Genomic DNA, 125,565 nt, shown 5'->3' with positions numbered 1-125,565 from the left:
ATTCCTAGGAAAGTATAGCTGTCTTGGAGCCATATAAGCATTGAAGTGGAATTTTGAGTTTTCAGGTTTTGCACCAATGTCCTTGAATAAATTCAAAAGCAAGGTGACATTAAAATGTTACAGTTCTCCCCTTTTGACAATTCTAGGTCTCTTCGACTGTCAAATTGCTTTTTTATGCTTGAGGAGCATTGTTGTTGCCACCTAACTAATGTGTGTGATTTGATAGCATAATACATTCAGATTTTGCAAAGCTTGGTTATAATTCAAGTACAGATGGCCCTGGTTTACTAAACCAGATCCTTTGGAAGAACACAGAATGTGGCGTCTCATGGCATTTGGTGTCGGCAGCCAGAGTAAAATGGAAGATTGAGTGCAATGAGTTTCTGTGGTGCGCTGAAGCTAAACCTTACTGCCAAATTAGTCGCGCCTTCATGCAGAAGTTGTTAGTTTTTCTGTGACTTGCTGTACTGATGGTTAATGTTTGTGTGTTCCTGGACAAGTAACTGCACTCTTCCATTACCAGAAATAGGGTCTTCTTCGCTTTTTGCCATTACTTTAGCATGCAGGTCTCCTTTTTCTTTATACACGGCTGTTTTGATCAGGACGTGGTAGCAAGGGCAAGCTACAGCCAATGTATAGATTACACTGCAACACTACTGCTGCCGCTGCTATTTGATCTCGAGGCAGCTTCGTTTGTAATTTTGGCTCGTTGATCTTGTTGCACGATCTAAATGAAGATGAGTGTTGCTCGATTATGACAATCTAATAGATGAATCATGGCCCTCTGAAGACTTTATTGTCATTGATTTCAACTACCTCTTCATCTGTTATGTTGAGCTCTATCTCTAAGAAATGAACAAATTCTTCGTCGCTTGTTCAATGGACTATAATCTAAAACTAAATTCTGCCTTCGCTATTGCAATTTACAAATATGCGACTCCTATATTTTTACTTTATATAGTAATTTGACTTGGTCCTACTCTTCAAGGACTTAGCGGAGCTTAATTATTACTAGGATTTAGAAGTGCTCTATCTAAATAATACTACTAGGTTGCATGTTTAAGTTACCATAAAAACGAACTGGAGTTTATTTGTAAGATGTGTTCTCTCTATCTAATAGAATGTTGAAGTCATAATCTCCAATCAATAAATAAAGTAATGAATTGTTGTTGATTGGTCTAAAAAGCACACTCCTATTTAGTGTTTGAACAATATACTGTCTACAATCCCACAAACTAGATTGCTAGAAAAGTAGTAATACTAGTATTTGACAAAAGAAAAACCACATAGTAGAATAAAATGAAGAAAATGTCAAATACTACTCCCTCCGTCCCCGATTTATTGTCACTCTTTGATCAGGCACGAGTTTTAAGAAATGTAAAGCAAAGTTGATTAAAAAAATTTGTGGAATGTGAGACCCACTTTTTTATATTGGTTTTATAATAAAATGTGAGTGAAGTGAGTAAGTGGAATGTGAGACTTACTTACCATTTATGATAAAAATGCAGTGTGACAATTATTGAGGGACGAACCGAAATGGAAAAAAAAGTGACAATTAATCGGGGACGGATGGAGTATAATTTAATATATTCTCATTTTTTCTTATTCAAGAGATATATTTTACTAATTTTTTATGAAATCATTAAATCAAGAAGTTAGCCCCCATTTAATTTATGAATTTTTAAAATAAATACACATGATCAATTTTAGAGTTCAATATTCCTTAAATAAATATAACAAGTAAAAAATGATAATTAGATAGAATTGGATGTTGCATTATTGATGAAGTATGTTTATCGAGTAGTAGTAATTTATAAACCCTTGGAACTCCTTGTTCAACTCTACCCCCGATTCAACCTTATCGAAACCGCGCCACCGAATGTCGTTCTCCGCGGCGGCGCATCTCCTTCCCCTCTCTTCCTCCGGAGCCTCCCGCCGCCGCCTCCCAAATGGCACCACAACTACCGCCGCTGCCTCTTCAGGTCTCCATTACCCTTCTCCTACTCTGCAATGCAGTCTCCCATCTCCGTCCTACTCCCAAAACCCTAAACCTCCAAAATCTCCGCCTTTTCCTTTGAACTCCATTCTCTCACCCAAATCCATAGCTGTCTCCGCTGCATCCTGCATTCTCTTTGGTATCGCCAACCCTATCTTATCCGGCGCCGACTCTGTATTCAATTTCGGCGGCGGTAATGGTGGGGCTGGCGGTGGCGGTGGGGGAGGAAATGGCGGAGGTGAAGGCGGTGGTTTCTGGAGTTTTTTGTCACCCGCTGCTATCGCTAAAGACGATGATCCCCAACAGGATTGGGATTCACATGGTCTGCCTGCCAACATTGTTGTTCAGCTGAACAAGCTCAGTGGCTTCAAAAAGTACAAGGTCTCGGAGATCTTGTTCTTCGACCGCAGGCGCGGCTCCTCTGTTGGCACGGATGACTCCTTCTTTGAGATGGTCTCTCTTCGGCCTGGGGGCGTTTACACCAAGGCGCAGCTTCAGAAGGAGCTCGAGACGCTAGCCACCTGCGGAATGTTCGAAAAAGTCGATTTGGAGACAAAGACCAATCCGGATGGCTCAATTAACATAACCATTCCGTTCCTTGAATCGACATGGCAGTCTGCTGACAGATTCCGGTGCATCAATGTGGGACTTATGCCGCAGTCCAAGCCTATTGAGATGGATGCTGATATGACCGAGAAGGAGAGGCTCGAGTTCTACAGGAGCCAGGAGAAGGATTACAGGAGGAGGATCGATAGATCCCGGCCTTGCTTGCTGCCGATGTCTGTGCAGAGAGAGATTCTGCAGATGTTGAGGGATCAGGGAAAAGTTAGTGCGAGATTGTTGCAGAGGATTAGGGATAGGGTGCAACAGTGGTACCATGATAATGGATATGCTTGTGCTCAAGTTGTGAATTTTGGTAATTTGAATACTAAAGAGGTGGTTTGTGAAGTGGTGGAAGGTGATATTACGCAGCTGGTGATTCAGTTCCAAGATAAGCTTGGCAATGTCTGTGAGGGGAATACTCAGTTGCCTGTGATTAAAAGAGAGTTGCCAAAGCCGGTATGTGTCAATTACAATATCTCTACTTCCTCGTGCCATATACTGAAATCTGAATACTTGTGCTACTTTCTAGGTTACTGAGCTCACTAGTGTGTTAATTTGCCTGAAAATCAAAATGCTGGTCCCACGAATCCATTTTCGTACTGTATTTCTGGTGTATTCAATTGATAATCCTTTGAATGGTCTGAATGGGTTTGAACAATCGTGTTTGTTTCATGTGGTTTATGTATATGGCTATGCGTTAAAGTGTTACATATGGTGTATGTGTATCTGAAGCGTTTATAAGTGATGGGTGCCCTAGGATTCATACTGTTGCATTATTAATAACAGCTCCGCCAAGGACAAGTTTTCAATATTGAGGCTGGGAAGCAAGCTCTAAGAAACATAAATTCCTTGGCCCTTTTCTCAAATATCGAGGTGAACCCTCGTCAAGATGAGAAGAATGAGGGAGGTATTATTGTTGAAGTCAAGCTTAAGGAACTGGAACAGAAATCCGCTGAAGTTAGTACTGAGTGGAGTATTGTCCCTGGTCGTGGGGGGCGTCCAACGCTGGTAAATAACTTTCAAGACTAAACCATAATTAATTGGTAATTATTGATTGCTAAGGGTCTTGGTGTCTACTCAGGCTTCAGTGCAGCCAGGTGGAACAGTTTCTTTTGAGCACCGAAACATTAATGGTTTGAATAGGTCACTTCTTGGTTCAGTGACCACCAGCAACTTCCTTAATCCCCAGGTGAGTAATGTAACTTTGCTCTTCCGCAAGCTTTCTTTTAAAACTAAGTACCATCTCTCATATAACAATTTCAAATCTGTGTGACAGGATGATCTTGCTTTCAAGCTAGAGTATGTTCATCCTTATGTAGATGGTGTATACAATCCTCGCAACCGTACTTTCCGTGCTAGTTGCTTCAACAGTAGAAAGCTGAGTCCAGTCTTCACTGGGGGACCTGGAATAGAAGAAGTTCCCCCTATATGGGTTGACAGAGCTGGGTTGAAAGCCAACGTTACGGAGGTATAGCTTGTCCTTGAGCGTGCTCGTTATATTTTTGCCCGGTCATTGGATTTAACTTAGTATAAAACCTGAATTTCTTTATGTAGCTAATTTTAATCGTCTAAAAAAGAGGGCATTTTGATCGATAAGATGCATTGTTGTGAGCTGAATGTTGAATGTTGATTATTATTCGGTACTGTGGATGTGGAGATGTAAACTTGATTTATTTCTTGTAGAACTTAACAAGGCAAAGCAAGTTTACTTATGGGCTTGTGATGGAGGAAATAACAACACGTGATGAAAGCAGTCACATTTCTTCAAATGGTCAAAGGGTGTTGCCAAGTGGTGGAGTTAGTGCAGATGGGCCTCCGACGACTCTCAGCGGCACTGGAATTGATCGTATGGTTTTTCTGCAGGCCAATATCACACGTGACAACACAAGATTCCTAAATGGGGCTATAGTTGGTGATAGAAATGCGTTTCAGGTGAGAATATTCAATTTGACGGTGCTTATTTTTAAAGCATCATTGTTTCTTAACAGCTTATAATTTGTGTGTGGGATATGGATGCATATGGGTTAAGCCAATGTAAAGAATGATTTTTAAATCTTTTAATCAGATGTTAACATCAAGAATCGTTGTTGACATGCTGTTTCATTGCATTCTTTGCGGCTGTCTCTGTAAATGCAGTAGAGGTTTCCACACTAACCTCTTCCACTCTTTTGATGCTCTGCAGCTTGATCAAGGTCTTGGAATCGGTAGCAAGTTTCCATTCTTTAATCGCCATCAATTAGCCCTCACCAAGTTTATCCAGTTGAAGAATGTAGAGGAAGGTGCTGGGAAGCCACCACCTCCCGTTTTAGTTCTCCATGCTCGTTATGGTGGCTGTGTTGGAGATCTTCCCAGTTACGATGCATTTACTTTGGGAGGGCCTTATTCTGTACGTGGATATAACATGGGAGAATTGGGAGCTGCAAGAAATATACTTGAGGTGTGATCACCTGGCTTATTACTATATCATGCACCGGCCTTCTCTTAATATGGTGCATTTATTAGAATTGTTTGTCTTGGGAGCTCTAATCTCACTTACAGTGCTGCACAATATCTAATGCTCGTTCTATTGTCTGTAGGTGGCTACTGAGCTCCGGATACCTGTGAGAAATACACATGCTTATGTGTTTGCAGAGCATGGAAACGATCTCGGGAGTTCAAAGGATGTCAAAGGAAATCCGACAGAGGTATATAGGAGACGGGGCCAGGGATCCTCATATGGTGTTGGGGCAAAGTTAGGGCTTGTGAGGGTAGAGTATGCCGTCGATCGAAACTCTGGAAGTGGCGCTGTATTCTTCCGGTTTGGAGAGAGGTTTTGAACCAGTCTTGCGCATTTCGTTCAACCAGATAAGGATTTGACATATTCTTACTCGACATTTAGTTGCTCTTTCATTGGTGTGGATTTCATTTTACCATTGGTACTATCGAACTATGAAAATATGTTGTAGAATTTACTTTTATATCTATCTATCTATCATTACAGCACCCACAACCGTGCTCTTGCCAGCGAGCACGGTTGTGGGCCCGGCCTCATTTTTTCTGTCTGCTCTCTGGCAAGAGCACAACACCCACAGCTGTGCTTTTCCGCAAGGACGAGCACAATTCAATTTAAAATTCAGTTAAACAAAAACATTTCCATAATATTAAAATTCATTAAAAAAACTTAAATAATATTGCAAAAGACAAATAAAATAAAAACGACAGTCCAAGCCTCCTAGCTCAACTGGTTAAGAAGGGAGGGAAGAATACCACGTCATCCTAGAGGTCGCGTGTTCAACTCTTGGGAGGCCCATCTTGGGGATTAATTTCCCTGGGGCCTAGTGGATTCACTGGCCTGACTCCAGAGCTTAGGGAGGTGATTAAGCATGTACCCGTGGACCCAGGAGCTGGGGGAGGTGAAAAATCCTGGACCAGTTCCTAAAACCTACTCGTTGCCGAATTTCGCCCACATGTGTTTGATTAGGTCTTCTTGCAGCTCAATGTGGGTTCGGGTATCGCGCATTGTGTGCCTTGTCTCGATCCTCTGGCCCACCGTCGTATGCACACCTCGGCGTGGGGGAGACCTCGCGGTTGAGCTTCCGGCTTCATCCTCATCGTAGAAGCTAGCCGCCCTCGGTCCTTCGTCGGCTATGATCATGTTCTGTAAGATAATACACGTGTACCTGATGTCGGCGATATTATTAACGTACCAGAGCCGAGCCGGGGCCATCACAATGTTGAATCGGGCTTGAAGGACCCCAAAGGCTTTTTCGACGTCTTTCCGCGCGGACTCTTGACGCTGCGCAAAAAGAACCCGTCTCGGGTCGTGCTGGTTGCTGAGCGTCTTAACGAAAGTCGACCACCTTGGGTAGATACCATCGGCGAGATAGTAACCCATGTGGTATGTATTTCCGTTGATGGTGAAGTCGATCGCCGGTGCTACACCATTCATCACATCATTGAAGAGTGGTGAAGAATAGAGCACGTTCAAGTCGTTGTTGGATCCGGCAACGCCGAAATATGCATGCCAAATCCATAGGCGGTAGTCGGCGACCGCCTCAAGGATAAGTGTTGGGCCGCCGCCTTTGTGACCGCTTAGGTGTTGCCCCCTCCAAGCAGTCGGGCAATTCTTCCACCTCCAATGCATGCAGTCAATGCTGTCAAGCATTCCGGGAAAGCCATGGACTGATTCGTGAAGACGAAGCAACCGTTGGCAATCATCGGTGGTGGGTACCCGAAGGAATTCATCACCGAAAGCTGAACAAACGTCCTCGCAAAAAAATTTTAGACAAAGGATTCCAGTGGACTCGCCGATATGCAAATACTCGTCGAAGAGGCTGGCCGTTTGCCCAGTAGCGAGTTGTCGGATGGCACACGTACACTTCTGCAATGGCGTGATACTTTGCCGGTCGGCTGCATCTAGACCTATTTGGAAGAATTCAACACGTGCGGACAATGTGTTGACAATGCGTATAAACAAGTGCTTTGACATGCGAAAACGGCGCCTGAAGTAATCTGCTGGAAACCGCGGCTGGTCGGCAAAATAGTCGGCAACGAGCCTTTCGTGGGCTCCCTCCCGGTCACGATGGACATAGCGGCGAGTTGATCTAGTTCGTTGAGGAGGAGGAGCGGGGGTATTCGCCGCGACATATGCTTCGTAAGCGGCACGATGTTGTTCGTAGTATTCTTGTTCTTCGCGCTCCGCTTCCGCCATAAGATGGGTGAAATCAATTTGAGGTTTTGAGTGAGAGATGAAGGTGTAGATAGTATATATGAGAATTATGAATGAGAGATGATTTGATGTGATAAATGGATGATGAATGTGTGTATTTATAGATGATTTTGGGGAAAAAAAAAAATTCAGAAAAATGGGCAAAAAAACGGCCATATTTTTGGGATTTGGAAAATATATTTTTTAATTTTTATCGATTTTTAAAATTTAATACCGAATTTTTTTAAAATAAAAATAAAAATATTCAAAGGGCCACGTCACCTGCTCGCTGACACGGACGTGCTCGATGCATCGAGCAGCGCCGTGCCAGCGGCGCGAGCGCAGCAGCGGACGACCTCCTCCGTGCCGCTGGCACGGACAGACGGCGTCCGTCCACCGTTGCAGATGCTCTTAGCTGCTGACAGAGGAAATGCCTTTGTTTTTTTTTCCTCGAGTGTAATGTCACTTCTCAATATTTTTTATTACTTACTCCCTCCGTCCCAAGGAAGATGACTCCTTCCTTGGGCGGCACGAAAATTTATGCAACTTTATTTGTGTGTGAAGTGGAGAGAGTAAATAAAGTAGAGAGAAGAGTGTTTCCATTTTTAGTAATATGTCATCTTAGTAGGGACAAACCAAAAGGAAAAGTGAGTCGTCTTCAATGAGACATAGGGAGTAATATATATGTATAATTTGAATGTCATATTGTCAAATGTGAGATGCATCTTTAGATTTGTTTTGAGTTAATCAAATCATGTTAAAATGATTAAGTGGTGATTTAATTTTCATCTATTTAAATTGTCATCTCAATCAAATCAAATCATATCATGTCAAAATGATACTCCCTCCGTCTCGGACTACTCACACATTTTCTTTTCGGCACGGAGATTAAGGAATGAGTGTATAGCAAAGTCAACAATTGCGGCTGTAGGTGATAATTTTTACTAAAAATGGAAAAAGTGCAAATAACTTATGACGCCCGGAAATGAAATAAGTGCGAGTAGTCCGGGACGGAGGGAGTATAGTTTTCACCTATCACCACAACGGAGGGCTGATACAACGGCTAAAATGGGGGAGGTGGAATGGGGCAATGATCAGCCTCTCTTCCACAATGAGGGGCAGATGTGGGAGCCGATCATAGGCTCGATTGATCGGCCTATCATTGTCAATGCTCTTATAAAATAATCTACTGCCAATATATTTTTCTTATATTTATGAAATTGTACTATACTTTTATTGTTGAATCATTAAAATAATAGTAATATATGTTGGGCAGTAATCGTAGATATTATTATTTGTATCTTACATTGTTCTCCTCAACCCCAACAAGAGAAAGGAACTTGAAAATAAAGAATAAAAGCCAAAGAAAAAAATTGCCATTTCTATAAATACAATAACTCTACACATGGTACACAGTTCGACATCTACTTCAAATCAGAAATCTGATGCAGTTATACAACAAACAAAAGAATTCTTTTACCACAAGTGTGTGTGTGTCTAGAGCCAACTGCATATTCCGACTGAACCAGGTGAGCCATAGCAATCGCAAACTGGATATTTCAACTGTACCAGGGCGAGCAATAACATTCGCTAATCACAATTCTCAAATGCATTAGGACAAAAACTCAAATCCTAACTTATAGACCCAGTTCCTTTTTTAGTTGGGCCAGGGTTGCTTCAATCTCATCTATATTGTCGTTGATGCTGCCGCCTCCTTTATTAGCCTCCTTCCGGTCAGCATTTGCTGCGCCCTTAGTTCCATATGAATCAGGGCCCATTGAAGAATTTTTGTCATTGTTTTCAACTACCTCTTCATCTGAAATGTTGAGCTCCTTCTCTAAGAACTCAACAAATTCTTCTCCAATTTCCTGCCCAGATTGATAAATTAAATGGCTACAAACATTTACAGGGAGTGAAGAAATCAGGGAAACTTAAATGTTGCTAATCAAGCATCTCACCGACAACTCTTCCCACAAGCTCTTTGGCTTTCCTTGAGTATCAACAGTTGACTCCCAGTTGCGAAATTCTTCCTGAAGATCTCTGAAGAAATCCCCTGCAGCAATAAGACAAATATCTGAAGCATTTGTAGAAAAATAAAAATTTACTAGCTAGAGAGGCAAATGCAAAGTGTCCAAGAAGATTTAACATTGAAAGTGAGGAATTTAGAGACCACGGTGATCTCGCAAGGAGGATACATCTACCTATTGTTATTTGGACATCCCTGAAAAGGTTACCTGCATCATCGAGGGTTACTATAAGAATAAACAGAAAAAAGGGCTTCAACTCCTCCAGAAGGGCAATGCACTGCTGAACGAGGTCATAATTCATTTATAGATACTATAGCAGAAATAAAAACCGTAGTAGCTTATGGTAAAATATATGAACTCTTATGCAGCAGTTTTCACAATGAGCTAGCAAGTTCAGAGGAATAACACTGTTCATGAAAGCTGAAGACAAAATATATAAACACTGTTGCAGCAGTTTTCGCAAATATTGAGCAAGTTCAGAGGACAAACACTTTTCATTAGAGAAAGAAAAAGACATGCATTTACTAACAGTTGAAATGCAATATCATAAATTGCACATTTGCTTTTCATGATACTAAAGCAGTATAGCTACAAGTTAAATGGGGAAAAATCATCATATTGTATTCAACAATACCATTAGTGTGAGTTATAATTATACTACAAGTGAAGGACTATACTGAGAGAGAGAAGTGATGTGTATGAGTGCCTGTGCAATCCATGATCAACTATGCTTCAACTATTGGGAAAACGTGCTGACATCACAAAAGGGAAGTTACGTATAACTCAAGACGTTTGACCCTGAAGTTGCAGATGCAAGATGGTAAACAATTGACCTCCTAGTGATGTTAGGATGGTATCATGCAACTTGATCCGTTGATCAGAATATAAAGATTTTCCGTTCAATGCAACAATTAGACATACACAAGCAAAATGGATGGATTTTGAAGCAAGCCTTTTACCTAATCCATAGAATTCTTCTTCAGCTTCTCTACTACTTGTCTGGTATCCTCCAGCTGAATACGAATAATCAGATCCCTGCTTGCCAGCATCATATTGCCCTCTCGATTTTGAGGTCAACAGTGTGTTATATGCATGCTTAATCCGCATGAATTTTTCTTGAGCACCAGCCTGTAGGCAACATATAAACAATTGGATAAGTATGCTGATGATGCAGAAATACGAGATAATGTTGCTTTCATCCAACAAAAGTTAAGGTGAATCTTCAATTTCACGTCTATTTTGTTATTCTGCCTCCTAATGAGGAACACATTAGGGTTTCTCAAACATCAAACTCGATTTTTTTTTATCAAAATCCTTATTTATGCTCCCGTCAAACAATAAGCTTAACCCAATGCACAAACATCAAAACACCTTACTTTCACCAATCTAGAAAGAAATGATGAAAATAACAACAGCAGGAGAATCGTTAAACACGTAAAGGTACCTCCTTGTTCACATCTGGATGATACTTAAGAGCAAGTTTCCGATAAGCCCTCTTTATATCTTTGGTAGAAGCAGGAGACACGCCCAGAACCTCGTAAGGAGACTCCCTCCCACTCGCTCTGATGGGGGAGCCTCTGCAATTTCCTATCTTCTTCCTCTTGAGCTGCTGAGTGTGACTGCGCGGGAAGGCCTCGGGTGCGCGCACAAGGTGTTCGACGTTTTGCCCATGCCGAAATTTGGGAAGGAAAGTCGGAGAAGTAGATCTGGGAAGGGGGTTTAAGCTGAGAATTGAGGGAGGTGTGAGAGAATGAGCGAATCCATGCATGTTCTTGAATTCATATGGGATCTTGTTGCCTGTGGATTTGCAGGTTGAGGACTGAGGAGGACGTTCGTTGAAGTTAACGGTTGTAATTCATTCTTCCCAATTCTGTTTTCAGCCAATTAAAATAAATCACAAATGAAATTCGATAAATGATTTAATTTGAATAAATAAAACTCTTTCCATGGATAACATGGGGTATTTGTAAACTGTAATTAGCATCACTAAGGCCATCCACAATAGCAATAGCCCAGCAATAGCCCAGCCATTGCCACATCATTAGCACTAAAAATCCTCCTGCCACATCATCAAAACAAGCAAATAGCCCAGCAATAGCCCAGCCATAGCCCAGCCACATACTATCCACATCATTATTAACAAATATATACAAAATGAAATAATTAAAAATCATACAATATACGGAATTAAATTTACGACACAAAAACGAGAAAATTCACTAATATTAATAAAATATAAAAAGTACATTAATTAAAAAAAATTACATAATTAAAAAAAACTAATGGCGGTCAATCCTCCGTGCCCATAACTCTTCAATTAAATCCTTTTGGAGTCGAATATGAGCCGCCGTTTGGCGCATGTCGGCGTGTGCTTGTAAGAGGCCGGCTTCATCGTGAGGTACCCCACTCCGTACGTTGGGGGCGGCCACGCCGTGGCTTGGACCGGCTTCATTATCGTCGTTGACCCAATTGGTCAGTTCGCCACCTTCATCTTCGACAATCATGTTGTGCATGATAATACATGCGTACATGATATCAGCAATGCATTGGACATCCCACAAACGCGTTGGACCCTTAATTGCCGCCCATCGAGACTGGAGCACACCAAATGCGCGCTCCACGTCCTTGCGCGCCGACTCCTGCCGTGCCACAAAGTAGGCCTTCTTCGCATCTCCTGGGCATCGGATCGTCTTCACAAAGACGGGCCACCTAGGGTATATCTCATCCGCCAAGTAGTAGCCCATATCATGTTGGTTGCCGTTGGCGACAAAACTGATGGCCGGACCGACGCCCTGACACTGCTCGTTGAAAAGTGGCGACGAGTTGAGGACGTTGAGGTCGTTGTTCGAACCAGCTATCCCAAAATACGCGTGCCAAATCCAAAGCCGGTAATCAGCTACGGCCTCCAGGATCATCGTGGGATTCTTTCCCTTGTAGCCGGACGTGTAGAACCCCTTCCAGGCTGCGGGACAGTTCTTCCAGTCCCAATGCATACAATCCATGCTGCCTAACATACCCGGGAACCCATGCTGACTCCTGTGCATCCGCAACAGATCTTGGCAGTCTTCGGGGGTAGGCTTTCGCAGATACTGATCACCGAATACTTCTATCACTCCCAGACAGAAATTCTTCAGACATTGCAAGGCAGTCGTCTCACCGATGTGGAGATACTCGTCCCACATGTCTGTCGCGCCTCCGTAGGCCAACTGCCGGATTGCCGCAGTGCACTTTTGAATAGGTGTGTGGCCGGGTCTGCCAGACGCATCGTGTCTGAAGCGGAAATACAGATATCGAGACTCCAAAGCGTTGACAATACGCATAAACAGGTTCCTGGTCATCCTAAAACGACGCCTGAAAAGGTTGGCGTTGAACCGAGGCTCCTGTGTGAAGTAGTCTTCGTATAGGCGCTGATGTGCAGCTACGTGATCCCGATCAATCACACTGCGGCGGTGGACCACTGGGGGAGGTCGAGGTATCGCCGGCTGCAAGGCCCTTTCCATCCATTGGTTTATCGCGTTGGTCGTATAGGCGTCCAACGCCTCGGCCATTCGACGTTCGTACTCCTCAGCATCCCCTCCGCTACCACCACTACTACCACCAGCATTACTCATTTTGCGTTGTTGATCTTGAACAGAAATTAAGATAGAGAGAGTACTCGATAAAACAAGTCGTGCGAATGAAAATGACGAACAAAGCGCGTATATATAGTGTTTCGAAAAAAAAAATTATTTTTTCGCGCTAGGCGGTGCGCTGGGCGATCCGGGCGCTGCAATAGCGCCGAACGGACCGCCCAGCCGACCGCCCAGCGCCACATAACCGCCCAGCGCTGCGCGGTTTCTCTCTCCACTCAGCCGCTGAGCGGCTGCAATAGACCGCCCAGCGCCGGCGCTCGGCTGGGCGGTCGCTGGGCGCCTATTGTGGATGGTCTAATAAATATATTAAGTCTCCGATTAATTTTTATCATCCAAAAAAAGTAAAATAATTATTTTATTATGAATAAATTAATCCGATTTTTTTGAAAGAACGTAATTCATATACCATGTTTTAGAACATGAATATGAATTGAGATGACAACATAAATAGATGAAAACTAAGTCACAACTTAATAATTTCAACTGAAAACCACATCTAAAGATGCATCTCATACTTGACAATATGACATTCAAATTATATATATATATATATATATAGGGTTGTATTCATTTCCTTTTCTCATATTTCCTCCTTTTTCCTTCTTAATCTCAACCGTGTATTTTCTCCATCCAATGGCCGAAAATTTTGAAATTAAATATTACATTTTAATCATGTTTAATACGCAGAAGGGTATAATAGAGAAACTATTTGTTGGTGGTTATGGAAATATCCATGATTTACTCCCTTCATGATCTTGCCTTTTATTTTTTCTCACGCAGTTAGACTCAATGTTTCATTCTTCCATGTTTGCAATTTTCATAAAATTTTTCCGACGTTGCAATTGTCGAGTCTCGTTTGCCGGATTCTAGGTCTTACCGTATTGGTTCGCCGGCGTTGTTGCAATCGTTTTCCCGTCAATAATGGAAGAAGGTAATTCAATTGTTTTGTTCTCCGTGTGCGTGTAGATGTCTAGGTATCAGAGGTATGAATAAAAATTCAGATCTGTAAATCTGCATGTGCTGCTTATTGGGCACGTATTTCGTGTGTTTTGATATATTGGGAAATAAATTTGGCCATGTTTCAGTTGTTTTCCATTAGGGTTCTTGGCATGGCTTGTGGTTACCCAATTTTGGGGGCTAGAGAATTAGTGTAGGGTTATTGCAATGTATAGGATTGAGTAAAGAATGAGCGATACTGATTATAAAACATTCCTTCATGGTTTAGCTCTCGGCTTGTCCGTTTTAAACGCTACAAGTAATGCACAATTTGATGAAGTATAATGAAAATTTTTCACTATATAATTCATAATAAGTGTGCTGCGCTGTATAGGGTATAAATATGGGTTATAGTATTGATGTTTATCACACGTTTCTTGTGTCCCGTTAGGGTTTAATAATCCTAGGGGCTAGGGTATAGTACCTACTCTTTAATAAAAACATATAAGAAGAGCTTGAGTTCGACCTAAAAATAAATCTCGTCAGATTCCACTGTACATATTGTACTTTCTAAACTTGGTTTAAATAATGCACCCAATGAATATTCCTAATGCATTGTATTGACTGTATAATGCATAATCCGTTATGCGCGATGTATAGGTTATACGAATATTTGAAGGACCGCTAGTATGCAGGCGATTTCGATGTTTTATGGTTTTCTTAGACGGTTTGAGACCGACATCGATGTATTACGTGCATTTGTAGGTGGCGTTGAAGAACTTGGTAACTCTCTTGAAACTGGTACTCCGGAAACCTCAGCTGCTGAGAAGAGGCGTATGGTTGAAGAGTTTTATGGAATGGTAAGGCCTGAATCTGTTGCGGTTCATCCTCCGGATGTCGTGAAGACGAAGGGTCACGCCAGCAGCTCTGCGAGTCGTCTGATTTCAAAGAGAGAGAAGGCAATAAAGAATGCAACAAGGCCTCTTAGACGGTGTAAGGCGTGCGATGAGATGGGTCATCACGACTCCAGGAACTGTTCACTGCTTAAAGAGATGACGATGGAGAAAGATGCGCGCAAGGGTAAAAGAACAGCTTGAGTTATGTTATCTAAACAGCGCTTCACAACTTTTGGTTGGGCTCTATTAGTATTGTTGTTCAAATTTGTTGACGTACTGTTATATGTTGAAACAGGTGGTTGTTGCATTAGTAGAATGTGTTGGTTAATTATTGGATTATATATAAGTCAGAGTACTGTATATATGTGTGTAGTTAACTCAATGACGCCATGGATACTTGTGTTCCCTACTGCCTGCCAAATAATGAACATTTGTTGATGCATAACGCACGATTTTATGAAAATAATGCACAAATAACCCGGATAAATGTAATCTCCCAAATACAAAAGTACGTAAGATAGTAAACAATTAGTCGCCTGTAAAGGACTACACAAAATCAATTTAAGCATATAATCAGGATAAATCTCATAATGCATAATATATTGTAAATAATGGTTTAACAAGTATTCATAATGCACTACATAAACAAACGTACTGCACATAATATATTTCTGAATAAGTGCATTATTTGTGTTATACCGTGCATTATATACTGTGTTATTTTACATAACGTGGAATACGTTAAGGATCCTTTAAGTAAATGCACAACATCAAAACAGTAAGTCACACAGAATTTGTTGATGCATAACACACTCTTTTAAATAAATAATGTGCATTTCTACTCTACGTAACTATATCCCCTTTTCCAAAAACAATGCATCCCATAACATAAGTAATGTCAATTTTTTTTGGCTGATATGGACGGTGACGCTTCACTAATATAATATACCAATTACAAAAGTACGCAAAAAACTAAACGAGTTGTAAATGCTTCGCTTAAAGAAAGTCGTAAATCAAATAACATATTTTACACCCCCTTACTATATGGTACTGTATAATGTATTTGTGCGCTGTTTGTTGTACAAGATGCACAATGTATCGTGTCATTTACATTATGTGGGATGTAATATGCATTATTACTAAATAATGCAATCATCTTTAACAATAATGCACAAAGAAATAAAAGTAATGCACGTATTATAAGTTTGAATAATTACTTGTAATCCATTCATACTACATATTCCAAAAACATTGTCAACTCCTAACACGCATCTTAATGGTGCAAAAAAACTTCAGTATCAAATTCACAAATCAACCACAAAGTCAAGGATTTCGTTAACCCCATCAACCTATATGCAAAACCATCACTCGCTACAGACCATAATTTTCAACCCACCTCTCGAAATTGAACTTTGCAGGTCTCTCTCTCCAATACTTTGTCGCTTTATTTTGGTTTGCAGAACCTCGGGTGTTGTGCGCACAGGTAAGGAGCGTCCGTGCAATCTTGATTCTACACATCTCTAAGCCTTTTGTTCCTTTTGCACTCAGCCCGCAATCCCAATCCTTTTCTTTCTCCCCAAAGTACGTTTCCATGTGGCGCATTACGTACACACCATTCTCCATTGTGACCACGTTGTTCCTCCACGGCATTGAGACCACATTAGTAGTGCAGCTTCGTACGAGATCGGCCATTTTTGTTTCTTTGCATTTGTCCAGTGCAGCACCCACGAACTTCCTCTGCAACAAATAGAAATTGTCTTGTGCATTAGCATTATTGAATTTTTTTGTGCTAATATACATCAACACCGATTAAGCGCATTACGTACCAGCAGAGAGGGTATGTGTCCATACTTGTCGCCGAACGTTGCATGAGATTCAGCAAGGCTGTGGTCTATTATATTCATATTTCCATCCGTGACATCAAAACAGACCACGTACTGATGTCGTTCACCCCAGATGGGGAAGAATAACTATGTAATGAAGAACACATTAAAATATCTTGTATAACATATTTATCCATTTAATCAACAACCTGGATCTTTGTTTGTAATGTGAGTCAATTAACAAATACAATCAACACCTCTGTTGTGCTTCCTATTCTCCTCATTATACTCTTTTATAATGCAAAATGTATTCGACATAATGCAACTATAATACGACATAATGCATTTTGTACACCGAAAAATGCATATGTATTACACCAAATAACTAGTAACCAATGTCAACAATACATCACAGCTTCATAATGCACTACCCAAACGCAGGAGTAACCATATTGAAGCTTGTCTGAGTTTCTTAAACATCTAAGCCACTTAACATATTTATGCCTGCTAAAGACATCATAATGCACAATATATGATATATAATGCACATTCCAAAATAACTAATCCATAACATAACCATATGCACACTTTGACAGAGTCACAACACGTATTAATACATATTATACCCAGAATAATGCAGATATCATGAAACATAATGCTCGGTCCACAATAGATAATGCACAAAATTAATTGTGCCTAAGTGTAGTGCTTAACAAAAAACCACCCTAAATAATGCATAAGTTATGCCACATAATGCCACTTACATATATACATAATGCATTGAGTTCACCCAATAATGCACATGTAATACACACAAAGACTAGTATACCATATCAACACTAAAACTCAAGGTCAGCCACACACTACACCAAATGCATAAACACGGATTCATAATGCACCTCCCACACCAAACAATAACAATATGTAAACTTTGACATAGTTGCTTACACCACAGAATCAGTACCCGTTCAGGTACAACATATCTTGCAAAAATACTACCTATAATGCGTTTGCCAAAGCAGATAATGCAGATATCAAGTAACATACTGCATAGACCACAATAAATAATGCATACACATAATTGTGCATAAGTGTAAGGCTTAACCATAAACACCACACAATGCGTTGTGTACACCCACAAATGCACATGTAATACACACGAAGACTAGTATACCATATCAAGTCTGCAACTCATGCTCAGTCATACACTCCACCAAATGCATTGTTACGGAATCATAATGCACCTCCCACACCACACAATACCAATATGTAAACTTTGACAGAGTTGCTTAAACCACAGAATCAGTCCCCATATTACTACATAATATCAACAGCATAATGCAAATATTATGTTACATAATGCGTAGAACAACATAGTTAATTCATAAGTATAATATTGTCTGAATCTAGTCAGTTATAATCAGCACAGCCTACATAATGCATCATATAATGCACATAATGACACTTACATATAGACATACTGCATTAAGCAAACATGGAACAATCGTACCACAAAATCGACCTATAAGATATTGAATTCCAAAAGCAGAGCCGCAAATTTACCTGCAACTTGGGATGGTTGTGAGCGTGGACGTCCTCGCTTAGGCATATTCTATCTGTCTGGCAACAACGAAATCAAAATTAAAAAACAAACAACCAGATTAAATGAAACCCATTCGGATACAGAGCAATGTCAACACAGACTATATAACACACCCGGCCATCAAAATTCATGCTTTTAGACCCACATCTATAAATTCCGGTGAGAATTTATTGTCCTGCCACATTTGTCGCTGCTTCACGGTATAGGTATCGCACAAACTCAATAAATAAAGCACAGAAACGTACCCTGATGCCGGTAGGGTTTCGTTGTTACGAACGACGACGGATCTGGGATGAAATTGTGGACACTTGCGGTGGATTACTCTAAAGCGTTGCAATTTTTTCACAGATCTAGGGTTTGGGGAGCGGCGATAGTGGAGAGAGTGGAGAGTTGGCAGATTTGGTGTTCAGCGTTTAATGACGAGAATGAAGAGTTGGAAGTTTCGAATGTCGATAATTACGGCCTTTCCAAATTCTGGCGGTTTTAATATTGTACAATTACTATTTTAGCCTTATAATGCACACACACAGGTACCATAATGCAACACGGATACACATTGGAATTGTCAATCTGGAACGGATACACATTGGAATTGTCAATCTGGACCGTTGGTTTAGTAGATCTAACGCCTACGAATGAGAAGAAGAAAGGATGTTTTGATTGAAAAGGAGAATAATGCTCCCCTATATATATATATATATATATATATATATATATATATATATATATAGGGATGTATTCATTTCCTTTTTGCATATTTCTTCCTTTTTCCTTCTTGATCTCAGCCCCACGATTTTGTCATCCGACGGTTAGATTGATGTCACGTGTCATTTAATAATGCAGATTTTCAATTGAATAATGCACACCGACTAATAATGCACAATTATAGCGTAATAATGCAGATTTTCAGTTGAATAATGCACACCGACTAATAATGCATCATTATAGTGTAATAATGCAGATCATCTGAACCGTTGATGAATGAGATCTAACGGCCCATATTAAGAAGAATAAAGAATCTAAGGGATGAATAGAAGAATAACGCACCCCTATATATATATATATATATATATATATATATATATATATATATATGGTAGTGATCTATGGCAAATACCCCTTAACCATATAACTAGAGAACAAATCATAGCCACAAGATCAAGAAAATCAAGGGTTGAAAAATCAGCTTAGGATTTCAAAATTGATCCAGAAAATTACTTCACAATATAAGTAGGCGGGGTAAAATAGTCATTTAACAAACAAAGCTTGTAAAACATAATCTTTCTCGTTTAGAGAATTTTTCTTCAGCCCTTCTCTTCGCTTCAGCGCTGCTTGCTTCCGCCATCGAAACAAGTGAAGCAACCCATCTCACGATTCTCCTCTATCTATCTGTTATTGATTTGATTCAGTTTATGGATATATGTGAAGTTAAATTAATTTCTGTTACGAGATTAGTATTTATGTTCTAGATTCAGACATATTCCTCACGCTAAAAATATTATGGTATTTTAATTACTAGTATAAAATTTGTTTAAATTGGAGTTATCAAGATTTGAAAGTGAATATTAAACGACTTTGTTTCATTTCCTACGAAATCTGCAAAAAATAGAACTTTGTAATTGTATCTCATTTTCGTACCTTATAAAACTGTCCAATTTTTAAATAAAGTTTTTACTTCACTATTAGCATGATTTTACTTCACTCTTGTTTACAAAACACATCACTCTTAGCATGATTTTACTTCACTCTTGTTTACAAAACACGTCACTCTTATTTTACTTCACTTTTGTTTACAAAACACGTCACTCTTAGCATGATTTTACTTCACTCTTGTTTACAAAACACGTCACTCTTAGCATGATCTTACTTCACTCGTGTTTACAAAACACATCACTCTTAGAATGATCTTACTTCACTCTTGTTTACAAAACACCTCACTCTTAGCATGATTTTACTTCACTCTTGTTTACAAAACACGTCACTCTTAGCACGGTTTACTTCACTCTTGTTTACAAAACACGTCACTCTTAGCATGATTTTACTTCACTCTTGTTTATAAAACACCTCACTCTTAGCATGATTTTACTCCACAATAACAAGGCAGGGTATAATTGTCATTGCAGCCAAAATTACATCATTGGCAAATTCACAAATTCAATTCTTTGAGAACGAACCCGCGTTCTTCGTTGAGCTCCGAGAATCCGAGCAAGCGGAAGTAGGCGGCGGAGAAGAAGCCCTACCGTGGGGATTTCGGCGACGGCGTGCCATTTTTTTCATTTTGGCAATTGAATTGCGGCGGGTGGTTGGCGGCGTGAGGTTGGGGGAATTCGGAGGGGTGTGAGAGTGAAGGGATATGATCTGTTGGGAGATAAGAAGGATGTTTGGAGCGGCAGGACTGCAGAGTGGTCTGAGCTTCAAATTCTTTGCCATAGCTATTTTAAGCTGCTGTAGAATGCAGTGTAAAAGGATTTAAATATAGAGGGAATTGAAGCTCACTTTTCATCTACCCTGGTTTTGATTTTTTTTATTTTTGTTAGTTTGAAGATTTAAAGCAAAAAGATGTAAATCTGGTGGGGGAAATGGAATTAATTATAGAGAAGGTATTTTTAATTTTAGTTTCTTGATGAAATTAATTTAGTGACTCGTGTTTTGTAAACAAGAGTGAAGTAAAATCACGCTAAGAGTGAAGTGTTTTGTAAATAAGAGTGAAGTAAAATCATGATAAGAGTGAAGTGTTTTGTATACAAGAGTGAAGTAAAATCATGCTAAGAGTGAAGTGTTTTGTAAACAAGAGTGAAGTAAAATCATGCTAAGAGTGATGTGTTTTTTAAACAACAGTGAAGTAAAATCATGCTAAGAGTGAAGTGTTTTGTAAACAAGAGTGAAGTAAAATCACGCTAAGAGTGAAGTGTTTTGTAAACAAGAGTGAAGTAAAATCTGAGTAAGAGTGATGTGTTTTGTGAACAAGAGTGAAGTAAAATCATAATAAGAGTGATGTGTTTTGTAAACAACAGTGAAGTAAAATCGTAATAAGAGTGATGTGTTTTGTAAACAACAGTGAAGTAAAATCCTAATAAGAGTGATGTGTTTTGTAAATAACAGTGAAGTAAAATCGTAATAAGAGTGATGTGTTTTGTGAACAAGAGTGAAGTAAAATCATAATAAGAGTGATGTGTTTTGTGAACAAGAGTGAAGTAAAATCATAATAAGAGTGATGTGTTTTGTGAACAAGAGTGAAGTAAAATCATAATAAGAGTGATGTGTTTTGTGAACAAGAGTGAAGTAAAATCATAATAAGAGTGATGTGTTTTGTAAACAACAGTGAAGTAAAATCGTAATAAGAGTGATGTGTTTTGTAAACAAGAGTGAAGTAAAATCATAATAAGAGTGATGTGTTTTGTAAATAACAGTGAAGTAAAATCGTAATAAGAGTGATGTGTTTTGTAAACAGAAGTGAACTAAAATCATTCTAAGAGTGATGTGTTTTGAAAACAAGAGTGAAGTAAAATCATGCTATGATGTGGGAATTTATCCATATTTTATAGAGTTATCCCAATTTTAAGATCTTCCAAAATTTCCAAAATACTCAATCTCCAAAGCTCAAACATTTTCCATTACATATTTCTACTCCTCGTCTGAGACAGATTCACAACTGTCTTCTGCAGCATGAGGGCTCTTGAACATTTCATCACTTTCTAATTCAGCGAACTAAAGAATCAATACCACCACCATTCAATCCCAATTGTATTCACAAAAGAATTCCCACTACCAAATCAAAACTAACATTTAAAAAAATATATAAAAAAATATATATAGATATATAGATATTAAACTAGTCGCGCACAGCCTCAACTAGAAACTGCCGCCGATCCTGCTGCGGGACGCCGGGAGAGTCTCTGATCGCCGAGCCAACCCGCCGCCGATCTCTGTTAAGGAATAAGACCTTAACACTCTCCCTCCGGCGCCGGAGGAGGGGCTATAGATGGGGAGGCAGCCGTGAGAGGCAGGCATCAGCGCCGACCACTGCATCCCCTGCCTCAAGCTGAAATTGATCACATGAAAACGATTCGAGCCGGCGAAAGCCTCCAGAATTGCCTGATTCGCCGTGAAATACAAAATTTGTATGAAATCGCGCTTTGAATTTGGGAGAAATCAGCGTTGAATTCACGTTGATATATTGCGCTGAATTCTCGTTGATATATTGTATTCCGAAAATGCCCTTGGGCTATTATTTTTTAAAAAAATCTGCAAGATTATTTAATCCATAAGATTAATTTGGAGTATTAAGATGTGTGGCTGAGATTTGTTCTCTAGTTATACACTTAAGATTAGTTATACATTGATCACTATCCTATATATATATATATATATATATATATATATATATATATATATATATATATATATATATATATATATATATATATATATATATATATATATATAGTGATCTATGGCAAACACCTCTTAACCATATAACTAGAGAACAAATAATAGCCACAAGATCAAAAAAATCAAGGGCTAATATTAATTTTCGAATTTAATGAGATATTAGCTCCCTCAATCACAAATTTTCTCCATAATAACAAGTCAGGGGTATTATTGTCATTGCACAAAAAATTAGATTATGTAAATTTTTACTTCATTTGAAGGTTAACTTCACGGACATGAAGCGAGTGGATCTGATCAAGGAGATCACGGCGGAGTTCGAGCTGATCGCGAACCGGCTGTCGGAGACGGAGGTGGCGACAGTGGCGTCGGTGGTGGAGCTGGAGCCGCAGCATCTGGCGGAGATCGCGAAGCGCGCGCAGAAGCTGACCGGGCCGAAGAATGTGAAGCTGAAGACGGTGATCGACAAGTCGCTGCTCGCCGGAATCATCATCCGGTATGGGAATTCCGGCTCGAAATTGAGTTTAATTACTCTTAGGTTGCTGAATGTTGTATGTGAATTCAAGAATTATTGAAGAATTCGGAGCTCTGTTCATCAAAGCTAGAATTTGCCCGAGCAAAGGCGGCGATCGGTTTCAGCTATAAATACAGCGAATTGAGCTACGGAAATTCTTGTAATAATAGTAATTGAAGTTCATCCTCTTCTAATTCGGCTAAATTTTCATTCTTAATTATTTATTTGATCAGAGAGAAATTTGTAAATGCTGATGCTAGAAGGTGTTTGATCAATCTGATTTTACTTCACTCTTGTTTAGAAAACGCTTCACTCTTGTTCACAAAACACATCATTCTTATTCTGATTTTACTTCACCCTTGTTCACAAAACACATCACTCTTATTCTGATTTTACTTCACTCTTGTTCACAAAACACATCACTCTTATTCTGATTTTACTTCACTCTTGTTCACAAAACACATCACTCTTATTCTGATTTTACTTCACTCTTGTTCACAAAACACTTCACTCTTGTTCAGAAAATACTTCACTCTTGTTCACAAAACACACCACTCTTATTCTGATTTTACTTCACTCTTGTTCACAAAACACTTCACTTTTGTTCAGAAAACACTTCACTCTTGTTCACAAAACACATCACTCTTATTCTGATTTTACTTCACTCTTGTTCACAAAACACATCACTCTTATTCTGATTTTACTTCACTCTTGTTCAGAAAACGCTTCACTCTTGTTCACAAAACGCATCACTCTTACCATGATTTTACTTCACTCTTGTTTACAAAACGCATCACTCTTATTATGATTTTACTTCACTCTTGTTCACAAAACACTTCACTCTTGTTCACAGAACACATTACTCTTATTATGATTTTACTTCACTCTTGTTTACAAAACACATCACTCTTGTTTACAAAACGCATCACTCTTAGCATGATTTTACTTCACTCTTGTTTACAAAACACATCACTCTTACCATGATTTTACTTCACTCTTGTTTACAAAACGCATCACTCTTATTATGATTTTACTTCACTCTTGTTCACAAAACACTTCACTCTTGTTCACAGAACACATCACTCTTATTATGATTTTACTTCACTCTTGTTTACAAAACACATCACTCTTGTTCTGATTTTACTTAGACATTTAATGGGGCATGCATCCTATCTAATGACATGAGCAATGAACGAATCCAACTCAATCCTCGAAACGCCGCCCGCCTCCGTCGCCTCCCTCACGGCGGCGCCCAGCTTCTCCGCCGTCTCCTTAATCCGACACCCTTCTTCCGACGCCATGAATCTCCTCACGACACTCTCAATCAACGACGCCTTCACTACTCCCGCCCTATCCTTCCACTCCCTCACCACAATCTCCGTCTTCAAAACATCTGCAACCAGCGCGGCGTTGCTCGGCTGGTCGGAATGCATAGGCCACGCCGCGATCGCCACCCCGCCGTCATGCTCTCCACGCACGAATTCCACCCCCCGCGATCGCGGAAGCAAGGCGAGCATTGCGGCTACGCCAGCAGCTGCACCTACGCAGATTTGGAAGGAAATCAATGGATATTTGATCGCAGATTTGAAGGAGAAAGAAAGGAAACCTACGCAGATTTAAATTTCATATTGTAATTTCCAAAATACCCTTGGCCTATTTTATATAATTAAAATAAATAATATTTGTTCCATTAAGATGTGTGGCTGAGATTTGTTCTCTAGCTATACACTTAAGATTAGTTATTTCTTGATCACTACCCTATATATATATATATATATAAGAATTCAAAAATATTGAAAGTGACATTACACACAAGGACAAAAACAAAGCCATCTCCTCCGTCGGCAGCTAATGAACTAGATAGATACTAAGTCTAAATTCTGCAACATATTCCATAGTTCAATAGCCGCTTTATTACCGATGAAAGAGCAACTAAATGTCGAGTCAGAATATGTCAAATCCTTATCTGGTCGAACGACATGCGCAAAACTGGTTCAGAATCTCTCTCCAAACCGGAAGAATACAGCGCCGCTTCCAGAGTTTTGATCGACTGCATACTCTACTCTCACTAGCCCTAACTTTGCCCCAACACCATATGAGGATCCCTGGCCCCGTCTCCTGTATACCTCTGTCGGATTTCCTTTGACATCCTTTGAGCTCCCGAGATCGTTTCCATGCTCTGCAAACACGTAGGCGTGCGTGTTTCTCACAGGTATCCGGAGCTCAGTAGCCACCTGCAGACAATAGAACGAGCATTAGATAGTGTGCAGCTGTGTAAGTGGAGATCGGAGCTCCCAAGACAAACAGTTCTAATAATGCCAGTGCATGTTATAGTAACAAGCCGGGTGATCATACCTCGACTATATTTCTTGCAGCTCCCAACTCTCCCATGTTATATCCACGGACAGAATAAGGCCCTCCCAAAGTAAATGCATCGTAACTGGGAAGATCTCCTACACAACCACCATAACGAGCATGGAGAACTAAAACAGGAGGTGGTGGCTTCCCAGCACCTTCCTCTACATTCTTCAACTGGATAAACTTGGTGAGGGTTAATTGATGGCGATTGAAGAATGGAAACTTGCTACCGATTCCAAGACCTTGATCAAGCTGCAGAACATCAAAAGTTTGGGAAAGTTAGTGTGGAAGCCTCTACTGCATGTATTGAGACGGCCACAAAGATATGCAATGAAACAGCACTATCAACAACAATTCCTGGTGTTAACTTCTGATTAAAAGATTCAAATTGCATCCATATTCCACATACAACTTCTACGTTGTTAAGATCAAGATACTCCCTCCGTTCCTTGTTAATAGAGGCATTTCTTTTCGACATGGAGTTTAAGAATAGTGTGTTAAATAGATGGTGAAAAAGGTAAGAGAGAATAAAGTAAGAGAGATGAAGAGAGAATAAAGTAAGGGGGAGAATTACTTTTTGCCAAAAATATACATGACTCAATTAACTTGGAACTCCCAAAATAGAAAAATGACTCTATTAACATGGAACGTTGCGAAGGTTAGCAGCTTGAAAGATGCACAGTGAAAATAATATTCCATCAGAATTGAGGACATCTAGATGAGAAGGAATCCTCAGAACAAATCCAAGTCTGAGATGTGATTAGTTTTCTTTTAAGAATGTGATAAATTTTCTGTTCAGAAATAATGATGCTTTAATAATGAGCACTGTCAAATTGAATATTCTCACCAGAAACACATTTCTATCACCAACTATAGCCCCATTTAGGAATCTTGTGTTGTCACGTGTGATATTGGCCTGCAGAAAAGCCATACGATCAATTCCAGTGCCGCTGAGAGTCGTCGGGGGCCCATCTGCACTAACTCCACCACTTGGCAACACCCTTTGACCATTTGAAGAAATGTGACTGCTTTCATCACGTGTTGTTATTTCCTCCATCACAAGCCCATAAGTAAACTTGCTTTGCCTTGTTAAGTTCTACAAGAAATAAATCAAGTTTACATCTCCACATCCACAGTACCGAATAATAATCAACATTCAACATTCAGCTCACAACAATGCATCTTATCGATCAAAATGCCCTCTTTTTTAGACGATTAAAATTAGCTACATAAAGAAATTCAGGTTTTATACTAAGTTAAATCCAATGACCGGGCAAAAATATAACGAGCACGCTCAAGGACAAGCTATACCTCCGTAATGTTGGCTTTCAACCCAGCTCTGTCAACCCATATAGGGGGAACTTCTTCTATTCCAGGTCCCCCAGTGAAGACTGGACTCAGCTTTCTACTGTTGAAGCAACTAGCACGGAAAGTACGGTTGCGAGGATTGTATACACCATCTACATAAGGATGAACATACTCTAGCTTGAAAGCAAGATCATCCTGTCAAACAGATTTGAAATTGTTATATGAGAGATGGTACTTCGTTTTAAAAGAAAGCTCACGGAAGAGCAAAGTTACTACTCACCTGGGGATTAAGGAAGTTGCTGGTGGTCACTGAACCAAGAAGTGACCTATTCAAACCATTAATGTTTCGGTGCTCAAAAGAAACTGTTCCTCCAGGTTGCACTGAAGCCTGAACAGACACTAAAACACTTAGCAATCAATGATTACCAACTAATTATAATTTAGTTTTGTAAGCTACTTAGTACTTACCAGCGTAGGACGGCCCCCACGACCAGGGACAATACTCCACTCAGTACTAACTTCGGCGGACTTCTGTTCCAGTTCCTTAAGTTTGACTTCAACAATGATACCTCCCTCATTCTTCTCATCTTGACGAGGGTTCACCTCGATGTTCGAGAAAAGGGCTAAGGAATTTATGTTCCTTAGTGCTTGCTTCCCAGCCTCAATATTGAAAACTTGTCCTTGGCGGAGCTGTGATAAATAATGCGACAGTATGAATCCTAGGGAACCCATCACTTACAAATGCTTTCAGATATACATACACCACATGTCACACTTTAACGTAAATACATACACCACATGAAACAGACATGATTGATCAAACCCATTCAGACCATTCTCGGGGTCATCACACTATTCCACCACATTTAAATTAGAGCCAGCAAAGAGTATCAAGAGCACACACACACTTCTAATAATTACCTCATAGAAGTACAAAACCAACAAATTCAAGTACCAAACTATGATAAAGTGTTCATACACAATCAAATACAGAAATAAAGTACATATAAGATTGCAAACACATCATCCCAATAGCCCATTCCATAATAACAGTGAGCACAGTAACCTAGAAAGCAGTAAATTATTCAGATTTCGGTATATGGCACGATCGAGTAGAGATATTGTAATTGAAACATACCGGCTTTGGCAACTCTCTTTTAATCACAGGCAACTGAGTATTCCCCTCACAGACATTGCCAAGCTTATCTTGGAACTGAATCACCAGCTGCGTAATGTCACCTTCCACCACTTCACAAACCACCTCTTTAGTATTCAAATTACCAAAATTCACAACTTGAGCACAAGCATATCCATTATCATGGTACCACTGTTGCACCCTATCCCTAATCCTCTGCAACAATCTCGCACTAACCTTGCCCTGATCCCTCAACATCTGCAGAATCTCTCTCTGCACAGACATCGGCAGCAAGCAAGGCCGGGATCTATCGATCCTCCTCCTGTAATCCTTCTCCTGGCTCCTGTAGAACTCGAGCCTCTCCTTCTCGGTCATATCAGCATCCATCTCAATAGGCTTGGACTGCGGCATAAGTCCCACATTGATGCACCGGAATCTGTCAGCAGACTGCCATGTCGATTCAAGGAACGGAATGGTTATGTTAATTGAGCCATCCGGATTGGTCTTCGTCTCCAAATCGACTTTTTCGAACATTCCGCAGGTGGCTAGCGTCTCGAGCTCCTTCTGAAGCTGCGCCTTGGTGTAAACGCCCCCAGGCCGAAGAGAGACCATCTCAAAGAAGGAGTCATCCGTGCCAACAGAGGAGCCGCGCCTGCGGTCGAAGAACAAGATCTCCGAGACCTTGTACTTTTTGAAGCCACTGAGCTTGTTCAGCTGAACAACAATGTTGGCAGGCAGACCATGTGAATCCCAATCCTGTTGGGGATCATCGTCTTTAGCGATAGCAGCAGGTGACAAAAAATTCCAGAAACCACCGCCTTCACCTCCGCCATTTCCTCCCCCACCGCCACCGCCAGCCCCACCATTACCGCCGCCGAAATTGAATACAGAATCGCCGCCGGATAAGATGGGGTTGGCGATACCAAAGAGAATGCAGGATGCGGCGGAGACAGCTATGGATTTGGGTGAGAGAATAGAGGTCAAAGGAAAAGGCGGAGATTTCGGAGGTTTAGGGTTTTGGGAGGGGGAGGGAGATGGGAGACTGCATTGTGGAATGGAAGAAGGGGAGTGGAGACCGGACACGGCGGCGGTTGTGGTGCCATTGGTACGCCGACGACGGGAGGCGGCGGAGGAAGAGAGGGGAAGGAGATGCGCCGCGGCGGAGAATGACATTGGGTGGCGCGGTTTCGATAAGGCAGAAGCGGTGGGTGAAGGCGTTAGAACTATTAAGTCAGAATAGAAGAAGGCAGTCCGAGGGTTTAAAAATGGAACTTTTATATAAATATAAACGCAAAATCCATTTCTATCTCATCATTTATTAGTCAAAATACGACTATATCTTAAAATTTAATAATAATATGCTAAGCTATGCCTTGCCTTATAAATAAGCTCCGCTTCATTGTCATGGTGGCTTAAATCTTCAACCAATAAGTTGGATGAAAAACATTCGTTTTATTGTTGTGCTAAGCAACTAAACATTGAGCATAATCAAGTTTTGAAATGCGTTAGCTGTGAAATTTGGACAAAGTCAAATTGCTAAATAAAGTAAAAATACAAGGAGTCACATATTTGTAAATTACAAAAGCCAAAGGCAGAATTTAGTTTTAGATTATAGTCCATTGAACAAGCCTAAAAACATGCCTTTGAGAATAGCTGGCTGCGCCTTCTTATATATATATTACTCCATTATTCCTCATTACATTTCAAGAAAACAAAATACATAAAAATGGCTCAACTTGAGAGGAGGAAGAACAGCCCTCAATCATCACCTCAATCTCAATCTCAATCTCAATCTCAATCTTCCCCCGCCAGGGACCAGCTCCTAAGAGGTATTTATTTATTTCCCTCGCCAAAATAATAAAATGCCTTATTACATTTGTGTAGCCTTGACTATCATAAATTCATAATAATGTAAAAAAATATGAATATAGTTGAAGAGACTTATTGGTCATCAAATTTGTCTCCCGGCGGTAGAGCGTGCCATGATCACGAAGTGTGCCCCAGCAACTGCGCCTCCTCCCCCGACGGCAAAAAGTCAGTTCTCTCCAAGGTCCGGGACACGGCCAAGAAGTTGAGGCACAGCCTCAGCAGCCGCCGCAGGAATGGCGTTGAATTCCAAGACCCCGACCACAGCCACGAACACGGCCAGAGCCATGACCTCAACCACAACTACAGCCGCAGCCAGAGCCATGGCCTCAACCACAACCTCAGCCGTAACTATAGTCATGGCCTCAACCAAAGCCTCAGCCATAACTACAGCCGAGACCAGAGCCTTAACCTCAACCACAGCCTCAGCCATAACTACAGCCAACGCCAGAGCCATGACCTCAACCGCAAAAACAGCCACAGCCACGACCACGACCACATCACCCCTTCTTGGGGGGCAACGATGGAAGATGACTGCGATCATGAAGATGAATATGATCCCGAGTATCTTGGCGCTCCAAGTACCTAAACAATCAACTCTTTTTAAATGAATCTTGATTTCATCAACTTTTAACTGACACCGTCTGCTTTCTGAATCCAGTGTACGAGTCAGAAGCAGCGCCCGAATGTCTGAGGGAGACGGCAAGGCAGCACCCGAGGGCAGAGCCTGTCGTCTCCATGAGTCATCGGGCGCCAAACATGAACCATGAAGCTGCAATGCTAGGAACCAATCAACCCAAGAGCCCGGACCCCATCGCAGACAAGACACGTGCTGCAGTTGAAAAACTGGCTACAGCATGTGGACTCTCTGCTAACAACAACAAAAAAAACACCAGCACCACTCAAACAGTAGCCAACAAACTGGCTCCAGCCTATGCAGCAGTGTCGGACGCAACTCACAACATTAACGCCAACACGATCTCAAACACTACCCACGCTGTCGCGGACAAACTGGCCCCAGCCTACGCTGCAGTGTCGGGCGCAACCCACACTGGTGCCAGCATGATCACAAGCACCAGCCACGCTGTCGCTGACAAGCTGGGACCGGCCTGCACGGTCGTGTCTGATGCAACACAGCAGATTGCTAGCAAGATAGCCAACATTGTTGTTGCATCTCCGGGAGCAAAACCTTCTCAGGAAGCGAAAGCGGAGTTAGTGAGTGAAGATGCAGGAAACGTGAAGCAAGGCTCGACCGGGAGTCCTCAAACATACGACAAAGGAGTTTCCGTGAAGGAGTATTTCTTGAGCAAGCTGGAGCCTGGAGATGACGAAAGAGCACTCTCACAGGCTATAACAGAGGCCATTAGTCCCAGGAAGAGCAACGGGGAGACGGGCATGGTGGATTTGGTGAAAGAGGCCGTCTCTTCGTTTTTCAGACAGGAGGAGGCCTCCCACCACCCAACAGAACCATCTGCAGGCTTGATTGCCGATGCCCCTGTCTCCTTGGAAGTTGAAACAGTTGCTGCGCTCGACGCTTCAAACAGTCCAACAGAGGTTCAGCTGAAACGCACTGCTTCGGTCCGCGCAGGAAGACACGCATCTCCTGTTGCTCTTGGCACTTCAGTCATTACAGCAAATCCTCAACTGAACCGCATTGCCACAATCCACACAGAAAGGCCTTCAATCACTAAAGCAAGTCCTCAACTGAACCGCGCTGCTTCAGTCCATGTTCGTTCTACCAAAGTTTTCACAAACAGTGCCAACAGCTCCTCACCTGTTGTCCCAGTGTCCAGCAATGTTCATGAAGGTGATCTACTGTTTCACTTCATTAATATCATTTGAAATACTTCAAGAAATTCACATTAATTCAAAGTAGCTAAATCTGTAACTTGCTCGTTGATTTGGATGGTGCTGCAGTTTATGAGGAAGAAAACAATGGAAGGATTCTCCAAACCAACTGAAGATTCATTCATATGCAGCAAATGGCATGGTTTGCTCTTGGAGTGTGCAGAGCAGAACTCAATCACATTTCTTAGTCAGCACCAAGTTTTAGGAGTTATTGATTAATGTAGCTAATTAGAAAGAGAAAGAGTGAGTGTAAGTATTAAATGGAGAGAAAGATAGTTGAATATTTAATTGAAAAGAGAAGGTTACCAAAAATAGAAGTGTCATCTTGGTTAGGACAAACTAAAAAAGAAAGTGTGTCATCTTAGTTGAGACGAAGGGAGTACAACATTATTTTGCTACATCAATTATTGATATCTCATTTCAAAGTGCGCCAAAGACATTGTATAACAGATGGGCTAATTTCAGAAATCTATATTCAAAATGGGGAATGCCAAAATTGTTATAAGAAAAATGATATTGGTATTGTCAACAAACACCAAAACTATGGAAAGGGGAATGCAAGTAAAATGTAGATGTGCCAAAACACTGTATGTACACGCCGCGGATCACAACTCAATCTAAAACTCTCAAGTTTTCCTGCAACTAGAGCGGCCAGCGAGAGGGGAGAGAGGATAAAGTATCTAGCTTTCCTTTGGAATTCAGCAGTACCAACATATCAGAAGTCGAATTCCCCATTTGCCTGTGAAACAAACAGAAAAGCCAATTACATAATATACTATCAACAATGAGTTTTTGCCGAGCATGCTAGTCAAATGGGAAATAAGGCGGCATGAGACAAAACCTACCTTGTTGAACAGAATATCCTTGTTATTTATGCGCATGATCCCATCCTTCAATGTGCATTTCCACCTGCTTTTGGTTCTAGTCACCTAAAATAAGTAATGGTCCTGGTAAGAGTAGCATTACCGTATAGAAACAAGGCGGAAAGAATAGTGCTGACAAAGAAAAACCAAGAAAAACAACCAGGTGGGAAAAAATCAGAGCACCTTGTCAAATTTCGCTAGAACCAAATGTTCTGAGTTTACATCTGCTCCTTGACCCTCATCATCCAGGTCATCATCATCATCATCTTCATTCAAGGATTCATCATCATCGTCGGCATCTCCAATGTCATTTTGAACAGGGGCAGGAGTTGCTGCTAGCATCTCTAGAAGTGCAGATTACTATATCAGAATTGGAAAGCAACAAAGAAAAAAACAAGAACCAGAATAATAATGAACAAGATGTGATAAGCAGGTCAAAATTATTAACCAATGATACCTTTTGGCAAAGGTGGGTTCACTATATTGTAGTCTTCCCTGACAACTCCTTGATAATTGTATATCTGTCAGGGTAAGAATAAAGCAACCAAGATAGTTTGGATTTACGTTGTATCCAATAGTCGAAAAGCAATATGAAGTAACAAGAGCATAATGCTAGAAGAAAACAAAGAGGTAATTAATCTAACAAGAGCATTATGCAGATGCATAATAACGCATTATCACTTTCAAGTACTAGAGGCAAATACAAAATCAAGATTTATCATTAAATGCCTTGCAAAAACAGAAGATGTGCTAAGAGGGAAAAAGAGGGAAATTTACCAGTCAAATTGTTCATGAGTAAAACAACTAAATAACATTCATACTTAACAAACTTATAAAGCATAAAAAGAGGCATTTATTTTATCAAATTACATAATACAAACATTTACCGCCATAGCAACAACATTCAATAAATTACTAGTATTATTTTGTTCATTTGTTGACACGTGAAAACAATAGAGGTAACAGCAGTAAGAATCTAATATTTTTTTCAAAGTAAGTAACATGTAGAACACTTATAGCATGACTGTCACACAAAAGTTAAACCTTTTATGACAGTAAGACAGGCTCCACACATCAATATCTAGCTTTTTAACCACTTACAAGACTATAAATTAAACAGTCATGGCCAGAATTTCAGTTACAACTTAAAATAACAGTTGACAGAATGCTACTGACTACTGAGAGGGATCATACAGCATCAAATTAGCATTTTGACTTGGAATCACCAACGATGATCAGGACAACAAATGCATCCCCTCCTGCTGCTACGTTTCATTTTTCATATTGCCAAATATCAAGAAGATAAACTCACATTGGGTGTAGAAAGCACATCATCATATGGATTCGGCACAGGGCCATCCAACTGAGGAATCCTAGCAGATATCTTCATCTGCCAAATTTCAATTTAAAAAGACTGAGGGTAGTAAAGAAACAAATATACAAAAAAAAAGAAATTTGATAGGCTAAATTGTTGAAGAATAACTCCATCTGAGTTTCCAGAGGGTGATCTGCTTCCTCACATGGCCTTTTAAATAGAATCTCAAAGGCAATTATTTTCAGAATAAAAACAAGCAGAGCAGAAGGATAAGCAAAAAAAACATGAAGAGCGGTAGAAATGTTGTGCAACTGAAAATTCTGGTGTCTTTACTCAGTCTGTAATTTTCTGCACTATATCTGGAATTTATGTAACTTATGTACTCATACGAGACAAGACCAGATAATAGACTGAATTATTAAGACAATTGTTACACAATGGAAGTCCATCAACTAAGCTCATCAAATTTTAAAAAAGTCTATGTCTTTCATGGGAATAAAGCGAATCAAGGTATACATATAAAATATACCTCTGATTCATCTGATAGACTATCTGACGCTCCATCTTGTTGTGAAATGTATTCCGGATGATATGGACCATCACGTTTTCGCTTTCCATTAGCTAAGAAGAAATCCTGTATTTATGTCCATAATTATGTTTCTTACCAACTGAAAATGCAATCAAAATTTAATAAAAAGAAATATGCTGCAGAGAAAAACAAGTATTGGCCATTCTTTTCTTTAGCAAAAAACAGAAAAATTATGATTCTTCTATAATTTGTTATTTTTTACAAGTTCAGCTTTTATCAGGCACAATATGAGAGTATTTGTAAGTTTGCAACAGAATAATTCAAATATTCCAGACGCAAAAAGTGAATTAGGCAGAAATTAACATAAGACCCGTAACTACGTACTCCTACTATGTTCTTTTCTCAGTTTTTATTAAAAATATACTGGAAGAAATTGCTGAGAAGCTGTTTAATAATTCTTTTCTATAAAAAAAATGAACAATATACTCAATTAGCATGGAAATTTTTTTCCCCAAAAATTATGAAAGAATCCATAGCCAAAATTTACTTGGTAGGAAGATAAAATAGATCAATTGAGGAATTTCAATTTGTCAAATGACTAAACAGAATGGTATAGTGCTAAAAGTAATTCAGTCTAAAGTAAACCAAAAAGAAATTAGAAGAATGCTATTTATTATTTTTAAAAGTGATAATTTCTAGGACACTAGGAATGGTGGAGCAAGGAAGCAAAACCCCAATCTACAGAATCAAGCTTTGGCCTTTGAGGCCAAGAATAAAACTTTGAGCGCATAGTGACATCGTTAATTCCAATTATCTGAATACTTTAACCATAGTAATCTTAAAGTTAGTAATAAAGTCTAAAATAATCAAGTAAACTAGAAATAACCATATTCATATATCACAACTAAATTTTCCTCAACAAGTGACTCAAGCTGAAGCTCAAAGTCAAATGTTCCAGGGTTAAGGTCCCTTCAAGAAATTGGACCTTTATCCAGATAGGAAATAAAATGCGTTGCCCAATTTAACACATTTAAATACCATAAGACAACAAAATCACTGAACCAACTTGATCACAAAGTTAACATGATATTAACAACAATCTTTATCCCCATTACAGCAGAGACAAATAACTCCCATCTCTCTGCATTTCATCTAACAGAATCAAGAAAAAAGTGGTTCTTTCTGATTGATTTCGAATATTTTAAGCAGATCTAACCTGCTAATAAGCACTAACTAATTAGCCTTTACAATTATAGAGTTAAAAATCAGAAATCGGCCTATAAGAAACCCAATTAAATTTGAGATAGGCATAAACAGCAGTGTCCTTCTCCAAAGAAACTTAATAAAACTGAAACACGACAATTGACAACCTGAGTTGATGGCTGATGAGGCGCCCCCATCTCGCCCTCTTTCCGACCTTCAGTGTAAGCTGCAAAAAGACAAAAGAAATATTTAATCATATTAACAATAAATTATAGAGATGCCTTCTACCAGCATACATATTTATAATTCAATGTTATCAAATAGCTGATATGGCGGCGCCATGGCGCTATGGCATGGCGTTCGGTGGTGGAAACGCCATAGCACCATGTCGCTGCCATAGCACCGCCATATCCGACATTTGACAACATTGCGTGTGTACTGCATTTAGGAATAGACCATTATGCAAGAAACATGGTGGTTAGAGTGGTATATTATGCTTTATTAATTGTTTAAAGTGTTTTAGATGTTATATTTTTAATATTTTTTAATTTTTGAATTATATATTTATAAGTATTATTTTATTTATTTAATTTTTGACCGCCATATCCGCCATACTAATACGCCATATCCCTGTGGCGGTTTTTAGGCAAACCGCCATAAGCCGCCATACGAGATTGATAACAATTTTTATACACAAATGACAATCCTTATGTTGCATTCCAATATATTTATTGTTAAGTAAAGCTTGTTTATATACGAGGTTAACATTGTCCTCACCGACATTCACATCAAGATGAGGCCTCTGATTTAACCAAGGGGATTGCGGAGGCTGCATGTTAGAATGTAAATATCAGCTTTACCATACAGCAAACAGAAAAAGTGAATATAGAGACTCACTGTCGTAGCATCCTACAATTAACATATTCTAAGCCAGAGTGAGAAACTAGTACATATACCACATGACATGGTGAATGAGATTCCAGAAACAAAATACTCCACTCAATATTATAACAAAATGAAGTCCAACAAAAGACAGATTCCAGGATGTACTGATACCATGAATTGGCTAGGTCTTCCTAGTCCACCTGTGATTTTAGGAACACCACCATTTTCATTGGGTGATGCATAATCACTAGGGGTGACTGGGGTGCCGCCAGTGGGAATATTATAGAACGGACTGCTATCATTTCCAGGAAGAGGAGTCTGAGCTGCTCCAGGCAATGGTGTATGAGCCATTCCAGGCAGTGGCGTCTGTGCAGTTCCAGGCAGTGGTGTCTGCAGTGGAGTTTGCAGTGGAGTCTGCACAACCCCAGAAACCCAAAAATTCAATCACAGAGAATTCAACACTCCACTTTTTCAATTTCAAATTTTAGGCCGCATTGACATAAAGACTGAGACCTCACCGGAGGAAAGAGTAAATCAGCAGTAGGAGTTTCATACTCCTCAGTGCCGTCATACGGTACATTGAGGTCATGTACAGGATTAGGTGCGATAGAACCACCACCAGCCCCCCTTTGCGTGGATGACCTGTCAATCGGACCCGTAATCGCTCCAGCATGCATCATCTTCAGCTCCCATAACTGTATATTCCAACTTAAACTCATCAACGGTTAATCCAACTACAGATCCAATAGTTACATAACACAAACACTCCATAATCAATCTCACTCGTACGTTAAACAACAGTACAGATACGCCACAAAAGTGCGTCGAACCAATGATTCCCAAAACCCTAGAATTGAACGAAACAGACAATTATATTAAATTTGGGGAAATTTATTACTCTTTGGAGTTCACCGAGTACGCCGTCGCCAGGGCCACCATTTTCGATGAACTCGTCGCGGACCTTGCTGATAACATCATCGATGACATTGATGTATACGTTACTGGTTGCCGAGCCCCCCATCATAGCAAAATTCCTGTAGTAAATTGGATTCTTGATGCCAACAGACCTAATGAAAAACTATAATACTGCTCTGATTCAACAAATTACTAGGTTTTTTGTTTGAGTGTGGAGAAGGATTGATGCCCAACGGCGAAGAGAGACGAGAGAGAAGAAGCGGAATAGAACACAGGAATCAAGAACGGGGAATATAAATAGGTTTGCATCCGTTTGTGATCTCCTAATCTACGTGGCAATATGTATTGTAAAATTACGTACTCAAATTAATAATATTATATCTTTTCTATATAATCTTTCTATAACATTAATATTACTCTCCAATAGTATCTTTCTATAATATTAATATTATTCTCCAAAATCTTTCCATATCTCAAGCTTTGTATAACATTAATATTAATATTGTAAAATGTAACATCCAAAAATAAGTTTAGATGAAAAATAAGAAAATTGACGATTTGGAACCGGATTAAATAATACTAATATTCAACTTAAATTTGTAGGATTTCGATATTTAAATTAATATTGAAATTAGATTTAAAAAATCAGAAAATAATAATTAGAGAGTAGTTTTATAAGGATGGGCTCAATTTCCTCCCCTAAATTAATAGTAGTTCATTTGCAATTAAAAGATTTCAAAAATCAGAAAATAATAATTAGAGAGTAGTTTTATAAGGATGGGCTCCCCTAAATTAATAGTAGTTCATTTGCAATTAAAAGTTTAAATTTTTATATTTTGATCAAAATATTTACTACTATTTTTTGAATAAGTACATTAAAAAAATATAAAAATCCTACTTATTCTACCTCAATTCACGGCATACAGTCTCTGCACATCTGCCTGATTACCACCGCCGCCCCGCCGCCGCCCAACGCTGTAGACGCGTCCCGCAACCCGCTCCATCGATGCCCCAGACCAAAGGCCTCCTTCCTGTGCTCTAATTTTGGAATGTCAAGTTCAAATTCCAAACAACCAATTTCGAAATTTTGGAAATTGAAGGTCAGATTTTTCTTTTGACATCTTTTTAAGAGTTTCTGTTGTAATCCTGGTTGGATTGATCTAAGATAAAGAAACTTTGAGCGAGAAATGCATGATGGGTGCCTCCTTTTGTGGAATTTGTATAAATTTTTACTAGGTTATACTTTTGAGCTAATCTTTCCATAGTTATCAAAAGTGCCGAACACGTACCAGAAGGAAATTGAGGAACTTGATTATAAATAGGGTAGGGATACCAAAATTACTATGCTGAGGTTGATGATGGTGATGAGTAATTATATTTTGTTTAACAGGAAAACTGACTAATGTGTCTTAATACCTTTGTAATTAAACTGGTTTGATTGTAAGGTGTTGGTATGAATGTGTTTTTTTCTACATACTCTAAAGGAAATATTGGCTTTGGCCTTAGGATTATGCTGCTGGAATTAGTTTTTCCCAAACCATGAAAGCTATTTAAATTTCTCTAAATTCTGTCATCGTATTATCAATTATTAGGAGCTGTTGTTTAAACGCTATTATTGATGAAAATGATAGAAAATAGGACATGTTTAGTGTTGATTTTTATATGGATCAAAAGTTCAAACTATTAGATTGTGATTCAAATTGTCTTAGGAGTATTATAGTTGTAGAACATTTTCTGGATGCAAAGAAAAGGTTAGAACATAAACCGAGTCCAAAGTCTTGTTCTTCGTCACCAAAATTTAACATAACATATCTCTAGGTGTCTTCTTCTTTGTCACCAAAATTCAACTTGAACCGAGTTCAAATGAATTTATTATGAATTTTCTAAAATGACTGCCATGTTCTTGTAGGTTTGGGAGAATGGTTATAAATTATAAACTCAGCTAGGAATTTCATGCCCAAAATAAATCCCTATAAACTAAAAATTCATGGCTTTTCTTTGTCCGTGGTTTTGTTGATTTTCGACTTTGGAGTTGATCGGAATGAATTTTCAGAATCAGTATGTCTTTGAATTTATGTAAAAGCATACTGAAAATTGAAATGCTTGATTGTTAACCTTGTTTTGGCTAAGTTGTGAAAGATAGATTTTCCAAAGTGTATCTTGTGGTAGTTTTGAACTGATCTAAGTTCTATTATGAATTATTAGCATTCTGTATAAACAAAAGACAAAGATTGTGAACTAAGAAAATAAATATTACTGTATATTACTAGTAGGTTGTGAAACACATCAAAATATTCCTCAACTGAGTTTATAAATTAGAAATGAAGGGATATGGAATTATATATAGCCTTATGATTGATGTGTATTACTAGTATTAATTAATATGACAATAATGTTATAAGGTAACCAAACCCCATATGGTAGCCGAGGAAAAGAGAAAGAATAGGAGTCGACGGGCCTGGTGAAACTCATATTTGAGGTAGCATATTCTCACTCTAGGATCTATTTCTCCCGTTGAGATCCTGTGTACTAATTGGCAATTGCTGATAATATGTGCATATATGTGAACCTTGTGTGTTTATATGTGATAAGAATTGATTATGATAGACAATATAACGCCATTCTCTTTTCTTGATTCATTTTTCCTCTCTCTTTTCGATCTGAACATCACCACTTATCTTTGAAGGCAATCGTCAATCAACCGCCAGCAACCACTGCCACCGCCACGTCATCTCCCTTGTTATTCTTGAGTTTGCCCCTAAACCCTAAATTCTCCCAAAAAGTGAAGCTAAAACCATACGCTGAATCTCTTGACTCCCATGAATCCAGCCCCAAAACACCCTATTTTCTGCGTAAAATGGCCCTGGAACAGCAATCTCAATTGGAACAATAACAATCCCCCCTGCACCCTCGACACTCCTTGGGTTTTCAAGTCTGTAAGGAATTTGGGCGTTGCCGCCTTCAAATTGATTAATTCTGCCACTAACACCCAAATCCGATTCAACCATCAAGAGACCAGCAGATCCGAACAAGTGCAAGGAGAGGCTGAGCAAAGAGGCAAGAGACGCCACACTGCTTGAGTTTTACTCTCCCAAGTGTAGACTCTGCAATTCTCTGCGCCCATTTGTCACAGAAATCGAGAACCGTAACTCTGATTGGTTCAACATTGTTATGGCTGATGCTGAGAATGATATGTGGCTACCTGAGGTTATATTTTTCTCTTCTCTCTCCACCTCTTGTAAGGTTCCTTGCTTGATTGATTATCTTGATGCGTACTAAAAGATGCGTCACATATTAGCCATTACAGAATAGAATGCCTGCATAGTGTGATGAAACTTTTCCTGCAGCTGAAGGCAAATTATTTTTGGAATTTGATGTGTGTAGGTTTGAGTTTAATCCAAGATAGATGCCTATGCTAATAATCTATTGGAAACAAAACACAACATGTATAATAATATATTAATATATCACTTGATAAATGTATGTGTACTTTTCCAAGTGCAGGCGTTACTCTTTTCTATGCATATGCTTCTATATCCAAAACATATGGAGCTTGCTTTGTCTTATGCATGTGGTTTGAGAAGTTAGCTAAATCATCCAGACATAATTTTCTTGACATACATGAGGTTATGTGCTTTTGGTGATGCAGCTTCTCCATTATGACATCAAGTATGTACCGTGCTTTGTCCTAGTTGATAAACACGGCAATGCCCTGGCAAAAACGGGCATTCCAAACAGTCGACTCCATGTTGTGGCTGGTGTTTCCCATCTGCTCAAAATGAGACGCCCTGTGAAGAATTAGAGATGGTCATTTGTCTCGATTCATATGAGATCGAACACAATGGTAGCTCAGCCAGATGTGACCTGTCCAGTGCACACTTTCCAGGTTTTTCAGCTGTGAAAGTTGTATCATACCTTTTCTCTGGCTATGCCTTTTAACATGAGAAGTGTGTGAGATTGTCTCTGATGAGTCAACGACAGGTTAAATATTCGGATCAAGCTCGTATTTGATGGAATATTTGTGTTGGTATTGTTATGGGTCTTACATATGTTTAGAGAAGACTATATATCCATGGAAAAAGAATACTCCTATATCGAACTTGTGAGAATTATGTCTTTGTGCTGTTTTTCTCACATGTGTTGGTGTTGTTGATACCTCCTGGTTCAATAAGATCTACAGGTTATTTGATAGTTGTGTGTTGTGACTAATGGATATTAAAGGGGATAAATTAATACCTTTAAACAATATTTTCACAATGTAAAATTCTTCTTCCTCCATCTTTTGTTCACTTCAAGATACAGAACATCTCCACTCAATGGATTCCAAAACTTATGTTCGGGATATGCCACTTTGTAACAGCATTGTCAATTTCACAGCTCAAGACAACAGTGCTCACTGCTCAATGCCTCAATCCCTCAAAATAAACCTTCAAAACAGAGTTCTCTGTTCTTCCTCCTTGATAAAGCAAGATCATAACTTTCTAATATATTGGTAGAAATCAGTTCTAAACAAATCCCCTTCCAGCTATTTACAAATGTTCTTATAATACAACTCATTAGATCAGTAGGAATGTTGAATTGTACTAAAAAACAAGGATCAAATTTTGAATAGTATAATATAAATAAACAAGGAAGACCAGCAACATTCTTATAACTCAAACTAAATCAGGTAAAAACGGAGTAGTATATTTATCAAAGTAGGAAGTTGAAAAGGCTTCGTAGGAAGCCACGTATCTTCATAGTTGTCAAATTACAAGTACAATAAATACTTCCTCCGTCCCATAAAAATATAGGCATTGGATATGGCACATGAATTAAGACAAAATTGATAACGTAATATAGAGGAGGAGAATGGTATGGTAAAATAAGAGAGAGAAGGAGGATGGTAGTTAAAGAAGAGTTAGTGGATAGTGAGACCTACATTATTTAAATGATATAACTTTCCAAAAATGAAATGCACATATTTTTGTGAGACAGAAAATGGAAAGTGCACATATTTTTATGGGACGAATGGAGTATTTACTTATTAAAAAGTGAAATATACCTTTTTAAAAAGTAACACATTCCAAATGAAAAATGCATAGGTAAATTATTTTTTAAAAATAACATAATAGTATAAAATGCATTAAAAAATCATTAAGTGTAATACCTTCTTAAATACATTTCCCCTTGGAGAAGGGTTTTCATGAAAAGAAGGCAAATATGATAGTTATGAGATTTTACCTCTCCATTGATGGGGAGGTAAAGATACCTCTCCAAAATGAGAAAATGTATAAAACCTTCTCAAATACCTTTACACTTGGAGAATGATTTTTCATGAAAAAAGATAAATATGGTAGTTATATTAGTTTACCTCTCCATTTACCTCAACTCGAGATGCTCTTAGTTCTAAACTATTCGCGTGATATGCACAAGGTAATTTGCGTATGGCACGACCCTTGTTTAGTTAAATCATACTCCACACTCCATGTATACGCATTTAGCGTGTGGATTTTAGGACAAACATCTCAATTCTCAATAATCAAGTTGCGTCGCCAACAACATGTGAGTTGAATCTACATGCGACCATTTGAAAATAATATAGGATCATCCGATCATGTGGATATTTAACTTTCCACTATAGTTGTGTTCAAGTGTTTTGATCGATTATCGACACACGACTTAGTAATTATATCTCGCATTTTGTTAAGATCCACTTTGTAAACAAGATTAAATGAAATACCAACTGCCAATGAGCTCTGCGACATGGTGAATAAACCTTTATTTGGCTTGGGATTTATTACAAAAGCAAAGCAGCGTAAATTTAAGATGTTTTTACTAATAAGTTGAAAATTTGAGTTAAAATGGTCACAATTCGAGTCAATATGGAGATTATTACAAAAGTAGAGCAAAAAAAAACACAAATTAGTAAAGAGATGTAAATAGAGTAAAAAAACACAAATAAAGAGATGAAAATAAGGTCATGTGCTTCACCTCAACCAATAGGTCAAGAGTTTGAATGAGAAAAAAAGTGAGGGAGAGTCTATGTTTATTCGACGAGACATTTTCGTTTTCTCATCACGAGTTTAAGTTATTATGGCTGCAACTTAGGCCATACGCAATCTCTTATCCGTCTCTTAACCGTCTCATCCTTTAATTATTTATGGGCCCCACTGTATTTTTCACTCCATCTCTTAACTAAGAGACAGAACCTGCAACCCTCCATCTCTTATCCGTCTCTTAACCATCTCTTAACTTACTATTCATTCAATTTCATTTTTTATTTTTATCTCCAACAAATTCAATTAATAAAAACACATTTCATTAAATAAAATAAAATTACAACATAAAATAAAAATACAACTTAAAATAAAAAAAAACACATAATTAAAATCCTAAAAAAATAAAAATTTCATAATTTAAAATACAATTTTATAGAAATTAAAAAAAACTACTCTGCCGGCGAATCATCCCCTGAAGGCGGTGGCAGTGCACTCAAGCTACCTGGAGGCGGAATACCAATTTGTCTTGCCATATACTCAATTCCGGCAAGATGGGCTTGATATTGTGGAGGCGTCATGCGGGAAGTGTCCGCCATCGTGGCGGTCAAGTACATGGACAATAGGGTGTTCGAGCCCAAAACCGAGCCCGCCTGGCTTGTTCGCCTCGGCCCCTCCTCCCTCTAGCCGCCTTCGCCGCCTTGGTCCCTTGCGGCCGACGACGCCCATGGGAGGACCCCCCGGCATCGTCTGCCGTGCCCTCAACTTCCTGAGAGACAACCTCTTGTGCGGCGCTGCCCGAACCGCCCCCACTAGACGAGTATTGGCCACCAGCCGTGTGCTTCGTGCGCTTCGAGGTCAAGCCCGAGCTGGACCGAACACCGCCGGCCCACCTTTCCTCGTCTTTGACGGCCTCCCAAACATCGACATGTCTGAATTCTTTGTCGGTGTCTTCGAAATAGACTCGCGAAACCGATCTTAGAGGTAATGAGCCGATTCGTTCTTGTAGATGTCGCAGAATTTTTTGACCTCTCTGTCGACTCGGTCAAAGTGAGCGCGAATCATCTTCAATGTGCGGCGGCGGGACCCCTTCGGCTTAATCTCGTTGTAGGCCTCAGTGACCTTTTCCCAGAAGCACTTCCGGGTTTGTTGATTCCCGACGATGGGATCGTACGAGACACTGATCCAGGCGTTATACACAACCATCGTGTCCTTGTGGCTGTACGGACGCCGGCCTACATCCTCCTCCTCGGCCGCCTCCGCCTCTTCCTCCACCGCCCTGAAACTTCCACCGCCTCGTCCTCCTTCCGGAGTGGGTTCATCCGGATAATCCTCCCGAATTTGGGATAATCCCTGCGAACTCCTCGGGGCGGAGGGACGAGCGTTTGCATCAACATCAAAATGGGGTGGTTGGTACCCCGCCGGCGTCGACGAGCCCTGGGTGCCCGTCGTCGATGAACCGGGGTCGGAACCACCCAAGACATTGTACATGCCCCAGTCGCCAAACGAGTTGATGTCAAACCCGCCGGAGCCGCCACCGCCATAGTTGCCGTCGCCGGACATTTTGTGATGACAATTGGAGAGGTTAGATGAAAATTGGAGAGTAAATGGAGATGATTTGGGAAGAATAGATGTGTATTTGTGAGTGAAATGAAGATGAAATATGAGTATTTATAGAGTAAAAAAAAGGAAAACGATCGAAAAACGGTAATATTACCGTTTTCGATTTTTATTTATTTATTTTTATTAAATTCAATTTTTTAAAAAAAATGATTTATTGCGTCAGCGTGACGAAGCCCACTCGCGGACCGGCGAGTGGGCGTCACGCATGACGCCGGAGCGCGCCACGTCGCGCGAGTGCGTGGCGAGACAGCCCGCGATCCGTCTCGGCGAGACCGGGGCGAGACGGGACGTTACAACGCGTCTCGCTACCGTCTCATCTCGGCGGGACGAGATACGAGCCACCCGCGAGATGCGTTGCGGGTGGCCTTAAGATGTTTCTCTTTATACTGATCGGAGACGTGAATTAAACTATCACAAGGACTTACCACAAAATAAACCAAACTCACAAATCAGTAAAACAATAAAAATGAAGTAAGCGAGAATCTAAGTTACCATGACACCATTTAAGGAGTTACCACAACCACAATTTGGATTTTTTTTGCCTAGCTTGAGTTATGACAAATATAAATCAAGAATTGTTATTGATATTCTTTCTGTTTCATAATTTTTTTCTTTTTGTGCATTTTTTAAAATAGAAACTTTTATTTTAGAAAATGGATTGCACAATCTGACAATACTAATTTTTCTATATTTTTCTCCTTCATTCTCTTACTTTTTTCTTTATCTATTTTACTTTTTCAATTTTGTATTAAAATTCGTATCATTTGTAAAGTTTATATTTTTAGAAAACAAAAAAGATATTTTAAAGGATGAAGATTTAAAAGTAGTGTTGTTAACCTCCCCTAAACGCTGTCGTTCCGAATCTTGACACATCACACAAGCATACAACAACGGAGAGCTCCTACCCGCTCTCGCCTATCGCCACTCTCACAGAGCAACACAAACCCTAGAAAACATGTCGGGCGGATTTTTCAGGGTATCCACTCTCACTCCTCTTCTAATCACGCATAATCTCTCTTTATCATTGAATCTCGTTTTCTCGAGTCATGATCTGCTCTCCACGTTTCGCCTGAATTGGATATAACTGTTGAATTTCTGTTTTTTATTAATAAATTTTAACTGTGAACTAGGGCACCTCCGCCGATCAGGACACGCGATTCTCGAACAAGCAAGCGAAGCTTCTAAAGTCTCAGAAATTCCCTCATGAACTGGAAAATCTGGTTTGCTTTCTGCAATTATCATTTCCGCTTTTTCCCCGCCCTCCCCGCCCTTTATTCATTATTGAACTCTGAACCTTATTGGGTTCTTTACATGGATTTTATCTGGCTATCATTGGATAATATACATGCTTAAGTGGATTCGTTGGATGGCAAATGAAGAAATTTATACGACTGGCAGGCATTTAGTGAATTGATTATTTTTTGCTCTTATTGATTGAAGGGAGAACTCGTATTTTTTTTCCTATTTAGTTATCCTTTTTTTTCAATGTTTAGGTGGACATGACCAAAGTGAAGATTGATGTTATGAAGCCCTGGATTGCTAAACGCGTAACTGAGTTAATTGGGTTTGAAGATGAAGTGCTTATCAATTTCATTTATGGTCTTTTGGAGGGAGAGGTAATTTGCTTATATTTGCATGCTTACTCTAGCTTACATTGTTACTTACATAGCTTTAGACTAGAGTAGAGCAGCAATGTGATTTGTTGTTAACTTGTTATTAAAGTGAGGCCTGATGTTTTTGGACAAATGCTGCATGGTTTATTTCCCAAAGCTGAAATGTGTTGGTTCTGCCAACTGTGCTGTCATTTGTTAAAGGCAGATACATTGTCTTTCTTTTATGCTTATAAGCAATGATGAGAACAACACTTGGCGCAGGCAGTTAATGGGAAGCAGATTCAGATTTCACTTACTGGATTTATGGAGAGAAATACTGCAAAGTTTATGAAGGAGCTCTGGTTATTGCTTCTCAGTGCACAGCAAAATGTAAGCGGTGTCCCTCAACAATTTCTGGATGCAAAAGAAGAGGAAGCTAAAATAAAGAAGGTCAGACTTGTGCATTAGTTATATTGTAGATGCTATATTGCATATATTAACTACTCCCTCCGTCCCTGAAAATTTGTCCCAACTTTCCTTTTTCGTCCGTCCCCCAAAATTTGTCCCATTTCACTTTTACCATTTTTGGTAGTGGACCCCACATTCCACTAACTCATTCCTACTCACATTTTATTATAAAACTAATATATAAAAGTCAAGCCCACATTCCACTAACTTTTTCAATCCACTTTCCATTACATTCCTTAAAACCCGTGCCCGGTCAAACCGGGACGAATTTTGGGGGACGGAGGTAGTATTAAGTACCTTATCTTTGTCGATAATCCATCCTCTTATGTGCAGGCAGAGACAGATCGGATAGCCAATGAAATTCAAAGAAAGAAAGAGAAAGAGAAGCAAGAATTTTATGAGGAGAAAGCAAAGATGGTAAGCATAATCATTTCCATGCAAGAGTTTGATTCTATAAAACAGAACCTTTTCCCCTTAACTCTGTCTCTGTTCAATGCGTTCAGCACTTCAGCTTGCTTCTCCAATTATTTCGGTTCATATCCTTTACCTCAAACTGCTGTAGGACGGTGATGGAGCAAATTCAAGAGATAATCATAGTGAATTGGAGCCTAATGTGAAGCATTATCCCAGGGGTTCTGCCGTCCAACAGGAAAATGAGAAAGAACGTCACAATAGAAATGGCCGGAGAAGAAGCAGCAGGTTCTGGTTAAAATTTATGTTACTATGGTTAGAATTTGAGTCATTTTTTATAATGGTACGGCCTCTCTGGGTTTTAGGAATGTAATCATTACATTTTCTTTTCTATGTATAACCTTCAGTGCTTGTTATAGAGAACCTTGATTAGTAGGCTATGTCTCTCTGGTGATGTCACATGATATATTAACCATCCGATGGCCTTTTGAATTTTCTGAATTCTTGTTTGATCCTTTGCTTATCGAATTGATTCTTCTCCAAAACTGTGCTGATCAGATGTCATGCTTTCACCTTTTATTTCATCTCATGCTCAAAGTATTAATGTACTGAATATCCTTGGAACCAAGCCTTTTCCTCAGGTTACTGTTTCCATAACCACAAATTGTTGAGGCAATTATCATTTTGATTTGTTATGCTTCAGTTTTCCTCAAAAGAAATACCCAATTGCCATTGCTTACTGCCCTGTGCTATGATAGACTAATTTGGATTCCATCTTCATAGGGGTTCGCGTTCTCCGGATTCACCTAACCACTCGCTATCTTCCCGGTATGTATGCTATCTTCCTACATTTCACCAATTATATTGATTTAATTGGCCTTTTTCCATATTCTTATGAGAGCGCTCAATTTCATTCTCACTTAGCAATTCTAGAAGTTACTTGAAGTTGGTTTCCAATTAATTGATGAGGCTTTTCTGTAACCTTTTTTAATTTGGTTTCTCAGGTCTTGTACTTCTCCAGTTATTGTTTTCCTTTTAGTAGTAATAGTAGCCTATGTGTTGTATTCCTGTAAGCTAATCTGTAATCTGGCTGCAGTGAGCAGCGGAGGTCAAGAAGCGTTTCTGGGGGACCGCCATCAAGAAGTCGCTCCATTTCCTCCGAAAGACGAGCTCGCTCTCCACCTAGACGGTCTATTACACCTCGCCGGCGCCATGTTGTTCGGCGATCTCGCTCTCCAAGGCGTAGGTCATACTTGAATCGAAGATCGAGGTCTAACTCACGGCGCAGATCTCCTTCCCCTGTGCGATATAGAGTTCGTTCTCCAAGGCGTCATAGATCGCGATCTCCCTTGCGTCGTAGGTCACGATCTCCCTTGCGTCGTAGGTCACGGTCCCCTGTACGGCGTAGGTCACGGTCCCCTGTACGGCGTAGGTCAAGATCCCCTGTGCAACGTAAGTCGAGGACGCCCATACGGAGATCACCAGTTCAGTACAAGTCAAGGACGTCTTCACGTCGCAGATCGCTTTCCCCTGTGCATAGCATGTCACCTTCCCCTATCAGAGGAAGATCTCCAGGGCATCGGCGGTCACCATCTCCTGTGCGTCGCCGTTCACGATCTCCATTGCGGCGGCACTCACCATCTCCACGTCATCAGTCTCCTTCTCCTGCAAGAAGGCAGTACCGCCGTTCTCTGTCAACTTCATCGCATCAATCTATGTCTCCTGTTCGACGAAGGCCCTCTATGCATGGTAGAAAAAGATCATGTTCTCCAGGGAGTCGAAGATCTCCTGCCCCTCAAGAATTAAGTTCCCCCTCAAATATTCGTCGAAATTCCCTTTCACCAGTTAGGAGAGGATCGATGAAGCATACAAGATCACCTATCCATTCTCCTGGAGAAAATGCTAGGTAATTTAAGTTTTATTGAACGAAAGAAGGGTGTTCATTATCTTTAGAACTTGTTAACTACTACTACATTGTGATAGTTGAAGGCAAAGTAAAAGCTCAATAGTGAAGGTTCCACTGGTGAAATGCCTGCCCAGCATGGTTGCCAGTTAATCAACTACGAATCATTTATCTACTAAAGTTATGATATTTTTGACAGTTGCTATCTAGGCTTATCAGCACATAGCTGGGAATTGGATTGCAAAGCCCATTATACTAAAACAATAAATGGTCAAAGAACTAGTGATCGTTTAAACAGATAACCTAATTTCTTGTTTATGCAATATCTAGATGTATAACAGAGAACCACATATGGACAAGTGCGTTGATCTTTATGATATTAATGAAGCCTTTCAAAAGAAAATGAATTAGGTTATATGCCAAGTTAGAAAAGCAATAACAATGTTTTTCTCATACCACAAATGGGCTTCTACTATCCCTCATTTCCCTTTTTTTTTGTTTATATTGTTCTATTCTATTCTATTTTATTAAGAAAGATTTCCTTGATGGGAAGTAAATTCCTGTCCTTTTAGTGTGGGAAGGAGTTAACTTACTAATAATAGATTGCGGGCAACACAACACAACACAATCACATTTTTAGTGATTATATGATGTTTCCCAGTTCATTTTGGTGGGACCTAACTTGGTGTAGCAAGCGTTATTGATGATGTTTAGAAAAATTGGCACTGATATACCTTATCTGCCTATTTATACTGCAAATCCGTGGTATCACTCCCTTGTTTAGGGCATGAAAGTATTAGTGAAGAGGTAAACATAGTTGTGTTTATATTTTAACCTGCTTTCCCTGATATACTAGAACAGTAGGTTTTTTAGATAGAATAGTATGTTTCTCGATATAGAGTATTGTATGTCTCTTTAATATCACAGTACACCAAGAATTTTATGTATGTAGCACCCCTGTTGCTATCACACTAAACCAGCCCTAATCATATGAAAAGTCCAACTGTTTCATTTATTCTCAGGTAAACCAGGTTTCCAGTCCACTCACAATTACTAGACCTAATTACTGCATTTCACTTAGTATAATTGTTCAACTGCAGCCAGAAAGTTTATTATTGAGAAATCACATGGTATTATAAACTTATTGTCATGGACAATTTGCATTGGTAGACAAGGTAGTATGTTAGGTAATTGGTTTAGTGATGGTTCAGAAAGTTCGAGATATCCGTTGTTTTTGAAACTCTGTAGTTACTGTCTACTTGACTCCTGCAATCCCTAGGACTCCTTACAGCAGTAACAAGTTTGCACTGTAGACTACATTAAGTTTTTTTTATTCAAGAGTGAATGCACACAAGCAAGTTGAATTTGATCTCCTCCTGTGCTATGCTAATCCACTTTTCTCACTTTTGCAAAAGGCAAAAGAACTATTCCCCTGCTCCTCATGCTTCTCCCAGCGAAAGAGCTGAAGTTCAGTCAGGGAATCGTAAAGGAACAAAATATGCAGAACGGCGGTCTGTTGTATCTCTGAGGTCACCACAGAGGGATGTGCTGGATCAAAGAGATATAGGTGGAAAACCTCGAAACTTTTCACCATCCTTGGAAAAGTCCCCATCTGGATCAGATGCTTCTAGGGGCAGAAGTGGCAGTGAAGAGCGAAGGTCTAAGCTTCTACAAATCTATATGACTTCCATGTATTGATATACTTATTTGATTGGTGACTTGAATAGCTGGCTTTTGTAGGTCTGTTAGTCCTCGTGGTAGGCCTCGCCAAAGGAGGGGAAGAATGATACCACCCGAGAGTCCAAATCCTTCGCGAAAAACTGTTGATCCTAAAAATCGTCGTGATGATTCTAGGACAAGTTTGGATGATGAAAACAATTTGCCTAGCAGGTTTTCATGAATTCATCACTATTTGAGAACTTTATATATTTTTCATATAATTTCTGTTTTTAACATTTTTTGATCTCTTAGGGAGATTGGACGATACAAAAATAGGTCTTCAGGGAAAAGTTCTTTGAAGCCAGTGCGTGATAAGGACACACTGGAAACTGGTGATACTCATGGTCTAGCTGATAGCACACAGTCAAGAGAGCAACAACTAATGAACAGGTTGCAGTTGGTACACTATCTTTTATTAGTCTGATGACTCTGATTTCTTTAACTGATCTTTTATCTGTATATTCTACGTGTATGCATTGAACAGTGACAGGCCACGGGACACTGCTGATCATAAAGAACTCCGCGAACGGAAAGAGTTGTCGACACTTACAAAAACGACGGATGTGAGTATGAAAAGTAGGGAATATCATGATTATCCTCAATCCAAGGATATGAAAATTCCTCGCACAGAAGATGATGAGAGTGGTTTCCGGGTCCCAGAAAAGGAAGATTTACCTAAATTGTTAAGGAAGTCTGAGCAGAATGATCAAAATGGTTCATCAGATTCTGCCCTAAATGAGGAGACTGATGATCAGAAAGATAAATTGAAAAAGAGGAAGCAGAGGAAATCGGGTAGACAAGATGCAGAATCAGATGAGTGTTCTAGCTATGATTCCCATGAAGACAAGAAGATCAGAAAGAGAAAAAGGGAAGAAAAAAAACTGAAAAAGGAGATGCGCTGCCGACGACGGGAGGAGGAGAAACGCCGTCGAAGGGGTGAGAGGCGATCAGAGAAGCAAAAGCTGAAGTCAGGTGATGGTAGTAGTTCGTCATCAGATCTTGCAGGTGATAATTCTGAAGATGAAAGTGTTAAAAGGCAAAAGTTGCGAGCAAGCAACCCTAAGGACACGGAGTCTGAGCAGAAAAGGCTAGAGATAGAGCTGCGTGAGAAGGCTCTTAAATCACTTCGAGCCAGGAAGGGCTACGGAAATTAAATGCTATGACGCTCTAGAATTTATAGCTGTTATTTGTTATTGTTATGCTCTTATATTACTCTTCAATGCTAGAACTTGCATAGTTTCGGATGAATGTACTTCTGATACCTGCTTAATGTGATTTGTCTTTACTGGTGGCAGCTGAAATGGATAATTGGGGATTTCCTGAGCTAGTATCTTGAGTGAAACTTAATGCTGCTTTCCTGCTATCATTTCTGGTAAAATTAAGTCTTCCCTCAAGTGGGGAATTTGTTTGTTGTTTTTTAAATAACATCAGATGAATCATCTTATGGCATGGCTGTCTCATGGCTCTCTTTTAGCTTCACTCTCCTGACCAATCTAACTATTTAAATTTATGGACTGATTGATAAACTAATGAATAAGGTTTTGACATTTTTTCTCTCAAGTATAACGTTGTTACTGAAGGATCTTTGTCTGATTAATTGATAGATATGTTATTACCAAATATAGATGACTTGGTTGAGCAGATCTTTGCAGCTATTCAGTTTGGATATTGAATCAGGTGAAACTTTATTACCACAGTTTTTCTCTATTCAATAATTAATTAGCTGTCTTAGAGCTAATTTCCTTTTGTAAACTGTAAAAGTTACTGATATAGTCTACTTGTTTGGCAGCTTGAGAATTGTCCCATAGCAATTATGCAAGAGAGGCGATATAACAGCTACGATGGTGATTTTTGGATTTCAATTCATTTGTCCTGTCTTTAACTTGGCTTGAGTCAAACTTTACTTGGTTTATGTTTCTTACTGCTTTTGTATTTGACATGACGGCTTTTTTCTTCTTTATATTCTTTGAAGAAGCTGTATTGGACCTTAAATAGGTTTTGTGCAGTTGTGCCTCTATGTGAATGACTTTTTTACTTGCACTTACTCATCTTTAATCTCTGTGAGCTAATACTATTTCAATTGCAAACTTTCCTATTAAACTGCACTTTGTACTGTAAAATTGTTTATGTTTTGAGAGGTTACATTTGAAATGAATTGAATGCAGCTCTTTGTCTCTGCTCCCCAGGTTTAGGTTTATTCAAGTGACTTTGATTTTGTGCTAGTTCTTTAGTTCTGAAATTGCACTGTTAGATTGCTCTGCGTGTTTCAGTTTGATGTGTGTGCGTTGAGATTATGTTGCAACCTAAATCCCAGTAACCTTCTTAGAAGGTTTTGGAACTTAGTGGTGAGCTGATTATTCATTGTCTACATGGACCGAAGCTCATACTAAGTGTGTAATTGTTTTGGCTGAATGTAAGTTAATAGAGGTTCTAGGAAGTATTTAGTGTGAATGTTTCATATCCTCATTCAGGTGTGGCTATAGATATGGGTGTACACTGCCATCCATGGTAGTTGATTATGCAAGTCGTTTGGAAAAGTATGAAATCATCACTGAGACATCTTAAACAATTGTAGCTAACTAAAGCTCACCTAGGACCAGTAGAAGCCTGTTGCGAATCATTTTGATAGCATTGGAACTGCTATCCCTAGGGTGTTTCTCGTATAGTTTTATTGCAGCACAATGCATCGTGATGTGGTGTTTTATAGTTTGAACTGGAGAGATTGAAACATGTTCCCTTTCATGGTTACTGATGATGTGTCTCTATGTGTAATTGAGCATTAAATTGACACTCTTTTAGTATAACTGGTATAGTCATACCTTAATATGACTATATTATGCACAATTGTTTTTTCAAATGAAGTGTGCTATATGTGAATGGTATTTTCATTTGAGGGTCTACTTCTGCAATCTCTACAGTTTCTCATTAGTTATTTACTTGGAATTGAGTACAATGGAGGAGCAAACTCATCATGGGCCCTGTTGTTTCTAGGATTTTATGGATTGTTAGTGTGTTTTATACTGTGTTATAGCAATATACTAATCGTAGCATGCTACCTAACAATGTTTATTTTTGGTGGTAGGAAGTAAAAAATCAACTGGTTTTTCTTCTCTAGAGATAATGATTTGGATGTTCGATTTTCCACCCTAACTTGTAGATATTTTCGCTATCAATATGATCAACTTTTTTACCCTCACCAAGGGCAAATATAAATTTACTCATTCAGTTCCTTAAAACATTCTCATGTGTCTAATCACTTTCTTCAGTTGTAATATGGAGTAGTATTTTTAAATCATTAATAATGCACTTTTAATACTAGTACTAATAATTTTTATCTTAGCAACTGAATCACTTTTAATGTTGTGAAAAAAGTAATACTCCATATATTTTCTTTTTTGGTTATTATCTTTTTATTTTTTTTCTTCTACTTTATTTTGTCTCTATTTAATACACTAAAAATCTCGTTTTTAATCGTTAAGAAGTAGTTCTCCTACTACACAAGGAGTACAAAGGGACAAGCCATTTTTAAGCTGAGTGGTGATGAGACATTCACACAGCACAGCATGTTATAAATAAGTGAGGGATTAGTTGTAGATAAAACAGCACCAAATGGCATACTCCGATTGGCCAATTCCCCCTCTCCCATATCCAATCACCAGTCACAGCAACACCAGAAAAAAAACGAACTCAACAATCTATCTTTCCTTCAATGGATAAACCAGACATGATTCTCTGATCGTCCATCTCTTCCCACCTTCCCATGGCGCCAACTCTCTCTTCAAATTCCTTTCTCCTCACCACCACCATTCCCCCTTCAAGAACCGCCCTCTCCACTCACCGCCCTCCCACTATCTTCGCCAAGAAGTCCGATGACGAACCCCAAAATTCCACCCCTTTCCGCTTCGATTTTGATTTCGGGAAGCTTCCTGACGTCACGTCGTTAGTCCCAGTGGTCTCGAACCCGTCGTCGCGGTTGTCTTTCCGCCGCAAGGACCCCGGCACTGTGTTCGTGGCCGGGGCCACGGGGCAGGCCGGGATCCGCATTGCCCAGACGCTCCTCCGCCAAGGCTTCAGCGTCCGCGCAGGCGTCCCCGACCTCGCTGCTGCCCAGGAGCTCGCCCTTCTCGCTGCCCAGTATAAGGTACATTCTGTTTTATTGTAATTGCAATATTATTAATGATCCCGCTTTGGATTTAAACATTAACCACTCTATGAATCTCACTTCTGTATACTCCTGTTCCATATAAATGAACACTTGTAATAACACGGATTTTAATACGGTAAAATAGGAGAGAAAGAACTAGTTTTTGGCATATTCTTAGTGAAGGGTGAGATCCACACTTTATTGGCATATTGTTAGTGAAGGAGAGTGATTTTTAGTTGGTGCTAATAATGTCATATCATGATATGGATTGTGAAATATGGATGGATGATTCTTTGGCAGATCATTTCTGCTGAGGAATCAAAGAGGCTGAACGCGGTTGCTTCGGCCTTCGACGACGCAGAATCGATCGCCAAAGCCATCGGCAGTGCTAGCAAAGTGGTGGTGACTATCGGGGCAGGTGAGAATGGCCCAAGTGCCCAAGTGAGCACGCTGGATGCCCTGCTAGTGGTTGAGGCTGCTAAGCTAGCAAATGTTGGGCATGTGGCTATTGTCTACGACGAGGCCCCCGGGATCTCGTCTACCTACAACGTTCTAGACGGCATCACTTCCTTCTTCAACAACCTATTTGCCAAATCTCAGCCCTTGACCATCTCTGAGTTCCTGCAGAGTGTGGTGAAAGCTGACGTCGCCTACACTCTCATAAAGACCAAGCTGACCGAGGACTTTTCGCCCGAGAGTTCTTACAACCTCGTTGTCTCTGGTGAGGGGAGCGCCGCTGCTGCTGCTGCCAGCGACTACAAAGTAATGTAATGTATCCTTGTGTGCAAATTCTTGTTTGCCATAGTGTTTTAATTGTTTCTAATGATCTTGTTGTTCTTGTAAAATAGGTTGCAAGATCACAGATAGCTTCACTGGTGGCTGATGTCTTCTCGAACACAGAAATTGCAGAAAACAAGGTTGTGGAGGTCTCTACTGATCCATCCGCGCCATCAAAGGCAGTCTACGAACTTCTGAGGTATGCGCGAATCATCTGTAATGTCAAGCTCGATATTGTTGTCTGAATAGTTGGTGCTTTCAGTGCCATCCCAGAGGATGGGAGAAGAAAGGCATATGCAGAAGCCCTTGCAAAGGAGGAGGCGGAGGAGGAAGCCCTGAGAGCAACAGAAGAAGCTCGAAAAAGTGCTGAAACAGCGAAGAAGGTCGCGGAAGAGGAGGAGGAAGACCTAGCTGCCAGTCTATCAGAAGCTCAGAAGAAGGCGGGAGAGTCGGTTGAGAGCTTCTTGAACACGGCCAAAGGCTTCAGCTCGGGCATAAACTGGGATAACTTGAGCTCACAGCTTAAATCGGCTGTTCAGAAGAATGAGGAGGCGGACGAGCCTAAAGTGCAGGTTGCAACGGTGAGGGGGCAGGCCAAGGCGCGTTCCCTGCCTTCTCTCAAGGCAGTGATGAAGAAGCCTGCCCGGACACCTCCCGTTTCCAAGGCCAAGGATGTCCCGAAACCTAAGGCGAAAGAGCCTGAGCCCAGCAAGGAGACGCGGAAGGTTTTTGGTGGTTTGTTCAAGCAGGAAACCATCTACATTGATGATGACTAGAGCACGAATTGCAATGCTGCATCATTGTATTTGCCTCGTATAGGTGATCGATTGTTTTCGTATTTGAGATGGTGGTACTTTCCTCCCAACTCATGCTTCTGTGAATTTTTGCTGTTGTAATGATGTGTAAGCTGTGCATAACCATAAACTCCCTTGAGCACATAATCTAGCTAAAGTAAATGTATTTCAAGTTTCTCTTTGCAGCACCAAAAAAAAAGAAAGATGCAGAAAGCAAAATGGTAATAATGTAAACATTGAAATGCATTTTCTTGTACATCCAGATTTTCATTTTCAAGCATGAGTGAAATTAGTGGTGTTTTACCTTCATTTCTCATGCCAGTTATTCGGACATTACACAACAACCTTTTTGGGATTGTTGGTTTATTGACGAATCATCCATCTACCTACTACTGGATCATCCACCTACCTACTACTGATCCAATTGTTTTTTACTCGAGGGCTTTCACTGAGTGACTTTTGGGAGGTTAGATAGCTCGATAGTAGTACATAATTTCGCCGAGAAAAAAGTTAATGATGTTAAAATAGAATTATGCAGATTAATTTATAGGAAACTTCCTTTAACCAGTAGATTAGAAGTTCTAATCACAATAATCGTAAATAATGAATCTTTATTAGTAATTAGTTTTAAAATAAAAAATAAACACAGAACTTAATGTGGTGTCAAGCAACTATTATTCAATTAAATGTAGATATACCGTTACTCATTTGAGTGAAAAATAAATCTAATATTCAGATTATCGAGTGCAACAGACGTTTGATATTGTCCGCTTTGGGTCAAACCCGCACGAAATTTGTTTTTGGGTCTCTCCAAAAGGTCTCAAACTGATTGGGGTTGGACATTAATTATATACACCTTCCAACTTCCCTCAGACTCCCGCACTGGGAACAGACGCAGTCGACACGTCGAGACATTATGAGCCCGACTCGAACTCGAGTCATCCTAGGCCCTACTCGACCTGGCTATGATACCACTTGTTCGGACGAAATTTGTTTTTGGGTCTCTCCAAAAGGTCTCAAACTGATTGGGGTTGGACATGAATTATATACACCTTCCAACTTCCCTCAAACTCCCGCACCGGGAACAGACGCAGTCGACACGTCGAGACATTACGAGCCCGACTCGAACTCGAGTCATCCTAGGCCCTACTCGACCTGGCTATGATACCACTTGTTCGGATTGTCAACTGCAACTGACATTTGATATTGTCAATGTAACGCCCGCCCTTTTCTAATCTTTTTGGGATTTTTTTTTTCTTTCCTTCAATATCTCCATCTTCCCTAAAATCTCTCCAATCACCAAATCCATCAACATCTATCAGTTTTGCCTATAAATATCATACGATTTTCACCCTCCTTCCAAATTCTGGGAAAAACAAAAGAGAAACCGAGAAATATAGAGCGGTAGCCTTCAAACATATTCATAACTCCTATAGTAAAACTCACCCAAATCAGATTGCACGAACGACAGCCGCGGGCTGATGAAACTCCGAGAGTGCAGCGGCGGCGACCCCGGCTGTGGCGACGGGCTATCGGCAACAGCCGCTGCGATTCATGGCGGCGCTGCAGTGCGGGAGAGAAGGAGAACGGCGGTGCTGGCGGAGTTTCGCGAGCAGGCAGAGGCGCGATGGAGCTTGGCCACGACGGCATCGTCGCTGGACCATGGTGATTATCGCGGCTGGAGAAACGGCGAATAAGGAACAGACGACGGAGACTGTGAGAGAGATGGAGAAGGAAGAAGAGACCGATTTTGAGGAATTGAAAGAGGGAGAAAAGATTAGAAATTTCAATCCCATTCTGGAATCTCACGTATGGTGAGAAAAGATGATGCTTTGCCCCATTTTCTTTTATTTTTTTTATGATTTGGCCAAATGATTTAATTTAAAGTTTTGGGCCTATGGTTTTAACAAAGGAGATTGGATTGGAGTTAATTTGAGTCCGGGCCAAACTATTTAAATGGAAGATTTGGGCCAGAGCATTTTAAATCAATGGGTGACTTCCCGCATGCTTCTTGAGAACGGAACGGAAAGACAAAGTTGACGATTAAGAGAACGAGGTAGGCTTTCTAACTAAGTATTTTGTGGGCTTTCTTTTTAAATAAGGGCAATGCTCTAAGTATATTTTTATGTGAAATATATTGTGTCATGCCGTATTTTGTTTTTGAGGAAGTGCCTATCTGATCGCATAGCGGGGAGCGAGTCCCTACTAGAAGTTATGAGTTTAATCGAATTCAGGTTTGTCTAGGGAGCGAGTCCCTATTCAAGCTAGTGTACACAGAGGGGATCGTGCGCTAGCTTTCGAGTTGGCCGGTCCGGTGATCGAGAATGTGGCCACGTTCTCGTTTCACATAGGAGGTTCAGATATGGTACGAGTATAGAGAAAAATGGGTTGCAACCATACTTTTGAGCGAGAAAATGTTTTGGTGACTTGGTCTTTTGTAAAACCCCGAGTTCACTTTTAAATGCTGACACAATATTTTATAAAATGTTTTCGGCATGAGTCCACTGAGTGCATCAAGTACTCAGCCCTGCATTTCTTTTTAAAAATGTGCAGGTTGAGCGTGACGGGCGCAGTGGGTGTTGAGCAAGATCGTTGAAGAAATTTAAGTGTCTAGAATGTGTCATGTCTTCACACATGGCATATTCCTTCTCTCAAATGCTTCCGCTGAGTAGTTGTCATTCTTTTGAGTTCTTGTATCACTGAGATAATATTCATTTTCGAGTTATTGATTGATGAGATATTCTGATTTTATTCGAGTTATTCCCATTTGTTTCGAGCTATGGTCAAGTTGTGTTGTTTTCCCCTTCCCCGCTTCTTTAATCCTTCCCTAGTCGCGATCAACCGTGTTTTCTATCCTTAGAAAATGCGGGCGTGACAGTCAACTTTGGGTCAAGCCCGCATAGATTTGTTTTTGGATCACTCCCCAAAAGGCCCCAAACTAATTGGGGTTGGACAAAAATTATATACACCTTCCAACTTCCCTCAGACTCCCGATGTGAGATAAGTTTGTACTCAACAAATTGTATAGAGTATTCCATATTTAAAAGTTAAATTAAATTATAACTAGATGATGTGAAGTAGATCCATTTATTAATTTGTAACGATTTCTACACACTATTGGAATTAAAATTTAATTCCAATTCCTCTATTTTTATGATAGCAAACAACGGAATTGGAATTTGAGGCTTCTACTTCCACAAAGAAGAAGGGAAGTAGACAAAAAAACGAATAACCTTCTACTTCGTTTGAGATACTACATATTTTGGGCACGAGATTTTAGAAACTTTAGCTTAATTGTTAAATAAAAAAAGAATAAAATAGGAGAGATAAAATAAGAAAAAATAATAATGGCGAGAATAAAGTCAGAGTGATAAAAAAGTGTTTATTTTTATCAAAAAAGTAAATGCATTAAGGCGGGACCACTCCAAAATAATAATTTTATTTCTTTATTTGATGAATCTTACATATCGTGTATTTATAATATAGATATGAAAATAAATCAAATTCTAATGTTTTACTAGTAAATTTAAGTTTAGATTATGTATATTTTAAATTTAAGTATAAAATCAGATGATGCGGATTAGGTTCACCTATTAATTTGTAACTATTCAACACTTTTATGTTTTTGGATTGAGTCTGACGCTATTTCTCGGACATAATTTTGATTAAGAAATGTGGTATGGAGATTATTATAGATTTAAAAAAAAAGTGGAGTCACTCTATTAAAACATTTCAAAAATTGATACAAGACGAACTCGTCACAGATAAGGTGTAAAGCCCAAACAGACACGATGTAAAGCCCAAACCGTTAGAGTGTCCACAATAGTTAGCCCAAGTCCAAGGCCAAACCACAAATTCTTATCCAGAGTCACAAAAAAAACTTGTACAACTTAATAGTAGACAAGCCACACTCACAAATCTAATTATTTTTTCAATTATTGGTATATTTTATTTCAATTAGAATAAAAATTATCGCACTATAATAATTAGAAAAAAATGCATAATTTAATAAAAAAAAATTCAAGACCAAATCTTCGTTGTATTATAGATAGTTGTCGTATCCCGAGTCTCCATAGCCGGGAGAATCACCATCTCCACCTTGCATATTGAGACAACAAAAATACAGAGAGTGGAAATTAGGGTGTAAAATGTGTGTAAGGTGAAAATGAGTAAAATATGGTTTGAAAAAAAAAAGGTTGGGCAGAGCCGCGGTTCTCGGCGCCCTGCAATAGAGAGCCGCGGGCAGCGCCCATATGTCGTGTCCGCGCCAACTATGTGACGCGCCCATATCCTCCCACCCCCGCCGCTGCCCTCCGTTTCTGCAGCTATAGGGAGCCGTGGCCCAGCCAAGGCCTTGGACGGGAGCCGCGGCTCCCTATTATGGAGACTTTTGGGTTGCGACTCTAGTTAACTTGGACAGATTTGTATGTGAACGAGAGTAGTACTCTCTTCCTCTATAATACTCGTGCGTGGTGTTTGATTTACTAAATAAAATAGTAGCAAAATATAATCTAGAACTAAGTCATGAGATTCAATTTCATGAACCAAACATAATAAATATTTAATCATAGAATATAATCTTGCAAACTAAATACTCTCTACCACTCAATCGGTAGAAGAGGATTAATGGATACAATAGTATAAGAAATCAAGAAACAAAATTTCTATAAATAAAAATAATTACTATTAACTTTAATGATTATATCAAAATAAAAAAAATGAAACTATTTATCGTGAATTAAAAAAAGAGTATAAAACTAAATGACCATTTCTCAATTTATGCGTGTCAGGTGTCATGCTAATCTTCTATCTTTTCTTTTCAATTTTATCGGGACGAGTATAAAACTAAAGGATTCTTAAATAAATAACAAACAAATAATCCATTTTATTATCTAAACATCAAATTTGATGGATTTTGCCATAAATTGTCCCTATATGGCATCTTTTATAAAATACTCATATAGGAGTACTATATATGACTAAAAACACTGAAACATATTGACACACAGGCGCATATAACCGTGATTGTAGCAGATATATATAGATAGCCAGAGAGCTGTATATCTAAAAAACATTTCAATTGAAGCCAGCCGAATTTCAATATCATACCTCCGTGTGCCGTTGATCGTCGCATCTCTCTACCTCCCATTTCCTTGTAAATTCTCTCTGCCTTAAATCTTGTTTTTTTTTATTGCAAGCAGAAAATTATACAGTACATTATTTTGCATTCATTATGTTAGCGTACTGTTTCTTGTGTGTTGCGCGTGTTTTATTAACTATATAGCTGTTTAATTTGAATGATTTGCACACGCCGTCTTTGAAAATTTATTCGGTGTAAGCTGCTCTTTTTTAGGTTGTGTTTCTTTCTTTTTTTTTTGTGATGTTGTAGGGTTTGTGTAGGTGATCCTGATTTGTCTTTTTTTTTTCTTCTCTAAATTAGAGGAAATGCATTTGTTGTTGTCAGGTGCTTAGTTGTATATATAAATTTACCACTCTTACCGATGTATGGATGTAGTTAACATTTTGGATGTAATTAGGATGTCGCCCAGTGGGAGTGATGCCATGCAATTTCATTGCTCATGTGGAATTACCTCAAGGATGGCTTTTATGACTTTCTGCTATCCGTTTCATAAAAGGTTTGCTTGATGTGTTGTTGCATTCAGTTATGCCTTAAGAGTTTGGATAATACTTAATGTTAGTAGATCTCTGGTCGAATAAGCACTTTCCATACCATATGATTTCCCCTCCAACAATTGATTCTAAAATTGTATGTATTCCCGTAGTTACATGCTATATCCTGTTTTTACTAGGAAAGTTGTTGCTGAGCACATAATTAAACTTTCAGTTATGTGTTTGGTGTACGCAACGTATAGTGTATATGGCAGACAAAGATCCGTCAGCCGGCGGCCGCGTACAAGCGTCATAGGGAGCAGCTCCGCAAGCACGGGGATCAGGTGAAGAAGCAGCTCAATTTGTTCTTGGCGGAGTATATGAAGTACTTGAGAGAGCAGGGCAGCGGCGAGAGTTTGACCGATGTGCGCGATAAAGCGCTTGCGTCGTACATTTCAATGTATGGCGAGTTCAAGCACTACTCCTCCAAGCTCATCGTGAAGAGGACGAAGAACACCGCTGCCGGTGATTATACGAGCAGCGACAGCGGCGCACCTCCGATGGACCTCAACCAGCCGATGTACGAGGATGAGAGTTCGGGCACACCGATGTCCTCCCGGCGTCCCATTGGCAACAAGGCTGCCAAGAACAAGGGCAAGACAAAGGCGACGACCTCACACAACCCGGCCCCGATCGCGACCCCGACTTCGGCTGCGGCACATGCCTACGGGGACTTGGTGAGGGCAGCCAACCAGAGGACGTTGTTGGACACGCACAACGCCCTCAGGCAGACCGACGACCCGAGTGAAGCCAAATACCTCAAGAAGATGATCGATGAACTGCAGCGCCAGTTGGGAATGTTTTAGACCAGGTTTTTTATGTGTACTGAACTTGTTTTTTATTTCCACTTTTGTAACTTTTTTTTAATTAAGTAATGTAGGATTTGCCTTTAAATTGTGGTGTTTTTTTTTATTATTTTGCATGACATATTTGCAAACATAAAAATTAATTAACAAAATAGTAGTTAAAATTATAGGGCGGATTTTAGGGCATCCCACTGCAGGTGGAAGGGTAGGAGGATAGAATGTTGATGTGGCGGGGCATAGGGCGCTCTATAGGGCGGACTATAGGGAGCCTTATTGTGGATGCTCTAATAGTTTTCCGTGGATGTAGACTTACAATTGAACCACGTAATTCAGGTGTTAGTGCTTTGCGTTTATATGTTTTGATTTCATTTTCGTGCATTGTCAATTGGTATTATACACATATATATATATAAAATGTATATTTAATAGTATTTCTTACAAGATGATTCTTCTGAGACTGATCTCATGCCAGTATTAAGAGCATCTCCAATGGCGGACGTCCGGTCGGACATCCGGTCGGACGTCGCGACGGGCGACCGGGACGTCCGCCATTGTGGCGTTTAGGTCGGATACGGACGTCCCGTGAGGACGTCGGGTGTCCTCGGACGTCCCGGCGACGGGCGGGCGGACGTCCGCCACTGTGGCAAGGGTCGGACGTCCCGGTCGGACGTCCGGAAATTATTTAAAAAAAAAAAAAACTCTATATATACGGCTCGTTGAACTTCATTTCAACGCGGAGTGAGCCGGGGATGTTGGATTATGTATAGGTTTAGGATGAAACGTTGCATCCCTTCATTTCACAACCGAAAATAACTGATTGTTGGCGGGTTAAAAAATTGCAATTTGGTCCTTCAATTATCGAAAATTTCATTTTCGGATGAAGATTTCTGCACAGTTCGACCCCAGCCAGGGGCTCTGCCCCTTGGACCCCGCTCTCGGGGGCGCTGCCCCCGAACCCCCGTCTAATCATAACGAATTCAAATAAGTGTGCACTCCGCACTTCCAACTTATTTGATGTCTCGTTATAATTATATTGATCAATCAAGTTAATCCAATTACACTAAAATATCCAACAGATTATGTATTTTTCTTTTTTCAAATGACTATGTATTTTGCTTTTTTCTAACTATGTTTTTTTTATGTTTTATGAATATGTATTTTTGCCCGTATTTTGCTTTCCCGTATTCCGTGTCAAAATTATATTTCCGTTTTTACGTAATTAAATTATTGTGATTTTTTTTATTGCGGGATGTCCTAGTGGGAAGGGCGGACATAGGAGGGGATGTCCTAGTGACGTGGCAGTGGGATGGGAAGTCCTAGTAACGTGGCAGGAGGTGTTTTTGGGATGTCCTAGTAGATGTCCTAGTGGGATGTCCGCCTAGTGGAGATGCTCTAAGGAACATAATTTCAGTACTCTATTTTTTTATAGGTTAAAGACATGTTGGATCTGGAATCAGTGCATATGGGGTATTTGACTGTCACTGCACATGTATGACCTCTCTCTCTCTCTCACACACACACACACACTCACACAATCAGAAACTGTATTGTTGTACATCATCTCACCCTTCCTTCCCCCCATTTTCTCCCGAGGACCTCCGGTCTTTGATGTTGGTAAAGGATGAAATTTTATAAACTCCTGTTTTCATGCCTGCCTTTGATATCTCGTGGTTTTGCGAGCCGCCCAGTGGGCTTCGTGATGGATTGACATCCATGCTAATCCCCCGTATCTTAGGATAGTAGGGATTAGGTGTTCATTGTTGGGACCAGAAATATTACTCTTATGAAATATGGTCTCCAGTTACCTACTAATCGTAAACTTGCAGATGCTTCTTATCCAATCAAACACAATCCATTATCCAGATGGATTTCCAGTCATGTTTGGCTGCAATTAATGTGGGAGCTGCTGCTGATGACCAAAATTTTCCCAATAAATTTTCCCAGATCGAGGTGATTCTAAACAAATCACATATAGTGATGGTGTACAAAGCCTTGACTAGCTTGTTGATGGTGGCCTCTAATTTGCTGAAGTATCTAAATATGGCATTGAAGACAATTTTATAGGTTTTGCAAAATTACTCTTGCTTCTGTCAGAAAGAAGATTGGAATTTAGAAAGACCTCTTGAAAACAAACCTCTGTTGAATGACCTCTCCAAGCATTAAGCTAATTAGTAGTATTAAAATTCACCTCACCACCACCTTTGAGAGGATTAAATTCCTGCCTGGATAGTATACAAGAACTTTTAAGTAAAGATGAGATTCATGACTAAATCCTTTTTCGTGGAAATCCAGCAATAGGAGTGGTTATTCATAATAAGCGCATGGAAAATATAGTCGAACTTTTAGTGGCATGTGTATAGGCAAAAATTAGTGGAGTGTGCAATGAAGATCTTCATAAGATGATGACCAGTAGGAACACATAAGAAGCATGCATAACTAATGAAACTGAGATTTGGTGAACAACTCCAAGAGCCTTCCTCACCCACACCTATCCAAGCTATAATACAGTGATGCATGGCAGTTACTATATGCAGGTTCAACTCATAAGAAGAGCATTCACCAAGATTCTTGAAGATCTACACTTCATCTATCTACAGTCACCTAAACACGGTGAATTCGGTATCTTTCATTTCTGGGATCTTGATTATAACCAGTGTTATGCAGGGGTCTGTTAAATTTGTTGTTTCTTATTCTAATAGTAATGCAATGCTATTTTAGACCATCTCCAATGTTACACTAAAACCTAAAAGTGGATAGATAATTCATTAGCTCCAATAGTACTCTAAAACCAATTCTATTTTTGGTTTTTGCGTAAAAAATAGTACCTATTTTTAGGTTTATACTAAATCAAAACTAATTTTTTTTTTCAAATTTTATGAGTGAAAAGGCATATTATTGAGAATACTTTTAAGTTTGAGTTTAGTATAAATAGTTGGAGTAAAATCATAGGACATTTACACTAAATGAGTTTTGAGTTTGAAATTAGTGTAAATAGTTGAGTAAAATCATATTTGATGGGATATTTACACTAAAATATGTTTAAGTTTAGTGTAAATGGTAGGAATATTTTAGAGTTTGATTTAAGCATCGAATATTTTGCTTTCCATTATTGAAAATTTATACATTACGTATCTGTTATTCCTAATCTTGTATTGCATTTTATAAAGTTTGTTAACTCATCATTAGTGATGAAATATTGGTTAAACTATACAACGAATATCATTTTCTAGTGAAATATACTTTGATTCAACTGTCTATAAATTTAATACAACTAATATCTTTCTAACCACTAAAGCTTGTTGTACGGGTAAACTCAATACCTCGTATCCATATTCCCGCCTCTAATGGTATCCATATGCGGTTTACGAGCTCCTAAGCTTATTTCTTAATAAAAACTTTGGTTTATAGTACTATAATATCGCATCCGATATTAATTATACTCAATATTTTAAATGCATTTAAATGACGGACAACCCAAAATGGCAAAACGTATCGGGTTTCGATGAATGGATGTAGTAATTGACAACTATATTTTAAATTATGTTAGTATGCCTTGAATCTGTATAGTTTTGCCGCTAACCAAACGGGGGGTCTCGCTGATAAGTTTTTGTTTTATGCCTTAATTTTATATTGGGCCTAGCCCGTCGTTTGTGTGCATATTTATATAGCCCGTGGACGTAGCCAACACAATGCTGGTGAACCACGTAAATTCCGTGTCTTTTTACGTTTCTGTTTGTCTCGATTACACAATTTCTCTATTATGTCACAACATCTAATACACCTATCAATCGATCGAGAAATTTCAAAATATGGGTTTAAATTCGCTGACCTTTCGAGATAAGGGATTCAATTCGCTTACCTTTCGAAATATGGGTCCGAGACATGCAAATTTTTCGGAATAAGGGTTTTACACCTTTTTATATTTATTCTCTTCATTTTTCTTATTATTTCCCTTCCAATAATTATAGATTGACTAAACTATCATTTAACCCATCTCTCAAAAATTTCATTTTACCTCCCTCCAAACGATTTGCGCTCCACTCTTAAAAGTCAATCTTCTCTCTCAAATTCTCACGTTCACGCCGCCTCCGCCTCCACCTCCACCCTCCACTTCGCCGCCACCTCTTCCTGGCGCCTCTTCACCGTCTCTGCCTCCACCCTTCACCACATCCGCTTCCACTCTTCGCCGCTCTTTCCAATTCCGATCTCGAGCAACCTCTCCTCAATCCCAACAACGCGTAATAATCCACGTTTCCGCTCTCTCCTCCGGCTAGCCTCTACTTCAGCTGCTGGATTTTAGCCGCCAACGAGCACAATTTCCCCGGAATTTCTCTGTATTGAACCTTTTGCCGCTTCCAAGCAGGCCCTAGCAATTTCCGGTCACGCAAAATCGAATTGTACAATAATTTCAAATGCTCCAGATCGTGGAGGCTATCCGGCAAGCACCTTATTGATTCGACAATGCTGCTCTAATGGCCAGCGCCTCGATGCAAGACGTGTCCAGCGCTAGGGCTCTGTTGCAATCGGCGATGGCCTCTGCGATTCGTCCGGCCGATCGGAAGGCCGAGGCGCGGTGGACGTAGCACTCTGACAGAAACCCATGCGGCGCGCCCCGGCGCCCGTCAAGGATTTTCGTGAAGTGTCTAACGGCTTCGGAGTAGAGTCCTGCGTCGAGGGCGGCGATCCCGGCCGTCTTGCGGCGGATGAGGAGCTGGATGCGAGATGCTCTCGAATTTGGTCTTTGGAGGCCTCTTCGGCTGGTGATTCTCCACCTCCGCTTCCACTTCCACACATAAATGATGAAGAGCGGCGAAGCGTGGAAGCAAAGGTAGCGAAGGGTGGAGGCAGAGACGGTGAAGAGGTGGCGGCGAAGTGGAGGGTGGAGGTGGAGGCGGAGGCGGCGTGCGCAAATCGTTTGGAAGGAGGTAAAATGAAATTTTTTAGAGATGAGTTAAAGGATAGTTTAGTAAATCTATAATTATTGGAAGAGAAATAATAAGAAAAATGAAGATAGTAAATATAAAAAGGTGTAAAACCTTTATTCCGAAAAATTCGCATGTCTCAGACCCATATTTCGAAAGGTAAGCAAATTGAATCCTTTATCTCGAAAGGTCAGCGAATTTAAACCCATATTCCGAAATTTCTCCGATCGATCAAGGCATAATTTCATTTTGACGACAATCTCGAAACTTGATCTCTGTAGCATTCCCGCCCTCCCCATTCAAAACGTCGCAGCATTCCCTCCTATTCCCAATCTGATCAACAACTCCAAAATCAAACCTGAACAAAACAAATCCAAAAATTAAAGTGACAAAAAAACTCACCACATTAAATTTTGCTGCAGGAGAGGAGACGACGACGTCGGTGACGAACTCCGCCGAGTGATTCCCGGTGCCAGAGCAAGCAGGCAACCCCCGCGGCCGCGCTCTGCCATACCTCGTCACCACTCGCCTTCCTCTCTTGACAGATCGGAAGAAAAATTGATGCTGAGCTTAGCACGGGTGTCTGGAAGGGAGGCCGCGCGTGTTGAACACGAAGAACGGTCGCGCGAACTTCGTCCACGGCACGAACGTCTCGATCGGCCTCTGCAGCGCGCTAGGGTTGACGATCGCCTCGTAGATCTGGACGGAATACCCCCACGCGATCGAGATCGTCCAGTTCTTCAACTCGTCGTAGCAGATGCTCTGCTGCAGCAGCCTCGATTCGTCCGCCCTCGCCGCCGCCATCAGGTGTTTCAGCGATTCGTCTCTGCTCATCGCCGGAAAAATCGGCTCCACCTGATCCAGGTGGTGCAGCGACACCAGCGGCGCACGGGGATGCGCCGATAGAAATCCAGATATATCGCGGTGGAGGTCGATCTGGTGGAACCCTAGCTCTCTGGTGATGGAAACCCCCAAATCAGCGACGCACGATTGAATTATATGGGCGCTTCCGCACAGATCCGGGTAGCGTTTGAGGCATACGTCCATGTTTGCCGCCAGCGCCGCCGCGAGAGGGTAGCTGAGGGCGTATCCGGCGCCGCCAAACGCCATTTCATAAGAGTGCATCACATTCGAAGCATGCGTCTCCGAATTCATTCCAATGTATAGAAATTTCCGGTGATCGTATCTGTTTAGAACATCAACCAAATTATCCACGAATAAGACCGTGTCGTCGTCGGCCATCACAAACCACCTCACGTCACCGCGCCCTGCCTCCTCGATCTCGAAAAGCTCTGTTACAATGCGCGCCATACGGATGGCATCGCGCGCCAGGTGCTTGTCGTGGTCCTTGTATCTCGATGTGTCCTGGGAGACACGGAATGGAGGGAGAGTGTGGTTCAGCCATGGGAGGAGCTCTGGCTTGATCTTATCTAGGAAGACGTAGCCTCGGGTTAGGTTAGGGCGCCACCATGACTCAACAGAGTGCTTTCTGTGGCTCCAAGTGGATGCAGTTGCTGCAATTCCAAAGACTATGTGAGTTGCATTACAAGGAGAAAGAGGATGATAGGAAGAGGAAGGTTTGATAAGGTTGATAGATGTGTAGAGCAAAGAATTGTTGTTGTTGAATGAGGAGATGGAGATGAGATGTATGAGCAAGCCTGAGATGAGGAGAGACTTCAACAGATTGTTGAGTAGTGTGTGTGATGATGGCATGATTGTTGAACTGAACAGAATTAATTTGGGATTGGATTTGTGATGTAGAAAATACATGGTGTTCTTGATGATACATGTGACATCATGCAGAATGCAAGAAACTAGCACCAAAAACACCAACTAGTAAGTCAAATGTATTTTCTTCAATCTCAGTTTCATTTTCAACACATCTCCTTCCATTTCCAATGGCATCAAAACTGACAAACTAGAAAGAAATAGACAGAAACAGGGCTAATCTCAAGAATGGTGTAATTCAAAGCTCCAGATTTGAAGTGCAGGATGGGAAGTTAAAAAATTTACTAGGCATTCACCAAAAGTCCAAAACCATAAAAGCAAAAAAATGGCCATTTCAAAAGCCTAGGATTAATGTGGTGAGCGTGAATAGTATGCTCTAATTCTTCATTCAACGACTTCAAGGCTTTAACAGATATGGATGCTTCTTCAAGTGGTTTATAACAAATTATATTGAAATTTATTACGGTAGCATTGTCAATAAGAACTAATTATCTATAATTATTTATCCATTTATTTGTCCTTGCGTTTTTATCTCATTTTCAGTTTATCCTTGAGAGTAATAATTCAAAATTACCACAATAATAACAATAATTAACAACAACAACTATAATAATAATAATAATAATAATAATAATAATAATAATAATAATAATAATAATAATAATTATTATTATTATTATTATTATTATTATTATTATTATTATCTTGTCAGCATTTGCTTTGGTCAAAGATCAAAGTGATGTTCCATTTTGCAATTTGTTTACAGCTATAGTTGATATTGCAATCCAAATTGTTATATAGGGGAGTACTTTAGTATTATATATACTCTATAGGGCTATCAATTTTTGACACGACACAATAAAGCGACACGAATCCGTGTAAAATTAATGGATTTGGGTCAAAGCTTATCGGGTCTGTGTTCTTATCGGGTCGACCCGTTAAGAACACGGAAATTTCGTGTCATGTTTGTGTCATGTTCATGTTACCCATTAAGAAATAATATTACTATATTATTAATTTTTTAATATTATTTTAAAAATGATGTTTTTTTGGTTAGATTTCGTTGGATTTTGTTGCTATGAATCTATTGATATTATTGTTCATCAAATCAAATTGTGTGATCAGATTTTAGAGTTTTAATCGGATTTTTAATGATCGGATTCAAGGTTTTGTAACTTTTGTTAATCATGAGCAGTTATTAACAGGTTCTTACCGTGTTATGAGGTTCTAACCGTGTTATCAGGTCGTGTTGCTATAGTGTCGTGTCATGTATGTGTTGACCCAAGGTGGTCCGTGATAGACCCTTGATCTATCGGATTAGAGCACCAACGATTTGTAGTGAGACAAAGAACAAGATAAACCCTAGTTACCAACGATTTGTAGTGAGACAAAGAACAAGATAAACCCTAGTTAAGGTGCTAGGGGGCGATGTCTGCCAGAATCGGGAATGAGAATAAGTTTATGCTTTATTTCTCAATAATTCATCGTTTGCAAGATGTCCTTTAAATAGGATAGAAAATGTAAATCTAGAATAAATATAAAATATTCAATAAAATTATAAAAGATATGCTAAATCTTAAAGATATGGTAACTAGGGAAAATAAGGGAGATTGTTGACGTTGCTGTTGCCGAGCTGATTGGGCGGGATTGGTTGGATGGCTCCAGTAACTGTTCCGAGTCCCTATCAGTTCGTGTCATTAATCGGTTTGTGTCGGGTTCGTGCCGAGTTCAGATAACTGTGCTCTTTCCCACTTTGCCTAACAAATTGATGCTTTCATTCGCCTCTCTTCCCCCGCAAATTCAAACATGGCACCGCCAGCAATTGAGGTTTCGCTAACCGATTACATTGTTGTTGCAAGACTTGGGGTGAAATAATGTCTCAATTTTATTCTTCCCAATATTTTATCAAAGCAAAACGGATTGTGAAATGAAATTGAAAGGCTACATTGCCCAAAACAGGGGGGTTGAAACGTGTCCCGCGCCACCAGAGGAGGGGCAGCCTACGTGTCAAGCATCAGACTAGGTAGGCCCTACATTTGAAAGCGAGATATCCACCACTACGGTGGTCGCTCCCTATTGGTCCACGTTTTCCGGCTCTTAAAGCAGCGCTCGTACACGCGTTGACACATCAACGGCGCTGATTCACTTTTCAATAGGAGCCCCGCCCTCCGACGCCTCCTACCATAATAATTGCTGCAATTTCTATTTCCCTTTTTTTCTTTTTTTTCACCTCTCCACGATATTTTCCAACAACGGTTAAACTTCCAAAAAATAAGCATTCATTGCTTCTATTTGCATCAGTCGCTTTCACTCTTCTCTTCATTTTGTTTTTTCGATTTCTATGCTTTCTTCCGTCTCGCGCGGTGGTGGATGGCGGAGATCTGTTGCGGTGTGGTGAGCGAGAGCGAGGGTTCGTGCGAGACCAGCACCAGAGCGGCGAGGAGGCGGAGGGCGGATCCCTCCGTCAAGCGCCGCTGTCTCGATCTCTGCGATAAAGCTTTGCATAATTGCGGTGGCGAAACTGAGAAACTGAGTTTGAGATCGGAGAAAGGGAAGCAGTTGCCGCCGCCGATCGTTTTGACTCCGATTCTGAATCCGCTGCCGTCGTCTGCCGCCGGCGCCGAGATCAGCAAGGATGTCCTCCCGAAATTCGGTTTCACCTCCGTTTGTGGACGGCGGCGGGACATGGAGGACGCCGTCGCGAGTCATCCTTCCTTTTTCAGGAGTAAAAAACACGATCTCGACGACGCCGCCGCAGCTCTCCACTACTTCGGCGTCTACGACGGCCACGGATGCTCTCACGTAAATTAAAAAATAAATTGATAATGAAATCGACTGATTAATTGACGGTTACTTTCAATTTCAGGTAGCTACAAAATGCAAGGAAAGATTGCACGAGATGGTGAAGGAGGAGTTGCTCCTCGACGACGTCGGAGAAGAAGAATCAGATCGAAACAGTAGCAATTGGTGGAGGCGCGTGATGGAGCGTAGCTTCACGCGCATGGACAAAGAAGTGGTTGCATGGAACGAAAACGTGGTGGACAACATGATCCCGAGCTGCCGATGCGAGCTGCGGACGCCGGACTGCGACGCCGTCGGATCCACGGCGGTGGTTGCTGTGGTAACTCCGTACAACATAGTCGTCGCCAATTGCGGCGATTCGAGGGCGGTGCTGTGCCGGAACGGCAAGGCCATTCCCCTTTCCATCGACCACAAAGTGAGTATTGGTGAAAATAGATTATATGTTGGTTTAATTTAGCTAATTACTACTTGTTTGACAAAACCGGAATGTAGCCGGACCGGCCGGACGAGATGAACCGGATACAGGCCGCCGGAGGCCGAGTCATTTTCTGGGAGGGTGCCCGGGTTCTTGGAGTTCTTGCCATGTCAAGAGCCATCGGTAACAGTTGTTTTTTTTTTATTTCAAACGGTAAACAAACGAGGATTACCCCGGTAATTGACATAATATAAATTGCCAAATAAATCACGAAACATATTGAAACACGGAGTATTAAATTTTAGTCGTCCCAGTTTTTAGTTAAAATAAATTGTGAAGTTTGAGATTTTTGCAATTATTTATTTTTTTCGTTGAATTATTTGATAGTCATTATAGAATTCGTGGAGAAAAACGACGTTTTGAACTTAATTAGACAATAATAGGATTAGATTTAATTTGTTGCATTTTTGTTTTGACCTCATAGCCAAAATGAGTAGAGGAAAGAAATTGCCAAAATCTGAAAATTCATTACTAGTATTTATTTGTTAGTTATAGAAAAGTGATGAGAGGCAAGTGCAGGAGATAATTATTTGAAGCCATACGTGAGTTGCGAGCCGGAGGTGACGATAACGGAGCGGAGCGAAGGGGACGAGTGCTTGATACTAGCGAGCGATGGGCTGTGGGACGTGGTGTCGAACGAGACGGCGTGCGGTGTGGCGAGGATGTGCCTGAAGGGGAAGGCCAAGGTGATGGACGGTGGCACCGACAAAGCGTGCGAGGATGCATCGATGTTGCTCACAAAGTTGGCTCTGGCGCGGCGGAGTGCAGACAACGTTAGTGTACTCGTTATTGATCTGATGGGGACGGGCATCTTACATTTCTAATTTTAGTACATCTCACTTTCTCTCTTTTATAAACGTGGAGATGTTTGGTTGTAAAATTGATGGGCACCTCAAGTATGTGAAACGATGAGTTTTCGTCTGTTGCGACAATCTTTGTACAGTAAGTGCGGCCACCTTTAATTCCAATTTCTTCACTACTTGTTACACTTTTTAGAGCATCCACACTGGTGCGGAATTCTCGACGGAATTTCCCGCGGAATTCCTGAAAACACTGCACTGCACGTCATAAGGAATTCTCACTGTACTGTCACGTCATAAGGAATTTCCACTGCACAGTGGCGGAATTCCTTGCGGAATTTCCAAAGGAACTCACACTATTTAAAAAAATTCACAAATTCACAAATTGGACAATTTTCGGAAGTAAACAATTTACGGAATTAAAATTTTGGGGGTGCTGGCGATTGGGCCTCGACGGATCCGTTGGTGCTTACCCTCGACATTCGCGCCTCGGATTTTTGCCCAACCGGGCGACGGCGGCGCGCCTCCGATGTGGGTGTGGGAAACTCTGACTCGGGAGGGGGAAGTTCCGCGGAACTAGCACTGCTACTGTACTCTCCGGAGGCGCTGATCTTCGTCCGCTTCGGCCAGCCGGATTCAACACCCGCAGTGAACTTGGGCGAAGACTGCACCACAAGAAACACTGGCCAATACTTGAATTCCCCTAAGCCCTTCTCAGCGTCACCGTTAGGGAACTGCTGATGAGCCAGCAGCTTCACATCCTCGGCAGACATGTCGCAGGTTGCCGAGCAGAGGTTGTTTGTGTAAATGTCGGCAAATCGGCTGAGCTGCCTCTTCAACTGCTCCCATTGTTTCCGGCATTGCTCCTAGTTGTGCGCCTTCCCCCCTTGCTGTTTGAACTGGAGGTAGCTATGGCTAAGCGCCACCACATCCGGTCGATGTGCTGGTTCGCCCCGACGTATGGATCCTCCACTACACTGATCCACGCCTTCGCCAGGGCGACGCACTCGTCCATGCTCCAGACGGTCCTCTTGCTCCCGCTGGATCCCTCCCCCACCTCACCTCCATACACCGGGACGCCCCGTCCTCGCCCGGTCCTCCCTGCCCTCCCCGTCGCCGGTGGTGCGCTGGCGGGAGTATCCCGGACCGGAGAAAGCCCCAATTCCTCGAACGAGAACGTGTCGACGCCAACGAACTGAGTCTCGAGAGGAGAACTCGGCGGGTTGTCTGTCGCCAGTAAATCCATAAAGGGCCGATAGACGTTGTCGACCGGCGATTGGTGGACCCCCTGCTTACTCCACCCCGCAACGACAGACGAGCCCTGCATCTGGGGCATCATCCCCATACTCGCCCTGGGCATCTGGGGCATCATCCCGTACCACGGCGGGTACATGTTGTAGTACCCGAGCATCATTTCCGGTGGCATTTGAGACTGGGGCATCATCCCCGGCATTTGAGGCATCGCAGCGGACATCGACGTACTCCCGCCGATGGGAAAATGGGGCGCCGGTGACTCGCTCGAGGCAGGTGAATCGCTGTTGTGGTGCTCCATTGTTGATTCACAAGAAATGTATTTTTAGAGAGAGAAAAACTTGTTAATACACGTGGTGCGAATGAAATGGAGTTCAACGAGATGTATATATAGGGACCGGAAAAAAAATTTAATGCATTAAACGGGAATTCCGTGCAGAATTCCGCGAGCGTCAATGCTATGGCAGACGTCCGCACGGAATTCCGCAGAACGCCGCGAAACTGCGAATTCCTTCACGGAATTTCGTATCCGTGCCTGGGACGCGCAATGGCGGACGTCCGCCATGTAATTCCCGCACGCCGGTGAGAATTCCGCGTAGACGTCCGCCATTGCGGATGCTCTTAATTCAAATAACAAGTATTTGTGTGTGAGTATAAATTTCTATAAATTTTTAATACTATCTTAGTTTCACATAAATCGGTTGAATTTTAATTTGTTTTCCGTCTCATGCAAATAATTTATTTTGTTTCTCATAACTTTTTCTTCTTTGTTTTACTTTTTTATTTATGAATTTAGCTTTTACTATATTATTTTTTCTCATTTTCTTTTATCTTCCTATTATGTATTAAAACTTATGTTGTTCAATTAGCTTATTTTTATGGAACGGAGAGTCCTTATTTGATAAAATTTCTTTAATCTTCGTTTTGTTATAGAAATTTTTTAATTAATTCTAAAATTAGAATAAATTAACAAATAAAGTTTGATTACTATTACCCTTTGGTCAGCACTCCGGCATGGCTGTGATTCATCAGGAACTGAGCAATTTTGTTCTTCATGTTGATGCTTATAAACATGGACTGCCTCTGCTCTTTATCCATAGCTCAATGAAGAGCTCTAGCTAAATTGAACTTGTGTCTTTTGGATTTTGATTTTGTGATAGCTGTAGTTAATGAATGTATTTATAATTATAGGGAATTTCAATGGTTGAAATTGAGTTCAAATTTCCCTCTTGAATTTTTAGGAGGGAAAAATGAATTGAAACTTTCATTAGGTGTAATCTTCATTTTGAATTAGGAGTAATGAAATGGAATTCCTTTTTTGCCGCAATTTTTTGCTTGATTTCAGTACACAAATTTTAAGAGGCCGCCACTTTTTGTTTAAGTACAGCCATTGTAATCTTAAATTTTTAATGCTTGATTTCATTAAAGAATTTTGGCCTTACTCTACAAACCCGTCTAACAGAATTAGTCGGAGTCCACCAAAAGCAGATCCAGAACACGTGGTCAAACAAAAAAAAAAGTCTTTCACCATTAGCTAAGAAAAACAAAACAAAAATTAAAGGCCAAATTGCTTCTTGGTAACTTACATCGTAACAAAATGACTACACTTACAAGTAAAGACCAATTTTACATGGCACTGTCCTCAAATTAATTATCAGGTGTTATCTATGTAACATAACCAAACAACATTCATAAGATAAAATCTTATTAAGACCTAATTTTATTTTTTCTTAGACTCAGTAAAGAAGCCCATTTTACTAATTAGACTCGGTAACAAAAGTTAGAGAGTTAATTCTTTTATAGCTAACAATTCAGGGAGTTCAATAAATTTGTAAAATAAATTCCAATGCTAAATCTGAAGGCAAGAGTAGCATCACCAATACACTACCAAGGACAAAATACTCAACTGAAACTAATACGTTACAATGTGAAAGATTCATCAAAACAGTTATCAGGAGGCAACTCATGAATTTAGCAGTAAATCTACACTTGCATCGCAATTTACCAAAAAAAGTTGATTTACCCAGTCGAATCACGAAAAAAGGGAATGATAAAACAAAACTACAGCACTTGGGGCTATTTGATCATAGTTGCCTCTGAATCAGTCTTTTAGGGGTATCCACCTCAGGAAACAATACATGAACAAGTTTCTAAAACATTCTGTCATCGCACAATGCCTTAGTACCATGTTCATGTCTCCGAGTCCTACAAAGTTGAAAGGGCCCGTATACACAAGGTCACTAAATGAGAACAAATCCGTACACAGTTTTAATAATCAAGGATTATAACAATTTGCAAGGCTTAAGCAAACTTAATGCAAGTATAACAAACATGATATCATACCAAACATAACTGAAATGATTTCTGATCCCTTCTAAGTATGCAACAATGAAGAGTGTTTTATTTACTCATTCTTCACATTTTTCATAACTCTTATTACATCAACCAATATACTACTAGAATTAGGGGCAAACAACACATGGTGTTGCAAAAGAATCCAACTTAAATATAAATTCCTGGCAGTGTAGTTTGTTAAACTACGCCAGCTACAGAGACCCTTTTAATTGGGCCTTGGGTTAGAAATTTTTAATTCAAAAGGAATTTCCCACTAAATTAAGTAAATCTTCATTGTCTCTATAGAAGAATTGATTGCAGGGGTTTGAAAATATTATCTAAAACCTGTAATGTTCTAGGACCACAGTCGAGAGATGAGAAACACAAACATGTCGCTTTTGGGTGGTGATTTTCAGACATTAGTTTAATAAATTGTAACTCGGTCCAGCAAGCCTTTGTTAAACACAAAGCTTTCACCCATAAAATGAGATCCAGATACCATATATACAACCAGGCCATGTGCCAAACCATGTGGAAGGGACTAAAATGGCAAACTATTACAATGTCATTCTGACTTTACGAAAATACAGCAGAAAATGCAGCTAGTTCACCAGTGAAATTATGTATTGAAGGAACAAAATTGGCTAAAAGAATATCATCAGTCATTTTGGTATGGAAAATATAAATCTCGACAAAGTATGGCAGAATATGCAACTACTTACTCAATGGATTAATGATTATGTAGTTGGAACTTGGAAATCAAATGAGAAATGCAAAACATGGGTCACACACAGTCTATTTTTTACATATAATAATAAACAAGTCCGAAACTAGAGACATGTGTCAGAAACAGTATAGGAATTATGAACCGAGAAAGATAGAAGGCACAAACTTGGTAAAGAGCCTGAAAATCATAGAACAAATACCCAGCATAATGGTAAGTAAGAATTTAGCATTTTATTAAATAATTATCCTCTAAACATTTCACCAAATTGCATAACAATTTCATCATGGAAGAGATAACCATCCAAAAATAGGAAACATATAAATAAGGCAATACAAAGAAAAAAGGAACTGCTTAAATTGCTATAACGTAGTAAAACACAAGGTTGGAAGAGAAGGAAATCAAACAAACCTGGATAGTCTCCGAGAGCCAGGAACATTGAAGAAGAGCACTTGCTTTAAAAGGACCGCTTTTTATCACTTGGTTTTAGAATCTGAAATGAGCACATCAAACTCTCATCAACGCTCATCATAGCTCCAGCATTGTCAAACTCGCCACAGTAGTTGGGAGCAGAAAATATGGTTACTAGTTGCCTATCAGCGAAAAATTCATAGCCATCTTCTACAACCTGCTCAAACAAGACCACGTCATCAGATACTATATCCAAATGTGGGAGTACTGAAAGAAAAGAGTTAACAATACCTGGTGGGCACGACAAACGAGGTCCATATCTTGTTGTGTTAGAAATTCAGCCACTTTATTTTGACCAAATGTGTATGAGACTCCTCTGTCATTCATCCCCCAACCTTTAACTTCTCTACTTGGATCAGACCAAAGCAGATCACAAAGCAGACCAGACTCAGGAATATCCGTTGGACGAGTTAAATTTCTTATTTGATCCATGTTTGTTAGATCAGGAGAAAGACCGCCATGCATGCAAAGAATCTTATCATCTATAAGAGCTGCCACAGGAAGGCAGTTAAAGCAATCAGTGAAAACTTTCCACAGCCTAACATTAAAACGGCGCTTGCATTCATCATAGAATCCATATATCCTGTTGATAGAAGCACATTCGTGATTCCCTCTCAAGAGAAAGAAATTTTCGGGATATTTGATCTTGTAGGCAAGAAGAAGGCAGATTGTCTCCAAACTCTGTTTGCCTCGATCAACATAATCCCCTAAGAACAGATAATTGGCCTCGGGCGGGAATCCTCCATATTCAAAAAGCCTCAAAAGATCTCCATATTGTCCGTGAATATCACCTGGGATCCACAAAATAAGTAACTAAATCAAAAATTTTCTCAGGTGAAATGAAAAGGAAACTGAAAATTCCACAAACAGCAAATAAGGGCTCCAACTCAACAATATAGGAGCATGCATCTTTTTTATGTTTTAACACGTACTGATAAGTGAATTTATTTATATAATAAAATCTAGTGAAATGCTAACACCTCTAGAATCCGCTCAGGCCAATTGGAGGAAGTTAGTTATGTTACAATATACGAACAAATCTATATGCCACAAACAAGCAAGTTTGCATTACGCTAAACGAGTAGAAGTCTCTTAATAAACAAAAGAGTCTCTTCAACTTGCATACGATTTAGCACTAACAATATCTCACTGGGCTAACAATACCAGTAACTCTAGATTTAACTTTTGGCACAGAAGAATTAGTTGACTGTGAGAAAAATGAGAATCTTTAAAAAGTGTGGTAGCTACTTCTTGCAAAAGGCATCTTGACTCACTAATAGATTCTTCATACTTTCAGGCCTCACAATGCATTGAAAGTCTGAAAAGCGAAATGAGCGGTGCAATATAATAGTTCAAATTCCCAAAGAGGCCATTACTTGCAATATTTTCAAACTACAGGTAAAGCAAGTTCATGAGATGGGAAAAATGAAAACTTAAGCAAGATATTCACCCTTCTTTAGTTATTGATATTCTATATCATCTGAGACCATTCTGTTACAAAGCTACACATAAATGAAAGGTAGCATTAAGAAACAATGCAAAACATTTTCCATTGACCTAATAACAGAACTAAACCCTACAAAGTTAATAATGCACTCATGATATTTGACAGCCGTGCAACACCAGAATGAAGCTCTACTGATTCTTACACGGCAACCTCTTTATGCAACTCATGGAACATAATTATTCCCATTTTGCTGAGAAAAGTCAACAGCATAAAAAATTCCCACACCATCACCATTTCTAACGAGTCACCAGAAATGCAAAATTTTTTGACATGCTGCAGATGACGAAAGCACAAATTCGGGGACATGATGAAAAAGGGAATGAACGGAAAGTATACCGCAGATCTTGATAGGCGCTTCGAGCTCGAGGAGATTAGGCTGCGAGAGGAAGATTTCCCGCGACGTGGCGCAGAGAGCGCGGATCTCGTTCTCGGACAGCTGCACCTGGCGCACAGTCCTCGCGTTCCGGAACTCCAACAGGCGATTGATGATGTCGTCCAGCACGGCAGGCTCAATCCACGCCATTCTATCCCACTCCCAAGACCTCAGAGACAAAATTACAAACCCTAGATTCACGAAACGGAGAGGACCCAAAAAGAAGCCGAAATTTAAATTTCTCAGGGCTCAATTTGTTGGCGACGCAGGCAGAGGCAGCAAAGAAATGATCTTGAGCTCGAAAAAGGGGAAAAGGCAGCTAGGTATTGAGGAGTCCAAGTCCGATGCGGCAGAGAAGACTAAAAGTTCATGCAAAGAGAAAGAGTGGATTTATTTGATTAAATAAAGGGAGAAAAAGAATCTTGTGAATCGGTAAATCCGCTGCGGATGCGTAATTGCCTATGCAACGGAGATATTTGGAGTGGACCACGTCTTCTTCGTCTTCTTCTTCTACTACTCTCGTGTTGCGTTATGCTTCTCCTCTCTTTTATTGGGTCCAGATCCAGTTAGTGCTGCGCCATAGCCACACACACACACACACAGAGAGGCGTTGTTTGATTGAATTTGGGGGCTAGGGTTGCGATGGTTATTGGCGCACTTAAATGAATCATTTTTTAATGTAGTAGTAATAAAATAATTATTTTATTGTTTGTTGACATTTGAATATAGTTTTCATTACACAATCATTTCATATATGAACTCATTATTACAATAAAAAATAGAATGCTGAATATAACAACCAATAGGAATGGAGATTATCAGATTAAATCGAGCCATATGATCGAGGGGCCTATCAATCAGATTTTTGACATTAACTTTGCTTAATTTGGTGATAAAAGCGTCATTATGTTTATTTTGAATAACAATATTATTTGAGATTCTTTCTTTAATTCTGTCTTTTTTGTGCGCTAGTTACCACCACCTTCAATTTTCTTAACCAATTTCAATTTACAAATTTTTAATTAAGGTTGATTAAATGCAATTAGGTATATATGGGTCTTCTTATATTACTTATAGCATCATAATCCAAAATCAATACCAAATCTACACCCTTTAATTTTAAAATAGTGAATGAAATTAAATCTTACAAATTTTAATAAATAGTAGACAAAATATCAACAAAAAGGTAAGATCGTCATTCTGTTACCATATCATAATTTTTGTGTTTTTTTCATATCAACATAGTGTATTACAAATATCAACAACATGAGAATCTCAAAAATATCACCACAATTTTATTGAGATTTTACATGCATTATATTGAATTTTTTTTATATACGAAAGCTGAAATAAAAATCGTCAAATTTCATCATCCGAACGTCTTCGGAACATATGCAATTAATATCTCGTTAGAATCCTTATAAAATTACTTTTACTTTGATATATTTTTTGCAAAAATAATTTAAATCGAGAGAGCTACGTAAATTTAAAGTTTATGTTCATTTTTATAAGAGAGAATTGTTATTAACACTTTTAATTTTATTTAAATTTAAAATATAAATCCCTTTAACATTATATCAATCACTAGATCTTCTAATCTAATAGTTAAAATTTAATATTAATTTTGAATTACTAATTACTCATACCATAGTTAGTAACTGATCATCCCTGTATGACTATTATTAGTTTTTCACTTCAAATTTTGACAATAAGTTATTACTGGAGTAGATTTATTTCACAATTTAGGATCTATATTAATTTTGGTTGTCTATACTATGAAATGTGAATAGTTTTATTTTGAATACTGCCACTACATTGGGAAGTCAATTCAATGCAAAAAGGTAAACGATAACACAAGTGGCTACACTAAAATTATTGAAATAAAGTTATTTGTATTAATAGAGTATTTCACTTTCAGATCACCTTCCATATATCAATTCATTTATACTACTATTTTCTATCACAAGACATACTAATACTTTTTTTTATATATATACAGTATTCATTTATATTTTCTATCACAACGAAAAATTCTCCATGAAAATCTAAATGTTCATTGAAAATTAGTATGTATTTATTGTCTTCCCAAAGAAGAAGAAATATCCTTCCGCATTTAAATTTACTTCTTTTCTAAATTGCATTGCATAATAAATGTAAAAATAAAAATAAAATAGGACTGCAACTGAAGAAGTCAACCTAAATTCAACAAACGAGCAAATCCTAAATTCATGTTAATTTGCCGAATGATGTTTGGAAGATCAGATCGAATTTTAGGAAAGTAAAAATAAATGCATATATTCAGCTTTCATTTAGTTTCTTCGATTCAGCATTGGCCGCCCTTTGTCTTGTTGTTGAAAATGGGAGGAGATAAAGAAGCATCAGCATAATTTTTTGTCTTTGCGTGAGTGCTCTTTCCTGATTCCCTCCATTCAACACACAAAGCTTGTTTTTTTCCGCTGACTCTTTCAACGAATGGTGCGATCTCAATTGACTTCTCGCTTAACGTTTTAATCAATCGTAATAATCTTGTTCTGGATCAGTTTTGTGAAGGTGACTTTTGTTTCCTCACTGCTGCCCTGTTATGAACTGGACCACTTGCATTCCTTTGAATTAGTTACTACTATTTCCTTACATTTTAGGTTATTCTTTAATTGTTTTCTTTGCGTATGTATGTTTGATTGTATTGATAATAATCTTGGTATTCTTGAAACAGTTTTGTGATTGTGACATTGGTTTCCTCAAGACTTGCAATACCTGTCTGAATCAATTTTGTGATTAAAAACCGTGTCTTGATAAACTGGGCTATATCTTTGAATCAGTTACTTCATGTTGAAACCGTGTCTTTGAATCACTTGTCTGAATGAATTATGTATGATGAATAGCTTTCCTCTTACATTGTGGGATTGTTTTATGTGAAACTGGATCTGTTACCTTGCAATCGGTGTACTACATTTCTTAGCTTATTCCTTATATTGATTTGATTAGGTTGGTCTGTTCAACTCTTTCTTCGTATCTCAAGCTTCAAGTTTCGCTGCAATCGAAGAATTGTGAAGCTTGACCAAACAGTGGGGCATTGCAGCCATTCCTTTCTCAAGGCAGGGGGCCGAGGTACGAAGTTTGCATTTGATAACGAAGGACGGATGAGGTTTTGTGATCTGCTTATTAAGCAATGTTTTTCTCTTGATCATAAGCTATGCGATCTGCTTTTTAATTAATCTTTGTTGGTTGATGTGTTTCTTGGATGAATTCTCATTTGCAGATGGGGCAGGAGAACTCCGATTCAGTTGAATTATCGCAAGTCAAGATAATAGATTCGGGGATAGCCATTCGAAGTCACAAGTTCTCGTGCAGCAGCACTTGTCCCTTTTCAGATCATGGCTACAGTCAGTCAGACTCAGCACAGCGGTCAAAGGCGGCTACCAAACTTTGCGGGCTTATAGTCTGTTACCTTATAGTCATGGTAGTCGAAATTCTTGGAGGTCTGAAAGCTAACAGCCTAGCTATTCTTACTGATGCAGCTCACTTGCTCTCTGATATTGCTGGATTTTCCATTTCTCTCTTCACTGTTTGGGTATCCGGTTGGACAGCAACACCAGAACATTCCTTCGGATACCATCGTGTTGAAGTTATTGGAGCACTCCTGTCAGTGCAACTGATATGGGTCATGTCTATATCTTTGATCTATGAAGCGATCAAAAGGCTTATCACGAAACAGACGGAAGTGAATGGCCGACTCATGTTTGTAATCGCTGCCTTCAGCTTGGTTATTAATGTTATCTTGGTTTTTTGGCTTGGTCACGACCATCATCACGGCCATTCTCACCACGACCATTCTCATCATACCTGCAACGATGAGGGCCATAACCATGAAGGAGAGGAATCAAGAACTGGAGATGAAGAAAGTATGAATCTCGTCTCAACTACACATGGGAGCAGTCACATGGTGAACATCAACATTCGAGGGGCATACTTGCATATAATATGCGACTGCATACAATCCCTTGCTGCAATGGTTGCTGGTGTTTTTATATGGGTAAAACCGAAATGGCTAGTGGCCGATCTAATTTGCACGCTTCTGTTCACCACTTTTGCTCTAACCACTACCTTCACCATTATACGGGATATAATCCACGTGCTGATGGAGAGGGCGCCAGCCGACATTGATGCTGCTCGTCTTGAAAATGGTCTCAAACTGATGACAGGGGTTCGCCACGTTCACGATCTTCACATCTGGGCCATCACGTCAGGTAAGCACGTGTTATCGTGTCATGTTGTGATTGGATCTGAAGTCAGCCCTCAAGGAATACTACAAGAGATTAGGGAATACTGTGAACTAACCTACAAAATTTCTCATGTAACAATACAAGTTGAACAAGAGTGATATACTAATATTGTCATTGTTTCTCTTCAACTGTATTCCTTCTCCGCAATACATTATTGCGTGACAATTAAAACACTATTGAAAGTTGAAACCAGATGAAGTAAATGCACATTTCATATAGTTATTGTGAATTGATCATTTAAAATTGATGACAGCTCTCAACATTCAAAAACATTCAGGAATATGATAAACATGCTTTCTTCATAGAGAGAGACATTGAATTTGATATCAAGTGTAGAAATGTAGAGGTATTATAAAGTCATTTCAAAGGCAACAAAAATCAGTAGTAGCTCATCATTCCAACACAACAAATTTACCCCCAAAACTAAGGCATTTTCAGTCTCGAATTCATCTTTTCACTGCCACATTTCAGTATATTCTACAAGACTTCTGGAAAAAGAAACATTTTTTAAAAAGTAAACAGAGCAAAAGTTTTATATCGACATCATCTCTGAAAGTTTCAAGAAGAACAGCAGCCTCCTCTCTTTGCGTTCCCCGACAAATCACTGACATTGATGGTTGTGCCCTGACCGGGAACTGCTGTTGAAGCAGCAGCTTCCTGTGCTGCCAATGCCTTCTTGCTAATAATCTGATGTATTTCTGTCAAAATAGTCTGGAATGCCTTCTCGATGTTAAGTGCCTCCAGCGCTGATGTCTCGAGGAACGAGAGCCCTTCCTTCTCGGCCAAAGTTTGGCCATCGTCCTCTGCAACAACTCTGAGATGGTTGAGATCAGATTTGTTCCCTGTCATCATGATGACAATATTAGAATCTGCATGATCTCTCAACTCACGAAGCCATCTTTGGACGTTGTCAAAGGTTTGCTTCTTGGTTATGTCGTAGACGAGGAACGCGCCAACAGCTCCTCTGTAGTAAGCACTTGTAATCGCCCGATACCTTTCCTGACCTGCGGTGTCCCATATTTGGGCCTTCACCGTCTTTCCTTCTATCTATTTCGTGCAACACAGACGCATCAGATCCGTGACAAAAACATAGATGTGTACAAGGAATAGTACCACTTTTTTGCAATCAAAGCATGATTAATACTGTAAAACAGACGAGGGTTATCCCTCCCAAGAAGCGTTCATCATTCAAAACAAACAGATTTCACAACCAGCAATCGTCTTAAGCAACTTTACACCATGAAAAAAATCGTTTAAACTGAACCATTTAGGTATGCCTAATCATAATCATGATAGAACATGTTCAATCAACATCCCAACGTCAAAATCATGATAGAACATTCAAAACGTAACAACTAAGTCCATTTCTCTAAACTTCAACAAGCTAAGTTTCCAACAAGAAAATTGCCAAATAACTTCAAAAAAAAAACAAATATAATCACACAAAATCAAATCACAACATTGACAGTACACAAAAAACATAGAACAGTTTCTCACAAATGAAAACTACATTCAAATCATCGGATTACGTATAGGCTAACAATAAAACACAAAAAATAATGATTAACCTGAAGAGTTCTGGTGGCAAATTCAACTCCGATGGTCGATTTCGACTCCAAACAGAACTCATTTCTGGTGAAACGCGACAGAATGTTGGATTTCCCCACTCCTGAGTCGCCGATCAACACGATCTTGAACAAATAATCATACTCATGATCCACTCTACTCGCCATCTCCTCTTCTCACTCGTCTCCTCGATTCGATTATTCTCAGTTTGAACTCCCTCACATGCCTACACGCCAAAACGAAAGACCAGCTAAAACAGATTGAACAAAACGAACCCTATTTTAAGAGCAATCAGATCTAACCATTTGGATGCGGAGATTACTCAAAGCACACAGATGAAATCATCTGAAACAGGAAATAATCAAATATCTGTGAATGAATCGAGAAGATTAAAACTGGACTCACCGCGAAGGAGAGATCTGGAGCGAAAATGGGAAGGCGGAGATTGAAAACCGAAAAAAATGAAGTAGAGTTTGTATATGAATGAATGGGGTTTACCGTTTACCAAATTGCTTGTGTATGCGAAATTTCATTTGCTGATACGAAAACAATTTGGTGGTGATGACGTGGAGATTCCCACTATTTAATTATTCATTGATTGGTGCAATTATAATATTCTTGACCCAGGGTGTTGAGTCTTGACAAAAAATAATGAGTTGGTGTGCGTGCGTGCGTGTCATGTGCCACGGTGGATTTTGTTGGAATGTTGTGTTTTCCCTTTCCTTTCCTCTATGGAGTAAAATTTATTTAATATGGTGTGATTATAGAGATTGCATTTGCATTTGCATTTGTTTACTTTCGTTTAATTAATTCGAATATAGGGAACAATTTGTTAGAAATTTTAATGCATCATCTTGCACCTAACAAGATTTGGGTTTAGTAATGAATTTACTGAGTATAAAATTTCAGATTAAAATTGAGATTAGAGATTAGAACCAAAATGTAAAAATATGTTGTTGTTTTGAAAATATGAATAAAATTAGATAAAATTATGTTGTTGTTTTGGAAATAAGATTAGTCTAGATTATTTACATAATAATTTTGTTAATAAGAAAAATAATTTAGGTGATTTAGAATTTTTGAAAATATATTCACGATAACTTTTTGTATGGGAAGTGTAGGAATAAATAATCATTTCTTTGTAGTCTATTCCATTTTTTTTTCCAAATGTTGTTATGAAACAGTTATGACATTGTTGATCACAATGAAATATTATACAGATTCCCCAATAATCAATAGATAAGATAAATTCAAGTCACCTTATAGTATGTGTGAGTAGAGATGCAAAAATACATATCGGGTGTAAGTATAAACACGAGTGTCAAATTATTTTTACACGAAACAATAGTATATAAACTCATATACCAATAAAATATTGCCAATATCTCAATCCATTCAACACCAAAATTATTTTTGAGTACTCGATCAAATGGGTTTCGATTTTGAAGAGGACAAAACGTTGTTGTATGCTGATTTATTCAAGTCACAAGAAATTCGTGATAACTGTAGCGTGATCATACCGCCGCAGTGGAGGAGTCCGAGTTCGTCCGCTTATGACTCGTCCTCGTCCGGTTTCACCACGCCTTTCGGCTCGGAGATGGGCTCATCCGAGAGCGACGGTGGTGCCGATTTCGCCGCTGAGTTGAGTAGTCAAATGGCCGAGCTCATAGGAAGAGAAAGTGGAAGAAAATAAACCAATTTGTAAATACGGGTTTAACATGAACCGCCCGGTTCTTCATCATGCGAACCGGACTCCGTGCAGTAAGGTAATTCATAAAAGATAGGTTTGAGTAAGTTACGTTTCAAAAAAAAAAATTTGATTGTTGTGTTTTGAATGAAGAAGTGATCTTACTTGTAACAATAGTGATTAATAAATGTGTTGTGAATAGAGAAAGTGACGTAGTGCATAGTTTCTCGGATAAACAAATTGATAGTATTTTGGACACATCAAAATGGCAAAAAATGAATTTTGGACTGGCGGGATATTAAATAAATGTTTTGTAATCGCTTGAAGAATGATGTTTCGAGAGGTAGAAGAAGGGTTAAGGTAGCTGAGTTGACTCAGACTCAGCAGATGCAAACTCGGAAAGCGGGGCAGAATCATGGGCGATGCAGAGCAGGGGAGTGAAGAAGTAAGAGAGAGTAAAGTAGGTGAAAAAAAATGCGTTGCATTTTACTAAAAAGTGAAATGACTTCACAGCTATAGAATATACTAAAATAATAAAATAACTTCATTATTACGGAACTGAATAGTAGGAGTAGTACTATATTATAAAGGAAAATTTTAGTCGGTATTAAACGTATCACTTTACATGTATTTCAATAGGTCTTTCTATTGTTCTGATCCCCACGAGAGTTCTCGAAGCTCTTGAATTTCACTTTACAAGTCTTTCAAAATCTGAAGCCACATCATCAATTGCTGAATTTTCCTGTCACGCTTCACTTAGAGATAACTTTCGCATTGTATTTGGAGTATATATTACTTCTACTCCCTCCGTCCCACAATAATTGTCACTCTTTTCTATTTTGGTCCGTCTCATAATAATTGTCACACTTCATTTTTACCATAAATGATAAGTAGGTCTCACATTCCACTAACTCACTCCACTCACACTTTATTATAAAACTAATATAAAAAAGTGGGTCTCACATTCCACTAACTTTTCCATTCAACTTTTCTTTATATTTCTTAAAACTCGCGCCCACAATAAGAGTGACAATTATTGTGGGACGGAGGAAGTAATATTTAATTATGTATATTCATACCGTTTATATATCTATTTATAGTAACTATTACTCCTTCCGTCTTATTCAAGATGTCAATATTTCTTTTTTAGTTTGTCTTACTAAGATGTTCACTTTTATATTTGGAAATAAATCTCTCATTCAGTTATTTTTATTTCTACACTTATTCCACCTGAATAGTTCCTCCTAAAATCATGTGTCACCCAATAATGTGGACATCTTGAGTGAAACAGAGAGAGTACTTCCTTTGGTCTGGATTAGAAGGCTCATTTTAACCAGCCCGGGTTTTAAAAGTTATAATTGAAAGTGGTAGCTAGAAAAATTTAGAAGCTAAAATGTAGATTCTATTTTTATAGAATGTGAGTAAAACGAGTTAATAGAATGTGTGTTATAAATGTCAAAAATAGTAAAAATGAAATGAGACATGACTCAATGAAAATGAGAAAATGGAACTTAATGGAGACGGTAGGGAGTATTATTTTTTGGAACTTAATGGAAACATAGCGTTACTTGTCCCACTTTTAATAATGTCATTAATTATGCAAACTCGGACACGCAATAATCTATTTATAATTAACATTACTGATTCTAAGACTAAATATAAAAACATTAGAATTCTCTCATTTTTCCTTTGTATAATAGCTCATTCCTTCTACTCTAATTAATTTCTTTTCATTTTTTCTTGGATTTGGCCAATCTCTATTCAAAGGGGAAAAATATTATACTACTACACTTGATATCAGTATTACCTAACTTATTTACAATTTTTAGTGCATGGACTAATATCTTTAATGCGGGTTCACCCTTAATATATCAATCACTTCTATTAAAACTCGTATTGCATTACGTTAAACTAATTAATTGATGAATGATAGGAGTACTTAAATTGCATACAAAACACATAGTACTAGTACAAATACAATTTAACATTGTCTTTTGCAGATGAGAGAATTGGATCAAATGATATTGTATAGCAATGATGCAAAGCCAAACTAAAAATATTAAAAAACCAACCAACACTACACCATCATATATTCATATCCATATGTAATTATCATCCTTTCTAATTTTCTAGTGTTAATATTACCAGTTTTTATTTTTAGGAATACAAATTGGAAAATTATCTTGTAAATGTATGAATGTTATGTTGGAAATTATTCATCATCATATATTCAAGATTACATAATTGAATATGAATAAAGCAAGATCTTCGAACATCATGTATTTCACGTATTAACCATAAACGTAATGGATCAGAAACTTACCTTTATGATCCATAGCGGAAGCGATTGGGGAAGACGGAGAGTACTTCCTCGGACTTTGGTGTAGCGGCGCAACTCCAAGGATTTGTTTCTCTCTCTTTCCCTCGTTTATGTGTTCTCTGTAATGTGTGTGATTTGATGGGATCACCACACTTGTATTTATAGGCAGAGAGAGGACAAACCCTAATTATCAAAACCTTAAAGCCCTTTCCATCAAAGTGGCTATTTAATTAGAACGTTTCTTTTTGACCAAGTAATATCAAAATCAAATTAAACAAATGATCATAATAATTTGATTTTGTTAGTAATAGCATATAAATTAATATATGCACACGCTTCTTTCCTAAATAGTCAATGGAATGAAATATTCATTCCCATAAAACTATATAATATACTTTTGCCATTAAGGCAATCAACGACATATATATTATATAATTAATGAAAACGTCCCACTTAAGTCAATATATTCAATTGATAATTCTTAATTAGGGAAAAATGTGTCTTATACCAAGTTAATATATTATATATAAAATCCAATTCTATTTAGGATTCTATCACATGTCACATATGTGAGACATAAAACTTACATGTTAGGATTAAAGGATGGTGCATGAACAGTTAATGGACACGTTCAATATTAATTAAACTACGTACATTCCTATTAAGTTGTGCTACCCGAACAATGTATGAAATATACATATTCCAATTAATTATAAAAAAATTCTCCTAAAATTACTACGTCCAAATAAAAATAGACACATTCTTTTTCATTTTAAGTCATCCAATAATATTAGTATTAGCTCTATTAATGATAAGTTAGATTCTATTTTTCACTGAAAATATTTTAATTATTTTCTCTATCTTTCTATTTTTTTTCTTTATTACTTTTACACTTTCAAAATGATTTTTTATAAAGATAGATAGTACTCCATTTCTTTTAGAAATAAAAAACTTGCAACCCAGCCCATTGGGTAGTCATTCCTTTAGCCCATGAGATTTGAAATGTCTTTGTAAGTATTCAATCCACTCCGTGGATATAAATTTAGTAGTACAAATTCAATTGAAATCCTAATTATGTGGAAATAAACATATACAAACCCATAATTGCTTCTGCAATTATATAATCTTTCTGAGATTTTTGTACATACATTACAATCAAATTCAAAATTTGAATTTGAATTTGAATTTACGCAAGTTTGAAAATCAAAATCAAGATTTCTAGACAACGACGTCGTTGTATCCACGACCAAGCCTGAATTTTCGGAACAAGTTCCTCCGGCTCCGCCTCTGACCACCACCCACCCGTCGGAATCCCAATTTCCCACCGCCGCCGAAACCAATCCACTTATCCTCTCACTCCCCTCCAAATCCACAATCTCACCATCATATTCCTCTTCCTCTTCCTCATGAAAATCAGAACTCAAACAGTCCAACACGCACCGCGGCGACCAATGACAAGCGACCTCCTTCCGCGCGCCCATCATAAGAAACGGGTGCTGCAGCAGCTGATCGCAGCTCCACCTCCGCCTATAATCCCTCCTCAAACACTTCTCCAGAAAATCCGCTCCCGCGCCGGAAATCCTCGCCGGAAACAGAGGCACCTCATCCGAATACCCGATCCTCCACACCGATCCCCCCCACGCCGGCTTCCCCGTCAGCATCTCGATCACCGTGCACCCCACCGACCACACGTCCGCCTCCCTCGCCTGCCTCTCCCCCCGTATCGCCTCCGGCGCCATCCACAGCGGACTCCCCCTCCCCGCCGCCGCCGAGACATCAACATCAACATCCACCGCCGATCCGAAATCCGCGAGCGCGGCAGTCCCCGGGGAATGGCCTAAAAGGACGTTTTTGCCCTTGACGTCGCAATGCACGATGCCTCTGGAGTGGATGTAGCTCAGCGCGGCGACCAGGCACCAAGCGTAGGATGCGACGGCCGCCTCGCTCCGATCGGATAAATCGGCGGCGGTGCCGGCGGGGAGATACTCCATGTGGAGGTTCGTGAATTGCGACGATCCTTCCGACGTCGTATCGTTGCCGAGGTACTTTACAATAAAAGGCGAGGAGAGCGATCTCAGGATGGCGATTTCGCTCTCCAGCGCCTCGACTTGCGATGGCGAGGCCGTCGCCAAATTGACGGACTTGACGGCGAAGATGTTGCCGGTGGCGGTGTTGACGGCGGCGTTGACTGATCCGTAGGCTCCTCTGCCTATACAGGAGCCTCTAAGCCAGGTGTTTCTCATTGTATATATGTTATGGTAAACTATGCTTTTATTTTGTAGTGTGTGTGTGGGTATACTATATATAGTGAGTGGTGAGTGACGTGTTTGGCGAAATTTGGTGTAAATTGGAGGAGAGATGGAGGGAGGGAGAAATGGGGATTTATCCTTATCCACAAATTAAATATTAATTTTGTTGATGGATTATGCTATAGATTTGGCATAGTCTCGGACTGCCTAAATTTTGGTGTGTGCTGTTTAATGGGGTTACCGTAATTATTTTGTTATGCCTTTGTTTGAACATATATTAGTCCTTATCTATTCAGTATTTTTAATTTGTTGGTTTTTATTTATTACTCCTTTATTAGTTTGTGAAATTTTTTGTTTAGTTATATAATCACTAAATAGTAAATACACTGAAATTTAGATTACCTGCGTCGAGTTCTTAATTTAGAAAGAGGCGCCTAATTAAGATCTCTGCGTATAATAATTAAACTATAAAGTCAAAATGTCCGATAGCTAAAAACCTCAGATTAACACTTGGTAGCTAAATACAATGAAATAATAATTAATTCATGAGCCTAACGAAATTCGGGAAAAAAATAATTGGTTGAGAAACACTATCGTGGCTGTTATTTAGTTATGTCGGTAATATTTGTCATGTTGTATATTTTGGATATAGATGGTAGATAACGTTCAGCTGAATTGTGGTATATAGGCAAGTTGAATGAGCTCAACTCAACCTCGTCGTTTTGGTATAAATCGTGACCATGTTATATATATATATATATATATATATATATATATATATATATATATATATATATTCGGATTAGATTTGAGATGTGACATCTCACACCATATACTTATAATCTATATGTCATTGTTTTGAAATACAAATTGGTACTTTGTTCATCTCAATCAATTGTCACCCCTAGAATTAAACATGTTATCCACATCAATTTGGGATACCCTCTTATCCACACCATCTCTCTATTTATGGCACTCGATTGAGAAACGTAGGCATTTTATTACCATGTGTACTTCAATGTCCTTGAAGCAACCAGCTATTATTGTGAATGAGTGATTATGAAATTCATAAACGAGTTTGATCAGTGATGGATTCACAATTTTTTATTAGAAAACAATAAATAATGCTCAAATATCATATTCTTATTCCAAATCGACTTGGATCATATGTCTTTTACATAATCTTAGATAACACACCCTTCCGAGATACTCATATATTAGATATTTTTATCTATCTATGTATTTCACATGTGGAATACATCACACTTTTGGATAGCCATTCCCCATTTTGTCTCATAAATCAATAAATAAAAAAATATTGAGGAATCAATAATGTGGTGTGATGAGACAGAGAGAGATGGAAGTGTGATTGTGCGGACGACTCACCCGCCACTAATTAACATCTATACAATATATACTTTGTGAAAGAGAATTTGATGCAATTCTAGTAAGCTGACGTGCACCCACCGCATCCACCTCAAATTTTATTACCGGATATTCTTCTCCACACCCACATTTTTTTAAGATTCTTATCCTTTTTTATATACTGTATTAATTTATTTGACATTATTATATTTATATGATTGGACAAAAACAATTCCTTGCATATATCCATTCGTATCTTTTTACAAGATTAGGATATTTGGCACGTTGCATTTAATTTCCTACAGATTATTTGAAAATGCCTAAATTCGTTGGTATATGAGCCATAATTAGGTACAAATAAAGTTGGGATAAGGAATCCTAAATGGAAGCCCCGAGTTTCTTCTCATTTCTATCTATCTCCATTATCATTATTTAACGGCGAGATGACACAACAAGACTCCCAATTGTTCGGTCACTAGCTAATACACCTCATGTTCTCAAAGTATATGTCACACTTTTCTTTTTAGTTTGTTCCACAAAAAATATCATATTTCCTCTTTTGAAAAAAGTTTCATTTCACATCAATTATAAAATTATATATTTTCTCACCACTTAACACACAAAATAACATCTCCTAAAACCTTGTGCTATCTCTCAAATGTGACATCAAAATATGCATTATGTAATGCATAATATCTTCGTAGTAGTTTTATGCATATACACTATTAAGTCAACGTTTGACTTTAATTAGATTCACTTATAGTAGAGCGGCGGTGACATATTCTTCCCAAAATTTATGCAATTTTAACTCTTAATTAACAATAATATTATACAATGCATTTGATATTCTTCTTTCAGCATCCATTATTATGCAAAATTTAAGTAACATAATTTGTTGTATTTTTTTCAAGTGATCAAAAGAGCCTAGAACTTTGTAGATATCATGTATATACAGAAAGCCCATTAATATTAGGTCAGTTTCTTATATTCATCAACTGTTTGTTTTGAAATTAATTATAAAATGGATGCAACCCTCTATAATCCTGTAAAATATTTGTCCTTGTACATTTTACAATCTTTCTGATTCTGCGTATATTGAGATCAGAAATATTCATATTGCACTATCGTCGCAAAAATTTAGTACAAAACTACAATAGGCAAAAATTCCTGATTAAAATAACGAACTTATAAAAATGTTTGAACTTCTTAGATTTAATTTGGTTGTTTAGTTATTTTGGGCTAACAATTGTTAATATAATTATTCTATATAATCAATTCGGTTAAACTAAGAACCCCAAGCATCACAATCAATCATTCTGTAATTAACAAATTCGGAAATTACAAGCTACATCGCAATCGTGATTCATGACTTCAAGTAGTACTCCACACATGTTTTGAGTCCATTTATCGACACACACCTTTATACTTGCACAATTACCAACCTTTAGTATGTGGTGGGAAGCTGCTGAGTGCTGGCACGTATTCAATGACAAATTAATCACCTAATTTTAATGGTGTAAATTATGGAAAATGTTCATGGTGGAATCCATCCCCACCTAACTGAGACACATTTGTGGAATCCATCCCCACATAATTGAGACACATTCTTGATTTTAGATATGCACCAATTTATCCTAAAAAATAAAGCTTACATGTACACACGACTCTGAGGCCATCCGCGACGCGTTCCTTACCCGTCACTTATATCGTCCCGAAGTGATGGAATGGTTAAGAGACGGCGTTGCAGCCTTCCGTCTCCATCCCGTCACGGAGAAACGCCCGTCCCGGAGGGACAGCTCGAGAGACGTCTCGCCACGCGCGTTGGCGACGTGGCGAGCTCCGGTTCGTCCGTGACGCCCACTCACCGGCCTGCGAATGGGCATCGTTTTTATCCAAAAAAATATTTTTTTTGTTTTTTAAAAAAATTCAGGAAAAATTCAAAAATTTTTAAAAAAATCCCAACAAATATACTAGCCGTTTATAGGCGTTTTTTGCAAATTTTTATTTATTTATTTATTTTAAGCGTCTAATCACTTCTATAAATATCAAATCATTCCCACAAATTAATCCACCATAAAAATTATGTCATTTTTATTTTTTTAGGATTTTAATTTTGTATTTTTTTGAATTTAAAGTTGTATTTTTATTTTATGTTATAATTTTATTTTATTTTTAATGAAGTGTGTTTTTTTAATTGAATTTGGTTGGAAATAAAAATAAAAATGAAATTGAATGAATAGTAATTTAAGGGACGGAGAGTTGCAGGTTTAGTCCCTTAGTTAAGGGATGGAGTAAAAAAGTACAGTGGGGCCCACGAATAGTAATTTAAGGGACGGTTTAGTGACAGCGCTGTGGATGGCCTGATTCTGAAGGAGGTAGATATATGCCAGATAAATTCCATTCAAATATATATCAGTCCCAAAACAACAACAATATTAATAATAGTAGTATAATATACTTAAAAAGAAAATACTTCAGTAGTAAAATAAATAAATAAAAATTGGTTTGGTTTTTGCATGGAAGGAGAAGAAATTTAAGTAATCAAAGCGGCAAAGCCTCCGCCCTTCATCATCTGGCGGAACTCATCATAGTTAACCCTGCCGTCGCCATCGACGTCGACCTTCATGATCATCTACTTGCAATCCTCAATAGTGCGGCCCTGCTTGAGGCCGAGTGAGGAGAGCACTGCGCGGAGCTCCTCCACGGTGATGAATCCGTCGCCGTTTTGATCAAAGACGTTGAACGCCTCACGCATGTCCTCGTCCTCGTCTCCTCTCCCCTCGTCCTCCATGATCGCCGCGTAGAGCTCGCCGAACTCATCCACGTCGAGGCAGCCGTCGCCGTTGGCGTCGATTATCTGCGACAGCTCCTTCTCCGGGATGTGGATCCCCAGCTTCTCCATCGACTCGCTCAGCTCCTTACGGCTTATCGTGCCGTCGTTATTGCGGTCGAACATGCTGAACACGCGCCGCAGCCATTGATCGGATCGGATGTGTCCGTGTGGATGATTTTTTGATGGTGATCAAATTAAAAGAGATGGAATTGGGGATTTTTTTATAATTAGGTTATGTTTTTTTTTTGTGAGGAAGATGTGATGGGAGAATGATAAAAAAAAAATTTTGAAGCGGAATTTGCGTTGGAATTTATCGTAGGAAATTGATTTTCACCAAAATATTTATGGTGGGGAAAAAATGTGATGAATTTGAGGCCAACCCCCAAAAAACTGTATACTAAGTAAAATTCCTGTCCCGTTAACCAATAGGCATAACAAAGGCTATATATACAAAATATAATGGAGTGGAATTTAAATTAAATTTATTGGTATTGTTAACTTCAAATCTAATATTGTGTATAGCAAATTATTGAGGGCATTATTTAAATTAAATTTCATGAACTCAAATCTAATGTTATATAGCAAGTTCTTGAGTGCATGATTATGAATTAAATTTATTGATATGTCATGAATTCAAATCTAATGTTATATACTACTCCGTATATAGCAACTTCTGGAGGACATTATTTAAATTAAATTCATTGATATTTTTTGATGAGTGGTGTTCTCATTGGGTGGATTTGTTTTTGGGCTTTTCGTTTGTGTATTCCTCTCGAGTGTGGTTTTATGTTTTGGTTTTTTCTGATGAATGTTTGAAGATGAGTGAATGGCGTGCTATTTTGAGAAAGTTACATAGAGAAATTACGAATTTGTAGTGAAAATGAATAGATCCATTTTTTTCAAATAAATATTAGTGTAGTAGTATTTAGTTAGAAAAACAAATAATTTCTTTTTTAGGGATAGGGATTGGAATCGGAACAAATAATAGTGAATTCTCAATTAATTCTTTTGATTATGGTAAGAGGAGCGAAAGAATTTTAGAAACATGGAATTAGGTCATTGGAAAATAGGAGTCCTGTTTTCTTTGATTTTTAATGTATGTTGTTTTGGATTTACAATGATACTATTAGATTTGTAGAAGTAAAATTTAATTGAATTCTCGACGAATCTAAAAAATATTTCTATACTTCAAAAGTTGTAATGGAAAAGAGAAGGTAGTTTTTTCATGTTGTGAGAAGAAATAGAAGATAGAAAATGAAATAAACTTCGTCTTTCAAGATCAAACGTAAGGCGATAGGATAAGACTACAGCAGCTCCAACAATCAAGAGCTAATTAGTGGATTAGAGTAAAATTTTTGTTGTATTAAACCGGTCTACGGTTTTGAATGTACTAAAAAAACAGCATAATGAGAAGGTGAAATACAAGAGAGCAAGTACTGTACCTCCACAAAAGCCATAGTACACCCCAAGATATACAAACGCAACATTCACATAGAGAAATGTTTATAGAGAGAGTTTGGATTTAAAACAATCAAATTTCATATTAAAACAAAGGCTAGCTAATTATACACGTTATAGTATATCTTTTTAAAATTTATTTTATAATTAGACTATCAATTTTGGTGGTTGCAGAAAATTTATAATATTGTGTAATGCTCAGAATCTTTAATGCTACATGCCATATAGTGACAACCCTCAAATCTCTCAAGTAAATTCATTTTAATATAACTATGTTGTTTTAAATTTGTTTTTGATGAATCATATACCGTCAAATTAGGATAATTTTGTCAAAATTATAACAAAATCTTAATTGCACATGTTCACAAGAACTTTTTATTTGAATACCACGAATAATTAGAGCAATTTAAACTAACAACTTTTTTTTTTCTTTTTCAATTTTCATATTTTAATTTGTTCAGTTTGTTTTGGTCCCCCTTCCCAAAATTGGTCACGTTCAGTTATCAAAGTGATCGTTTTGAAAACTTCTTGTGCCATTTTTCACCTCTTTTCCCACTTTTCGTCTCTACGATTTTAGCTATCATCATCAACACACAGAGAATCAGATTCGAGAGAGAGAGAGAGAGAGAGAGGAGTACACTGGCGATTTGTAAAGTTGGTTATGCCTGTCGTCCAAAGCTCTAACCAGAGATCAATGATTGAATGCAAAGAGATACAACTATTATAAAGGCGCGCCCTTTCAATTTCTCATCAAGAAATTATCTGCTTAGAGAGAAATGCTTGAAATGGCAGCAAGTTTGGAGAAAGGAATTGAGTGGCTGAGGCCTCTCGTCAACAATCAGCCATGGGATTACTGTGTGATTTGGAAGCTGGGGGATGATCCCTCGAGGTTGTACTTTCTGTTAACTGTGTTGTACTCTGAGAGAATTCCCAATTTGATTTGCCTTATTGTTTACAGATTTATTGAGTGGGGGGCGTGCTGTTGCAGTAGTGGAAGAAGTGGTGATGGGGTCAAAATTATGGGTGTTAATCTGATTGATGAATGCAAGGATAGTTTGATTAAGCATCCGATTACGAGTAATGCTTGCAGGAAGCTTGCTCACTTGCCCTCTGCCATTCCTCTGTATTCAGGGTAACTCATTTTTCACTGCTTTAATTCATCAATTTTGCTATTGTTTCTGAATGGTTTGATTCGGTAGGGTTCATGGAGATGTTGTAATGTCGAAACGGGCGAGGTGGACGACTACTCGGAGCAACGACGATGATGTATGTTCCTAGCAATAATCTCTAAAACTTATTATCCAATTAAATTCTGCAGTGCAATTGTGTTTTATGTTGAAATAAGCTTTTAGGAATTAAACAAGCATTGAACAATAATCTATGACATGTTACTGAAAATTGAGTATGATTGAAATTTAGATCTGTGTTGTTTGGATACAAGCATCAGCATCAATTTCTAGCCTTGGTTGAGAGGTCCCTTTGTTGATATGGATGACTTGCAGGAATCAAATGGAACACAAGTCCTCATCCCGGTAACATGGGGTTTAATCGAACTCTTTACCACTAAGCATGTAAGGTTTCTGTTCCCATGGTGAAATCCCACATGGTGTTTTGATGAAACATTGGGGATGAATTTTGGATCTGTTTTCAGGTACTGAGAGATCAGAAGACCATCGACTACATCTCGGCTCGTTTTAGAGGCATTCTCAAACAAGAAAGCGTGGAAAGTAGTCATCAATTAAACTTGCCCCCTTGGTTGCACTATCCAAATCTTGGTTGCCAAATGTCCCAACCAAAAAACTATTCTAGCTTTGAGGGATCGTCCACTTGTTCCAGTCTTTCGAACGAGCATCAGGTACTCCAATTAGGCCCTGATCATCGCACATTAAGTGAGATGTCGAATGAGAAGTCAAGCAAGGGTAAAGTCGAATTACCAAGATTGAGAAGGAGAAAGTGCGCAGATCTGGCATTGAGTAATAATGGAAATGAGAAAGTAGGCGCGAAAACTTGGCAGATGATGGAAAGGGGACCGTTCTTGTCGAAGAATCTTATGACTGAGAGAAATCGGAGGAAGAGGATCAAAGATCGGGAGTATGCTCTTCGTGCACTAGTCCCAAACATCTCTAAGGTTTAATGACAAATATCACACAGTTGCAATTTGGGAACCATATTTACAGTTATGGTTGAAATTGAAACTGTTTTCTTGCTTGCAGATGGATAAAGTTGGTACATTGGTTGATGCAGCTGATTACATAAAGGAGTTGGAGGTGTGTATCAGAAAATATAACCAAGAAATCAAAGCATTAGAAGAGGAAGACTGCAACGAGGTTAATGCCACAGCAGAATGCCCGTTGTTGGTGAGGGACTGTGCAGATAAGAAGGGTAGTGCAAGTGAAAACACCGCGATCCTGGTAAGGAAAACACATCAGGTCTTTGGAATCTAACCAAATTTCGTTTATAGTGACGTTTGATGTTGAGTTTTTTGCAGGTGGGAGTTGAAGTGTTCCAACTCGGGGTGAAAGATTTCTTGGTGAAGGTTATAAGCAAACAAAGGCAGGGCATCTTTTCACGGTTGATTGATGCCATTGGTTGCCTAGGACTCGAGGTTGCAGATGTCAATGTCTCCACACTCCATGGCCTGGTGTCCAATGTTCTCACTGTGGAGGTATTTTTCTAAAATTCTCTCTCTCTCTCTCTCTCTCTCTCTCTCTCTCTCTCTCATGTTGGCATCTGTTTTGTTATTGAAGGCTATACGAGCAGACTTAGATCCAAATGCTTTGAAGCATTCATTGTTTGAGCTGGTTAACTAGAAATGCAACAACAGCTACAGATTTGCAGAAAAAGGTGGAAGATGATTTTTTTCTGCCATTTATACATGGTTGGATGATTCATCCTTTAACTACATAGAATCTACTTATTTTGCTCCAAAAAGGTGTAACAGACTTGAATAATCGTTCATCAAGATTGTAGACCACCATTTACTTTATGATTATGTTAAAATTCAAGTTCAGTTTGAGTTGGAAGCTTCTTGTTAACTACTCCTACCTTGATGGATCTTGAAATGCACAATTCATTTACCAGAATAAATACAAATTCACAAAATTTGGGGTTGTAATCATCTTACAGATACTACTACACAATTAGGGAAGATACAAATGAAGATTTGATACACCTTATGATTAATTAAGTAGTGAACAATAGCTTTCTGCCTAACTGGACCTTGTCAATGATTGCACATAAATAAATAAGCATATACTCCAATGATAGTGTTGTATGGAGGTGATCATGAGGTGGAGGCAGTCCCAACATGAGGGTTATAGTTGTTGTTAGTGTTAATGTTATTGGATGGGACAGAAGAAGAAGATGATGATCTGAGCTTGGCTATGGCAAATTGAATGAGACCTTCATTATACATATTAGACCACTGACCCTCCACCTTCAATGCATACGTGACCACTGCTACGAGGCCCCTAGCAATGCCATGCAATGGAGATAAATTGCCAAACGATGTATCAGGCTTCTTCTTCTTCTTCTTTTTGGATGGCCTCCAAGAATGAAGATTGGTTAAGATATGTAGAGCCAAAGCCTTTGTATAATTATGGCACCATTTTCCCTTCACCTTGTGCACTTCCTCCATCTGTAACAACAACGCCCTCACCATGGAATTTACCATTAATTTATTACACCGCAGCCGATCCACAGGGAGAGGTGGTTTTCGAGCCGACCACTTCTTATTACTATCATCCATTCTGCACTAAACTAAACTAAATTAAACTAAACAAAACAAAACAAGAAAAGTACTGTACTACTTATTTTCTAAACCCAGGAGATGGTTTATTCATCGAAAGGCTGAAAAATAAGACATAATTTTTTGGATTCGCTTCTAATTTACAGCCCTAGGTTAAAATCCCCCAAAGCTACAATAAGTAACAAAGTTAAAAATCCCCAAAAAAAAACCCAAAATTGGAGATAAGTCTTTAAAATCATAAATTATACACAAAATTTCCCACAAAACTAAACAAATTTTAAACCCAAGGCAAGGAACAAAAATAAAATAAGAGGAGCAGTAAAAAGAAAGAATACAAGTAGAGGGAAGATACAGCCAAATCTTCGCCACAGAGAATAGGAAGAGAGATCTTCGTTTGATCTTTAACAAAAATATTTTTAAAAATACTACTTCAGTACTACTACTCCACTTCTACACAAGCTTTTGCCATTTTTAACAAGGATCAACAATTTGAACAATTTTTCTAATATGGTAATAGGCCCATTTCCAATTACTTTTTCTTATACGTGAAACAATTTTTCTAATATGACACAAATTTTGGATTCGCAAAATCATCGCTTTTGTTTAAAATTCCCCTAAACTACAACATTATTCTAACAAATGCTAAAACCCTAAAACCCAGAAATTATTATAAAAAGAATATTAGTCCTAATTTATTTTTAAGTTTAATTACCATAAAACTAGACGAGATTTGGAAAATTCTATTTTTAAACCTCATAGGTATATGGTAATAAACAATTAGTTCAGATTGGGAAACTTTAATTCCAAATATACGCCCAAATTTCATGACACCAACCAAATGCGTCATAAAAGTGGAGAATTTTAAAACCAAAATATTTTACACCTACTAAATTTGCATTTTTGACGTTACGTACCTCAAATTAGAGTTTATATATAGAGCTTTAAATTTAATACTCTTATAAACTGGTACTAAAAAAATAGAAAGTGCTAGGTGTTCGGATTCAATTTTGGTGGCCAAGTCTCTTTCGGTTTGTATGATACTACAAAAAATGTCGTGATATATTGATATGGGAAGCTCTGCAATAAATAAAAATAATCGATCGCAAATCAACTAATGAAGTCTGACCAAATTTAATCATATTTTAACCAACTCTTAAAAAATTAGAATAAAAAAAACTTAACACCCCAAATTTTGTAAAAAATGAAGTGTGTGTATTTACTCCAAATTTAAAATTAGTTGTATTACTGCAATAATATGGAGTATAAACCTTAGTCATGGTTCATTATTTAAAGCTGATATCAAAATAAGAGTAGTAATAATTCAATGTTTCTTTATTCATTACATAATTTAAACCTTTAGTAGTACTGCAAAGATGATATGCTATCACCCCTGCTTGACCAAGGATGAACAGGTCCTCAACGTTAATAGTAGCCTAACCCAATTTTTACTAATAGCCTTAAAATATATGTTTCATATCCGTTGCATGCATAATATATGCATTCTGAAAGTTAAGGATTTCAAGATTCGTCCCTTTCTAATTCAAAATTAGTGTTGTTACTGATTGAATGAAAGCTATTGTTCACTAGTTTGTTTGGTGAATTGTTGTTCACTTGCTAGAGCTAGACATTACTACTATTTGATCCCTTGCATACATACCTCCATTCAATCGCATTTATACAGAATTCGTAGCATAATCATAGGTAAAACAATACGAAGGTAACGATGTTTGTTTTGTATACCAGCTGTGGTAGTGCAAATCATATCTCACATCCGAGAATAAACAAGAGTTGCAAGCATATATAAAAGCTTCCCCCCATTAGTATGAGGCCTTTTGAGGAGTATCCCAAGAGCAAAACCGTGAGGGCTTTGCCCAAAGCGGACAATATCATACTAATGTGGAGTTCGGGTGTGCACCACCGATACCCAACAGTGGTATCAGAGCCCTGGTTCAGGGGCTGGGCCTGTGTGGCTCGGGGTTCGGTGGATTGTGCTTGCAAGTTCTCCGATGTCTCTGAGCTCATCAACATCAAAGGAAAACATCAACATCAAATGTGAGCAATTGAATGAGATCATCAGTATACTCCAGCAACAGCTTCACACTCGGATTTATATATTCATTACACCGCACGAGAAAAAATTCAATGGAAAGTTGACATGGTATGCCCTACCAATAAGATTTTGACAACTAGATATATACATGGACCGTACCTCCACCTATAAACACACATGGTACACAGTAGAAATATTTCATATTCCATATATAACACCTATATACACACATTAATTACGCTATATTTAATGCACTTAAATCTTTCACATTAAATAAAGATTGTCAAGAAAAATTTACAGCATAATAGTCATCACCAATTTACATGGTGGGAAATATTTTTTATTGCTAGCATTAGCATTGCATATAGGAGTAATATTTAATGGGATTGTTTTTTTCTTATTACTAGGCATTGTGCATAATAAATTATCTATATGAATGATTATGCCGTATAATTCTTATTTTATTATTCCATGACACGTTAAATTGATAATATTATATTCTATGCTTTAAATACATTAAAGCTCAAGATCTTGCAATTTAATGTCCGCGCAAGATTCGACAGCAAAAATTTCCTATATGAAAAACTTCCTTAATTTTTTGCATTTATTTCTTTTATTGATTTTTTTTATATGGTATCAAAACTATTAAAAATTAAAATACAGTAATTAATTAATTTGCTAACAAAGGTAAAAAAATTATGGACATATTTGACTAGTTGTGTAGTACTCCTATATTTTTCATGAAATCAAATATAAACACCATTTATTAGCATATTAATTGATCATATCCAAAATGAAAGTTTTTTTTAGCATAATAATCAATATATCTAAAAATAAGTTTTCTTCCATCTTTAGTATTTTATATCTACTCCATGTTATTGAAATTTTCGTCAAAATTAATAACATGAATAAACCGAGTAACTAAAGAAATCCTCAAACGATAATTGCGAATTAAAGCAAAGCATCCCTGCTCCTACCATCAGAAATCAATAGCAAATGAATAGATTAATGTAGAATCAGGTTAACAATATTTGAAGAACAATAGCTAATCTTACCAAATTGAAAAACAACAATAAGTCTAAGAGAATCAGAAGAGCCTAATAACATTGTATGTCAGCATAACAAATAAATAAGCATATACTCCTATGATAGTGATGTATGAGGTGGAGGCAGTCCCAACATGAAGGTTATTGTTGTTGTTAGTGTTAATGTTATTGGATGGTACAGAAGAAGAAGATGATGATCTGAGCTTGGCTATGGCTATGGCTATGGCTATGGCTAATTGAATGTGAGACCTTCATTATACTCATTAGACCACTGACCCTCCGCCTTCAACACAAACTGGACCACTGCTACGAGGCCCCTACCAATGCAATGCAATGGACATAAATTGCCAAACGATGTATCAGGCTTCTTCTTCTTCTTGGATGGCCTCCATGAATGAAGCTTGGTTACAACATGTTGAAACAGAGCGTTTGTATAATTATGGCACCACTTTCCCTTCAGCTTCTGCTCTTCCTCGACCTGTAACAACAACGCCCTCACAATCGAATTTACCATTATTTCATTAGACCGCAGCAGATCCACAGGGAGAGGCGGTTTCCTTGCCGACCACTTCTTATTACTATCATACATTCTGCACCAAACTAAACAAAACAAAAAAAATCATGCATTCTACACAAAACTAAACTAGACAAAACAAAACAAAAAAATTACTTGTGTTCATCCATTCTGCACAAAACAAAATAATTACTAGTGTTCATCCATTCTGCACAAAACAAAACAAGAAAATTACTGTACTAGTTATTTTTTAAACCAAAGAGGTGGTTTATTCATCGAAAGAATACCAATGAACAAGCAGAGGTTGAAGAATTATAACACAAATTTTGGGATTCGTTACTAATTTACACAGTTAGGTTAAAATCCCCCAAAAGCTACAACACTCTGAAATCAAATGCTAAATAGATAAATAACAAACTCAAAAATGTATTGGTTAGACAATAAATTCTCTTTTTTATATGGATTTTGGATTTTTTTTGAGCTAGGTGGGTAAATAAGAAGCGAAGATTTGGGCAATCCAAAATTGTGTTCCCATGCATTCTCAGATTTTGGTGTCACACGACAGCTTCCCTGAAAGTAGATAGATAAGCTTGCGTTGAAAAGTTTATTTGTTTTGTTTAGTTTAGTTATGTCTGAATAGGAAGTGATGGTGTGACTGAGTTCCTGTTCGGGTTATATGAAACCGGATAGTCCTAATAAACCGACAGATATTGAAATTACAACAATCTTGATCATCTTCTCCACAGATGAAGCTGCAGAGAACTTCACCCTATGAGCCTGGTCCCTGCAACGAGTGATAAATTCATCTAATTCATATATATCTAAACAATTTTCACATTATTATTGTTATGTGGCATTTCCCAAAATGTTTTCCTAAGACTGAGGATTAAGTACAGGAAAAAAAAAAAGAATCAGAATACAGCAAGCAACATAGTTTTACTTACTTCTGCAAGACAGAAAGCACACCGCAGTAGATGGTATTCTCGGGCAACTGAAACTCGTCTTTGTCATTCTCGGGGTTTACTACACTCACGTAAACTTCTTGACCAAGATACCATGAGTCGAGGTTCTGTGTTCGGAGATTCCACATCCCAGCATTATCTAGGGATACTAATATAGCAGTCCATGCACCAGGAAATACCTGTTATCGTGTCAAAACATCAGTCAAATTTATTGAACTACAAAAAATGGAAGCAAGCCTGCGCGCAGAAGGACAACGAATATCCAAATTTAGGGGAAGAGAATTAAATCATATTGAGAGCTTTATGCAACAAAACATACTGAAGCAACCATATGTTATTTTTCTCAAAATGTGCTCTAATCACCTTACAAAACTTACTTTCTTTTTTCTCTCTACATTTAAAAAGTTCAAATAAGTTGCTAAATGCAGTATTAAGAAGATCAAGAGAGGAGAATATTATTACCTGGGTAGTGGAGCGAGCCACCCCGTCCCATTTGTTATAGGTGCCTCTGCTATTCTCCGTCCAAACACCATAATCCATCCTGCAAACCACATTAAAAATGATATCGAACTTCTTATCAGTAAGAAAAAGCGAGGGGGTTTCAAATAATTAATGCAAAGAAGATCGCTTCTGACCCGACAACAAAGAAAGCATAGCCGTCAAGATGGTAACTCTGAACTGACGTGTCATTGTTCTGGAAAATAATTTCCATAAATCCTTTGAAGGTTCCGTTAATCACAGATGAGTCAAATTTGGAAGGTCTGTTCATAAATCTGTTAGGAAAGTCAAGCTTGAAGACCCCAAGGACCTTAAACTGCTGCACAAGATTGAGGGGTGTCGAAGGAGCTATGTACGAAATGCCATTCAGAGTTCTGCGCCATTTCCCATCAACGAGCTCTGTAGGTCTATTTTGGATTACATACACATCAGTCACAGTTATCTCTCCGTATCTGAACGAGCCTTGAGGGTTCGGTCGGGCAGCTCCAGCAGAAACGTTCCATCTAATCAACAACATTATACATGCTGATATATGAATGTTTTACTAATTCACAGGAGAAGAAGAGCAGAGTAATACTAATTAAATTCCAACCTTATGGATCTTGCTTGATTCATTGAAAAAAACTTGTCAAGTTCGATAGGAGGGTCTGGGAGAGGACCTGAAGCAGGACCCTGTGAATTTGAGTAATGCAGTATAGCAATTCCTGGGGCCTTGGGCGAGGACGAGCCATTGACAAATCGCGGACTAGCAACAATGTAATAATCACTACTGGCATTTTGATCCATTGTCACCAAAAACGAGTATGACTGACCCACATGGATATCCATGTTGGAGTAGTTCTGCTGTACAGTATAAGACCCCTCAGTTTCTATGAGAAGCAAGTTATGATTTTGGATCCTGAAATTCAAGCTCGTAGAGATTCCAACATTGTGGATGCGCAGCCGATATGTTTTTCCTGTTATACATGGAACTCATCAGTGGGAATTTTGTTTTACATCTGTTCTTCATCAAAAGCATATACAGTTTCTACGTGACCACAAATTAAATTAGCTCATATAAATTGAGATAGTTCTTCAATATTGAGGAATCTCTAATCTTTTAAGTCAGAAATAATTAGTAGTACGATTTTTTGGATATACAAGCAATGGTTCAATCAAAGAAGATAAAAAAAAAATCCAAATGTTGGGCCAAATACAAGATGAAATTACTGATAGTAAAATATTCATCATATTCGAGGAAAGTACCTGGTTCGACATTTATTATTTGGTAAGGAATACCATCTGGTACAAGGCTTTTGTCATATTGGTAAGGGCCTAATCCGTTAAATACAATTCCATTTTCCCACTTTCAAGGTCATTTCTAAGTCCCTGTTTTTCCATAATCGTTGATCGTAAGTGACTAAAACAAGAATAAATTCAAGAAATGAACACATGCACAAAGAAACAACGGCAGGGGAAAAGACATGGAAATCCATGGCTATTTTAACAACCTTATGACTCTTTTTGTACCAGTCGCTGATAAAGAGTGTGATATCTCCATCTGGTGTGCCAAAAGGTATGGGGATAACATCTCTGTTGTTAACAATTATTCCGCCAAATCCACCTGCAGCTCGTTGGAGACCAAGGGAAAGGAAGTAAAAGAAACTGCCTATCTGATCTTTGACCTGAAACTGGTATGTCCAGTTCCAACCTGCAGGGATCGGGCAGTTTGTCCCTGAAACACCGTCTTGCCATGAATTTTTTCTTTGTTGGATACCGTTCCTGCACCCCACAAAAACAGTTACTCAAAATTACTTTTAGTATATGCCACATCATTGAGAGCTTGAAATATACCAGGTGAGAAGAAGAGGTTCGTCGAGATCATTTTTCACATTGATCACAACATTCCAATTTGTGGTGACGTTTAGAACCGGGCTTGGAAATTTGCCATCTATGCCAATCACCTGAAACATAATTATTAGACTAAGTCATGATATACAAATGAATTGACATTCTGGCACTCTGAGGATCTACTTTGAGGCAATCATACATAGAAAATGGTCTAAAAATCTTCATCCAGATCTGAATATATCAAAATACAAACACTCCCCAAGTATAAATCTGCAACAAATAGCCAAATCAACAAGCTAACCATGCATTTCAAGTTGATTGGTTCAATGTATTCCTTTTCAAAAGCTCTAATATACTGTATACACCAGGTCTCAATGTGCTAAATAAACTTTCTCTATGTTTCTATGAGTCCTACCCAATACTAAGGATGTCTCTTGAAACCCTTTACTTAAACGGCAACTAGTATAGATGCAGCCTTATCGTTTCAACCTATGCCCCTTCCACAAAGATCGGTCCCAGACAAGGGCATTAACATAAAGCTCTCAAGATACATGAAGAGAAAGTTGAACAGTAAGGTGGCAAGTGCTGGTTCGGTCAGTCAGGGCATGCTGGTTCAAGGATAAAATTGGCACATTTCACTTAAGCTCTCCATGTAAGTTATAAACAAGGGAAAGATTGCTTGAGACTGATTAGCTACACGGGACTGAAGTTTGGAGCGAACGACAAATGGAATAGCATTAGTTAATTATTCAATGTGCAAAGTGAATTCCAAGATTACATCATCACTTCATGATTGTTTCAGCCAATTTTAAGTAATTACAGAACCATTGTATTGGATGATAGTATTAGAGATCTTGATTTCACAACTATTTAAAAGACTAAAGCTTCCGTACTTGGGAATTGACGAAGCATATCATTATTGGAAAGTGAAGCACATCAATAAATGAAGAATCCCAAATCAACATAACTATAATTTCACACACAAAATACAGAAAACAAAACACCAAGAGCATTAAAGAAGGTAAATTGGATAAGCTAAGACAAATCCATAAAGGGAAAGTGACAACTGCAATGGGATAAGAGAAGGAAAAAAAAGACATGTTGCTTGAAGCCAAGAGGTGAAGCAGTGAGGTAGGAGACAGTCCAGTCGTAGTAGACATAAGGGTCTGATCCCGAAACAAGCGCAATCAATTCAAGAAGCAACAAAAAACGCCCTAATCTGAGGAGCATTTGCTGAGCTGGAAATCGCCACCGCAAAAACAACAACAGAATGAGTGGAAAATTGCAGCACGGATCTATGCTTTTTTTAGCGTGAATGTCGTCGGTGTGAGCTGTGAAAAGGCAGTAATGGTTAATGCTGCAGTGATTCTTCAATTCTAAAGTCGAGTACTACTAGTTTTGTATTGAGATGTTCTTGAAAATCGAGCCGTTTTCTCTGTCTTTTTCTTTTTTTCTTGTAATTTACGTTCGAGCCATTTCTACGTTTTCATACGACCACTTTCTACTTCTAGTATACTTACCAGTTTCAATTAAATAATAGGATTTCTATATTTATATTATATTTTTGAAAATACTAGTACTACTAGTAGTGTTTATTTCAAAGCAATGAGATAAATTTCTACACATTATTGAAATTAATATGCTTGATAAATGATTGACATTGGGCTTGTTGTAGCATTATTTATTATTTTAAACTATTGTTATCGGTAAATTTTGAAAATGACTAGAATTATCGTTTTTTTGTTAAGAAAAAAAAAATCAAAACTACCAAAAAATTTTAGCAACCAATTGTTTAATCAAATCGATTTCATATTTTTATCGGGTATTTATTATTAAATGCTCATTCAAAACTTATGTGAGTAACTAAAAGTACACCTCCAGTTCATATTAAATTTTTTTTTAATATTATTCAATTCAAGTTCGTATTCTTTTAGCATTTTATAATTCCTTTATGCTTGATTGTCTGTCTATTTGGATACTAGGATGGGGATCATTTTTCATTATTACCAATTTTTATTTTACTAGTATTGTGCATGAGAGATAATTGAGTTGAAGTTATTCGGGCTTTCATTTATTCAATCATCTCTATCCCATGGGCCCAACAAGTTGGAGGTTGGGCCTGATTTCGGCCCATCAAGAACTGCCCATGATGTCGTAGACTCGCGATACTCCCACTTTAAAAAGTTGATGATTAATGAGATTAACAACCAAGTATTTTAATGATTATTTTATCTCATCAATCAAAACATCACCTTATATATTTTTTACAAGGACCAACAGTTTACAGGCTAGAATTAATATTGAAGGTCAATATCCAATCCCAATGGGCCAAGATCCAATTGCTTTTGCTTATGACTATATCTATTTTCGTTGCACTATTTATTATAGAGTTATAATATGATTAACTTAAATTAATTTCTAGCAAGAACAGTAAAATAGACTCTTGGTTTCAAGTATAGAGTTCCAGAAGCGGGTAATAATAAGAATTTATATTTTATTGGAATATTGAATGTTCAAAGCCTATCACTCGGATATATAGCAATTTTTGTTTTATGTGCATATAGTGTGACTGTGTGGTGGCTTAATTATTTATGAAATCCTAATTTAGAAACATATATAGCTTACTTAGTATTGGTGATAATGTAAATTACAAAATGTAAGCAACACATAATTTAACATGACACTGTTGATATCAATAATGGTATATAAATTAGTTTGCATTTTATTTTAAAAATTATATAAAAGCAGTGCACCTACTTCCCAACTAAAACTATAGAAAATAGGTGCGTTGCCATAATGAATAAATGAATACGGTGGATATTTTCTTTTTTCTTTACATGGTTCTATTTTTTTTTTCCTTTTGGGTATATACTCATATCGTTCGATGTCACTTTCACTTGAAAAAGAGGATTACGCCCTAAATTTAATCTAATTTAGGAATATTGGTAAATAGTTCTAGCCAAATTTCTTAGAGATCACACTTTTCTTGCTACCTAATTTATTTGATTACCTACATTTGGCAATGTCAACTCACATTCCAATTTTAATTGGGATCAATACATAATTCGAACAAAAACTCACACGTGATGTGAGTCGAGGTCGTGCCTTAACCACGCACATATACACACAACAACAGAGGTACATTGGGTCCTAAGAGCATCCGCAGCGGTGGCGGTTGGCGCCACCGCCGTCCGTGCCAGCGGCAAGGCGAAGGACCGCCACCGCTGCAACCGCGCCGCTGGCACGGCGCTGCTCGATGTATCGAGCACGTCCGTGCCAGCGGACGCACACGTGGCGGTCTCTGATTCGCCAACGGCATAGCCGTTGGTTTCAAACATTTTTTATTTTTTTTTTTAAAAAATCGGATTTTTATTAAAAAAAATCGATAAAAAATAAAAAAAAAATTTCACTTCCCCAAAAAATTATATCCGTTTATAACCGTTTTTCCCCACTTTTTAATTTTTTTTTTATTTTTTTTACCCCAAAAATACACACTTTCATCTATAAATACCCCCAATTTCACTCCAAAAAATTCACACTTTCACTACACAATTCTCATCATCAATCTCTCATATCCATTTTCATCTTCCTCTCACACCCTACAACACCACTATGTCCGGTAACGACGACAACCCAAGCGGCTCTCACGGTTGGAACCCCGAATGGTTCGGTTCGCAACCGTTTCATAGTCCGGAAACGGAATATTCGGCCCCTCCTCTCACCCAAGATTCGGGCGTTCCGAGTGGCTACCGGCCATACCCAATCGACGATCAAGGTGCCTCCGATGGGCGCTACGGGTGGACACCGGAGCCTAGGCCTCGCGCCCCTTCCCAAATGCCGAATCCTCCATCTCGCGCCGGTGTCCGCACACCGTACTCACCGGCGGAGATGGAAAGATTGTTCAAGGCGTACTTGGAAATCTCCGAAGATGCGGTGGTTGGAACGAACCAATCCGGCGATCACTTTTGGTGGCGCGTCTCTAGCCGGTACAATGCACACCGGCCGCCGGGAACGATCGAGCGCAACGAGAGTATGGTGCGCAACTTCATCGGCCGAGCCAACGAAGAAATTGGCAAGTTCAACGGCTATTTCATCCAGGAGTCCCGGAATGCCGGGAGCGGCCGAAGCGAGGTCGACATCATCACCGCCTCGCTGAGCACCTACCAATCCATGAACGGTAAGTCGTTCAAATATCTTAACGTTTGGCAGGAGACGCGGACGCACCCGAAGTATAAGGGAGGCATAACATCCTCCTCTAGCGGCTCCTCCAAACGCTCACGGTCGGCATCCCTATCCGACGCCGGCGAAGAAGTGGCTAGCCAACTCGCCGAAGCTAACTTGGGTAGCCCCGATGCCCAACCAAGCGGTTCCCGACGCCGACCGCAAGGTAGGAAGAAGGCGGCGGCCGAACGACGTCGCGCCGCGACTCCATCTGCCCCTGCTCCCGAACCCGCACCCTATGTTCCACCTCCACCCCCGAACAACTCGTTGTGGGCCCTTTTGGCCCAACTCAATATGGCCGATAGGTCAACTATGACCCCCACGCAACTTCAAACGCACGAGTCCATGATATTGGGTCTCCAAAAACAATTGGGGTTGGTGCCGCCGGATGCGTAGTCTTCCTCGGGTTATATTAGCCAATAATTATGTAATTTTTAATTTTTAGGAGTTTAATTATGTAATTTTTAATTTTTAGTATTTTAATTATGTAATTTTTAATTTTTAGGATTTTAATTATGTCTTTTTATTTTATTTGTAATTTGTTATTTTTATTGTGGTTTTTTTAATGAATTTTAGTATTATGAAAATGTTTTTGTGTAATTGAATTTTATATTAATTGTGCTCGTCCTTGCGGAAGAGCACAGTTGTGGGTGTTGTGCTCTTGCCAGAGAGCAGGCATGAATAGTACCGCCCGGGCCCACAACCGTGCCGCTGGTAAGAGCACGGTTGTGGATGCTCTAAAAGGCTCATACCCCCAACATTTTTTTAAATGTAGAAGTAATTTCATCATTATATAGTAATGTATTTACATTTCGACGTCTAACAATGTGTTGTCGTTTTAAGTACTTGAGGCATATTGATAAATTATTTTTTACCTTAATGTGAAATGTATGACTGGTGTACTATTTATTAACACTAAAAATACCTGCAAGTTTACAGAGTAGATTTAGTATAGCTAAAGGTCAATATCGGATATCGAACACAAGGATAAGATTGCAACTGATTATCATATACTAAGCGTCATATACTATTTAGAAACACGAAGTTTTGGGTTTAATTGATTAAACCAGAGAAAAGTAAATAAACAAGAAAAACATAAAACATAAGAACAAATAATACAAAGCAAGCGAAAGAATGTAGCCAACTACTACGACACGATGATTAATCTCATAAAATATGTACCTTTATGTGTCTCTATGATTATTAGGAAAGTCGTGATTCTAGGATAAGCCCTCTCTCAAGTGCACCTATCGAGTAGATTAGAAGCTAACTATCAAAGTCTCCTTCCAATAGATTAGATTCTAACTCCTTAAGTTCATAATACTCAAGCCCTCACAAAGGACCCCCTCTCTCGAGTGCAGATAAACTTATGTGTTGTACTCGTTCCTTTTATAAAACTAGCCATCTCTCGATTAATTTAGTTAAACGGACATAGTTCTCAAGTTGGCGAGACAAAAGAACAATAAAAGCACAAGAACAAGCAAAACAATCACAGGAGCTAGGAAAAAGTTCAATTCAATAAATCAAAACATGTTTATACTAGTCTTCACCAAAAAAACTACAATGGATGTTTAACTACTCATAGACAAGTAGTAAAAACAATAAAAGTACAAGACATGAAAGAAATTGATAAAACCCAAGGTTGAATCTTCAATCTTCTCTTGTCTGGATCTGCAGAGCTCCGCTCCAATGGAGGGTGGAGGAATTTAAGTGTGGAAGATGGGGATGGAAGAATGTGTAACATCCCGAATTATAGGCACCAATAAAAGGTTTGGATATGTGGTGAGGAATAGTAGTTAAGTTAAACCGTAAGGTATAAATTTGATACGAAATGCCGATTAGTCAATTTTCGGCAATTTCTTTTGTCCGTGTAAAATCATAAATCGAAGCTAAGGGGTAATAATTTTATAAATTACAAATTATGGCCTAGAATAATTGTTGATAATGTGAGGAATTGTTTTGGGCCATTTGAAGGTAATTAAAAAAATTTCTATCGCCGATAATTTCAGTTTTTAACGAAAACGATCGCCGAAACTTTTGAAGATATAGACAGGAATAATTTTGCCTTAAACTAGAATTTAAATGCTAAATGATGATATAAAGAGTTCCTAAATGTGATATCATATGATAGGGCAATAAAATGTTACAAGATAATTAATTTATTTAAAAACTAACTAAATAATTAAATAATGATTAGAATTCTCTAGAGAATTCTTTTGTCTATCATCAACTCCAAACCCCCCCTCATTTCAGCCACAAGCACGTCCTCCCCCTCTCCATGGAAGACCAAAAGCTTAAGCTTTTTAATTTCCAAATATTTGTCATTTAATCGGTAAATCGATCGGGTAATCTTGTATCCGCCAGCAAATCGAGCGAAGGAGCATATAGTGCGTTTTGATCACAAAGGAGTGGATTTAGAGGGTAGAGAAGTATCAAGGTGAAATAGGCTTATGTTCATAAGCCTGCGAGGTAGCGTATCCTCTCTATGGTTTTCGATTCTTTAGGTTGAGATGATGTGTGCTATAATGTGATTATATGTGAGATGTTTAAATAATGTGCTTAAATATGCTTATAATTTAATATGTGGATTATTATGATTCTTTTTAATTTTAATATGAATGATCTGTGGAAAAAAAAATGGTACGAATATGAATAAAGACAATGGATATGATATGCAATGAAGTGTAATAAATTATGAAGATCTGAATAATGTGAAATATGTCTGAATAGATTATGAAAAAAAATATCTGAATATATATGAAAAAGAGTGTCTGTGAATTCGATAAGAATGATTATCTGAAGTGATATTTGGAAATGGAATAAATGTGAAAAAGAGATTTGAAAGAAGAATATGAAATAAAACGTCCTGTTTGCTTGGTCATATGTGTTGGGTACAATTGGCATGCCATAGGACAGCAGCGCTGCATTATCTGTGATCACTCGTCTTCTGGATAACCGAAGCGAGGATCGTCTGTTATCTGATGGGCCCCTATCCGATCTGTCTGATCTGCACCCTAATGGGTGGTTTGATTATCTGTCCGCACCCTCATGGGTGGTCTGATTATCTGTCTGCACCCTCATGGGTGGTCTGATTATCTGTCTGCACCCTATGGGTGGTCTGTGCGGAGTCCTCTCGAGGACAAAATCCGCGTCTGCATCTGATTCTGTTTCTGATCTGGTCCGTGTACCCTGCCTGAAACCAAGCAGATATTGGGGCTATAAGATAAAATAATATCTGATGATTTCTGAATAAAGGATCTGTAATCTGTAATCTGTGATATATGATAATATAAGATAAAATAATATCTGATGATTTCTGAATAAATGATCTGTAAGCTGTAATCTGTGATATATGATAATATAAGATAAAATAATATCTGATGATTTCTGAATAAATGATCTGTAATCTGTGATATATGATAATATAAGATAAAATAATATCTGATGATTTCTGAATAAATGATCTGTAATCTGTAATATGTGATATATGATAATATAAGATAAAATAATATCTGATGATTTCTGAATAAATGATCTGTAATATATGATAAGATAAGAAAAAATTAATATCTGATGACTTGTGAATAAAGGATTTGTAATATGTGATATGTGATATGTGATTTGTGAAATATGATATATGATATGATTGTTGATCAGTCCTCACGGAGGAAATGATATTTTATGTTGAACGGTCCCTGCTCGGGGTAATTAACACGGAAGAATAGTATACGAAAATAAATGGTAAAATGAGAAAAATGTGATACGAAATGATATATGATGATATGCGAAATCTGGAGAAACCAAAGCTATAAGATACAATGAAAATGTTGTAGTATAGAAATAAATATATGAATATGTTATCAAGAGACCATAAGAGAAATATGACGAGGATGATATGATGAATATATATGGGTATCTGAACAGGTATGCTTTGGTGTGAAAATTCTGAGAATTTGGAATATATATATTGTAATAATAAGTCAAGATAATAAGGAAATGACATTAAGAATGAAATCTCTGAAGAGACATGAGTAAGAATATATGGAAAAGTTGTATGACGATAATACAAATAAGTTTGATATAATGTGATTGTAAGTAATTTTGGAAATCTGTGAAATTGAAATGAAAACAAGCAAAAGATTAAAAAGGAAATAATGTAGTTATTATAGTTACTATTGTCTTAGCTGAGAGGGTTGGATTCTGTAGTTTGGATATTGCTACTGGGCTTTCGAGCTCACTCCCCCTCTTTCCCCCCTGCAGGTTAGAGTCGACATTATGTCAGTGGTGTTGCGCAGCTTTGCATCTTTGGCGAGTCACTGGTGGTCAACTTGGTTTAGTAGTCGTGGCATGTTATGTAATAGTTTAATCTTTAACCTTCCGCTGGATAAATGTTAAGTTTTTAAATGTAATAGATTTTAATTATGCTTTTAAGCTAAAAAGAAAAAGGAAAAATTTCAGCACGGGTTTTCGATACTGAAACGTGACATCACTTATTCGGTGGGTTACCTACCGGGTAAGGGGTGTTACAAGTTTTGGTATCAGAGCCTAGGTTTAGGCGGTTCTGGAAAGAAGTGATTCAGTAAAGTGTGTAGAAACATGCCACATAGGTTTAATTGTCTGTTAGTACCAGTGACTCGATGCAGCTGCTTATGTCTAAAGTGGAAAGAAGTTAACAAGGTACGGGACATAGTTTCCCGTGTGATCGAGAAAGATGTTATATGGGACTGGCCACCCCATATAGCTCTAATCTCGGTAGCGTCGGTATGTGTAAAAGATTTAAAAAAAAAAATTCAGGGAGGATGGGTCTGAAAATGTTGATGAAAAGTATGTCCTAATGAAAGATACTAATAAATATATGCAGATTATGAAAGAGTATAAGTAAAAGAGAAGAAAATGAGTTAAAGGAATGATATGGAAAGAAAGTAAGTTATAGACTAAGTGACCATCATGATATAAAAGTGTAACACGAAAATTCACAAAGGTATGTGGATTGTCTGATATAAGATGGATTAAGAGTCATAAAGTAATATCCTATAATGATAAACAAAAGTATAGAAATATGTGAAAGGAAATGTGTTTGGCAAAATGATAAATATTGATATGAAAACATATGAAACTATAAGGCATTATATGAATAAAACCATAAATGTGCGAATGAGAAAATGCGACGAATAAGAAATAAATGATATGATCTGAACATGTGTGCCCCTATATGGATTACATGTGTACTTCGAATCGGGCAATATGAGATATGACGTGATGTGATGGAAATATGAACTGAATAATCGTGCAAGACAATAAATTATATGATTGGAAATGTGAACTCCGTGAGAATTATGTGTGCGCTCGAATACGAGCTATATAAATGTTAGAACCGAATGATGATTCAGAAATGAAATGGAAAATGGGAATGTATGCTCTAAGCGAGCTGTATAGTATATGATAAGATATGTCTAAAAATATGAGTTTGAAATTGAGCTATATGATATAAAATGGTATTCTGGTTGAAAGTGTTGTCTGTGATCTGTAAATGTGTTAGTTATGGATAAGAATGAGTTTTGAAAATAAATATGGTTGTTGATGAATACTGACTTGATATTTGAATTATGTTGTGATTTGGTGGTTTGATTTGATAATCTGTGATTAACATTGTATCTTGTTGGTTTTGGGGAAGCACTGGTTATAGAGAAAACGCTGCCCAATTTTTGCTAGAAATTGATCAGATAAATTAATACGAAGTTGTGGTAAATAAACTGATAAGTGATAATACATGAAGAGAATGATGTTACATGATGACTTAAGAAAGGAAAAAGGGAAAAGATAAGAAGTGTTGTGAATGATAATAAAGGAAAACGTAATGAAATGATGATATGTGGAAAGTGAAATGCACCCTTCGTCGGCTATAAGTGCCCGAATAGGGACTATGCAATTGGGACTATACAATATATGATGAGTATGTGAATTATACATATGCGTGATGAATATGATATGTGCGCCTCATGTGGACAAAGAAAAGATGCAAATAACATGGAAATTACTATGTAAAGAAATGATAATGTGACAAATGTGCTTGAAATATATTAGAGATAATGATAATATTATTATGTGATCGCAAAATGTGGCTATGTGTTAAGATGTGATTATGTGATTTTGTATGTCATTCTGTGTTTGGTTATGGAAGTGAGGATACGCTATGTAGATGAGGATATAGGATGTCGTGGAATGGCATACGTATATGCGACGCTTATAGGAATGATGTAAACCCGAGGGAATTTCGAGGACGAAATTCCTTTTAGGGGGGATGAGTTGTAACATCCCGAATTATAGGCACCAATAAAAGGTTTGGATATGTGGTGAGGAATAGTAGTTAAGTTAAACCGTAAGGTATAAATTTGATACGAAATGCCGATTAGTCAATTTTCGGCAATTTCTTTTGTCCGTGTAAAATCATAAATCGAAGCTAAGGGGTAATAATTTTATAAATTACAAATTATGGCCTAGAATAATTGTTGATAATGTGAGGAATTGTTTTGGGCCATTTGAAGGTAATTAAAAAAATTTCTATCGCCGATAATTTCAGTTTTTAACGAAAACGATCGGCGAAACTTTTGAAGATATAGACAGGAATAATTTTGCCTTAAACTAGAATTTAAATGCTAAATGATGATATAAAGAGTTCCTAAATGTGATATCATATGATAGGGCAATAAAATGTTACAAGATAATTAATTTATTTAAAAACTAACTAAATAATTAAATAATGATTAGAATTCTCTAGAGAATTCTTTTGTCTATCATCAACTCCAAACCCCCCCTCATTTCAGCCACAAGCACGTCCTCCCCCTCTCCATGGAAGACCAAAAGCTTAAGCTTTTTAATTTCCAAATATTTGTCATTTAATCGGTAAATCGATCGGGTAATCTTGTATCCGCCAGCAAATCGAGCGAAGGAGCATATAGTGCGTTTTGATCACAAAGGAGTGGATTTAGAGGGTAGAGAAGTATCAAGGTGAAATAGGCTTATGTTCATAAGCCTGCGAGGTAGCGTATCCTCTCTATGGTTTTTGATTCTTTAGGTTGAGATGATGTGTGCTATAATGTGATTATATGTGAGATGTTTAAATAATGTGCTTAAATATGCTTATAATTTAATATGTGGATTATTATGATTCTTTTTAATTTTAATATGAATGATCTGTGGAAAAAAAATGGTACGAATATGAATAAAGACAATGGATATGATATGCAATGAAGTGTAATAAATTATGAAGATCTGAATAATGTGAAATATGTCTGAATAGATTATGAAAAAAAATATCTGAATATATATGAAAAAGAGTGTCTGTGAATTCGATAAGAATGATTAACTGAAGTGATATTTGGAAATGGAATAAATGTGAAAAAGAGATTTGAAAGAAGAATATGAAATAAAACGTCCTGTTTGCTTGGTCATATGTGTTGGGTACAATTGGCATGCCATAGGACAGCAGCGCTGCATTATCTGTGATCACTCGTCTTCTGGATAACCGAAGCGAGGATCGTCTGTTATCTGATGGGCCCCTATCTGATCTGTCTGATCTGCACCCTAATGGGTGGTTTGATTATCTGTCCGCACCCTCATGGTGGTCTGATTATCTGTCTGCACCCTCATGGGTGGTCTGATTATCTGTCTGCACCCTATGGGTGGTCTGTGCGGAGTCCTCTCGAGGACAAAATCCGCGTCTGCATCTGATTCTGTTTCTGATCTGGTCCGTGTACCCTGCCTGAAACCAAGCAGATATTGGGGCTATAAGATAAAATAATATCTGATGATTTCTGAATAAAGGATCTGTAATCTGTAATCTGTGATATATGATAATATAAGATAAAATAATATCTGATGATTTCTGAATAAATGATCTGTAATATATGATAAGATAAGAAAAAATTAATATCTGATGACTTGTGAATAAAGGATCTGTAATATGTGATATGTGATATGTGATTTGTGAAATATGATATATGATATGATTGTTGATCAGTCCTCACGGAGGAAATGATATTTTATGTTGAACGGTCCCCGCTCGGGGTAATTAACACGGAAGAATAGTATACGAAAATAAATGGTAAAATGAGAAAAATGTGATACGAAATGATATATGATGATATGCGAAATCTGGAGAAACCAAAGCTATAAGATACAATGAAAATGTTGTAGTATAGAAATAAATATATGAATATGTTATCAAGAGACCATAAGAGAAATATGACGAGGATGATATGATGAATATATATGGGTATCTGAACAGGTATGCTTTGGTGTGAAAATTCTGAGAATTTGGAATATATATATTGTAATAATAAGTCAAGATAATAAGGAAATGACATTAAGAATGAAATCTCTGAAGAGACATGAGTAAGAATATATGGAAAAGTTGTATGACGATAATACAAATAAGTTTGATATAATGTGATTGTAAGTAATTTTGGAAATCTGTGAAATTGAAATGAAAACAAGCAAAAGATTAAAAAGGAAATAATGTAGTTATTATAGTTACTATTGTCTTAGCTGAGAGGGTTGGATTCTGTAGTTTGGATATTGCTACTGGGCTTTCGAGCTCACTCCCCCTCTTTCCCCCCTGCAGGTTAGAGTCGACATTATGTCAGTGGTGTTGCGCAGCTTTGCATCTTTGGCGAGTCACTGGTGGTCAACTTGGTTTAGTAGTCGTGGCATGTTATGTAATAGTTTAATCTTTAACCTTCCGCTGGATAAATGTTAAGTTTTTAAATGTAATAGATTTTAATTATGCTTTTAAGCTAAAAAGAAAAAGGAAAAATTTCAGCACGGGTTTTCGATACTGAAACGTGACATCACTTATTCGGTGGGTTACCTACCGGGTAAGGGGTGTTACAAGTTTTGGTATCAGAGCCTAGGTTTAGGCGGTTCTGGAAAGAAGTGATTCAGTAAAGTGTGTAGAAACATGCCACATAGGTTTAATTGTCTGTTAGTACCAGTGACTCGATGCAGCTGCTTATGTCTAAAGTGGAAAGAAGTTAACAAGGTACGGGACATAGTTTCCCGTGTGATCGAGAAAGATGTTATATGGGACTGGCCACCCCATATAGCTCTAATCTCGGTAGCGTCGGTATGTGTAAAAGATTTAAAAAAAAAAATTCAGGGAGGATGGGTCTGAAAATGTTGATGAAAAGTATGTCCTAATGAAAGATACTAATAAATATATGCAGATTATGAAAGAGTATAAGTAAAAGAGAAGAAAATGAGTTAAAGGAATGATATGGAAAGAAAGTAAGTTATAGACTAAGTGACCATCATGATATAAAAGTGTAACACGAAAATTCACAAAGGTATGTGGATTGTCTGATATAAGATGGATTAAGAGTCATAAAGTAATATCCTATAATGATAAACAAAAGTATAGAAATATGTGAAAGGAAATGTGTTTGGCAAAATGATAAATATTGATATGAAAACATATGAAACTATAAGGCATTATATGAATAAAACCATAAATGTGCGAATGAGAAAATGCGACGAATAAGAAATAAATGATATGATCTGAACATGTGTGCCCCTATATGGATTACATGTGTACTTCGAATCGGGCAATATGAGATATGACGTGATGTGATGGAAATATGAACTGAATAATCGTGCAAGACAATAAATTATATGATTGGAAATGTGAACTCCGTGAGAATTATGTGTGCGCTCGAATACGAGCTATATAAATGTTAGAACCGAATGATGATTCAGAAATGAAATGGAAAATGGGAATGTATGCTCTAAGCGAGCTGTATAGTATATGATAAGATATGTCTAAAAATATGAGTTTGAAATTGAGCTATATGATATAAAATGGTATTCTGGTTGAAAGTGTTGTCTGTGATCTGTAAATGTGTTAGTTATGGATAAGAATGAGTTTTGAAAATAAATATGGTTGTTGATGAATACTGACTTGATATTTGAATTATGTTGTGATTTGGTGGTTTGATTTGATAATCTGTGATTAACATTGTATCTTGTTGGTTTTGGGGAAGCACTGGTTATAGAGAAAACGCTGCCCAATTTTTGCTAGAAATTGATCAGATAAATTAATACGAAGTTGTGGTAAATAAACTGATAAGTGATAATACATGAAGAGAATGATGTTACATGATGACTTAAGAAAGGAAAAAGGGAAAAGATAAGAAGTGTTGTGAATGATAATAAAGGAAAACGTAATGAAATGATGATATGTGGAAAGTGAAATGCACCCTTCGTCGGCTATAAGTGCCCGAATAGGGACTATGCAATTGGGACTATACAATATATGATGAGTATGTGAATTATACATATGCGTGATGAATATGATATGTGCGCCTCATGTGGACAAAGAAAAGATGCAAATAACATGGAAATTACTATGTAAAGAAATGATAATGTGACAAATGTGCTTGAAATATATTAGAGATAATGATAATATTATTATGTGATCGCAAAATGTGGCTATGTGTTAAGATGTGATTATGTGATTTTGTATGTCATTCTGTGTTTGGTTATGGAAGTGAGGATACGCTATGTAGATGAGGATATAGGATGTCGTGGAATGGCATACGTATATGCGACGCTTATAGGAATGATGTAAACCCGAGGGAATTTCGAGGACGAAATTCCTTTTAGGGGGGATGAGTTGTAACATCCCGAATTATAGGCACCAAATGTATAATATATGCAATTTTAGAACATAATCTGCATGATTGACATTTAAAACAAATCAAATATAGTCCTCAAAAATATGCAAAATTCGTGTTTGTCAATTGCTAGTTTCCTTGTAGTGATTTATGCAAAATTGAAGTTAGATTTAGTTGCATGCTTAACCAATGCAAGACAAGATTGAAGGGTAATTAATGGTTGTAAGTTAATTACTCGATGCCTCAAGCATGCAAGATTTTACTAGACAAAAACATTATTATTGCCACACAAAAAAAATCACTAGCAAAATCTTCCAATAAGTAAATGTATCTTCATTCTTTATTTAGTTGACTGACTGTCACTCCCTACAAACCTACCATGTGATTCTATGACTATTGAAGCAATAAAATTCAATTTTGGGGGCCGCATCCAATGCGCAAATATCCATTTCTGTTTTAAATTATTTGGTGTATAAATATTAAGGTTTCCTATATTTATAGTAATTAAGGTTTCCTATATGAATTATAGTAATTATTCTCGGAAAGTTATAAGTTAACATGCTCATGACATATATATCAGGATGGAAAAAAATGTCATTTTATCCCAAAAAACAATAATTAGGGAACTGCATTTCAAAGATTAAGAAAATAAGTTCATATTTCAAAGTGATGCTCAAAGTTAGTAGATCGTGATTAAATTAAGTCAATAAAAACAGTGTTAAGCCATTTAGCAACATAATTGTACTATGCCTAATCACGCTAGAGACCGAATAAACAATTCTTGATAAGGAAAAATAATGTAGAATGGCTAAACATTGTAAAGTATGATTATATATGCATCCATTTAAAGGAATTATATTAGAAAAAGAATATAGTGACACAAATAAATGTGCAGCCATGTGAGGTGACAAATTCAATAAATTAATAGGCTTACTAGCATTGTAGGCCCACTTAGAACAAATTCCATGTTAATACAATAAGAGCATCCACTATAGTGGACGAGCCGGCGGACGAGCGACCGGCTAGCCACTCGTCCACTATTGTGACCGGTGAGAGGCTCGCGGACGAGTTGGGCGGACGACCCCTCGTCCGTCGTATATCCCGCTCGTCCGTCAACTCGTCCGCCGTCTCGTTCGCTATTGCGGGCACCCGACGGACAAGCGATTTATGATTTTTTTGTTAAAAACTCTATATATACGGCTCGTTTCGATTCTTTTTCATTCGCACCACTTGTATTAACGAGTTTCTCTTCTTCAACTACATTTCTCAACATCCCGAAATGGCTAGTGGTAGTGATAGTGGTGGTGCGGATGGTAGTGGTGCGGGTGGCAGTGGCAGTGGTGCGGGCGGTAGTGGCTGGGATAGTGAAGCATCGCGGCAAATCCGCGAACAGATACAGGCGTATATGTCCGCTGAGATAAACCGCATGATGAGGGCGGTCTCGCAGCAGCAACAGCCGGCGATACCTCGCCCCATTTAGCATCGAGCTGTAGTACCCCGGGACCACGTCGCTGCACACCAACGGTTGTTTGAGGACTATTTCAGCGAAGAGCCGCGGTTTGGGGACAACTTCTTCCGGCGGCCTTTTAGGATGCACCGAGATCTATTTATGCGTATCGTGAACGCTTTAGAGCGTCTGTACAAGTACTTCCGGTTTAGGAG

At 38.5% G+C, this 125,565-nt stretch overlaps 15 protein-coding genes, 2 long non-coding RNA genes and 1 pseudogene across 28 annotated transcripts; 9 read left to right on the top strand and 9 right to left on the bottom strand.

Moving 5' to 3' along the window:
* The first annotated feature begins 1,816 nt into the window (after positions 1-1,816).
* LOC121753087 (protein TOC75-3, chloroplastic-like) lies at positions 1,817-5,556 on the top strand. The gene is made up of 7 exons (XM_042148251.1): positions 1,817-3,055; positions 3,386-3,607; positions 3,681-3,788; positions 3,876-4,067; positions 4,283-4,531; positions 4,782-5,036; positions 5,176-5,556. The coding sequence occupies exons 1-7, from the start codon at positions 1,880-1,882 to the stop codon at positions 5,413-5,415; spliced, it is 2,442 nt and encodes an 813-aa protein (XP_042004185.1). The 5' UTR covers positions 1,817-1,879; the 3' UTR covers positions 5,416-5,556.
* A 3,084-nt stretch (positions 5,557-8,640) lies between these two features.
* On the bottom strand, positions 8,641-11,206 carry LOC121753225 (chaperone protein DnaJ-like). 2 transcript variants are annotated; one of them, XM_042148437.1, is made up of 5 exons: positions 10,758-11,206; positions 10,273-10,441; positions 9,488-9,520; positions 9,245-9,339; positions 8,641-9,154 (listed from the first exon to the last, which is right to left on the bottom strand). In XM_042148437.1, exons 1-5 carry the CDS (start codon positions 11,079-11,081, stop codon positions 8,924-8,926), a joined length of 852 nt encoding a protein of 283 aa, XP_042004371.1. In that variant the 5' UTR covers positions 11,082-11,206; the 3' UTR covers positions 8,641-8,923. The 2 variants fall into 2 exon arrangements, with proteins under 2 accessions (XP_042004371.1, XP_042004372.1); XM_042148438.1 differs by lacking the exon at positions 9,488-9,520 and having other exon boundaries at positions 10,758-11,202.
* Positions 11,207-24,848: 13,642 nt separating this feature from the next.
* On the bottom strand, positions 24,849-29,161 carry LOC121753119 (protein TOC75-3, chloroplastic-like). Its single transcript, XM_042148300.1, has 7 exons — positions 27,911-29,161; positions 27,241-27,462; positions 27,053-27,160; positions 26,776-26,967; positions 26,312-26,560; positions 25,462-25,716; positions 24,849-25,340 (listed from the first exon to the last, which is right to left on the bottom strand). Exons 1-7 carry the CDS (start codon positions 29,078-29,080, stop codon positions 25,101-25,103), a joined length of 2,436 nt encoding a protein of 811 aa, XP_042004234.1. The 5' UTR covers positions 29,081-29,161; the 3' UTR covers positions 24,849-25,100.
* A 1,329-nt stretch (positions 29,162-30,490) lies between these two features.
* LOC121751494 lies at positions 30,491-31,922 on the top strand. Its single transcript, XM_042146242.1, has 2 exons — positions 30,491-31,580; positions 31,691-31,922. Exons 1-2 carry the CDS (start codon positions 30,512-30,514, stop codon positions 31,732-31,734), a joined length of 1,113 nt encoding a protein of 370 aa, XP_042002176.1. The 5' UTR covers positions 30,491-30,511; the 3' UTR covers positions 31,735-31,922.
* Positions 31,923-32,077: 155 nt separating this feature from the next.
* On the bottom strand, positions 32,078-37,624 carry LOC121750804 (transcription initiation factor IIA large subunit-like). Of its 2 annotated transcripts, XM_042145416.1 has the most exons (11): positions 37,315-37,623; positions 36,935-37,111; positions 36,588-36,830; positions 36,309-36,360; positions 35,699-35,757; positions 34,329-34,433; positions 33,797-33,874; positions 32,942-33,005; positions 32,668-32,828; positions 32,467-32,550; positions 32,078-32,360 (listed from the first exon to the last, which is right to left on the bottom strand). In XM_042145416.1, exons 1-11 carry the CDS (start codon positions 37,438-37,440, stop codon positions 32,337-32,339), a joined length of 1,173 nt encoding a protein of 390 aa, XP_042001350.1. In that variant the 5' UTR covers positions 37,441-37,623; the 3' UTR covers positions 32,078-32,336. The 2 variants fall into 2 exon arrangements, with proteins under 2 accessions (XP_042001350.1, XP_042001351.1); XM_042145417.1 differs by lacking the exon at positions 33,797-33,874 and having other exon boundaries at positions 37,315-37,624.
* Positions 37,625-38,243: 619 nt separating this feature from the next.
* Positions 38,244-41,522, top strand: LOC121750623. 2 transcript variants are annotated; one of them, XR_006039899.1, is made up of 3 exons: positions 38,244-38,431; positions 40,018-40,538; positions 40,981-41,522. It is a non-coding gene; the product is annotated as an uncharacterized LOC121750623 (long non-coding RNA). The 2 variants fall into 2 exon arrangements; XR_006039900.1 differs by lacking the exon at positions 38,244-38,431 and adding an exon at positions 38,442-39,810.
* Positions 41,523-45,776: 4,254 nt separating this feature from the next.
* On the top strand, positions 45,777-53,065 carry LOC121752304 (serine/arginine repetitive matrix protein 1-like). 2 transcript variants are annotated; one of them, XM_042147300.1, is made up of 14 exons: positions 45,777-45,908; positions 46,063-46,152; positions 46,426-46,548; positions 46,807-46,974; positions 47,326-47,409; positions 47,555-47,691; positions 48,187-48,231; positions 48,500-49,309; positions 50,722-50,964; positions 51,047-51,196; positions 51,278-51,415; positions 51,510-52,397; positions 52,651-52,702; positions 52,815-53,065. In XM_042147300.1, the coding sequence occupies exons 1-12, from the start codon at positions 45,888-45,890 to the stop codon at positions 52,177-52,179; spliced, it is 2,679 nt and encodes an 892-aa protein (XP_042003234.1). In that variant the 5' UTR covers positions 45,777-45,887; the 3' UTR covers positions 52,180-52,397; positions 52,651-52,702; positions 52,815-53,065. The 2 variants fall into 2 exon arrangements, with proteins under 2 accessions (XP_042003234.1, XP_042003233.1); XM_042147299.1 differs by having other exon boundaries at positions 52,630-52,702.
* A 1,368-nt stretch (positions 53,066-54,433) lies between these two features.
* Positions 54,434-56,915, top strand: LOC121752305 (protein PLASTID TRANSCRIPTIONALLY ACTIVE 16, chloroplastic-like). The gene is made up of 4 exons (XM_042147301.1): positions 54,434-55,166; positions 55,470-55,931; positions 56,018-56,145; positions 56,209-56,915. Exons 1-4 carry the CDS (start codon positions 54,786-54,788, stop codon positions 56,720-56,722), a joined length of 1,485 nt encoding a protein of 494 aa, XP_042003235.1. The 5' UTR covers positions 54,434-54,785; the 3' UTR covers positions 56,723-56,915.
* Positions 56,916-68,708: 11,793 nt separating this feature from the next.
* Positions 68,709-69,851, bottom strand: LOC121751828. The gene has a single exon (XM_042146624.1). It carries the CDS (start codon positions 69,849-69,851, stop codon positions 68,709-68,711), a length of 1,143 nt encoding a protein of 380 aa, XP_042002558.1.
* Positions 69,852-72,081: 2,230 nt separating this feature from the next.
* On the top strand, positions 72,082-74,131 carry LOC121750413 (probable protein phosphatase 2C 24). Its single transcript, XM_042144947.1, has 4 exons — positions 72,082-72,668; positions 72,733-73,083; positions 73,161-73,266; positions 73,663-74,131. The coding sequence occupies exons 1-4, from the start codon at positions 72,237-72,239 to the stop codon at positions 73,965-73,967; spliced, it is 1,194 nt and encodes a 397-aa protein (XP_042000881.1). The 5' UTR covers positions 72,082-72,236; the 3' UTR covers positions 73,968-74,131.
* Positions 74,132-77,044: 2,913 nt separating this feature from the next.
* LOC121752495 (serine/threonine-protein phosphatase PP1 isozyme 2-like) lies at positions 77,045-81,245 on the bottom strand. The gene is made up of 4 exons (XM_042147600.1): positions 80,567-81,245; positions 78,955-79,514; positions 78,664-78,880; positions 77,045-77,399 (listed from the first exon to the last, which is right to left on the bottom strand). The coding sequence occupies exons 1-3, from the start codon at positions 80,751-80,753 to the stop codon at positions 78,710-78,712; spliced, it is 918 nt and encodes a 305-aa protein (XP_042003534.1). The 5' UTR covers positions 80,754-81,245; the 3' UTR covers positions 77,045-77,399; positions 78,664-78,709.
* A 1,576-nt stretch (positions 81,246-82,821) lies between these two features.
* Positions 82,822-85,084, top strand: LOC121752983 (metal tolerance protein B-like). 6 transcript variants are annotated; one of them, XM_042148105.1, is made up of 3 exons: positions 82,822-83,004; positions 83,589-83,711; positions 83,863-85,084. In XM_042148105.1, the coding sequence occupies exon 3, from the start codon at positions 83,863-83,865 to the stop codon at positions 84,982-84,984; it is 1,122 nt and encodes a 373-aa protein (XP_042004039.1). In that variant the 5' UTR covers positions 82,822-83,004; positions 83,589-83,711; the 3' UTR covers positions 84,985-85,084. The 6 variants fall into 6 exon arrangements, with proteins under 6 accessions (XP_042004039.1, XP_042004042.1, XP_042004040.1 ...); XM_042148108.1 differs by having other exon boundaries at positions 83,003-83,078; XM_042148106.1 differs by lacking the exon at positions 82,822-83,004 and adding an exon at positions 83,018-83,153.
* Positions 85,085-85,212: 128 nt separating this feature from the next.
* Positions 85,213-87,009, bottom strand: LOC121752985 (ras-related protein Rab11C-like). 3 transcript variants are annotated; one of them, XM_042148113.1, is made up of 4 exons: positions 86,858-86,967; positions 86,755-86,797; positions 86,455-86,678; positions 85,213-85,933 (listed from the first exon to the last, which is right to left on the bottom strand). In XM_042148113.1, exons 3-4 carry the CDS (start codon positions 86,617-86,619, stop codon positions 85,445-85,447), a joined length of 654 nt encoding a protein of 217 aa, XP_042004047.1. In that variant the 5' UTR covers positions 86,620-86,678; positions 86,755-86,797; positions 86,858-86,967; the 3' UTR covers positions 85,213-85,444. The 3 variants fall into 3 exon arrangements, with proteins under 3 accessions (XP_042004047.1, XP_042004046.1, XP_042004044.1); XM_042148112.1 differs by lacking the exon at positions 86,755-86,797 and having other exon boundaries at positions 86,858-87,009; XM_042148110.1 differs by having other exon boundaries at positions 86,755-86,957.
* A 4,433-nt stretch (positions 87,010-91,442) lies between these two features.
* On the bottom strand, positions 91,443-92,822 carry LOC121751826 (mitogen-activated protein kinase kinase kinase 18-like). The gene has a single exon (XM_042146620.1). The coding sequence runs from the start codon at positions 92,700-92,702 to the stop codon at positions 91,443-91,445; it is 1,260 nt and encodes a 419-aa protein (XP_042002554.1). The 5' UTR covers positions 92,703-92,822.
* A 3,724-nt stretch (positions 92,823-96,546) lies between these two features.
* On the bottom strand, positions 96,547-97,202 carry LOC121751410 (calmodulin-like protein 7). The gene has a single exon (XM_042146148.1). The coding sequence runs from the start codon at positions 97,027-97,029 to the stop codon at positions 96,706-96,708; it is 324 nt and encodes a 107-aa protein (XP_042002082.1). The 5' UTR covers positions 97,030-97,202; the 3' UTR covers positions 96,547-96,705.
* Positions 97,203-98,879: 1,677 nt separating this feature from the next.
* Positions 98,880-101,387, top strand: LOC121751944 (transcription factor bHLH90-like). The gene is made up of 8 exons (XM_042146772.1): positions 98,880-99,253; positions 99,323-99,496; positions 99,564-99,630; positions 99,867-99,935; positions 100,016-100,492; positions 100,578-100,775; positions 100,853-101,029; positions 101,112-101,387. Exons 1-8 carry the CDS (start codon positions 99,141-99,143, stop codon positions 101,172-101,174), a joined length of 1,338 nt encoding a protein of 445 aa, XP_042002706.1. The 5' UTR covers positions 98,880-99,140; the 3' UTR covers positions 101,175-101,387.
* Positions 101,388-105,143: 3,756 nt separating this feature from the next.
* LOC121751943 lies at positions 105,144-110,422 on the bottom strand (annotated as a pseudogene).
* A 4,553-nt stretch (positions 110,423-114,975) lies between these two features.
* Positions 114,976-122,056, top strand: LOC121751123. The gene is made up of 3 exons (XR_006040001.1): positions 114,976-115,702; positions 117,494-120,273; positions 121,857-122,056. It is a non-coding gene; the product is annotated as an uncharacterized LOC121751123 (long non-coding RNA).
* Positions 122,057-125,565: the final 3,509 nt, after the last annotated feature.

This window comes from Salvia splendens, chromosome 10 (assembly GCF_004379255.2).
Source record: "Salvia splendens isolate huo1 chromosome 10, SspV2, whole genome shotgun sequence".
Taxonomy (NCBI): domain Eukaryota; kingdom Viridiplantae; phylum Streptophyta; class Magnoliopsida; order Lamiales; family Lamiaceae; genus Salvia; species Salvia splendens.
The sequence above is the reverse complement of the archived record's forward strand: the minus strand, read 5'-3'. Positions and strand labels throughout refer to the sequence as shown.

Bases quoted from the DNA above. Each gene is read 5' to 3' on its own strand.
- LOC121752985 (XM_042148112.1), bottom strand. From the start codon at position 86,619: ATGGCGAGTAGAGTGGATCATGAGTATGATTATTTGTTCAAGATCGTG. The intron at 85,934-86,454 runs GTTAATCATTAT...TGCACGAAATAG, and splicing joins TTGCCACCAGAACTCTTCAG to ATAGAAGGAAAGACGGTGAA.
- LOC121753225 (XM_042148437.1), bottom strand. From the start codon at position 11,081: ATGCATGGATTCGCTCATTCTCTCACACCTCCCTCAATTCTCAGCTTA. The intron at 9,521-10,272 runs GTAAAAGGCTTG...TCGATGATGCAG, and splicing joins AGAAGAATTCTATGGATTAG to GTAACCTTTTCAGGGATGTC. The intron at 9,155-9,244 runs GTGAGATGCTTG...CAATCTGGGCAG, and splicing joins GCTTGTGGGAAGAGTTGTCG to GAAATTGGAGAAGAATTTGT.
- LOC121752304 (XM_042147300.1), top strand. From the start codon at position 45,888: ATGTCGGGCGGATTTTTCAGG. The intron at 50,965-51,046 runs GTCTAAGCTTCT...TGGCTTTTGTAG, and splicing joins AGTGGCAGTGAAGAGCGAAG to GTCTGTTAGTCCTCGTGGTA. The intron at 51,416-51,509 runs GTTGCAGTTGGT...TGCATTGAACAG, and splicing joins GAGCAACAACTAATGAACAG to TGACAGGCCACGGGACACTG.
- LOC121752495 (XM_042147600.1), bottom strand. From the start codon at position 80,753: ATGGCGTGGATTGAGCCTGCCGTGCTGGACGACATCATCAATCGCCTG. The intron at 79,515-80,566 runs GTATACTTTCCG...TGTGGATCCCAG, and splicing joins AGCGCCTATCAAGATCTGCG to GTGATATTCACGGACAATAT. The intron at 78,881-78,954 runs GTATTGTTAACT...TTGTTTGAGCAG, and splicing joins TCGTTTGTCGTGCCCACCAG to GTTGTAGAAGATGGCTATGA.
- LOC121753119 (XM_042148300.1), bottom strand. From the start codon at position 29,080: ATGTCATTCTCCGCCGCGGCGCATCTCCTTCCCCTCTCTTCCTCCGCC. The intron at 25,717-26,311 runs GTGAGAATATTC...GATGTTCTGCAG, and splicing joins GTGATAGAAATGTGTTTCTG to CTTGATCAAGGTCTTGGAAT. The intron at 25,341-25,461 runs GTATGATCACCC...TATTGTCTGCAG, and splicing joins CTGCAAGAAATATAGTCGAG to GTGGCTACTGAGCTCCGGAT.
- LOC121753087 (XM_042148251.1), top strand. From the start codon at position 1,880: ATGTCGTTCTCCGCGGCGGCGCATCTCCTTCCCCTCTCTTCCTCCGGA. The intron at 3,608-3,680 runs GTAAATAACTTT...GTGTCTACTCAG, and splicing joins GTGGGGGGCGTCCAACGCTG to GCTTCAGTGCAGCCAGGTGG. The intron at 4,068-4,282 runs GTATAGCTTGTC...TATTTCTTGTAG, and splicing joins TGAAAGCCAACGTTACGGAG to AACTTAACAAGGCAAAGCAA.
- LOC121751944 (XM_042146772.1), top strand. From the start codon at position 99,141: ATGCTTGAAATGGCAGCAAGTTTGGAGAAAGGAATTGAGTGGCTGAGG. The intron at 99,497-99,563 runs GTAACTCATTTT...TTGATTCGGTAG, and splicing joins GCCATTCCTCTGTATTCAGG to GGTTCATGGAGATGTTGTAA. The intron at 100,493-100,577 runs GTTTAATGACAA...TCTTGCTTGCAG, and splicing joins TAGTCCCAAACATCTCTAAG to ATGGATAAAGTTGGTACATT.
- LOC121750413 (XM_042144947.1), top strand. From the start codon at position 72,237: ATGGCGGAGATCTGTTGCGGTGTGGTGAGCGAGAGCGAGGGTTCGTGC. The intron at 73,084-73,160 runs GTGAGTATTGGT...ACCGGAATGTAG, and splicing joins CCCTTTCCATCGACCACAAA to CCGGACCGGCCGGACGAGAT. The intron at 73,267-73,662 runs GTAACAGTTGTT...AGGCAAGTGCAG, and splicing joins TGCCATGTCAAGAGCCATCG to GAGATAATTATTTGAAGCCA.
- LOC121751826 (XM_042146620.1), bottom strand. From the start codon at position 92,702: ATGAGAAACACCTGGCTTAGAGGCTCCTGTATAGGCAGAGGAGCCTAC.
- LOC121751410 (XM_042146148.1), bottom strand. From the start codon at position 97,029: ATGTTCGACCGCAATAACGACGGCACGATAAGCCGTAAGGAGCTGAGC.
- LOC121752983 (XM_042148105.1), top strand. From the start codon at position 83,863: ATGGGGCAGGAGAACTCCGATTCAGTTGAATTATCGCAAGTCAAGATA.
- LOC121751828 (XM_042146624.1), bottom strand. From the start codon at position 69,851: ATGCCATCATCACACACACTACTCAACAATCTGTTGAAGTCTCTCCTC.
- LOC121750804 (XM_042145416.1), bottom strand. From the start codon at position 37,440: ATGATGGGGGGCTCGGCAACCAGTAACGTATACATCAATGTCATCGAT. The intron at 33,875-34,328 runs GTATATTTTATA...GAAATTTGGCAG, and splicing joins GTCTATCAGATGAATCAGAG to ATGAAGATATCTGCTAGGAT. The intron at 32,829-32,941 runs GTATCATTGGTT...CTGCACTTCTAG, and splicing joins GAACCCACCTTTGCCAAAAG to AGATGCTAGCAGCAACTCCT.
- LOC121751494 (XM_042146242.1), top strand. From the start codon at position 30,512: ATGAGTCATCGGGCGCCAAACATGAACCATGAAGCTGCAATGCTAGGA. The intron at 31,581-31,690 runs GTGATCTACTGT...ATGGTGCTGCAG, and splicing joins GTCCAGCAATGTTCATGAAG to TTTATGAGGAAGAAAACAAT.
- LOC121752305 (XM_042147301.1), top strand. From the start codon at position 54,786: ATGGCGCCAACTCTCTCTTCAAATTCCTTTCTCCTCACCACCACCATT. The intron at 55,167-55,469 runs GTACATTCTGTT...ATTCTTTGGCAG, and splicing joins TTCTCGCTGCCCAGTATAAG to ATCATTTCTGCTGAGGAATC. The intron at 56,146-56,208 runs GTATGCGCGAAT...TGGTGCTTTCAG, and splicing joins GCAGTCTACGAACTTCTGAG to TGCCATCCCAGAGGATGGGA.